The following is a 144,179-nucleotide window of genomic DNA, read 5'->3' as shown; positions in this document are numbered from 1 at the left end:
AGAAAGAGATGTAAACATGCAGTCTCTCATTCTGACGTCTGATCACTTTTAGGTACACTCTTAATTCTGATGTTTAAAAAAATGAAATATTATATCCCAATGTTAATTTAATTTAATTTTATTTTTTGGCTGTACCACACGGCATGCGGGATCTTAGTTCCCCGACCAGGAATTGAACCCGTGCCCCCTCCAGTGGAAGTGCAGGGTCCTAACCACTGGACCGCTAGGGAATTCCCCCAATGTATATTTTAAATCTCCTCAAAAGATATGAAGAGTAGCAGGATGCTCCCACTGAAATATATAAACAGGTGGACTCATCCCCAATAATTTTGGAGCAGGGAGTACTGTGTTTGGACCATGAAGCCCTTGCTATCTGAACCCAGGCCATCTCTCTGACCTCATCTTGTCCCACTGCCCGTCTCCTGCCACTTCACTCCAGTCTACCTGACAGTCCCGACACGTGTGCCATTTCCTCTGCAGAGAGAGTTCCTCCTTCCGCGGCCCCACTCCCACTCCCTACCGTTGCTGTCTTTCAGCTCTCCACCTAAATATCAGTGCTGCTGGGGGAGTCTTCCCGGAGCCCCACTCTAGGATATGTCTCCTTATTATCCACTCTCATGGTACCCTGCTCTTTCCTTTTCACATCACTACTCCTATTTGTCTGGTATCTGATTCCCTCAATAGACTGTCAACTTCATGAGGGCAGGAACCCACTGTGTCATCAGCACATCAGCACCCAGTGTCCCCACTGTGTCATCAGTAGCTGCTGGAAGTCTGATAAATACCAGGTGCTTAGTATCGGAGAAAAGAAGGAATAGAAAGAGGCAGGAAGAAAAATCCTCTCCTTTCTAAACTAGAGAGAGAAGAAAGAGAACTTGTGTGTTGGGGGCTGGGTGGAGGGATGGTTGAGGGGACAAGGGGGTATTGGCTTTGTTACCCCATCCCACAGTACTTGGGATATTATTATTTCTAAAGTACATTTTTCCCAGTAGCAGCTTCCCAACCACAGACATAAGGAGATCTTTGGAAATTCCATTAACTAGTCAGTTATTGCTGGTGAATTAACACAACTCAGAAAAATATCAGTAGGGGAATTCCCTGGCGGTGGAGTGGTTAGGACTCCGCAATTCCACTGCAGGGGGCATGGGTTCCATCCCGGGTGGGGAACGAAGATCCCACATGCCGCACGGCCCAAAACAAAGACAAACAAAAATCAGTAGGTAAAAATGTTACATCCCCCCAATTAAACACCTCCGTGGTGAGCAACTGTAGTTTGACATCACTCATTGAGCAGAAATTTGATTATAGTTAGGGGAGGCCATTTGGTAAAGTAGAAAGATTATAGAATATGGAATCAGGAGACCTGGATCCAAGTCTTATTTCCACAAGGTACGAGATGAAACTCCAGCCTCAAGATCATCATCTATAATTGAAGTATCCTACACACCTTGTGTTACAAGGATTTTTAAAAAATATGTTAAATTAAAAGTGTTTTTAAAAAGATCTAAAGGGTTATACGAATAATAACATTTATATAATAACATGGAAGACTTCAGCCTTTGGTTTACTGGAAAGATGGTCATTATAATTTAAAATTGTGAGAATTGATCGATAATATAATACAATACACATACCTTAATAAATAAATTCTGGGACCAAAATAAAGTATACTCATTGTAGTATTACATTGTTAGAGTATCAGCCACAGATTTGCCTGAATTGTCAAGGAAACACAGAATTGGGGTCTTTAAAAAATCACTCCATGGGAGTCTGCTCGTGAAACAAGAGGTCCCCTAAGTCCAGTTCTTTTCTGGAAGGGCAGACACTGAAGCACCTGTAGTGTGAACAGCTGCAAAATACACTTTGCAGCCCATTTGTCCAGCTTACTGGATAACAGGCCAAGGAGTGTACGGGAACTTGAAGGGCAGGAGGGTAGAATACACAAAAGAAAGGGGAATAAAAACTACACAGTTCCCGCCTCTCCAGTAAGATCACTGCTGGCTCTCTGGTGACACCTGCAGGCTGTTGAGAGAATGAGGCTTGAAAGCCTTAGGGAAAGAACGCAAACTATCTAGGGCCAAAATCAACCAGATTTCTAAAGACGACTCTAACGTGCATATGAATCGCCTGGGGATTTTGTTCAGATGCGGATTCTCATTCAGTAGGTCTGGTTGGGACCCGAGATTCCACAGGTCTGTTTTCCCGGGTAATGCCCAAGACTGCTTGACCACTGCACCTGCCGGGTAGCAGGGCTCTCGGGAACTTTCAGGGCACTGAATGCCAGAGGTGGAGAGGGTGTTAGAGGTCATCTTGTTCAACCTCCTTATTTTACAGGTGAGGAAGCCTGAGGGCACAGAGAGAAGGTGGGCACCTCCACAAATGTAAGTAATACAAGATGTTTCATTTCTCTAAATCTGGCTTCCTGGTCGGTAACAATAGACTACCTGAGCTCGGACAGGCTTCCCAGCTCTTACGTTTAATGAAGACATCACTTGCCCAAGGCCACGCTGCTTAGATAGAGCAATGCAGTCTAATCTGCCTCTTCTGATGAGCTCAAGAGATCAGGTTGGATGGCAGAGGTGCCCGAAGATTCATCTGATTACCAAATGCCTTGGGCATCAAAATGGCTGTTCTGTACAACTGAATGATTTTTTTTTTTTTTTTTTTCCTGTTTCTCCTTGACCTCCTTGTACTCCTGGCTGGGGAAGTAACTAGTTCTAGATGAGGTAGATGATGTTCTTGGTTTCCAAATGAAATTGATATTTTCCAGATGGTAAGAGCCCAGTCCAGATTGCTGAAGGGAAGTCTGGGTCAGAAATCCCATTCGTTCTTCCAACTGTCATCTCTGGCTGCAATTACAAAGAAAGGCCATCTCCCAAAACAGTCGCAACAACACATCACCCACCAGGTTACAGCGGGGTTATCTCAAGCCTGACCCTTACATTCCCCAGCGTACCCACTTCCCCAGGTTCCATGGAACCCCCCTCCACCCCAGCCCAATGCCACAATTCTTCCCTATAGCCATGGTATGGGGGAAACGAACAGGACTCTTGATTTTTGATCCGAGGACACTTAGAGACAAATTCAACTAACTCTGAACTACATTAGGTGTCCTTGGTCCAAGTTTTGGAATGAATTACCTTGAAAAAACAGCTGACGCTGCATTTTATAATCCAGGGCCTTGGAGTGAATTACCCCAAAACCACAATTAATTGACACAATATGAAAATAAACACTGACTCATGGAATTCATTAACATTACCATTTAAAGTAATGGTTCAGCTCTATGAAATTACAAGTGCAGAAATTGACACTTGTATGTATGATCTGGCCTGGAGTAGTGGAAAATTCCCTGAATTGGGAAGCAGAAGATAAGGGCTTTATTCCTGAATCTGCCACTTATTAGATGTGCGTCCTTTGGCAAGCTGCTTAACCTCTCTGGGACCCAAATTCCTACATTTGTAAGATGAAAGGGCTGTTAGATGATCTCTCAGTTCCCTTCCAGCTCCGATTTTTTATGACCTCAAAACCTGTATAGGTTTCACAAACAGAAGAAAAATGCTAGTAAGGGGTCTCTTACACCTTAATGTCACACACAGAACTGTCTGTTCTGCTCAGGAACTGTATAGAGTCATCCCTCGGTATCTGTGGGGGATTGATTCCAGGATCTCCCATGGATACCAAGACCCGAGGATAGTCAAGTCCCTTATATTAAATGGTGTGGGATTTGCGTGTAACCTACACACGTCCTCCCATATACTTTAAATCATCTCTAGATTACCTATAAAACCTAACACAATGTAAATGCTATGTAAATGCAGCTGACCCTTGAACCACTCTGGGGTTAGGGGTGCCAACCCTTGACGTTGAAAATTAGCTGTGAACTTGACAGTCAGCTACCCATATCCAAAGTTCCACATCTGCAAATTCAACCAACCTTGGATTGTGTAGTACTGTAGTGTTTATTGAAAAAAAATCGGTGTATAAGTGGACCCGCCCAGCTCAAACCTGTGTTTCTGGATTTGGGGGGGGGGAATATGTTTTATACAGAGTTGGTTGACCCGTGGACCTCATGGAGGCAGACCCGCAGACGCAGGCCAGCTGTCCAGAGCTAGTTGTTTGCCATCTAGGACCTTGATCATATTCAGCTGTGTTTCATCAGCACATAGCAGGACCTCATAAGTGTTGAGTAAGTGAATGAAGAGAGTCAAGTCTTCATTTAGAAATTCTACAATTCTGGCAGGGCTTAAGAACATAATTTCCTCGATCCTACTTCCAGTTACTACCCTATGTGTCTCTTTAAAGCCAAATCTGAAGAGATGACTGCTGACTCCATTTCCTTCTTCCCACTGACACCTACCCCTTGAGGGTCATTGACATAATCCTAAGCTTACCAGTGACTTCGGTGTTGGGGTGACACTGTGAAATGTGTATATTTGGTCTTGGTCGCTGGTTCCTGGGACAGAGCTCCTAAAGCCCTTGTAATTCCCTGAGTGCTAAAGATGAGAGGGGACATCTTTTGGTACTCTTAGTAAGTCCCTTTCCACCTTACCTGGGTTTATGCTAATGAGGTGACTTTCAGAGGATGGGGATTGGTTACCAGAGGAACCAGTCATTTGATTAGAGAGTTGAAACTTTCAGCCCCACCCTGATCTCTGGGAGGAGATGGGGATTGAGTTAATCACCAAATGGCCAATGATTTAATCAGTCATGCAACATAATGGAACCTCCATAAAAATCTTTTTCTTTTAATCTTTTTTTTCTGAGTTAAAAATTGTATTGTATTTTATTTTTTTACATCTTTATTGGAGTATAATTGCTTTACAATGTTGTGTTAGTTTCTGCTGTACAACAAAGTGAATCAGCTATATGTATACCTATAGCCCCTCCCTCTTGAGCCTCCCTCCCACCCTCCCTATCCCACCCCTCTAGGTCATCGCAAAGCACCGAGCTGATCTCCCTGGGCTATGCAGCTGCTTCCCACTAGCTAGCTATTTTACAGTTAGTAGTGTGTGTATGTCAACGCTTAAACAACGGGATTGGGAGAGCTTCTGGGTTGGTGAGCACAGGGAGGTGCCAGGAGGGTGGCACGCCTGGAGGGAGCATGGGAGCCCCTTGCCTCTTACCATACCCTGCCCTGTGCATCTTTTTTTTTTTTTTTTTTTTTTGCGGTACGCGGGCCTCTCACTGTTGTGGCCTCTCCCGTTGCGGAGCACAGGCTCCGGACGCGCAGGCTCGGCGGCCATGGCTCACCGGCCCAGCCGCTCCGCGGCATGTGGGATCTTCCCGGACCGGGGCACGAACCCACGACCCCTGCATCGGCAGGCGGACTCTCAACCACTGCGCCACCAGGGAAGCCCTGTGCATCTCTTGCATTTGCCTGTTCCTGAGTTCTGTCCTTCATAATTATCCAGTAATCGTAAGTAAAGTGTTTCCTTGAGTTCTGTGAGCCGTTCTAACAAATTACCAAACTGCAGGAGGGGAGTCCTGGGAACCCTTGATTTATAGCTGATGGGTCAGGAGTACAGGAGGCCCAGACTTGAGACTGGCATCTTGGGGGACTGAGCCCCTAACCCGTGGGGTCTGCACTAACCCCAGGTAGTTAGTGTCTGAATTGAATTAAATTGTGAGACACCAGGTGATATCTACAGAGAACTGGAGAGATGTTTGGTGTGGACAACACACACATTTGGTGTCAGAAGTGTCGTGAGTTGAGAAACAGTTTTCCTTTAGTTGGTAAACAAAATGGGCCTTTTGTAGTGTTTATTACACCTGCTCACTCACCAGCATTCAGCTCTGCTGTCCACCATCTTTCTTTTGGAACAAGCTCATCGGGTTTCCTTCACACTACACTTTTCTAGTTTCCCTCACCCTCTATGGTTTCTTATCTTTAGTCTCCTTTGTGAGCTCCCCCTTTTCCCTGGCCATTTAGGTGCTGGAATTTCTCCAGACTCAGTCCTGTTAGCACTCCTTGGACCATCATGCATCTCTATGCCCCTGACTCCCAAATGTCCATCTGCAGACCAGACATCTCTGAACCCTAAGCTTATATCTCCAAGGGCTGACCTGGTCACCAAGATTTCACCAAATCCTATCAAATACAATATGACCAACTCACCAAGAAGAAAACAAACAACCTGGTTAAAAATTAGACAAAAGATTTCAAGGGACACTTCAGCAAAGACAATATACATATGTAAAATACGTACATGAAAAGACATTCAACACTGTTAAACCCACACCACTATGCACCCACTAGAATGGGCAAAATTCTAAACAAACAAACAATACCAAGTAGTGATGAAGATACGGTGTAACTGGTGCTCTCATAACTTCCCCAGTGGGAATGCAAAGTGGCACAGCCATTTTGGAAAATAGTTTAGCGGTTTTTTTATTAATTATATACTTATCCTAGCCAGCAACTCTAGAGGAATGAAAACCTATGTTCACTGTACATGGATCTTTCTGGCAGCACTATTCATAAATATCCAAAACTGGACACCCAGCTGTCCTTCAGTGGGTGAGTGGATAAACAAACTGGGGTACATACAAGGCAATACCACTTAGGAATAAAAAGAAAGGAACTATTGCTGTACGTGACAACACAGAGGCATCTCAAATGCGTTATTCTAAGTGAAAGAAGACAGACTCAAAAGATTACTACATACTATAGGATTTCACTTAAATGACATTTTTGAAAAAGTAAAATTACAAGGACCAACACTCTGTCGGGCATTGCCAGGTTTTAGGAGTAAGGGGAATATTTGACTACCAAGGACAGCTTGAGGGAATGTTTGGAGATGAAATTGTTATATATCCTCAGTGTAGTGGTGGTTATGTGAGTCTATGCACTTGCCCAAATTCATAGAAGTGTATACCCTCCAAAAGAAAAAAAAAAGCCCTGATTTTTACTCTATGTGAATTTTTTCAAATTAAAATACAATATGTTCAAAACTAAATCCTGTATCCCCTTCCATCCATGACCACCATCACACAGTAGTCCTTTGTTATTCGGTCCTCTCGGGTGCAGTGAACAAGAAACGCCAGGGTCCAGGTGGCCTGCCGACAGCTTCCTCTGCTGCCGCCCCACCCACTGCATCACCCACCCTGGCTGCAGCTCTCCACCCCACGCCTTAGCCCACGCCTCCAACTCACCTGGGCAACTTCGGTACCTTCCTAGCTGGTTGCACCATTTCTACTTTTGCCTGCCTACAATCAATTTTCTCTACAGTAGGCAGAGAGAAGACCAAACACAAATTTGGTCTTTTCAGTCCCTTGATGGAAACCTTTCCACCAATTCCCGCTGCTTTTAGGATGAAATTCAAAATCCACATGGTCTGGTTGTTCCTCTCTCCCCAGCCTCGCCCTGGTGCCTCCACTTACGCCCCACCTCCACCTCCCGTACTCTAGCACGGCCTTTTGCTCCATCAGAAGCACCAGATTCCATCAGGCCTCAGAGTCCTTGACATGCTTTTCCTTTGGGGCTAGCAGTTGTTTCCACCTGCCACCCTGTTATGTTGATTTAACTGCTGCCCGTGTGTCAGATTTCAGCTCAAATGCTCCTCCCTTCGCAGAGGTTTCTGGGATCCCCTTGGACCAGGGCAGGTTCTTTTTTAAAAAATGCTTTCATATTCCCCTGCCATTTTCCCTCAGGGCACGCACCAAAATTTGTAACAAGAATGAAAATTTCCTATCCTCTTAGAACAGGACAGTGGTTTGCAAATTGTGGTCTCTGGACTAACAAAATCAGTGTCTCCTGGGGACTTACTAAAAATGCAGATTTCCAGACCCCAATCTAGACTTTCTGAATCAGAAACCCTGAAGAAGGGGGTCTTGAAGTCTGTGTGTCAATAAGCATTCCAGATGATTCTAAAACACATTCAAATTTGAGAACCACCATCCTAGTAAATGACTGATTATTTGTTTAAACCTGTTTAATCAATCAAGGATAATTTGCTTGAATATAAACCCTTACATTTGCATAGTATAACCTAATTTAAGGCAGCTTTATGTGTTATCTGATTTGGCTTTTGTAATTGCTCTGTGATGTTAAGGCTGTTATTATCATCTCCATTATGTAGGTAAAGACAGTAACCACATCCAGGTTAGGTAAATTGCCTAAAGTCACATAGCTGGTGCTATGGTCTGAATGTTTGTGCCCTCTCCCCAAATTCACATATTGAAATCATAATGCACAATTAAATTAGTGGTATGGGGACTTCCCTGGCAGTCCAGTGGTTGAGACTCCGAGCTTCCAACGCAAGGAGCGCGGGTTCGATCCCTGGTCAGGGAACTAAGATCCCACATGCTGCATGGCACGGCCAAGAAAATAATAACAACGATAATAGATAAATAAATAAATTAGTGGTATGAAAATGTAATAGATGTGTTTGCCAAATAGAATCTAAGGTAAGAGGTAAGAGGCAATTGTAGTGATCCAGGAGAGATAACAGTGTTATGGAGAAAGGAAGTGGCATTAGAAATGGAGAGAGAGGGCCAAATTCTAGATATATTAAGAATGTAGAATTGATAGGCGTTGATTGGTTTGAGGTAGAAGGTGGAGGAGAGGTTTCTGGAAGCACCAGTAGAAAAACATCAGAGCAGGAGCGATTCTTTGGATGTGGCAGGGAGTGGAGGTGGGAGGAACACACAGATTCAGTTTGATGCCATGTAGAATGTGAGGTTCTTTTGAGATATTCAGGCAGAGGAATCAGGGAGGCAGTGCAATAGTTAAATATTTATTGGGTGGGCCAAAAGTTTCATTCGGTTTTTTCTGTAAGATGGCTCTAGTAGCACTTAGTTGTCTTTAACTTCATTCGAAACAATTTTGTTAGATTGTATTGTGACAGCTCTCATATCAGTGTGCATTTAAAAAAAGACATCAAAATTGGTGAATTTTTGCGTAGCCATTTTAATATTGAAGATGGAAGAAAAACAGCAACATTTTTGGCATATTAGGCTTTATTATTTCAAAAAAGGTAAAAACACAACTGAAATGCAAACAAAGATTTGTGTCGTGAATGGAGAAGGTGCTGTGACTGATTGAACGTGGCAAAAGTGGTTTGCGAAGTTTTGTGCTGGAGATTTCTCACTGGACGATGCTCCACGGGGTCGGGCAGACCAGTTGAAGCTGACAGCAATCAAATGGAGACATTAATTGAGAACAATCAATTTTTTTTTTTGAAAACAATCAATGTTACACCCCGCGGGAGGTAGCCGACATACTCAAAATATTCAAATCAAGCGTTGAAAATCATTCGCACCAACGTGGGTATGTGAATCGCGTTGATGTTTGGGTTCCACATAAGTTAAGCAAGAAAAACCTTCTTGACCATATTTCCGCATACAATTCTCTACTTAAACGTAATGGAAACGTTCCGTTTTTAAAACAAATTGTGACGGGTGATGAAAAGTGGATACTGTACAATAATGGGGAATGGAAGAGATCGTGGGGCAAGTGAAATGAACCACCGCTAACCACACCAAAGGCCGGTCTTCATCCAAAGAAGGTGATGTTGTGTATATGGTGGGACTGGAAGGGAGTCCTCTATTATGAGCTCCTTCCAGAAAACCAAACGATTAATTCCCACAAGTACTGCTCTCAATTAGACCAACTGAAAGCAGCACTCGACAAAAAGCGTCCAGAATTAGTCAACAGAAAATGCATAATCTTCCATCAGGATAACGCAAAACCACATGTTTCTTTGATGACCAGGCAAAAACTGTTACAGCTTGGCTGGGACATTCTGATTCAACCACTGTATTCACCAGACATTGCAACTTCAGATTTCCATTTATTTCGGTCTTTACAAAATTCTCTCAATGGAAGAAATGTCAATTCCCTGGAAGACTGTAAAAGGCACCTGGAATAATTTTCTGCTCGAAAAGCTAAAAAGTTTTGGGAAGATGGAATTATGAAGTTGCCTAAAAAATGGCAGAAGGTCGTGGAACAGAAGGGTGAATACGTTGTTCAATAAACTTCTTGGTGAAAATGAAAAATGTGTCTTTTATTTTTTACTTAAAAACCGAAGGCACTTTTTGGCCAACCCAATGGCTAGCGATATAGAATTAGAAGCTGTTAGCACTTACCATAAATTAGACAGTACTAAAGCCGTGGGAATAGATAAGGCTGCCTTGGGAGAGAGCGTAGAATGAAAAGATAAGATGACCTAAGATGTAAAACCAAGTGATTGACTTGAAGTAACATTGTAGCTTTGTTTTTAAAAGTCATTTAAATGTTTTTTACAGAATGGTTTGAATTGGAGAGGGCAAAAATTGTAGGTGGCTGATAGCAACAAGCTGTAGAGAAGTGTTTTATGTACACATAGCACCTCGGTAGCTAACACTGGAGACACTCGTTTTATAATAGAAAAATGAAAAGTTGTTAAGAATTGTCTCTGGGTTATTCTCATCATCAGGAATTTTATACTGTGTAATTCCTCTTCACCTTCCTATTTATGCCACTTGAAAGAAGAAAAGGAGAAGTAGGAAACCATGGAAGAAATAATGTGTTCCTCTTGGGAAAACATGTTTTTAGTAGCAATATGGGGAGAGCTGCAAGGGAAAAAAGTCAGAAACCCAACAATAGTGTTAAAGAAACTAAGGAAATTTTGACAGCAAAATGTGCAGTATTGTACACAAACCACTTCTGACACAAAATTGACCAGAACTGTATCCAAATTTGACTCCAAGATAGGATGTATTACTTACTCATTAGAATGACGTAGACCAGCATATCTCAAAGCTTATTCAAGGCTCTGAGAAATAAAGAAATTTGTTTAATTTTATTAAGGCCATTATCTCCCCAAATTAAAACAAAAATCCAGGACTTCTCTCGTGGCACAGTGGTTGAGACTCCACCTGCAAATGCAGGGGACACGGGTTCGAGCCTGGGTCCGGGAAGGTCCCACATGTCACAGAGCAACTAAGCCCATGCGCCACAACTACTGAGCCTGCGCTCTAGAGCCCGCGAGCTCCATTTCCTCCACTCTCCTTTGTACTGTTATTATCATCATACAAATTATGTCTTTATACATCATGTGCCCATCAACACGGATTTACAATGATTGTTTATGCAATTGCCTTTTAAATCAGATAGACGAAAAAGAGACTTATGAGCAAAAGCAATATCTATACTGCCTTTTTATATTTACCTATGTAGTTACCTTTCCCGGTGCTCTTTATTTCTTCATATGTATTCAAGTTACTGCCTAGTACCCTTTCATTCCACCTGAAGGACTCCTTTTGGTATTTCTTGAAGAGCATGTTGGCTCTCTTACTTTGTTTTATTCTTTTTATATTTTCTTTCCTTTTATTATTGTAGTTGACTTACAATGTTGTGGTCATTCTTTTTTATATTTTCTATCTTTTTATTAATGTTTACTATTTGGTAAGACATTGTTCTCATACTCTCCTTTAGTTCTTTAAACATAGTTGCCTTTAGTTCTCTAAAAATATTTGTAGTCGCTTTTAAGTTCTTTGTCCAATAATTCCAACATTTGGTATTTCTCAGGGATAATTACTGTTGACTGCTATTTTTTCCTTGTGTATGGGTCATACCTTCCTGTTTCTTTGCATGTCTCACAATTTTTTGTGGACACTTGGATATTTAAATTATGTAATATACAGTGACTCTGAAAATTGTACCCCCCTCCCCTGGGCTTTTTTGCTGTTGCTGTTTGTTGTTATTGTTACTGTTTGTTTAGTGACTTTTCTAAATGAATTCTGTAAAGCCTATACTCAATGTGTTGCCATTGAAGTCTCTGCTAGATTAGTTTAGGGTTCATCAAATAGAGATTTCCTTAAATACCTTAAAGTCTCCCAGTCTCTGTCTAGAGGCTCTGTGTGTGTTGGAAAATGCCTTCAATGCTCTGACGGGCAGCTTGTAACACTGCCTTGGCCTTCACTTCTTGCTTGCCTGGAGCTTCAAGGTCAGCCAGAGGTGAAAGATTATAGCCTTCTCAGGACTCTCCTGGGGAAGTGCACAGCCCTGCCTACGTATGCGGCCTTCTAGATTCCCAGGAATGTGTCAGAGCTTTTCAAAGACCCCTATGGATATTTCATTCCCCAGCTTTTCCTTTTATGTTTTTGGGCAGCTTCTTCGTTGCTCCCACTGTTAGTGCTGCCTTAGGCAGCTGTGATGTTAAACCATTGCCACTAATTATTTTCAACAAATGCCCCAGGGAAAAGGCTGTTGACACTGAGAAATCTCTGAGTCAGATCAGATAAAGACAAGCCCTGCAAGTGGGTGTTTCCAAGGAACTGCCAGTCAGGTCAAATAGTGCCAGTTCTCTGGGGATGGGGATTTTTAGGGGACCTCAGACATGTTTCCCCCCTGCCAATTCATGCCTACCATCATTGTTGTTGGCTACCATGGAGCTGAGGAGGGGGAGATGGGATAGGACAAGTTAAAACACCACAAAGTTCATTCTTTTTACTGAGGTTCAGTTGCTTCTTCTCTCCCCCTTCTCCTCCTTTTAATAAACATTCATTGGATCGTTGCAAACTTTTAATTTCCAGAGTTATAAAAATGTTGATTTGGATAATTTTTACTGGCGTTCTCATTGCTTTTTGGAGGACCAGATTTTTTCTTTACTACATCATTCTAGAAGTCAGATCCTCCAAACTTTTGTTTTTAAACCATAGAACGCTTTCTTTATGCCACATCTGTTACCATCCTGTGCTTATTAATAGTGTATCAGCTATGATTTGTTGACTGATATGAGGAGCCAGGCATATTATTTGATCTTTACAACAACCATGGTAAGCAGCTACTATTTTTATTGTTGCTGTTGTTGTTGTTACCAGGTTCAAATGAAGAAGGTGGAACATAGGTTAGCTCATTTATGCAAAATCACCAAAGCTTGTAAATGACATTGAAGAAGCGAACTGCCCTGTTGTGGAGAGGGCCACGTGCAAGAATGGTAGGTAGCCTGTAGGAGCTGAGGACCTCAGTCCTACAATGGCAAGGACATGAATGCAGCCAACAACCAAGTTAACTTAGATGGGGATCCCAACCTCAGATATGATCACAGCCCTGCCCACCACCTTCATTGTAGCTTCGTGAGATCCTAAGCAAACTACCCAGTTAAGCCATGCCTAGAATTCTGATCCACAGAAAACGTGAGCTGATAAATGTTGGGTCAAGTAGATTTTTTCTGTTAACGCTTTTATTCACATGCAATACAATTTGCCCACTTAAAAGCATACAATTCTTTGGTTTTTATTCTCTTCACAGCATTGTGAAACCATCACCATGATCAGTTTCATAATATTTTCAGTACTCCCGAAAGCAAGCCCATATTTTTTAGCGGTCGCCCACCATTCTTCTATTCCCTCAGCCCTAGGCTACTGCTAACCTCCTTTCTGTCTCTATAACTTTGTTTATTCTAGGCATTTCATATAAATGGAGTCATACAATATGTGGTCTCTTGTGACTGGCTTCTTTCACTTAGCCCAATGTTTTCAAGGTTTATCCATGTTGTGGCATGTATGAGTATTTCATTTTTTAAAAATTGCTGAATAATGCCATTGGGTGGATATACCACATTTGGCTATCAGCTGATGAGTGTTTGTTTTTGCTACCTCTTGGCTCTTATGAATAATGCTGCTACGAATGTTTGTGTGCAAGTTTTTTGGGGGGCATGTGTTTTCATTTCTCCTGGGTATATGTACAGGAGTGGAATTGCTGGGTCATATGGTAACTCTATGATTAAACTTTTGAGGAACAGCCAAACTGTTTTCCAAGGCAGTATTTCCACCAGCCGTGTATGAGGTTTCTGATTTCTCAACCTCCTCACCAGCGCATAGCTGGGGCTGATGAGAACTTCCAATGGCTTGCCTCTGCCAGGAAGATACCATATCCCATAAGTGAGAGATGGGAGAAGAGGGAGCCCTGTGTTCTTGGCGTCACCTGCCTGGAATAGAGTTTTTGTCCCATTGAGCTGGGAGGAGGGAGGGAGGGGATGAGTCATGGTTCGAATACTACAGACTCTCGCCGTTCTCGCCAAGTTTTACCAGGTTTTCTTGAATAAGTATTTCTTCATTTGCTCTATACCCTAAGGACGATTTCCAGAGACTTTAAATATTAGGATTTAAGAAATAATTTTCACTCGTTATGCTTGTTTTGCTGGAGACTGCAGAGCTCTCAACACTGTCATCCTAGAGGTGGAAGTCTAAATGTTTGTTGTTTAAAGCTGCTAAGATTGTGGTAATTTGTCATGCAGCATGGAAAACTGTTACACAGGGAACTAGTGCCCTTACAAAATTTACTTTGAGAAGCAGTGTTGTTGGCTAATCAAGCACTGGAATAAATGGAAAATTAGATTAATTTGAAAAGGATGATATTTAATGATTAATAGAAAATACATTGATGACACCTATTTCAACAGTGGAATTTTTCTTTTCTTTTTTTTTGGCTGTGTTGTGTCTTCGTTTCTGTGAGAGGGCTTTCTCTAGTTGTGGCGAGTGGGGGCCACTCTTCATCGTGGCGCGCGGGCCTCTCACTATTGCGGCCTCTCTTGTTGCGGAGCACAGGGTCCAGACGCGCAGGCTCAGTAGTTGTGGCTCACGGGCCTAGTTGCTCCGCGGCATGTGGGATCTTCCCAGACCAGGTCTCGAACCCGTGTCCGCTGCATTAGCAGGCAGATTCTCAACCACTGAGCCACCAGGGAAGCCCTCAACAGTGGAATCTTTTTATTTTTACTTTCAAAAGGAAGAGCATATTTGTCTCCTTCCATAAATTATGCATAGCCAAAGCACTCCCAGTACCTCATGCCAGTATATATTAATTACAGGCAAATACATTTCAGAAGGTTAAGTAAACCAGCGGATTCCATACTTCTGAGTTTCACTGATCAGTTAATTTCCAAAAAATATAGGGAGGCTGTTGTAGGGTTGCCCCCTTTTAATATTTGCCATATAAGGACATCTTTGAAAAACCATCTATACAAACCATCACCATCATTTCAGATCTGAGAGGGCATTTGAGCATCAGTAAGGAAAGGAGGCCATAATCTCAGGATTATGAAGGATAATCTTTGAAACTGAATGCATTTAGCCTTCTAAAATGTCATTTATTCCCCCTTTTTACTCTTTTAATGGTAGTCCTGTGGAAGCTTTGTTACAGACTGATTGGAAAATTGGCATTTGGGAACTGTTGAAATTTGCAAGCTAAACAAATAAAAATGGCAAACTTAGTGGGCTCCCTTGTTTTTGCAAGGCACCCCTTCCCTAGTCATACATTTTGGATAAAGCCTAGACTTAATTCCTATCAATATGTAAAAATCAAAATATACTGAGCGAATATTCACTTTACCAAAACATTTAATAAACACCTCCTAAATACATAGCTATCAGAGTATATTTACATTTTTTATATTCAAGTACTTGTCAAGGAAAATTCCTCTACTTGGAGAAGTAGAGGAATTGAAAGATAATGGTATGTACATTGACATTCAGCCATAAATGGAGATTAAGCATTCTGGAAATTACAATGTATTCAAAGGGGAAGTAAGAGTAGGTATGAGATGGGAGATTTACACAACTATTTTCAGGAATACAGCTGTTTTGTAAAACGAGGAACACTTATGTTCATTGTTAACATAATTTAAAGGTTAAATCCCAGGATACTTTTCTGTTAGCATAATGTATCTCTGAGAAATTCTCTTGCACTTGAAGAGCAGTACAGCTGCTCTGGGCTTCATCCAACTTAGGCTAATATCTCTATAATTCTTTATACAGCTAATAAAGTCTCTGGAACCTTCTTCCTGTGATTAAACACTAGCAAAGGCCTTGCCAAAGACCCTTAGCAAAGAACTGGCATTGTAGGTTTCCAGTAACTGAGTGACCAGGGGCAGTCATAGCAAAGATCATAGCAAAATTCTGAAGAAAATATGTCACATTTGAGAAAAGGAGTCAGCCTTCATTTCTGGCATTGTGGATTCTGTGGTCAAGGCATCCTCTACACAGTGTTTACTGCAAGTAAATGGAATGTGTCACTGGTGCCTCCTTTTCCAATTTTAATTACATGTTGCTTCCCCAGAGAATTATGAGAGTTATTCTCCTCTTCCTTTTTTCCTTTTCACATGAGATATCAGGTAATCCCCTCATCCCACAAATTATTTGGAAGATGAGGAATAACTCGGGCAAAGCAAAATAACTTCCAAACCAAATAATGTAAATGTCTTTTTTTCTCTTCCTCAGAATATAAAATGTTTTGAAATAAATAATAATTCTGGCAAAAAGTCTCCTCCCTGGGCTTTAGGGTGGGGAGTAGAGCTCAACGGAGTAGAGCTCAACTTTCTTTAAGCCAAAGCAGCTCTGGGTTGAATGACATTCCATGTTTTATAGACGGATGAGAATGGTTCTTTCCTAAAGCTTTCTTCCTGTTTGAGCAGACCTACCTGCCTTAAAACTCAGCATGTTCAGGTCTTACTCAGCTAAAGGGTTTCTGTTGCAGCTTACCATTGACCAGTAGCCTCACCCGGGAATCTGAGCTCCGGATTAAGCTTCGGTGACTAGTCAGTCGATAGCAAGATGAATAAGCAAGAAGGGGCTCTAAGCATGACAGAATCAGAAAGTCCAGATCAACCAGATATGTGTTGAAATTCAGGGGAACGCAAGTTCAGGATCTAAAACTTAAATAATGAGGCGATTGCCAGGGAATATGCAAGGCAAAGTCCGGGAATGAGGAGAAATGGAAAGTGTCTAGGAACAACTCATCCAGCATGTCCTGGACTGACCCATCTTGTCACAAAGCAAGCCCAAGAGAGGACAGTTTTCTTCCACAAATGTTTACTAAGTAGTAATGAAGGCTGTACTTGAACAACGAATACAAAGGTCAAGGAGAGTTTCAGAGCTAAAAATGAGAAAGTGGACCCATGTCTTTTCTTTCACTTCCTCCTAATGCCCTTACGAAAGAAGAATAAAGCGACTTTGTCTATTGCAGGCATAAACCTACAAGAATGGGTTAACAGGAGGGGAGACAAAAGCAATAACAAACTGGGAAGCTGATGGACAAGAAGTGAATGACTTAACAGATGAAAAGGCTGAATGATAACCATGATTGGAGAAGGCTACAGAATTCCCAAAAACCTTAGGAGTCAGTGGCAGTAATGACTTTTGAAAGTGGGGGTGAATGTGTGGCTAAAGTTAGAAAATTGGTTGCAACTCTGTTTAAGAAACAGTTAGACCTAGAAACAGTGACCAAACCAAAAGCAAGATTCATCCCTAGCACCCAGATTGTGGTATTGAAATATCCCACTTTAAAAAGAAAAACATGGGTGCTTCTTGAAGAAATGGCTGATACCAAGTCTGGGGTGAGAAATGTACGAGATGGGTCTGAAACGTCTTGTCATATCAATTGAAAATGAAACTATCAAAAACTACTAAAGTCATGTAAACAAGAATCAGGGGGCAACTGGAAAAGTCTTCCACCGGCAAAAGATGTTACAGTGTGTCAGTAAGGACTATAGTTGAAATGAATTAAAATCCATCAAATCTGTTCAAATCCATGTATTTATAATGGTATTTTTTAAAAACCATAAGTGGTCACCTTAGAAAGATGATTGGCAACCAATTCATTATTTTGAAAACTGGTGTATGAACGGAAAGAATGAGCAGTTATATAAATAGTATAACTGATTAACAAAATAGTAGTTTGAGAAGAAACTACTAAATGAAGAAGAACTGAGAGAATTAAAATATCACCATTTTGTAACCTTCAGTAAATTAATGGATCAAAGGATTAACCATCAGTAACTACTAACATCATAAAAAGAGAGACAACCAGACATATGTGCCTCCTGATGAAAAAAAACCGTGCCACCACTTATGGTTTAATACACGTGAAGCAAAAACTAACAGAACTAAAAAAAAAAGAGAGACAGATCTACAATCATAATCCAAGATTTTAGCACCCTTCTCTAAATAATTGATAGAACAAGGAGAGAGAAAATCAGTAAGAATAGACACTATATACATAGAATATATGCTGTCCTATTTGTAGGACAACTCTGTCAACCAGCTTGATCTAATGGACATTTATAGGGTAATCCACTCCAAACTGTAGAATATACCATTTCTATACATGCACATGGAAATTTCTCTAATATAGACCAAGTTATGGGTCATTAAAAATAAGTATCAGTAAATTTCAAAAAAAAATCTTACAGAGTATGTTCTCTGACCAAATGGAATTAAATTATTAATCAATAATACTGAGATATAAAAAAAAAAAAAACAGGGCTTCCCTGGTGGCGCAGTGGTTGAGAGTCTGCCTGCCGATGCAGGGGACACGGGTTCGTGCCCCGGTCCGGGAAGATCCCACATGCCGCGGAGCGGCTGGGCCCATGAGCCATGGCCACTGAGCCTGCGTGTCCAGAGCCTGTGCTCCACAACGGGAGAGGTCACAGCAGTGAGAGGCCCACGTACCACAAAAAAAAAAAAAATTGCTCTATGGATTCAATGCAATCCAATCAAAATATCAACAGTTTTTTGTCTAAACTGATAATTCTGAAATTTATGTGGAAAATCAAAGCACTTAGAATAGTCAAAACAATAATAAAAACACAGTTGGAAGACTTCTACTACCTGATTTGAAGACTTGTGATAATATTATGTTAATCAAGCCAAAATGATTTTGGCATAAGGACAAACAACTAGATCAAAAGAACATATTAGAAAATTCAGAAATATACCTACATATATACTATCAATTAATTTTCGACAAAGTCACTAAGGGGAAAGTCTTTTCAATAAACACTGCTGGAAGATTGGGACATGTATGCAGGAAAAGTGAACTTTGACCCCTATCTCCTGCCATACACAAAAGTTGAGATGACCATAAACCCAAATTAAAAGCGAAAACTATAGGGACTTTCCTGGCGGTCCAGTGGTTGAGGCTTTGCCCTTCCACTGCAGGGGGCGCAGGTTCGATCCCTGGTCAGGGAACTAAGATCCCGCATGCCATACAGTGCGACCAAAAAAAAAAAAAACTAAAACTATAAAGCTTCTAGAAGAAAACTTAGGAGAATATCTTTGCAAACTTGGATGAGGCAAAGTCTTCTTAGAAAGGACATAAAAAGCACTAACCATGAAAAATTGGTAAATAGGATTTCATAAAAGATTTTAAAATCTGTTCATTGAAAGATGTCTAGAAAATCAAAAGACAAGTCAAAGACTGGGAGAAAATATTTGCATTACATACAGCCAATGAAAGGTTTGTGTTTAGAGTATGTAAATAACTTGTACAACTCAATAATAAAAAGACAACCAACCCAATGGAAAAATGGGCTTCAACAGACAGTTTAAAAAAGAAGCAATATGATCAACAGGCATGTGAAAGGATGTTCAACATTATTAGTCTTCAGGGAAATATAAATTAAAAAGTACAATAGAACACCACTTTGCACTAGAAATAAAAGCATACATTGTTAGTGGGAGTGTAAAATGGTACAATTTTGGAAAAATGGTTTGGCAGTTCCTTATAAAGTTAAATATACCCATGCCCCATGACCTAGAAATTCCAATTTTAATATTTACCCAAGATTAATGAAAACATATATCCACAAAAAGACTTGTACAATAATATTTATATCAGTTATAGTCACAGTAGCCCCCAATTAGAAACAGCTCTAATATCCATCAACAGAAAATGGGAGAAAGAAATTGTGAGATATCCATTCAGCTAAGAAAAAGTACCTACTGTCTGACTTATTTTATATGAAATTCAAGGACAAGTAAAACTAATTAGATGATGGAAATCAGAACAATTGTTATCTGTGGGTGGTAGAGACTATCAGGAAGGGGGCAAGAGAGAACTTTTTGGGTGACAGAAATAATGTATTATTTTGACTGCAGTGTTTATTACCCAGACGTATACATTTGTGTATTGTGTGTGAAAGAAGCGAAATTTATCAATAGTGTACATAAAAACCTATGCATTTCACTGTATGTGAATTTTGATTCAACACACGTTAAACTAAATTCATTTTTCAAAGTAGTCTTTTTTAATTTATTTTATTTAATTAATTTATTTATTTTTAAATGAAAGCTTCTTTCTTTCTTTCTTTATTTTTGGCTGTGTTGGGTCTTCGTTTCTGTGTGAGGGCTTTCTCTAGTTGCGGCGAGCAGGGGACACGCTTCATCACGGTGCGCGGGCCCCTCACTATCGCGGCCTATCTTGTTGCGGAGCACAAGCTCCAGATGCGCAGGCTCAGTAGCTGTGGCTCACGGGCCTAGTTGCTCCGCGGCATGTGGGATCTTCCTGGACCAGGGCTCGAACCCGTGTCCCCTGCATTGGCAGGCAGATTCTCAACCACTGTGCCACCAGGGAAGCCCAAAGTAGTCTTTTTTTTTTAAAAGGAACTTGCAGAAGATGCAAACAAACAAACAAACAAACAAAAAATGTCTTCAGTCTTGATCTGGCCTGGAATTTTTAACTATATTCTATTGGATTTTTAGGCCTAAACAACAATGTGAACTCAAGGTGATGTCAATTCAGCTTAGTGGATACCTCTGCTAGCTTCCTTTCCTCCCAGCTCCCTGCCTGTTCCCCCATCACAGAGGAGTAATTTCTGGGGAAGCCCTTTTGGCCCTTTTCTCCTTTGAACATGTTCTGATACTCTGCTTGAGGGACTAACTTCCTTTTGTTTTGGTGATAGGCCTCTGGAGTCTTCACAGTTCCTACAAGTTGATTCTTCTACTCCATTCACTGCCCTGATTAATTTTGTCCCTTCCAGCCCACTGCCACCGGCCGGTTTAACCCTTCTTAATTTCTCATCTGGACTTTGACAACAGTCTCCCGTTGTCTGCCCTTCTCCAATATGTACCAAGGAGATTTCTCCATCTAACATCTGACCATATAACTCTCCTGTTTTTGTTGTTTTTTTTTTTTTTTTTTTTTTTTTGCATTACGCGGGCCTCTCACTGCTGTGGCCTCTCCCGTTGCGGAGCACAGGCTCCGGACACGCAGGCCCAGCGGCCATGGCTCACGAGCGCAGCCGCTCCACGGCATGTGGGATCCTCCCGGACCGGGGCACGAACCCGTGTCCCCTGCATCAGCAGGCGGACTCTCAACCGCCGCGCCACCAGGGAAGCCCAACTCTCCTGTTTTAAAGCCTTGTATGGCTCTCTAATACCTACAAAACAAACTCCAAATCCTACCATCAGAAAAGCCCATGATCTGGCCTCTACTGTTTTCCTAGTCACTTTTCCTTGCTATTTATTGCTCTAAGACTATGCATCCTTTCTTATGCCGCCACATAGTCCGTCCTCTGCCTGGAGATCCCAGACACTCCCCTTCTGCCCACCAATCAGGATGGCCGTGCAAACTTCTTACTTTTCAAGACCCACATCAGTGAAATCTTCCCACACCTTAAGTAGAGTCAGACTCCCATTATGTACTTATCACAATTCTACTGTATCTGTTTGTTCACTCGCCTATATGCTCCCTGCGGGCAGGGTGGGTTTTTTTTTTTTTTTTTCAATTTTTTTAACCTCTAGCACCTGGCTCAGGATCATTTGCTCGATGAACAAGTGAATGAAGGAGTTGACCCACTTCTGGAATTTTCATGAGCAGTTCTTAAAGCCAAATCCCTCTGACCACTTCCAGGGAAGAGCTTCATCAGAGTCCACTTAGTTCAAGCCTACAGTCGAAATAAATAAACAAACAAACAAATAAGTAAATAAATAAAAGCTAGCTCCCTCCCTCCCTCCGTCCTGTTCACTACAGCAGCCATTTTAATAAGCTATATACCTAGCTTAGGACTGTTCTCTGATTCAGGACTGCTGAATTTGTGCTGAGAATATTAATAGGTACACACGAAGGCCTATAGGTGTTGAGGTCTTGGGGGGCCCTTCCCTTCTGATTATCCACCTAGCTCTCCACCTGAGGAGCAACCATTTTTGAAAAAATGGGTGTATCATGTTGCTGGAAAAGTGATTTCTGGTTAAGGGCAGCCCGGTGCTAACAAGCTCTGGGCTTGTTTTTATAGCTCTGCTTCATGGGTTTTAATATGTGGTGTGTGTGTACAGCGCGACCAGCTTCTCCATTTAACTCCATCCCCAGAGGCAAGGGCCCGAACCTATCATTTTCTTATGTCTTGAGTACATCTGGTTTATTGCTCTTCACTCCATCTGTTTAGGATATGCTGTGGCTCTACTGGCAGGATAATTTCCAACAGCAAGCAGTAAGCAGAAGGACTTCCATTCCCTCTAAACTCTCTATGCATTCTAGGTAGGTATTGAGTAGTTGAAATGTAAACCACCGAAACCTCTTTCCTGTTATTCACTGTATGGATTCACCCTAAGAAGTTGAAAATCAAGAAAATGTTTTCTGGCTGAATTAGAAAGCAAAGAACATCTTAGAGCAAAAACAAAGTCAGGGTGCCGAAATTGTGGCCAGATGTCAGCACCAGCCCTGAAGTCTTACACAATCACAGAGGATGGAATACTGATCTTCCTTAGGCATTAAGTAGGCGTCTTCCCTGAGGGAGGGTTAGAATTCCCTGTTACATCTTCCCGGTTTGCTGGACCACAGTGGAGGAAGGAAATCATCAATTATAAGCCACTCAGATCCCAGCACATTTTCCAAAGCACTTCTTGTTTTTCAAGCCCCGTATTCCCAGAACAAGCAAAGTTTCGTTTCTTGTTGGGCGGTAGGAAAAGTCAGAGCTGAAAGTGGAAATCTTTAGCCATTGAGGATGAGCAAAAGCTAGAGGAGTCCAGTCTTCCTAACAGGTAGCTGTGTGGAGGGCTTCCCAGCTCTTTCTCTGCTCCAAGCTTGCAGCTGCACCCCTGTCTCAGATCTCACGTTAGGAAGATGCTCCAGACAAGCAGATTACCTTCTAAGAGTTCACCGATATTCCCGTTCCTGTTTTCTCTTTTCTATCCTTAAGTGTTTCCATCTTGCCATCACCATCCATCTGAACTGACACACCCTTTTACTGTCCTTTGGGGGAAGGGAGCAGAGTATGAAACCAAAAGTAATTAGACTATAATAAGATGTCATATTTGCCCAGTGTTTTACCACTTCCCTGCTTCCACAGGTGGATTCATGAAGCAGATGACAAAAATTAAACCAAAAGTGGTTTCTCCTCGAGATTAAGTGGAAAGGGAAAACACGATAGTTAGAAACATCATCTAAGAGGCAGCAGCAGGCTTTAGCAGGTGTTCAGATCCTTGTGGAATGAAGCGTATGAGTGAGGTGACTAGGGGATAATCTGTCCTTTGCCTCTTCCAGCTTCTGGTGACTGTCGGCATTACTGGGTTCGTGGCCACAAGGCCACATCTTTAAGATCAACATCCTCAAATCTCCCTCTGCTCCATCTTCACACTGCCTTCTCTTTTGTGTGTCTGTGTCAATCTCCTCTGCTTCCTCTTATAAGGACACATGTGATTGCATTTAGGTCCCACCGGATAATCCAGGATAATCTCCTCATCCCAACATCCTTTAACTTAATCACATCTGCAAAGACTCTATTTCCAAATGAGCTAACATTTACAGGTTCCAGAGATTAGAACCCCATGTCTTTGGGGGCCACCATTCAGACTATTACAATGTCTTTTGCCCATTTTCAGTCTGGACTGTTTGTTTTCTTTACTGTTGAATTTTGCGAGTTCTTTATACAAGAGCTGAGATACAAATCCTTTGCAGACATGTGGTTCACAAATATTTTCTCCAATTCTATAGCTTGTTTTTATTTGTTTGTTTTGTTTTTTAACTCTCTTTGTGGGGTCTTTTGCAGAACTAAAGGTTTTCATTGTGATGAGGTTCATTTTATCATTTTTTCTTTTTATAGACCATGCCTTTAGTGTCAAGTCTATAAACTCTTCACCTAGCCCTTTGTTCTGAAACTTTTCTTCAAGTATCACCAGTGTATTTCTAAATTTTTATAGTTTTATATTTTATACTTTTTTCTAAAAGTTTTATAGCTATATGTTTTACATTTTTATGTTTTATAGTTTTGTGTTTTACATTTTTTTCTAAAAGTTTTGTAGTTTTATGTTTTGTATTTTACATGTGAGTCCATGTTTTCCCAGCCCTTTGCCATGAGGGACTTTATTACACAGTTATGAAGATTTCTAGGACACCGTGGTGGACTGTATTACTGTTTGTGTTATTCATTCTCCCTCTTCCCTTTATGAGGATTATATATCTGTGCCTATTTCCAGGCAGGAAGCTGAGGCTGGGAATGTCATGTTCAAGGATATACACCATAGCTGTGATCCAGGGGTCAAGAAACCACCACTGCCACTGCAGGTGCCTTTCAACGCCCACAGAGTAAGTGACCAGGCACTAGAACACACCTACTGAAACCCCAAGCCCCACAGCTCTGCTTGCCAGGGGACATAGGTGAAAGGGCAGGAAAGGGGTTCTGTCTCACTTCTGTCTTCCAAACTGCACTGAGTACATCTCACTGGCAATTTCAAGTTTACCACCAGAGCCCACTTACTATGTCCAATGTACAGCCAAACTTCCCAGGCTCATCTTCCATCACGCACTTTCTTCTCCTTCCTTTCCTTTTTTTTTTTTTAAGCTCCTTTTTTGTAAAATATAACAAAAATACAGAAAGCACTCAAAACAAAGCATTCAGCTCAATGATTTATCAAAGCAAACCCTCCTGTAGCATCACCCAGATTGAGAGCCAGAATGTTAGCACTCCTGGAGCACTTCCTGTTCTCCTCCCAGTCACTTTTCACCCCCTTCCTCCTAAGTGACAACAAACCTGATTTTTATGGTCATCACTTTGGTGGTTTTTAAAAAAATTTTTTTTGCCAGTTTAAACTTGTAAATAGTATGGTTTCATAGTGCCTGTTTTTGAGCATTCTAGAAATGGAATTATGAAGTATTATATTTTTGTATCTAGCTTCTTTGCTCAACACTGTGAGGTTAATTCCAGTTGGTGCAGACAGTGACATTGCTGTATATGGTATTCCACTGCATGATTATAATACCATTTATTTAGCCTTTCTTCTCTTGATGGACATTTAGGTGGTTTCCCAGTTTGGCTATTACAGATAATGCTGCTATACACAATTATGTACATGTCTTTTGGTGCACATATGTGCATTTCAGTTGTATATATATCTAGGTGTGGATAATGTTGTTTTCAGTTAATTGTTTTATAAGGTTTAGGTAAAGATTCTTCTTTTTTCCTTTTCCCTTTTTTTTTTTTTTTTTTTGGCCTATGGATGTCCAATTTCTCTAGCATCATTTTAAAAAAATGTTCCAGCCAGAGTGATCCTCCTAAACTAAAAATCAGACCATGTCATTCTCCTGTTTAAATTCTTCAGTAGCTTATTCTTACACTAAGAGGACACCTACCTCTCCAACTTCATCCTGGGTCACTTTCACCCACCTCCCACGATGCCCCAGCCACCCTACCTTCTTCTTGGTCCCCCAAACTCTCCAATGTCTTTGCACTTGCCTTTCCCTCCATTTGGAAGGTTCTTCCCCTGGCTCCTCATGCGACTGGCTCCTTCTGGTCCCTGAAATCTCAGTTTAAAGTCAGCTGTTCAGATAAAGCTTCTCTGACTACGCTATGAGAGTAGACTCCTCTACATTACCACCCATCATTCTCTATCACAGCAGTCTGCATACACTCTCCACAGTCTTGACCACCATCTGCAAGTGCTTTAATCACTCATTCATTGTCTACCTTCTCCAATAGACGGTAAGCTCTATGAAGAAAAGGGCCGAGTTGTTGATCTCACCCAATGATGGTTCCCCAGTGTGTAGCCCAGTGTCTGGCATACAGTAGTTGCCTCCAAAATATTAGTTAAATGTTGTCATTAAACTAGAGTTTGTGATGATATGGCTAGCTTTGTTCCAATATTAGGAAGAGTTTCCTGAAAGCTAGGGCTGTGTGAAAAGCAGTGGGCTGCATGGCATGTCTGAAGTCCTCTCCCTGGAATGGGATGACACAGGCATTTCCACATCTTGAAAAGCCCAACAAAGCAATGTCGACGGTTCCTCTCAACTCTGAGACTCTGGTGCTGGAAGTGATGGGGAGGAGAAGCAGGGTGGTTCCATTATGAACACGTTCAGATTTTAGACAAGTCCACTGAACAATGGAGGGTTTGGAATCCAGTTTGGAGAGTCATCTGTTTTTAGCAGTCAAAAGAGAAGCTATTGAGGGACTTCCCTGGTGGTCCAGGGGTAAAAACTCCACCTTCCAATGCAGGGGACACGGGTTCAATCCCTGGTCAGGGAACTAAGACACCACATGCTGCGGGGGAGCTAAGACACCACACGCTGAGGGGCAACTAGGCCGGGTGCCACAACTGCTGAGCTCGCGCACCTCAGCTGGAGCCTGAGTACTGCAAACTACTAGAGCCCACGCGCCCTAGAGCCTGCGCACTGCAACTAGAGAGAAGCCCACGCACCACAGCAAAGATCCCACCTGCCTCAACGAAGATCCTGTGTGCCACAACTAAGACCAAACACAGCCAAAAATAAATTAAATAAATAATAAATTTAAAAATAATAATAAAAAAGAGAAGCTATTGGGAAAACTGGTAAATATAAGAATGAGAAGATATATGGGAGCAAAAACTCCTCAATTTCCTTCTGATTCTTTTCTTTCCCTTCCTCTGTGCTGGAGTTAACCACTTCCAGATCTGATCAGTGTCTTAGTCTGCTCAGGCTGCCATAATAAAATATAATAGACTAGATGGCTTAAACAACAGACATTTATTTCTCACAGTTCTGGAGGCTAGAAGTCTGAGATCAGGCTGCTGACATGGTTGGGTTCTGGCAAGAGCTCTCTTCCTTGCTTGCAGACAGCCACCTTCTCACTGGGTCCTCACATGACAGAGAAAGAGAACGAGAGAGCGCTCTCTCGTGTCTCTTCTTCTTTTTTTTAAAAATTAAATTTATTTATTTAATGTATTTATTTTTGGCTGCATTGGGTCTTTGTTGCTGCATGCAGGCTTTCTCTAGTTGCAGCAAGCAGGGCTACTCTTCGTTGTGGTGAGTGGGCTTCTCATTGCGGTAGCTTCTCTTGTTGCAGAGCACGGGCTTTAGGCACATGGGCTCCAGTAGTTGTGGCACATGGGCTCAGTAGTTGTGGCTCGCGGGCTCTAGCGCGCAGCCTCAGCAGCTGTGGCACAGGGACTTAGTTGCTCTGCGGCATGTGGGACCTTCCTGGACCAGGGATCAAACCTGTGTCGCCTGCACTGGCAGGCAGATTCTTAACCACTGCGCCACCAGGGAAGTCCCTGGTGTCTCTTCTTATAAGAACACTAATCCCATTGGACCAGGGCCCCACCCTCATGATCTCATCTAAACCTAATTATCTCCCAAAAGGCCCACCTCCAAATATCATCACAGTAGGGGGTTAAGGCTTCAGCATATGAATTTTAGGGGGACACAGACATTCAGTCCATAACAATCAGCAGACATTGATTCAGGGACCATTGCTAAGACATTTAAGTTATCAGCTTGGACTGAGACAGGCTGGGACCTGGGACCTGGGACCCTTTTCTGCTGTGTTTACACCTGGACAAACGTCTCCTTAGGCAACAAAATACAAAGAAACTGTATGGGACTAAAAAGCTGTGTGCATGCACAGTTAGGGCAAATTATGGACAACAAGATACAAAAAGACCAAAAACCCAACTGCCACTTCTGAGGAGCTGGGAGCAAAAGCCCGGTGCCAGGAGCACAAGCTGGGTACTGAGCATGCACTCTGCACTCAACTCCACCAAAAGGGTGGGCAGACCACCTAAGCCACCTCTCCCGGCTGACCCCTGCACCTGTATCTACCCTCACCCCACCCGAACCAGCTCGCTCCCTGCTCCAGAGCAAGCAAGGGAATCTGTTACTTGTTTTTGCTCCCCGCTGCTGCAGCAGGGGCCCCAGTAAAGCCTTGCCTGAATTTCCTGTCTGGCCTCTTATCAATTTCTATTGATTAAGGAAGGTCAAGAACCCAGGTCACTAACTGGACCAGCTTCCAGACAAACTGGCGCATTCTGTGTCACTGAAGGACAGATAAATTCTATATGCACCAATGTTTATCCATCTTGTCATTCACTCATGTATTCACCAAACATTTCTGAGCACTCACCTAGGCAGACAGGGGCGGGATATAGAACTGACACTCTAGTGGGGGAAGACAGAAGTAGAGAGAAAATTCCAATGCACTGGGTTATGTGCTGGGACAGGGAAAGTCGGAAGGCATTCTGAAAGCTTGGAGGAGGAATCACGTGGACTGGGGGCATTAGAGAGTGTTTCCTGGGACAGGCAGCTCCTGAGCTAAGAGCTGAAGGATCAGGAGATACTGATCCAGCCGGGAAGAGGGGAAGGGTTTTCCTGGCAGAGAGGAATTCATGGGCTTGTGCTGGAGACACGAGAAAACATGCGTGTTCTGGGAACTACCTTAACTTAGTATAACTGGAGACCAGCTTCAGAGCTGGAGGAACCCAGGCTAGAGACATTCAGAGCCAGATGCTAAGAGAAGTTGTTTTTCACCCTGAAGTTAATGAGGAACCCTGAAGGATTTCCAGATCTACATTTCAGGAAGATTAACCAGGCAGCAATGTGGAAATCAACTGGAGGCAAGGAGTGACTGGACTCAGGGGGCGCAAATTAGGAGGCTGTTGGGGTCATCAGTGGAGAGAAATAAGAATTTATAGTCCAAGGCAGAGGAAGGTGGAATGGGGAGGAGGAAAGAGATTTAAGAGATGCACAAGGGGGCTTCCCTGGTGGCGCAGTGGTTAAGAGTCCGCCTGCCGATGCAGTGGACACGGGTTCGTGCCCCGGTCCGGGAAGATCCCACATGCCGCGGAGCAGCTGGGCCCGCGAGCCACAACTACTGGGCCCACGCCCCACAACTACTGAAGCCCGCGCCCCTAGAGCCCGTGCTCCGCAACAAGAGAAGCCACGGCAATGAGAAGCCCGCGCACCGCAACGAAGAGTAGCCCCCATTCGCCACAACTAGAGAAAGCCCGCGCGCGGCAACAAAGACCCAACTCAGCCAAAAATAAATAAATAAATACGTTTTTTTAAAAAAAAAAGAGATGCACAAGGAAGAGTTGTCAGAACTTGGATGGGTTAAGGGAAAGGGAAGCTTCTGGCTCAGGATGTGGGGATAGATGGAGGAGCCATTCACTAAAACTGGGACCCAGAAGAGAAGCACCATGGTTGGGGGGCGGGCACTCAGGTGGCCTCAGCTGTGGACCCAGTGGCTTCAGGATGCCAGAGCAACACCCTAGGGACATGTTGACTTGTTGGATAGACAGAGGTAACAAGATGAAATTTTGAAATTTTCACTTTTTTCTTCCTCTTCCCTAGACGTTCCCACCATTCTTCTAGCCAATCACCAGCATCCATATGGCCTCAAAGAGAGTTGAAATGTATCAGCAGTAGAAAAGAGGAAACAAAAGTTAATATCCTTTTTTTTTCTCCTTTAAACTAGGCTCAAAAGGGGAGGCCCTGAATGGAGCAGAAGTTGGAGTTTACTCCATAAAAAGGTGAGGATGCAGATGTTCCTTTGGGCATAACCAGCCAAGAGTCAAATACAGAGTTTGGGTCTCTTTTGCCTACGCCAAGAAATCCAGGCTGTTTACTCACTGGGAGAAATAACCCGTTCAGGTTGGAAGCTGTTTCCCATGACAACTGACTGGCGTGCAAGATTTTGAGATTAGTGGTTACATTTCATAGGCAATAACATTAAGCTTGTGAAGTTCAGATGCTTCTTCAGATAATCTCTGGAGGTACTTTTGTAGTTACAAGATGGGGAACAGGATGGTTATAAGCCTTTACCCAAGGGCCTTCATTCCTGTGAATATTTTCTGCTTCATCTTACACCTGTGTCAATATCCTCATCTCCCTAGAGTTAACTTCGCACAGGCAGCGGTTAATTAAGAAGCTCTAAGCCTCTGGCAGAACTTTGTTAGCCGTAAGAATAGAAAACAGAGGGCTTGTAAAAATGTAGAACTTAATAAAAAGCATAAAAAATTATAGGTATTTTTTTTTAAAAAAGACGATGAGGTCTATACTATGCCTCCGCAAAAAAAAAATTAGAATGAGAATAGAGGGAAGGTGCAATGAGACCATCTCTGCGTAGGAGAGGGTGGCCCAAAATGGGAAGGCCCTGGAGGTGGAGGGGTGTGTATGTGTGTGTAAGGCGAAAGACGTTTTGAACACATTTGTTAAAGAGGAAGTCCAAGTTTAACATGGGTTCAAGTCCTGGCTCAACCATTCGTTAGCTCTGTGACTTTAGGCAAATTACTTAACCTCTCTGTGCCATAGTTTCCTCATTTGAAATAACAATGTGGTTTACGATCATAGTAACCTACATCATAGTCTGTTTTGTACTGTGTTGTGTTGTATGTGTGTTTCTTTCTTAGGGTACTTCCCCGCCCTTCCCCCATTCCCCCACCGCATAGATTCTAAGATCCTCCTGAGCAGGAGGGGTTTCTGTGACTTGATCGTCTTGTGTGTCTCTTTTAGTGACTACTACAGTATATCCTTTACAGTGGGCATTCAGTACACACCTGGCATATAGTAGGTGCTCTCTAAATATTTGTTGTGAAATGAATGTGGTGATTATAAGAGTTAGCAAAATTTCTGAGTATCTATTTTTCGTCTCAGCCAAAAATGATTACTACTCGAGGCTAATCAATTTTTAGGTACAGTGTTTAGAGGCCAAATAAATCTGTAATAAAAATGCATGTAAGGGTTTCCCTGGTGGCGCAGTGGTGGAGAATCTGCCTGCTGGGCTTCCCTGGTGGCGCAGTGGTTGAGGGTCCGCCTGCCGATGCGGGGCACACGCGTTCGTGCCCCGGTCCGGGAAGATCCCACATGCCGCGGAGCGGCTGGGCCCGTGAGCCATGGCCGCTGAGCCTGCGCGTCCGGAGCCTGTGCTCCGCAACGGGAGAGGCCACAACAGTGAGAGGCCCGCGTACCGCAAAAACAAAAACAAAAACAACAACAACAAAAAAGAGAATCTGCCTGCTAATGCAGGAGACATGGATTCGAGCCCTGGTCTGGGAGGATCCCACATGACGCGGAGCAACTAGGCCCGTGAGCCACAACTACTGAGCCTGCGCGTCTGGAGCCTGTGCTCCGCAACAAGATAGGCCGCGATAGTGAGAGGCCCGTGCACCGCGATGAAGAGTGGCCCCCGCTTGCCACAACTAGAGAAAGCCCTCGCACAGAAACGAAGACCCAACACAGCAAAAATAAATAAATTAATTAATAAACTCCTACCCCCAACATCTTCTTTAAAAACAATGCATGTAGGGGCTTCCTTGGTGGCGCAGTGGTTGAGAGTCCGCCTGCCGATGCAGGGGACACGGGTTCGTGCCCCGGTCCGGGAAGATCCCACATGCCGCGGAGCGGCTGGGCCCGTGAGCCATGGCCGCTGAGCCTGCGCGTCCGGAGCCTGTGCTCCGCAACGGGAGAGGCCACAACAGTGAGAGCCTCTCCCGTTGCGGTGAGAGTGCGGCCTGCGTACCGCAAAAAAAAAAAAAAAAAAGCATGTAATAACCATTACACATTCTGGGCGCAGTGTTCGTAATTGGGGAAGAAGTTCAGCCTAAGTACAGGCATATGTCTTCTTTTTAACTAAAGTTGTCCCTCTGAAGGGCTGACAGTGACTGTAAAAATCAGTTTGTCCTTTGCTGCGCTTCTCTTCCTTTAATTTGACTTCAAATCATCCCAATTAGGTAGTAAAAGGGATCGCTAAGCAAAATGGAAAGAGCAAAAAAAAAGTAACGGCGAATACGGCTTGGTGTGTCCTTCGCGGCACCCCGTAGTTCTCGGCAGACGTAAGGGCGGTGCGCGCGCTTTTGAAAGCCGGGCGGGTTCCCATCGCAACGACAGTTGCCGAGGGCTTGTGTTGGCAGGTGGGAAGTTCAGGCGGTCGCGGCGTGTTGTCGGGGGCCACTCGGCACCAATTTTCAAGACAGCCTTGGCTTGGACGTCTCGTCCCACCGCGCGGCTCCGGTAAGGGGAGCTTTTGCGGGTCCTTCCGCGCGTGGGCCTGGCCGGGGGTTGACCCACCCCGAGCCTAGGCCTCTGCGTTTGCTTTCCTGACAGCTGGGGGCCTGGAAGGCAGGTGGAAGACGTTGGGAATTTGGCGTTGAACTGGGAATTATCTTAGGAATCATTTTAGCGACCCGAGTGCGCATCTGCATCATGGGATTAGGTGGGGATTTCAAGAAAGAAATTGCCCTTTTCTCGAATCAGAGCTTAACAGTTGTACTTCGTATGGAAGCTCCGTAGGAGAAGGCGGTGGTTAGACAGATATGGGAAGCCCTGCTCTAGCAAGCTGTCATTGTTTTACAAAGGGATACCGTGAGCCCCGGAGCGGGTGGAAGAAGGATTTTAACAGCCTGCGTCTGTAAGCTCCTGGGTCCGGGGATAAACAGTGGGCGTCTTTACCTCCGGGAATCCTACTGAGGGTGTCAGGTGTAAAGGACCTTAGAAATAATGTGATCAGAACTTTCCCGTTCTTTTTCATTCTACTTTTTTCGTCTATTTTGTTTCTCTTTTCTCAGTTATCTTTACTTTTTCTCCCGTTCTTTATTTTACCCTCCTCCTTTTTCTGCCGCCTAGCTACACTTTAGCTTTGCCAGTAGTATCCAGTATTTGTTTAGTCCTAGGGTCCAAAAGTTACTGACCTCTGATCCAGTAGACCTGTTGATTAGCTTGTTGTCCACTTTTTAGTATTGCTTCTCAAACGGTACTTGACTTTTTAAAAATACCCTAGGTATTCGACAAACTATGAAATTCTGCCAACAGTCATATTACTCCTGTTTCTAACGTATCATCATCTAAAATGTTTACAATTTTATGCTTCCTAAGAACTTTTTGATTTAGATTAGTACAGTAAGTTAGCAGTTTATATATATATAATGTGTACATACAATATATACAGAATCTGAAACAGAGTTAGGGCCAGTGGCCGGAAGCCACTTATCAGTAGAGTAAGGCCTAAACTGTGTAGTAGTGAAAAAAGTTGCCTCAGACATCTGTGGAATGTATAGGATATATTTAGGTGCAAGTAGGTTGGGACTGAGTCCTAGAGTGTCCTAGAATGTAATGAAATGTTAAAAGGCTTCTGTTTAAACTTGGGTTTTTTTAATTTTTTTTAATTATTTATTTTATTTTTGGCTGCGTTGGGTCTTCATTCCTGCGTGCAGGCTCTCTCTAGTTGCAGCGAGCGGGGGCTACTCTTTGTTGCAGTGCGCGGGCTTCTCATTGCGGTGGCTTCTCGTTGCGGAGCACGGGCTCTAGGCGCACAGGTTTAGTAGTTGTGGCTCGCGGGCTCTAGAGTGCAGGCTCAGTCGTTGGGGCTCACGAGCTTAGTTGCCCTGTGGCATGTGGGATCTCCCCAGACCGGGGCTCGAACCTGTGTCCCCTGCATTGGCAGGCGGATTCTTAACCACTGCACCACCAGGGAAGTCCAACTTAGGTGTTTTTAATTGAAGGGAGGTTTTATTTTTAACACTTGTGCTGCTTCTAACTATTGTTACCGACTCGGGTCCTTGAACTCTTTTATCAATAGAAATTGATAAGAGGCCAGATAAGGAATTCAGACAAGGCTTTATTGGGACTCATGCTATAGCATGAGGGAGCAAAAACAAGTAACAGGTGCCCCTGCTCGCTCCCTGAGGAGGGTGGGCTGGTTCCTTAAATAGGGTGAGCTTGGGGGCGGATGGGTGGGTGGGGCCAGAGGCGTGGCTTAGGTGGTCTGCCCACCCCCCTTGGCGGTGCTGTGTGCAGGGATCATGCACAGTACCCTGCTTTTGCTCTTGGCACCTTAGAAGTGGCAGTTGGTTGGTGGCCTTTTGGTATCATATTGGTCATAATTGCCCCAGGTGCAAGTGCAAGCACTCCGGTAAAAGATCCGAGGTCCCAGTCTATCTCAATATCAAATCTGCCTTATGCTGAGCGGGGCAAGGCAGTGAGACATAGAAGGCAGTAAGATTTCCAGGACACCATTCTTGCCGGGCTTATTTGCATCCTGCTTTTCTGGCCCCTTCTCAGGCTACTTTGTTTGTTTTTCATTTCTCAAGTTGAGATTCCTCAGAGCTCTCAGTTTTCTATCTATACGTACTTCCTAGGTGATTTTATCCAGTCTCTTGGCTTTAATACCATATACATGCTGATATCCCACAAATACACATCTTCCGCTTGGAACAGTTTGCTTTATAGTAAATCTAATATGGAATGTAGCTTTTTTAAAAAAGAAAAATGAATCTAAATTTTTTAATAAAAAGGATTTTTTAAAGAAATATGTTACAGAAGAAATAAAAAGCTTGGATTAACTTGCTTGTGTATGCAGTATGTACACTTTATTTTCAAAAACAATTTAAAAATAATTATTAAGATACAATTCACATATCATAAAATTCACTCTTTGAAAGTGTACAATTCAGTGGTTTTTGGAATAGAATTGAATATATTAAACCACTACCTAATTTTAGAACATTTTCGTCACCCCAAAAAAGAAAGCACACATCCACTAGCAGTCACTCCACATTCTCTCTTCCCCTCAGCCCATAGCAACTACTAATTTATCTTCTGTCTATGGAGTTGCCTTTTCTGGACATTTTGTATAAAAGCAATCATATATGTGGCCTCTTGTGTCTGGCTTCTTTCACTTAGCATAATGTTTTCAAGTTTCTTTCATGTTGTAGTTTATATTAGTACTACAGTCCTTTTTATGACTGAATAATATTCCATATTAGACTATGTACTCTGTTGAATAATATTCTGTTGTGTGTATTGTATGCCACATTTTGTTTATCCATTCAACATCTGATAGCTATTTCTGTTTCCTCTTTCTGGCTATTGTGAATGCTGCTGCTTACATAGCCAATCTCTTAAAAGGATATAAAAGACCTGTTAATAACTACCCCCAGGAAGTGTGGGAGGGTACTAGGTGATTTTTTTTTTAACCGTGTGCATATATTATTTTTTAACTAAAACAAAAAACCCACTATCAGTAATAGCATGACCTTGGGTATGTAATTGTACTTCTCTGGGTTTCAGTTTTCTAATTGTAAATAAAATCAGACTAAATATTTGTCATGGTCTTTTTCAGTTCTCAAATTTTATGTAAATGAGTGATAGTATTACAGGAATTTTTTCTTCATGAATGAAAGATGTATTCTTTATAACTAAAGTGTAACTTTCTCTTTATTTTCATCATAGGACCTTGAGTGATTATTACAATGGAAGAAACCAATAATTTCAAGACACCAAGCAGATTATCTGAAAAAAAGAAATCTGGTAAGATATAAACCTTTCTTCTTTGTTATTGCTATCAGAAATATCTTTGTATTATTATAGTTTGATCCTTTAATTATTATCTATCACACATGAACAATTTTAGCGTAAGTCATCTTTATAATGTTGATCTTAAGAAATAAGACTTCTTTTATAGGCCAGAGTTTGGTCATCTATGAGTTAATTTTATTGACATTCTAACAGATTTGTAGGTTCTCCCTGGTGAAGAACCAACTTAACTTGGACCATTAAGGAACTGCTTTACCTTTCCACCTCTCACACACGGAAAGGTATTTTCCAAGGCAATTCAATGGACAAAGGGTAATCTTTTCAATAAATAAAAACAATTGGATATCCGTATGCAAATCAACCCTTAGCTCACATAATATGCAAAAATGGCCAAAATTATAAAATTTCTAGAAGATAACATAGGAGAAAATGTTTTGTGCTTAGTATATAGATTTTTGTATATTGACTTTGTGTCCTGCAACCATACTAAACTCACTTATTCTATTAGCTTTTTTGTAGATTGCTTGGGATATTGTACATAGGTGGTAATGTAGATGAATAAAGACAGTTTTACTTTTTTTTCCCCGTCTGTGTTACTTTATTTCTCTTTTCTTTCCTTACGGCACTGGCTCCAGTATATATCTGAATAAAGAGGTATGAGAAGACATACTTGCCTTGTTCCTAATGAAGTATTTATGTTAGATGTAGGTTTTTCCAAGATGCCCTTAATCAGGTTGAGGAATTTTCCTTTTATTCCTGGTTATTATCATGAATGGGTATTGAACTTTGTCAAGTGCTTTTTCAGTATCTGTTAAGATAAAGTTTTCCTTTTTAAACTGTTCTTGTGGTAAATTATGTTAATTTTTAAATCTCAAACCAACCTTTCATTCCTGGGGTAAAGCCAATACATTGGCCATAATGTATTGCTTGATTCAGTTTGCTAATATTTTCTATGTTCATGAGAGATATTGACTGTATGGAGTGTCTGTCTAGTTTTGGTATCAGGGCATTTTGTATTCATAAAGTAAGATGGGAAGTGTTTCCTTCTTTTTCTTGAAGAGTATTTGTAGAAATGACGGTATTTCTTAACTGGTAGAATTTACCAGGAAAACCATGTGGGCCTGGAGTTTTCTTAGTTTAAAATATTAGAGGGCTTCCCTGGTGGCGCAGTGGTTGAGAGTCCGCCTGCCAATGCAGGGGACGCGGGTTCGTGCCCCGGTCCGGGAGGATCCCACGTGCCGCGGAGCGGCTGGGCCCATGGGCCATGGCCGCTGAGCCTGCGCGTCCGGAGCCTGTGCTCTGCAACGGGAGAGGCCACAGCAGTGAGAGGCCCGCTTACCACAAAAAAAAAAAAAAAAAATATTAGAAAAATTTTAACTGTGACTTCACAGTTAATAGATATAGGGCTCTACAGGTTATCTATTTCTTCCTATGTAAGCCCTGTTAGTGTTTTTTCAAGGAGTTTGTCTGTTCTAAGTTGTCAAAGTTACTGGCATAAAGTTATTTGTGATATACTCTTATCGCCCTTCTAATGTTGGTAGGATTTGTAGTGCTATCGCTTTTTTCATTTCTGGTACTGGTATTTTATATTTTCTTTCTTTCTTTCTTGATCAGTCTGACTAGAGGTTTATCTATCTTGGTGGATGTTTCATGCACTTGAAAAGATATTTTCTGCTGTTGTTGGGTGCAGTGTTCCATAAGTGTCAGTTAGGTCAAGCCGGTTGACTTGTTTATGTTGTTTTGTTCAAATCTTCTGTATCCTTACTGATTTTTCTGTTTACTTATTCTATTACTGAGAGAGGAGTGTCTCCAGCTACAATTGTGGATGTGTCTTTTTTCCAGTCCTATCAGTTGTTGCTTTACGTATTTTGAAACTTGTTATTAGGTACCATATACGTTTAGGATGGTTATTGTTGTACCCTGTTCATAGTCCACTTTATGTGGTATCAATAGAGCCACCCAGTTTTATTTTGTTTAGTGTTTTGATGGTATATGTTTTCCAACCTTTTACTTTTAACATTTATATCTTTATATGTAAAGTGAATTTATTATAGACAGCATGTAGTTATGTGTTGTTTTGTTTTTATCCATTCTGACAACTTCTGTCTTTAATTGGAATGTTTAGGCACTAGTGACATGTGGCAATTTAAATTTAGGTTCAAATGAAATAAAATTAAATTACAAATTTAGTTCCTCAGTTTTGCTAGCCACATTTCAAGTGCTCAGTAACCACATGTGACTAGTGGCTCCCTTCCTGGACAACACAGATATAGAACATTTTCATCAAGACAGAAAGTTCTATTGGACAACACTGTTCAGACCATTTACATTTAATGTAATTCTGTATGGTTGGATTTAAACCTACTATTTTGTTCTTGTCTCATAGCTCCCTGATGATTTCTTTATTTTTTTCCTAATCTTTTTCTCAGTGCTTCATTTTTGGTAGTTTCTGTTGCTTCATCTTAAAATTTAGTTACTTTTCCTTCTGCTTCTCTAAGGTGGTGTTCTTATTCATTGTATTTTTCATTCCTTGAAGTTCCATTTGGATCTTTTTTTACATCTTTTTCTTTCCTTGTTATGCTCACATTTTCCTTTACGTTATTGAGCAATTTTGGAGATTATATCTTAAGGTTCTTATCTGCTAATTCTACATGACTGCCATTTTGTGGCATGTTTCTGTTGGTTTATTTTTCTCCTGAGATGGGCCATGGTTTCTTGCTTCTTTCATGCCTGGTAATATTTTATGGCTGCTGGACATTTAATATTGTTGAGTGCTGGATTTTGTTATTCCTTTGAAGGGTGTGTGGTTTTGTTATGGTCCAGTTAGGTCACCTGCACATTAGCTTGTTTCTTTTGAGGCTTGCTTGTAAGCTTTGTTCTAAACTTTTTCCATGGGCTAAAATGTAGCTGTACCACTAAGAGTGACTCTTTAGAGGACTTCACTCAATACTCTGTGAGAGTTACCGTGCTCTGGCTGATGGTAATTGAACTATTCCTAGACCTGTATAATCTCTGGTAATTGTTTAACCTATTGCTTGCTTTTGGTGCTTTCCTCAGCTTTGGGGGTTTCTGTCCATTCTATGTGCAGGAAAGTACTTAGCCAAACGCTCAAAGAGAGACCTCTTTTCAGATCTCTGGAGCTTTTTCTCCCACTTTTTGGCTCCCTCTTTAGTTCTCTATCCCACAAATTCTAGCTACTTAAATCTTGTTGATCTCTAATCTCCATCTCCTCAATTTGACAAGGCCTCCGCTGTGTTTCTTTGCACTGCAGCCTGGAAACTACCTTTAAGCAGTAAGTTAGGTCAATGATAGGACTCACCTCATTTGCTTCTCTTCTCTCAGAGTTTACAGTCCTGCTCTGCCAGTTGTCAAGTATCTGAAAACCATTATATCTTGTCAAACTTTCTAGTTGTTCATGGCAAGATAGCAATTCTGGGAGCAGTTAATTGTTCATTAACAAAAGTAGGAATCCTCTATCTCATCTTTTTTAATGACTGTATAATACTCTGTAATATAGATATACTATAATTATGACTCTAATGATGAATACTTAGGCTTTTTTGTCTTTTTGCAACCACAAAAGCACATACTGATATTCACATGTATATGCATGCATATATGATAGTAAATAGTTTAGGCTCTGTGGGCCACATAGGAACCCTATTGTTATATTCTTCTTTTTTTTATGATTTTTGCCTGAATCAGTCATTACTATGATGGCTGAAAAATGATATTAAAAAGTTTATTTTGTTGTCCTCAAAATCTGCTGAACTCTGGATCCAGGCTAAGTCAGTAGGGCTGCGTGGTGCCTTACATCTGTTGTTGCTTCCTGAAGTCCTGTTTACCGTCTCCGAAAGGCTCAGCTTCTGGAGAAGCTGGAGGTGTGTTTAGAAGGGTATGTTCCCAGGAAGAGAGAGAGATTTGGAGTCCAGACTGATGACAATCAAGTACACTGAATCTGTCTCTCTGTTTCCCCTGTTCTGGCTCCAGAGAAATAAGACAGTCACTAGTGAGATTGGTGCCATTCTGTGTAGTTACTTTCTATACTTCGAATTTTCTCAACTCAGAGATCTTGTCCCGGGTTTTGTCTTTGTTCTAAGGCCTCCTCAATTTCTCGTTTTCTCTGGACATGGAATCTAGATCTTCGATTTTGAAACCAGAATTGAACTCTTGACTCTAGAACCCTGGTTTCTTTAGCAAGTTGCTCTCTGGAATCAATCCCACGATAACGGTGGTCCATAAATGCCTTGATGAGGGTGTGTAATTGAGAGGAGTATGGCTGATATGACACTGTCTGTCTTTTCTACTTTGAATCTTCTTTCAGGGTGATCTTGGCTTGATTCTAAGTCCTACTCAGGTTCTGATCTTTTCTGGAATCAGTTCCTAGCTCTTCGATTCTGAAACCAAATCTGTATTGTAGACTCTTCAGTGTTATTAAAGGCAAGTCTTCGTTTGGTAGCATAACCTGGATAAGTTTTTTGGTTGAAAGCATTGATGAGGATTTTCAGTTGATCTTCTGTGGATTTGGTGCAGCTGTGTCTACACTTCGTTGCCATGGTGCTGTTTGGAGAGTTGTCTTGGGCCACGTTGGAAGAGAGTCATGAAGTCTAAGGATTTGACCAAGAGACCTTCTTTATCTATTTTTTAACAAGGCTTTTAAAATGTAAAAATCGATTCTTAGCTTGTGGGCCATACAAAAACAGGCCGTTTACTGACCCCTGCTTTAGTGTTACTGTCAGGTCGAGCTCTAAAAGTAGACTTGGTCAAAGGGTATCCATTTAAAATTAGGATAGATAGTGTCAAATTGCTTTCCAAGACTTTGCCAGTTAATACTCTTTAAGAATAATGTATTGAGAATGGTAGGATGCATCTGTAGACGTCTTTTCAAATACTAATTTTATCTTTTATTTCTCTTTCTGACGTTTAGCATCGTGTTTAACTCCATGCATAAATATTCCTGCCTCTCCGTTTATGCAGAAGCTTGGCTTTGGTACTGGGGTAAATGTCTACCTCATGAAAAGGTGAGTATAAGATTTCAGATGAGTGTTTTTACATGGAACCATAGTTCCACTGTACTTGGAGACAAAAAGGAATATGAAAATTCAAATATTTAGATTTGGGGTATGTTCATAACTTTGCTGGAGCTCTGCCTGGTATACTTTTCTCCTAGCTTCCTCCTGATGGATTATTAAAGGAGAAGTAATTTACCTTGTAATTTTTCCTTGGCTTGTTTAAGAAGGGAAGAGGACAGAGGAGAGGGGTTCCTGTGTGTTACCAGTGTTGGGGGATATCAGTGATTATTAATCCCTTCTGTCTGGAGAGTTGCCTTCTCAAGATATTCTCTTCTAAAGAAGTAAAAGTTTTTTATTTCTTATGTCATCATTGTTAAGTAAGAAGGACAAATATGTGATTTTAAAGTAGGAAGATCGTATTAAAAGAAAAATGAAATAGAATAGGGGCTAATAGCTAATAATATTACACATGACAACAAACACATTTTATTAAAACTTGTTTGTTTTTTCATTACTCTGTACCTATTTTCATGTTTATTAAGTGGCAGACAATTAAGCCATTATGTATTGCTTAATGTGTTCTCGGAATCAGCCTGACTAGTCCAACCCAGCAGGTCATTAGCTTCTCTAGGTTTATATTGTTTCCAAATAGAAATACTGTAATAAAAAGCTAATGAATTGAGAATAGCATAGCAGTTATATATAAGTGGGTATTCTTGAAGCATTTTTGCAGTTTAAACACCCCCTTTGTGTGTTTGTATGCTACAAGTTTTGTGAACTTTCCTTTTTTAATGTCTAAAACGCTTGTCTAAGTTATTTTGAAAGAAAAAATTTCTCACAGGTTCATGGCTAGTCTCATTTTTCTCCCTTTTAAAAAATATTTTTAAAAAGTGAAGTGTGTTGTTAACAAAGTTATACTGTATGTGACTTAATTAGGAAGCTTCAGGTGACTGATTGAAAACAGCAGTTCCTGCCTGAGCCTCCCAGTCTTCAGGGTGGCGCTGTTAGCTTGGGATGTTCCTTTACCGGTAGCCTAGAGATTTCCTTTGCTTCTCTGGTGAACTGGATCCTCTGTTTTTCTGTATCTCATGTCTTAGTATTTCTTGGTTTACATCTCATTTTGGTTGAGGACATTTGGTAGCGCCCCATGAAAAGATGCACAGAAGATACATTTTTGAGAATTTGCATTTCTAAAAACGTTCTCATTTTACCCTCATACTTGAATGGCCTTTTTTGTTTTTCTGGGTTATAATTCTCATTCAGAAGTACTTTTCCTCCAGAAGTTTGAGGACATTGTTCAGGTGTTGCTGTTGAGAATTCTGAAGCCCTTCTGACTACTGATTCTTTTTATGTATCTGTTCTATGTTATCTGTTCCTCCCACTGTAATTTCACAATGACATGCATGGATGTGGGCCTCTTGGAAACTGAAAATTCCTGTTCTTAAATTTTTGAGAAATTATTTTTTTAAATTACTTTGCGGATCATTTTACCCTTTTTTTTTTTTTTTTAGTTAATTAATTAATGGCTGCGTTGGGTCTTCATTGCTGCGTGCAGGCTTTCTCTAGTTGCGGCGAGCGGGGGCCTCTTATTGCGGTGGCTTCTCGTTGTGGAGCATGGGCTCTAGGCACGCGGGCTTCAGTAGTTGTGGCACGTGGGCTCAGTATGTGGAGCGCAGGCTCAGTAGTTGTGGCTCACAGGCTCTAAAGCGCAGGCTCAGTAGTTGTGGCCATGGGCTCAGTTGCTCCGCAGCATGTGGGATCTTCCCAGACCAGGGCTTGAACCCGCATCTCCTGCACCGGCAGGCGGATTCTTAACCACTGCGCCTCTAGGGAAGTCCCATCACCCCTGTTTTTCTGTTCTCTGTCTTGGAACTCCTATTATGGATGTTGGATTTACTGGACTGATCTCTAATCTACCTTTATTTTATTTAGTTTTTTGGTCTGTTTTTCTATTTTCTTTCTCTTTTTGTTCTGTTTTCTGGGAGATTTCCCCAACTTCATCTTCTGATACTTCCATTGAGTTTTTCATTTTTGTCTATCTTGTTTTTAATTAATTATCTGAAAGTTTTCCTGTTTAAGATGGCATCCTTAGTCTTGTGGGGATGCTAGACATGTTGTATATCTTGATCTGGATGTTGATAACACAGGTATATACACGGGTGAAAACTCACTGAGCATTTAGGGTGCATTCGGTCGTGAATTACTCTGTTCCTGTATGGTTCACAGGTTCTCAACTATGTCAGTCAACCTTAGGCTAAAGACCCTCTGCTTTTTCCCCTTTCAAAGCCAGTCTTCCATCTTCAGAAGCTGGGGGATAGAGGATGGGCAGCTGCCTGCTGATACAGAATCGAGGATCGTATCTAGGAATGCACCTGCTTTTAAAACAACTTTCAAGAAGTTCATTGGGCCTGTTAAAGTCAGTTACTTTCAACTGCTTTTCAAGCTTCCAAGACTTTGTTGCTGTTGTCTCCTCTTCATTATTTCCATCCTTGTCATTCGGTGTATGTCTTAAAGTATTCATTTGTTTTTATTTTAGAGGTGCCTGAGAGGGATCAAAATTATATGTGTATGTTCAGGCTATCATTTCAATTCAGAAGTCTACATTTTTTACTGTCAAATTTGCATTGCTAGATAAAACCTAACATAGTTGTGATGTGTTATTATTTTTTAATAAATGGATAGATTCATTTTACTATTTGTTTAGAATATTTGCATCTCTGATATAAGTAAAATTAGCTTGTGATTTTTCCTTTTCCTTTCCTTTTTCCTTGTGATTTTCCTTGTCCCTGTTTGATTTTTTTATTAAGGTTATATTAGACTCATAGTCCTTTTTCATTCTATTCCCTGGAACAGTTTGTATGGGATTGAATAATGTGTTCCTTTAAAACTTAGTAAACTCACCTATAAAATTATCTAGGTTTTGTGTTTCTTGAGGGAAAATTTTAAACTCTTGGTTACATTTTTTCTTTTATCAGTTTTCTTAGATTTTTTAAACAAATCTGTCTATTTTGTCTTTTAAATATATTGGCCTTAAAAGTTTTAGTATTTATTCACATATATTTTTTAATCTCTGCTGAACATGTCCCCATTTTTGTTTGCAGTATTATTTGTGTCTCCTTTTGTTTTTTTCTTTGTGCAGTCTCAACAGAAATTTGCCTGTTTTATTAGTATTTTAGTGAACCAGCTTTTAACTTGGGAGAGTTTTATTCAGATTTTGTAAATACATTCTTGTCATTCTGTAGGTTAGGATATGTTATGGAGAAGGTGAAGATGGACTTGCTCACTGAATTCTAAATAATCGAGAGCTATGGGGTACCCCTTGAAACTTGAAAAATATATTTTTCATATTAAAATGAGATGGAAGAGGTATCCCCAAATGCTATTGTTATCTAAAACTGGAGGTTTAAGAATAATTTAGATAGACTTATGCATGATAGATATATATGAGTTAAGAAATCTAGCGATCCTTTGAATACATGTTTTTTGATTTTAAACAGAGGTCCTGCAATCATAGAGCTGTGCTCATGAGGTAGTACAGAGCTAAATGGGCTCTTGGTTCAATCTGTTGTTTTACCTTCTTATGGTTGAACTTTTAATCTTTAACTTTTGAGGCTCTGACTAGCTTTTGTGCCCGTATGCTGCATACATTTTGTCCTTTGTAATTTGCCGTACTCATAAACGCCTGCCTTACCAGGTGAACAAACCTTTCCCTGACTTCGTTTTACCTGTTTGTTTATTTAGGCCTCGAAACATTTATACCTTAAATATTCTTCAAGCAGCTGAATCTTCCTAGAAAATAGAAATTTACATTTTTTCTTATTTTTATGTTTATTATTATCTCCCTAAACACATGTATATGGTGAGAGGTATATAAGATGAATTGCTAAGTCTGTTAGAGGCACAATATTTGTTGGTGAAGAACAGTCTGTTATTCTTTGCATGGTTATATATGAGCCAAATGTATATCTTCTTTAGATTGTTTCTTAGATATTAGTTTTTATTACTTTAACATTCTGTACCTCATATTTGGTACATATAGTTAAATGCTTTTTGAGTAGTTGGTAGTCTGACATGCTTGAATGAAAAAATTAGAAAATACTATAGTAATTTTGAAGTTTAAAATTTATAACATTTCATCTTTTTCCTTTTAGTTTTCTCTTTTTAACCCTTCCCTTCCAGTAATAGATATCAGACTTCTCTTGTAATCAATAGATTTATCAGATATAAGTACCCAATTAAAGAGGATGTATAACAGAAGTGTTGATAGTCTAAAATATTTTAACTATTTTTTTAAAAAAAACAACAAATTATTATTAAGTCCTTTTCAAAGTTTGGAAGTTCTTATTAGTCATTTGAAATGTATTATGGTTATTAATCTTTCTGTACATTTTTGATTAATTATTTTTTAAGATCTCCAAGAGGTTTGTCTCATTCTCCTTGGGCTGTGAAAAAGATTAATCCTAGATGTAATGATGATTATCAGAGTATGTATCAAAAGAGACTAACTGATGAAGCTAAGATTTTGAAAAGCCTTAATCATCCAAACATTATAGGTAAGTTTAGATTTATTTGGTAACAGTATCTGGTATAGTATTCTGTTTATCCAGAGATGGTTTATATAATATCTTAACTGGTTTCACTAATAAAAATGAAGAGGGTAGTGATGGAGTTTGGCAAGAATCAAATTAATGTGAACATTCTAAAATAAAAATTAGTGGGAATTCCCTGGAGGTCCAGTGGTTAGGACCCTGTGCTTCCACTGCAGGGGGCACCGGTTCAATCCCTGGTTGGGGAACTAAAATCCTGCAAGCCGTACGGCTTGGCCAAAAAAAAAAAAAAAAAAAAAAAAAATTAGTATATGTTTTTAGATGCTTAAGTAGATATTTAAAACTTCATGGGAGTACATATAGTCATTTATGGTGCTGGTACTATGGAGAATTCAGGAATGTAATATATTCATTTACATAATTTCCTTATTTTAATTTTTAATGTAAGTAGGGCTGGTGAAACCATTATATTTAGGAAGGCATTGAGTATTAAAAAATATCTCAATTTGTGATACTATTGGCAAACACTGAAGGCATTTTAAATTAGATCTACTGAATGAGTTTTGTAAATAATAGCTATTTCATTTTATATTTGACAGTGTTAATCCAGATCTGTATTCGGTCACATTACTGTAAAAAACTTAAATACTGTTGTTCTTCCCTATTCCAGTAACAAAATGTCGTGTTTTCTTTAAGGTTACCGTGCCTTCACTAAAGCTAGCGATGGTAGTCTATGTCTTGCTATGGAATACGGAGGTGAAAAATCTCTGAATGACTTAATAGAAGAACGAAATAGAGATAGCCGAGATCCTTTTCCAGCAGCCATAATTTTAAAAGTTGCTTTGAATATGGCAAGAGGGTTAAAGGTAACTATGCTATTATATATATATATATTTTTTAAGATTTATTTATTATCTATTTATTTTTGGCTGCGTCAGGTCTTAGTTGTGGCACACGAGATCTTTTTTGAGGCATGCGGGATCTTTCATTGCAGCGGGTGGCCTTCTCTCTAGTTGTGGCATGTGGGTTTTCTCTTCTCTAGTTGTGGCCTGTGAGCTCCAGGGCACGTGGGCTCTGTAGGTTGTGGCATGCGGGCTTTCTAGTTGAGGCGTGAGCTCAGTAGCTGTGGCGTGCTGACCTAGTTGCCCCGCAGCATGTGAGATCTTAGTTCCCTGACCAGGGATTGAACCTGCGTCCCCTGCATTGTAAGGTGGATTCTTCACCACTGGATGACCAGGGGAATCCCATGCTATTATATTTCAAATTACTTTTGTGGGACCTGAAGAAACTAAATATTATATTTATTTATTATTTAAAATGTTGTGTTTAATTTCTGCTGTACATCAAAGTGACTCAGTTATACTTATATATTCCTTTTCATTATGGTTTATCATAGGATATTGAATATAGTTCCCTGTGCTATACCGTAGAACCTTGTTATTTATCCATCCTATATATAATAGTTTGCATCTGCTAATCCCAAACTCCCAATCCTTCCCTCCCCTACCCAGCCTCCCCCTTGGCAACCACAAGTCTGCTGTCTATATTTGTGAGTCTGTGTCTACTTTGTAAATAAGTTCATTTGTGTAATATTTTAGATTCCACATATAAGTGATAATCATATGGTATTTGTCTTTCTCTTTCTGACTTACCTAGTATGATAATCTCTAGGTCCATCCATGTTGCTACAAATGGCATTATTTCATTCTTTTTAATGGCTGAGTAATATTCCTGTGTGTGTGTGTGTGTGTGTGTGTATACGTATACACATCTTCTTTATCCATTCATCTGTCGATGAACAGATACTAATATACCTAATTACAAGGTGGAATTTTTTTCCCAAAGAGGGAGTTGCTTTAAGTTAAAGTCTTTATAGAATCTCTCACACTGAAGAGTGCACTGTTTATTTATTTTGATCAGCAAAGTATTGTTAGAGGCCTTCACACCTTCACATAGCCTTAAATAACCCGTCAGGAAGTTTTGCTTATAGAGATTGCATATTAGATTTAGTTAAATGGACTAATATATTTTAAACAAATTTAGTCATCATTCCAGGGGGTGTACTCTAACCCTCTGTTGCTATAAACAAGCCTTTCAAAGATTTTTTTGTGGGATACTAAGTTTTGGACATGGTGAATATACATCTATAGGTCAAGTGAAAAAAGTGCTCTCAATGTTATGCAAACAAATTATTGCGCCTTTGAGTAGACATACTGTAAGAAATAAGTAAGAGATAAAAAGAATTCTGTATCCTAAATAACTTAAGTAATTATGGCTCCAGAAAATTGTTGGATGACTCAGAAAACAGATTATGTAATGATACTGATGTCAGAGTTGCATGTTAAGAATTCAAATAAAGTTGTTTCATGAAATGTGAAACTGGAAAAAGGCAATATTTCTAAATATATATTTTAATATGTGTATAGAAAAACTGATTTTAAATAGGTAGGATGAACTAAATTAATAATTTGAATTATTTAATAAATAATTATTTTAAATGTGTATAATGGAATTAATAAATTACATTATAAATATATTTGAGCATATTCAATTTATGGTCAGCAACATTTAAATTAAGCACAGTAAGTGTTCCAAGTTAAATACCAAGAATTGTTTCTGCATCAGTTTCAGGCCCAGCTCACAGTAGATGCCCAAATGCTGATGAATGAAAAAATAACAGTTTTGCGGGACGTTTTTGATTATGGATGAATATCATCACTTGTCAATTCTAAGAAAGAGTTAATGTGTAAAACAAAATATAGTCTTAGATTACGTTACTCCTTCATCTTCTGCTTGTGAATTATTTGTAGCATTATCTCAACAATTTGTTTGAGGAAACCCTGTGTCATTGTGAAGATTACAAAATTATTTCTAAAAATTACTAGCCTCAAGTAAATTGTAGTATATTGTGAAATCTGCAGTAGCATCTTTGATGTAAAAGTATGTGAGGTGGGTTTGAAAATTAAAAGTTAGCTTATCTATAAATAGACATCAGTTTCCAAAGAATCTTTCAGATTTCTGGTCAGTATAGCAGACCAAGACAGCTTGGGATGGTCCCTTCTCTAGCTTCGAATAATTTGAAATGATGGACAGATATAAGCCTGTAGGTTAGGATGGGCATTCAAGTTGTTATTTTTGTTTGAGAGTTATCATCATATTTTTTTAATTAGTTTGTATTTTTTGCTCAGATGTGTTAAATTTTCCACTATTTTAGTATTTGCACCAAGACAAGAAACTGCTTCATGGAGATATAAAGTCTTCAAATGTTGTTATTAAAGGTGATTTTGAAACAGTTAAAATCTGTGATGTAGGAGTCTCTCTACCATTGGATGAAAATATGACCGGTAAGTAGAATTCTAATTTTTTTAAAATAAATTTATTTATTTATTTTTATTTTTGGCTGTGTTGGGTCTTTGTTGCTGCATGTGGGCTTTCTCTAGTTGCGGCGAGCAGGGGCTATTCTTCGTTGTGGTGTGCAGGCTTCTCATTGCGGTGGCTTCTCTTGTTGCGGAGCATAGGCTCTAGGTGCGGGGGCTTCAGTAGTTGTGGTGCAGGGGCTCTGTTGCTCTGCGGCATGTGGGATCTTCCCAGAGCAGGGTTCGAACCCACGTCCCCTGCGTTGGCAGGTGGATTCCTAACCGCTGTGCCACCAGGGAAGTACCAAGAATTCTGATTTTTAAAATTGCTTTTATACAGTATTTAAATTTCTAATTTTTACATATTTAAAAAGGTAATAAGTTCACATTCTTCAAAAATCAAAAACTATGAATAAAAAGTGTACAATAAAAATATCCCTTCTTTTATGTCTCTCTTCTACTCAGCCTCTAGCCCCCTTTCTTGCCACACACACAATATAAATTATTGGTTTCTCATTAGTATATATTTTAATTGAAGCTGTGGGGAGCTATTTCTAACCTGGATTGGGATTTTTAAGTGGTAAAAGATCTGGGAATAGAAAACAAAATTTTTATAAGGTTTTGTAAAGGAATTCATTTAGCATCAGCATAGTGACAAGATTTGGGAAACTACTAGAAGAAACTGGAGTGGGAGTAGGAAAGAAAAGTGCTAATTAAGGCCTGTCTTCTGCTTTTTGCCCCTTGGCTCACCGCACCTCATTCTTCCCTCTTTATTGTGAATACTGACCATTCTCTTCTCAGGGAATTTAAGATATGTTCTTTCTTTCTTTTTTTTTTAATACCTTCTTTGAATATTGTTTTCCATTATGGTTTATCATAGGATATTGAATATAGTTCCCTGTGCTATACAGGAGGACCTTGTTGTTTATCCATCCTCTATATAAAAGCTTACATCTGCTAACCCCAACCTCCCACTCCATCCCTCTCCCAGGCCCCTCCCCCTTGGCAACCACTAGTCTGTTCTCTATGTCCATGATTCTGTTTCATAGATAGGTTCATTTGTCTCATTTTAGATTCCACATATAAGTGATATCATATGATATTTGTCTTTCTCTTTCTGACTTACTTCACTTAGTATGATAATCTCTAGTTGCATCCATGTTGCTGCAAATGACATTATTTCATTCTTTTTCATGACTGAGTAGTATTCCATTGTATATATGTACCACATCTTCTTTATCCATTCATCTGTTGATGGACATTTAGGTTGTTTCCATGTCTTGGCTATTGTGAATAGTGCTGCTGTGAACATAGGGGTGCATGTATCTTTTTGAATTATAGTTTTGTCTGGATATATGCCCAGAAGTGGGATTACTGGATCCTAATGATAATTCTATTTTTAGTTTTCTGAGGAACTACCATACTGTTTTCCACAGTGGCTGCACCAACTTACATTCCCACCAACAGTGTAGGAGGATTCCATTTTCTCCACACCCTTTCCAGCGTTTATTTGTACACTTTTTAATGATGGCCATTCTGACCAACGTGAGGTGGTACCTCATTGCAGTTTTGATTTGCATTTCTCTAATAATTACTGATGTTGAGCATATTTTCATGTATCTATTGGCCATCTGTATTTCTTCTTTGGAGTAATGTCTATTTAGGTCTTCTGCCCATTTTTCTATTGAGTTGTTTGTTTTATTGTTGTTGAGTTGTATGAGCTGTTTGTATATTTTGGAAATTAATCCCTTGTCATTCACATTGTTTGCAAATATTTTCTCCCATTCTGTAGGTTGTCTTTTTGTTTTGTTTATGGTTTCCTTTGCTGTACAAAAGCTTGTAAGTTTGATTAGGTCCCATTTATTTATTATTATTATTATTTTATTATTATTTTTTGCGGTACTTAGGCCTCTCCCATTGTGGAGAACAGGCTCCGGACGCGCAGGCTCAGCGGCCATGGCTCATGGGCCCAGCCGCTCCGCGGCATGTGGGATCTTCCTGGACTGGGGCACGGACCCGTGTCCCCTGCATCGGCAGGCGGACTCTCAACCACTGCGCCACCAGGGAAGCCCCGGTCCCAATTTATTTTTGTTTTTATTTCTGTTGCCTTGGGAGACTGACCTAAGAAAACATTGGTGCGATTTATGTCATAGAATGTCTTGCCTATGATCTCTTCTAGGAGTTTTATGGTGTCTTGTCTTATGTTTAAGTCTTTTTTTTTTTTTTTTTCTGTACGCGGGCCTCTCACTGTTGTGGCCTCTCCCGTTGCGGAGCACAGGCTCCGGACGCGCAGGCTCAGCGGCCACGGCTCACGGGCCCAGCCGCTCCGCGGCACGTGGGATCTTCCCGGACCGGGGCACGAACCCGCGTCCTCTGCATCGGCAGGCGGACTCTCAACCACTGCGCCACCAGGGAAGCCCATGTTTAAGTCTTTAAGTCATTTTGAGTTTATATTTGTGAATGGTGAGTGGGTGTGACAGGGTGCAGCTGTACAGCTTCCCCAATACCACTTGCTGAAGAGACTGTAGGGAATCTAAGATATGTTCTTGTTGAGAAACAAAAACAAAAAAGCAAAAGCCTTAAAGAGAAAGCCTCTGCTTTCAACATATTATTTAATAAATAATATTTAAATTTACCTCTTTATATAAATATAAGGTAGAGGGAAGGCTAATGATACTGTTTCGAACTTATGTACATCTTAATTTCTAGTTAAAGTCTACAAGTTGAATTGAAGGGAAAAGCCAAGATAAGTCGATTGACTTTATAATGATGTCTGTAATCATTAATAAAGATAGAACTGGCATGAACCCTTAGGCTAAATAACTGGTACAAGGTTGAAACTTCAGCAAATAAAAGGAGAAATTGTCAAAAAGAATAAAAGTAAGATTTTTTAGCATAATTTTCTCAATCCTTAATAGATCTAATAGACAAAACTAAGATGTAAAATATCTGAGTAAATAATAAGTTCAATCTCTATGCATTAGAATATTTATCAAAATTGACCATATGCTAGTTAAGTTACAAAAGAAAATCTCAGATTACAAAAAGTAGAAATAGACTAAAGGTTAACATTCATTATCCTCAGTGCTATAAATATAGAAATTGGTAGTACGGTTGGAAACAAAAATTCAGGAATTTAATATAATTGTATATAGTTCTTGGCCAAAAGAAGTGAAATTCCAGTTACACGCTATTTAGAAAATAATGAGAATGTAAGAACAAATCAAAACCTATTTGATATGGTCAAAAGTACTCAAAGGAAAACATTTTCATTATTTAACCTTTATGAAATTGAGTATTCAACTGAAATCAGGAAAAAAAATGAAGCCCTAAAAGAAAGGAGAAATTAATGAATGAGAAAATCTATAAATTCTATAATATCCCAATATGATCTATGTTATTTTAGAACATTTCAAAGAGAATGTAAAATTTATCCTTGAGGATACATGTTCAAACACAGCCAGGAAAATTCTGTGAAAAGTGTTAGTAGGAATTTTCCTGACCAGATGTTAAGTATTATAAAGCTATAGTAATTAAAGCCGTGATACTCATGCCAAACTAGGCAGAAAATTTTAACATAAGAGTCAAGAGATAGTTCCCAAATATATAAAATTTGTTATATGATAAAGGTGACATTTTTGTATTAGTGAGAAAGAGATAGTTGAGTCAGTAAATGATGGTGTCTGGTCATTTTAGAGAAAGTTGTTTTCTATCCTCACACTCTAATCCCTGTAGATCAAAGATTTAAAAAAAAAAGTAGCAGAAAAAATTGTTGGTAAATATTTCCTTAATGTTGGGCTTAAGAAGGACACCAGAGGTAGACACCATATTTTTTTAAAAAGTCATGACTACTGAAAATTCTTTGAAAAATTTCTGTATGTTAGTATGAGCAACAGTATAGATTAATATACTCTCATACACTACGTAGAAGTTGCAATTGGTGTATCATTCATGTTAAGATAAGTTTTGCTATGGTAACATAGACCCTCAAAAACCTCAGTGCCTTAAACCAAGGCTTATTATTCAAGCTACATGTCCATTAGGGCTGTGTTCCATGTCATTCGCATGTTAGGACCTAAGCTGCTAGGACATCCACTATATGGAATACTGCCATCGTTGTGTGGAAGGTAAAAAAAACTCTAGAGCTGCACTGTCCACTACAGTAGCCACTAGCTATGTATGGCTGTTTAAATTAATTAATATTTAAAATTTTAAAAAATTCATTTTCTCAGCCACTTTAGGCACGTTTCAGGTACTCAGTAGCTATGTGTGGTTAGTGGCTGCCATATTGGACAGTGCAGATACAGAACATTTTTATCATCACAGAAAGTTCTGTTGGACAGTGCCACCCTAGAAAGTCTTGCACTAACAATTAAATGCTCCAGCTTAGAAATGACACAAGTCACTTCTTTCACAAGTCACTGGCTGGAACTAGTCAAATGGCTTCACCCAGCCATGACAGGCCAGAAAGTGTGGTCCTTCTGTGTGTCAAGAAGGTGGTCCTTCTGTGCGTGTAGAAAGTGGAGAGCATGAACTGCTTGACGTACAGCACTAGTAACTACCACAGTGGTGTAGCCTTTTCAGAGGGCAGTTGGAAATATGTATTTCTCTAAAAAACAAAACCCTTAAAAATGTTTATGCCCTTCGATCCTGTAATTTCATTTCCAAGAACACATTCCAAAGAAATAATTGGGCAGTGCAGGTATTTTTTTTTTTACAATAACCTGGTATATTAATTTCTGGAAAAGTCAAAAGCTAGAACTAGGCTTATAGAAGAAATAGAGTTGGAACAGAAGAATCAAAACCCATGCAACCTTGAAAACAAAGCAATACCCAAAATAGTAACAATCCTAGTAAAAATACTAACACCTTAGATCTTCACTAGCACCCAGTATCATTCAGTGTTGTGTAGCCACGAACCCTGGGTTTGTGCTTCCTTGAAGGTAAACATGAGGGTGTTTATTTTCAATAGATACTTTTCATTAAAATTAAAAATTTGATCTGGCTTTTTCTATAAAAATTTATCATATCATTTACATGTGGAATCTAAACAGTAAACTAGTGAATATCACAAAAAAAGAAACAGACTTACAGATATAGAGAACAAACCAGTGGTTACCAGTGGGGAGAAGGAAGGGAGGAGAGGCAAGATAAGGGTAGGGAATTAAGAGGTACAGACTACTATGTATGAAATAAATAAGCTACAAGAATATGTTGTACACATAGGAAGTATAGCCAATATTTTATAGTAACTATAAATGGAATATAACCTTTAAATATTGTGAATCACTATGTTGTGTACCTGAAATTTATATAATATCGTACATCAACTATACCTCAATAAAAAATTATAATAATAACAAAAAAGTATTTATAAGCTTGGGGGAAATGTCTTGGCAGCTCTTTTACCTGCACTCTCAGCTTCACCAGATAGTTTATAGTGTTATAGTCAGCACAGCAGTTCTTAAAGCAGTGCTCTGAGGGAAGGCGTTTCTGCGGGCTAAGGCTTTTTCTTTGTGAGGAAGTTTACTCCTAATCACTTAAAAGATAACATTAACATACTGGGGAAAACAAATCACATAATTAATCTTTTTTACTAGTTGTGTATGAGCTAATTTGTGTTAGAAAAATACACATTGTACCAGAACAGATTTTGCAAGAATGTAAGAGAATGTCCATCAAAAAGGAAGGGATGGTGTTATTTATTGTACCACCATACAATAGAATACCATATATCCATTAAAATTATATAGGTTTATATTCGTTGGCATGGAAATATATCTAAATATGTTAAATGAGATGAACAGATGATAAAATAGCACCTAAAGTATGTATTTACATACACATTAAGAGAAGTTTAAAAAATACTAAATTTTTTAAAGTTTTGTGTTTTAATAGGTAACATAGTCACATATTTCACAACTATAATATACACAGGGTATTTTGTAAAAAGCCCAAATCTTAACAGTGGTAAATTCCAGGTTGATTATTTATTTAGCAAATATTTTTAATACTAAGTACAGTCAGGCGTTGTGCTAGGAACTATAAATGTAGAGGAAAAAAGGATAGACACAGTCCTTACCCTTTTGGGGCTCATAATCTAGATGGAAAGCAGTCCTTGAATAACTAATACTAAAGTATAATGACCATTATGATGTAAGGAATTTTGTAAACATGACAGTGCCACAACTCAGCCTAGATGTTGAGAAAGGCCTCCCTAAATAATTAATGTTTAAGCTGAGAGTTGAAGGATGAGTAGAACCTCCAGTTTCATCAGTTTTCAATTTGTGTCCGTGAGAACTGAAAAAGGTAATGTCCGCTTAAACTCTTTGAAAGTAATAAAGGGCAATAAAATATTTAAGTTGTTTTTTTGTTGACAAGAAGGAATGACTGAACCATTGACTTAAGATCTCATCAAACTTTTGTCAGAAAAATTTATCTTCACAGAGAAGTAAACTTAATTAGTAACATATGTGGGAGAGCCACTTCTATTATGTTTAAAGTCTAAGCACAGACTTGGAGAAATGTATTAAGTGGACGTATAGGAAGTACACTTGTGGTTGGCTGGAGTCTCCAATTGGAACTGGTACATTAGACCCAGACTTCTAGAAAGCTACTCTTTAGCATGGCGGATCCCTGTAGGAATTTGACCTATTTAGAATGGGGTATGAATCCTTCCTTATTGCCACAGTGTCACTGCCCATGTGGACCATGTCTGTAGACTCTTTACCCTGTCATGCATTCCATTAGGGCCTCTTAGATGTGAGGTGATATGGGGGAAAACTTCAAGCAGCTTATACAGGACATGACTGCCTTCCAAACTTTATCTCCTAAAGCTGGGTTAAGTGAAAAGGCTGTCACAGACACATATTTTGTTCTGGCCACCCAATGCTGGGTACTGTTCTAGTCTGGCATCATTGTTCTCACTTCATCTTCAGATAGAGCCCACTTACTTCTTAGGCAGATTTCCTCAAAATGCTGAATGAATGAATGAGTGCTTGTTGACTGGAATCTTCAATTTCCTGACTTCTGTATCTTCATTTCTTCCTTCTTGGTCTGCCCCTTTAGTTATCTAAATGTTAGTTTCCTTCTTTCTCCCCTTTCTTTGTAAATTTCTTGAGACCCTCAAGGCAGACTTTCCTTTAGCTCTGAAGATAAGCTTCTTTCATTAAACAGGCTTCCTGTGTTTTTTTTCTACTTCCTGTCTGAAAGTGAATTATATTAATTCAGTTTGTTTTCACTCTAACCTTATTTGTGAGGAAATGGAGATTATAGCAATCAAGTACTGAAAAACTCCATTTTTAGTACAATATACTCTGAAGTGAATGTTCTGTTTGTAAGTGTTTGAGTTTATCCTAGTCATAGCAGAAGTAAAGATTTTTAAATATGAAAAGGAACATGTATAAAATTATGGAAGAAATTATAGAGTATCTTTGTTGACTACAATGGAATTAAGTTAGAAACCAGTAACAATAAGATGTCTAGGAAAACCCCAAGTATTTGGAAATTCAAATAACCTATGTGTCAAAGAAAATGACAAGGGAAATTAGAAAATATTTTGAATTGAATAAAAAGGAAAGCAGTACATATCAAAATGTGTGAGGTATAGCTAAAGCAGGGCTGAGAGGGAACTTTGTAGCTGTGTACGTGATTATAGTAGAAGAAAGAAGGGATCTGAATGAATAATTTATGTTCCATCTTAAGCTAGAAAAAGAAGAGCAAAACAGGTCCACAGTACGTCAAAGGAAAGAAATAATATATGAGCAGAAATCAATGAAATAAAAAATAAACACGAGAAAATATTAATAAGGCCAAAAGCTGGTTCTCTGAAAGACAATAAAATTGACAGATCCTTAGCTGGATTGCTCAAGAAAAAACACAAATCTCCAACATCAGAAATGAAAGAAAGGTTATCACTACAGATCCTGCACACATTTAAAGATTAATAGGCCATTACAGACAACTTTATGCCAACAAGTTTGACAACTTAAATGAAGAGAACAATTTCCTTGAGAAATACAATTTACCAAAATTGGTATAGGAAGTAATAGGAAGTCCAAGTAGCCCTATATCTGTTAAACCTTCCCCCAGAGAAAGCCCAACACCCAGATGTTTTCACTGCTGATTTCTGTCAAACATTCAAGGAAGAAATGACACCGATTTTACATAAATTATTCAGAAAATAGAGGAGTAGGGACCACTGACCAATTTGTTCTGAGGCCAGCATAACTCTGATACCAAAACCTGACAAATACTCATGAAAAAAGAAAATCACCAACTCACAAACATAGGTGCAAAAATCCTTGACAAAATATTAGCAAATTGAATCTAACAGTATATAAAAAGGATAGTACATCTGACCAACAAGAGTTTATCCCAGGAAAGGAAAGTTATTTTAATATTCAGAAGTTTATGCTAGCCACCATATTAACAAACTTGAAAACTGTTTTGAGATTTGTAAACATCTCGATTGAAGCAGAAAAAGCATTTAACAAAGTCCAACTTCCGTTCATGATAAAAATTGCTAACTAGACATAGAAGGGAACTTAGCCTCAGAAAGGGTATCTAACAGAAAAACCTACGGGCAGCATTGTACTTACAGAACAAGGCTTATGTGCCTGCCTTTCACCAGTGTTAAACACTGTCATATGGTCCTACCATTAAAATAAGGCAAGAAAAAAGTAAAAGGCATCAAGATTGAGGAAGAAATGAAATTGTTCATATTTTACAGTGATATGATAGGTAGAAAAACTCAAGGAATCTACAGAATAACTACTACAACCAATAAATGAAGTTAGCTATTATATTTCTATATATTCAAAATAAATAATGAAAAAAAGAAAAATTTAAGATTTCTATTTACAAGTATAGCTGTCCTCCAGTATCCACAGGTTTGCTTTCCAGTTTCAGTTACCTGCAGTCTGAAAATATTAAATAGAAAATTCCAGAAATAAATCATAAGTTTTAAATTGCTCGCTGTTCTGAGTAACGTGATGAAATCCTGCCATCCCACCTGGGAAGTGAATCATCCCTTTGTCCAGCATATCCTGCCCGTTAGTCACTCTGTAGCCATCTCGGTTATCAGATGACTGTTGCCAGTATGGCAGTACTCGAGTTCAAGTGAACCTTATTTTACTTAATAATGGCCCCAAAGTGAGAGAGTAGTGATGCTGGCAATTCAGATATGCCAAAGAGAAGCCATAAAGTGCTTCTTTTAAGTGAAAAGGTGAAAGTTCTCGACTTAATAAAGAAAGAAAAAAAAATCATATGCCGAGGTTGCTGAGATCTACAGTAAGGACGAATCTTCTGTCCTTGAAATTGTGAAGAAGGAAAAAGAAATTTATACTTCTTTTGCTGTTACGCCTCAAACTGCAAAAGTTATGGCCATAGTGTGTGATAAGTGCATAGTTAAGAAGAAAAAGGCATCAAATTTGTACAATAAGATAATTTTGAGACAGAAGGAGAGACCACATTCACATAACTTTTATGACAGTTTATTGTTATAATTGTTCTATTTTATTATGTTGTTGTTAATCTCTTACAGTGCCTAATTTATGAATTAAACTTTATCATAGGTGTGTATGTATAGGAAAAAAAATAGTATATATATGGTTCAGTACTATCCATAGTTTTCAGGCATCCACTGGGGATCTTGGAATGTATCCCCCAGGTATAAGGGGAGACTGCTATACCAAAAAGATAAAATATTCAAGAATAAATTTTGCAAAAAAGTCCAAGACCTCTTTATTGAACACCATAAAGCTTCACTGAAAGAATTAAACAAGATGTTAAGTAAATGGAGACGTCATGATTGTGGATTGACAGACACAATACTGGTTAGATGTTAATTCTTCCCAAACTGATCTAGAGATTTGGTCCAATCCCAATCAGAATTCTAGTTGGCCTTTTCATTGAAATTGACAAGCTGACTCTAACATTTAAATGGAAATGTGAGTGGACCTATGTCCTTCCTGGGCAGAGAAGCTTTAAGAGCCACTATGTGATTCCACTCTCCCTTTTCCCTGATTTAGCAATCATAGAAGCAAAGAAGTGGTAATTCTCTCAGCTGAAAGACAGCATAGTTTGAAAAATGAAGAAACTGAGGCACAGAGCTTGTGATCTGTGAGCTTGTGATCTGTGCTTGCACATGTCTTTGAACCCAGGCAAGGCAATCTGGCTCCAGAGTCTGTACCTCCAGACATCCACAATCTATGTTCCTACCCCTCTCTAAGAGAATTGCTGTTTCTCTACACCCTTGCCAACTGACTAGCTTTATGAATATTTAACAATCTGATAGGGGAAGACTCTTTTTACAAGGTTAAGTGTATTTTTCATGTTTACTGGCTATATTTATTAACCTTTAAAAACCTGTTAAATTTGCTCATTGTTCTTTGGGTTGTTTGCCTTTCTTAGTGGTGTCTGGTGCTAGCCCTTATGACCATCTTGCCTGTATTTTACTTCTTTCAGTGACTGACCCTGAGGCCTGTTACATTGGCACTGAGCCTTGGAAACCTAAGGAAGCTCTGGAGGAGAATGGTATTATTACTGACAAGGCAGACATATTCGCCTTTGGCCTTACTCTATGGGAAATGATGACTTTATCTATTCCACACATTAGTCTTCCAGATGATGATGATGATGAAGGTATAACCGCATATTTTTAATATAAATCCCAATCTCTTCAGTTTGAACTAAAGAACAGCTTATAAAATTATATTTTCTCTATTAAGTTAAAATTTAAAAGAGCAATTAGTTTGATTTAGTGGCACAAGATGTGGGTTATATTGATACTGATGATTAATTTGGTACCATCCTTGTTTAATCTCATACAAATGAGATGTAGAGTAAATGAGAATAAGGAGGTAAATTGAGAAAATCCAGAGGAGCAAAAAGTTACCTTAAAAACTCCAATTGCCTGAGAAAATGATTGGAAAGCTGCGGCAGTAAGAGGGTTGGGGTCAGTAGCCTTTAAATCCCTGACAGGGACGTCCCTGGATGTCCAGTGGTTAAGACTCTGTGCTTCCACTGCAGGGGGCACAGGTTAGATTCCTGGTCGGGGAACTAAGATCCCACGTGCCACGTGTGCGGCCAAAAAAAAAAATTCCCTGACAGTAGCTAATCTACACCATGGCAGGACAATTGAAGAGACTGCCTGTGTAAAATGAAAAGCATATTGGATGATGAATTCTTATTTCAGGAGAGTGAATTTGAGCAGTTGCTAAGCTTTTCCATGATTTAAAGTGATTTTGTTTCAATCTCCAACTCCTTCATGAGCAGATAAAACTTTTGATGAAAGTGACTTTGATGATGAAGCATACTATGCAGCTTTGGGAACTAGGCCACCTGTTAATATGGAAGAACTGGATGAATCGTACCAGAAAGCAATTGAGCTCTTCTCTGTATGCACTAATGAAGACCCTAAAGATCGTCCTTCTGCTGCGCACGTAGTTGACGCTTTGGAAATGGATGTCCTGTGATCACCTCATACACATGGCTACCGGAGCTTCAAGTATAGCTTGTGTGTATAGCTGTTCTGTTTACCATAATACATTTATATAGTTATTACGATGACCCATAATTATTAGACTTTTCAGAAGTGACCTATTTTAGGACCATAGATAGCACCTTTTTAACATTTGAACGACTATTTCTATTATAAAAGTGTTTCGTGTATGCTTATGCTAATAAGCATTTGAGATTATAGAGGGTTTTCTATAAAGTTTAAGAAACTAGCTACTCAAGTATTTGAACTTGTTTATACAGATTTAAAATAAAGTGCTGGCCTTCCCTGGTGGCGCAGTGGTTGAGAGTCCGCCTGCCGATGCAGGGGACGCGGGTTCGTGCCCCGGTCCGGGAAGATCCCACATGCTGCGGAGCGGCTGGGCCCGTGAGCCATGGCCGCTGAGCCTGCGCGTCAGGAGCCTGTGCTCCGCAACGGGAGAGGCCACAACAGTGAGAGGCCCACGTACCACAAAAAAAATAAATAAATAAAAAATAAAAAAATAAAGTGCTGTAAACTCTAACATTAATTTGGATTGAGTGACTATTACTTTTATTAATGATCTTTCTCAGATATTCTCTATTTTAATGTATCTATTGAAATTAGCACTTTGTGTATTACAAAATAGGTCTACATTTGCTTATCTTTTTTTTTTTTTTTTTTTTTTGTGGTACGCAGGCCTCTCACTGTTGTGGCCTCTCCCGTTGCGGAGCACAGGCTCCGGACGCGCAGGCTCAGCGGCCGTGGCTCACGGGCCTAGTCGCTCCGCGGCATGTGGGATCTTCGCGGACCGGGGCACGAACCCATGTCCCCTGCATCGGCAGGCAGACTCTCAACCACTGCGCCACCAGGGAAGCCCTGCTTATCTTTTAAAACATTAAACCTTTTGCTGGCGTTTCTTGGCTGATGTGCTTATTAAATAAGGTCACTGAGACCAGAGACCTGGGATATGGCTCAAAAGAGTAGCTCCTTGGATATTTCTAAACATTTTTGGTTAAGGCTTTTCTTGTTCTCTTGGCTCCAGCCATATCTTTGGGTTTTGCTTTAATTTATTAAATGTATTTTCTGTACTGATATCTTAAAAATTTTTTTTTATTTACTAATCTGTACTTAAGCATATCACAGTATTGGTGTAAAAATAATAAAACTCTAATAGAACAATATAGAGTAAAGGACACTTTAGTTACCAGAAGGTGTATTATCTTATTTGGTACTCCGTTGATTTGAATGTTGTCATTAAACTTACTGAGTGAAAGTGAGTAGGCTTCTTTCTCTTTCTTGGCCTTATTTTGTTAATCTGTAAAATGAGGGTGATTTGAATCATTAGTTTCTATCTGTGAGCCACAGTTCCCTGAGATTTTTCAGTTATTGAATTGTGCTTGTGAATCTAGGTGGTATGCGTAGACTAAAAATTACCGTCACATGGGGGATCTTAGATTAAGAACCACTGCTCTCTGAGATTTAAACAATTCTGGAATTCAATGGAGGGTTCCTTTTAGTATGAGATTGTACCAAGCAGTACTATACAGATCATTAATGGCTTATCTTCTATCGAAATAACATTAAAGTGCCAAGAAAGTAAATGGAAAACCGACTGATTTATGGAAAAATTTTACTTATGTACACTTGCATCCTGACATCAGTTATCCTGACTAACTTATATGTTGTGTTGCTTCTCACTAGGTCTGCCAAGCTGACAAAGGAGTTTCTCTCTCTCAGCCTGTTCTCATGAACTGCAACGTTCTTTTTAATACATAAACAAATACTTTTCCTTGAATAATTATTTCCAGTTCCTGTAGTTGGAATATCTAAATGGAAACAAACTAACACCCAAGGACTGGGCCGGCAAATTCATAGCACTTGTCTGTGGCAGACGGTACAAAGTGATCCCAGCCTGCTTTTTCCTTTGAGTCTAGATAGGGCCTTGAGACCCTCAACACAAGGTTGCAGAGATTTTACTACCAACGGCAAGAAAACTTTTAAAATTCTTGTTCTGGAACTTGCTCTTTAAGTCTCTTCTTGAGTTACCTTCTTTTTTTGGTCATTTGCTTCATTCTTAGGAAAGATTTATGTGTGACTGGGTTGAGGATATAGCAATATTAATCTTTTTGCTGAATTGATTATAATTGGCAAATCAAAACAGGCTTCTCTGAAGTAGCTTTCTCACCTCCCAGACAAAGGCCTCCAGGAACCTGTTTGTACCTCTGTAAAACGGAGATAATAAGCACTTGCTTAAGAAATGTAGAAGACTGTTCTTTCATGCCTCATGGTACCTACTTAATCTACAATTTGTTGATTAAAATAAAATTAGAACTGACTTTTAAATAACAAAAATACTGTATATAAAAACCTGTGGCATGCAGCTGAAGTTGTCCTTAGAGAGATTTATAGTCTTAAATGCTATATTAGAAAAGAAAGGCTGAAAAATCAGCTAAGAATCTAGGAAAAACAAAGTAAGTCTCCCTTCCAATAGAAAGAAATAAATGAGCAAAAATTTTAAAACAAAACAAAACCTATCATAGAAAATAGAAAACAAACATATAATAGGATCAGCAATGCCAAAAGTTGGGTCTTTGAAAATATAAATAAAATTGATAAGCCCTAGCAAGACTTATATAGAGAGCAAAAAAGACATGTCATAAATTAAAAAGGAAACATCACTGCAGATCCTGTAGATATCCAGCCTCATTCATGAACACATGAAAATTCCCAAACAAAATATTAGTAAACCAAAACCAGTAACATAAAAAGGAAAAACTTCATCAAGACCAAGTTGGGTCTGTTGCAGGAAGGCTAGGTTGATTTAACATTTAAAGAACAATGTAATCCCCATATTAGCACAAGAAAAATCAAAAGATGGAATAAAAATGTTGATAGAATCCAGTATCACTTCAAGATGTTTAAAAGCATCTTAGAACACTGGGACTAGAGAGGAACTTCCTTAATGTAAGAAAGGGTGTCCATATCTAGCAAGGAAGCTATAGTAAACATCATTTTATAGTAGCTATGGATTGAAAGTTTGTGTTCCACTGAAAGTCATATATTGAAGCCTAATCCCCACTGTGATGGTATCTGGAACTGGGGCCTTTGGAAGGTGATTAGGCCATGAGGGTGACCCTCATGAATGGGAATCGTGCCCTTAGAGATGTGAAATAAAATTCATATTTTAGGGCAAGACAAAAATTTAAACATAAAAAAAGTCCTCTGCCCTTTGTCCTCCTCTCTCCCCTCCACTGCACACTGCATACCTGCATTATGCATCGACCAAACCTCCCCCATCAGCAGAAATACCTGTTCAACCATAAAGAGCAATATTCTCCCAGCATCAACAAGACAACTCCTTAAAAGATAACATTCCTTCTTAATGTTGTAAGTGGCCATGAGGACACTTAGATCTGGATTTTGTAAACTGTCAATAATATGTCTTTTAATGTAGAGACCTCTGTCTGAAAAAACTTTTATAACTGTGTTTTGACTTCTAACAGATGGAACAGTTCTTGGAGCTTTCTGAGATGCTATTCCCGGGGTTATAATCCTCAATTTGGGTCCAATAAAGTTTTCCATTTCTTTCTTAGGTCGACTGATTAACTTTGTCTACATGCCTGGTATAGCTGGCAGGATATCAGAGATACCCATCAGAGGGCACCTGGAGTCTACCCGGTACCAGCGCTCGGTACCAGCATGTGCCCATTGAGCCCCACAGACTTCTCGGTACTCCTCAGGTGTTCCAGTGAGTTCTCCTGATATCTGGATATTATTGTTTGAGTGAGGATCCTGAAAATTTTATCTGAGCTGTTTAATTAGGCCTTGGGCCTTACGGGGCACCAGTGCATTTCCTAGGCAGGACACAGAGGCTCTGGGCAAGAGGCCTAGGGAAACATAGGTGGCTGGGGTTTTGTTAAATTTGGCTTAAATTGAAAAAAATGAGTTGATATATGGTCTGAACAAAACTTTTCCTAGCGAAATGAGAGACTGCATTAGTCACCTCTGAAGAATAAGGAAGACCCACTACAACCATTAAATAAATACTGCTCGTCTGGGGGACGTGACAGAGGATGATAATCTAGTGCTCTGAGCACACATGGCAGTTTTAGACTGTCACAGGGAGAAACGAAGCCACATAAAAGAAGTCAGACTGACCCAAGGGTAACTCCCTGGGGAGCTAGACTCAGAGGCACAGTGTCCTCAGAAAGTTTTTTAAATTATATCTCATATCTCATATCTGAATTAGGCTACCAAATTAATAGTGGGAATTGTGCCCCAATGGCCAAACAGGTCCCATGCAAACAGCCACCTATGGGAATACCAGCTGGGTTTATGTATGCTTGCAAGTGCTTAAATGGGAGCTAAAGGAAATTGGGCCCTGAAATGGCCAAGTTGGGGTTCTGCTGGCACTCCAAAACAATTTTGAGTGCACAGTTAAAGCCAGCAGTCTTCTGGATCTGTGCCTGCAGGGTCTACTGGAAACAACAGTGGTAAGTGTTTTTCTCTTTTCTAAAATTAAATTAGCAGGGAAAAATTTGTTAGGCTACCTCCTTGGATCTTTTGAATTGGAGAAGCTTCTAAATTGTTAAAATTTTAGAGAGCTCTCATCTTAAATGATTTCAATTATTTTAAACTATTTTAATTGGTATGTGGAAGTCCCCAAAGGCTTCAAAATTCTAAAACGTCCTCATTGAAAGATTCGTTGTATAAGGCTGATGAAAGATTAATGATATAAAAGGTACCTAAGGGACTTCCCTGGTGGTGCAGTGGTTAAGAATCCACCTGCCAATGCAGGGGACATGGGTTTGAGCCCTGGTCCGGGAAGATCCCACATGCCGCGGAGAAACTAAGCCCGTGCGCCACAACTACTGAGCCTGTGCTCTAGAGCCCGAGAGCCACAACTACTGAGGCCCACGTGCCACAACTACTGAAGCCCACACGCCTAGAGCCCGTGCTCTGCAACAAGAGAAGCCACCACAATGAGAAGCCCACGCACTGCAACGAAGAGTAGCCCCCGTTCACTGCAACTAGAGAAAGCCCGCGTGCAGCAATGAAGACCCAACACAGCCAAAAATAAATTTATTAAAAAAAAAAAAAAGACTCCATGCTTCCACTGCAGGGGCACAGGTTCAATTCCTGGTCTGGGAACGAAGATCCCACATACTGCGCAGTGTGGTCGGAAAAAAAAAAAGGTACCTAAAACAGTATTGCTCCTCTCTATCCTTCTTTGAGTACTCATTCTAGAAATCTGTCTGAATTGCCTTTCCACTCTGAAGACAGTATTAAATGGTTACCTTTAGAAATGGGACCACCTGGTAAACCATAATGGAAGAGGATAGGAAAAAGAATGTATATATATGTAAAAAAAAAAAAATCGGACCACCTGAGGCTGTAGGCAGTCTCTTCAGATAGAAAGCTGAACTGAGGGCCTTAGTTAAAGAATTTCTTAAACCCAGGGAGGATCCTCAACTGTTTGTAAATGGATTACCAAAATAGGAGGCCACAGGTCTGACTAAACTGACCATAGCTGATGTTCAGAGCCTGACAGGAATTTTATTTTTGGGGGTGTGGGCGCTTCTCCCCTAAGCTAAATGAGAGAAAGTAAAACATCCCAACATAGGTGAATGGGTATGTCAGTCCTTTGCTATCACTGAGGTGGCCACTCAGTTCTGAGGAATTAAAAGCAACGGTACCTGTTTTACAGACCTAGTCTTTACAGGACCAGAGGTGTGGCTCCAGAAATAATCTAAAAGTGGCAAATCCTTTTACCACTCCCCACATCTCCTCTATTTATTTTAAGAGCCTTGTAAGTATTGAAAAAAAATCTTTTTTCTGGCCTTAAGGGAACAGTCATCCAAGGAAGAACTTCCCTTTCTCTTCCTATATCTTTGAGGTGCAAATATTCTACCTGGTTTTCTCCAGGAACCCTTATGTCCGCCATCTTTTCAAAATGCAAATTTCAGGAAAGGGGGATAGGTAATTTGGGACTTGAGTTGTCAAGGACAAATAGAAATCTTGTATCATCTCCATAAACAGTGTTTAGGCATCTAGACAGGTGACCTTGGTTTGTTCCATCAGCCAGAAACCCACCAGTTTGAATTCAACCTCTTTTGTAACTGATGAGTTTTATATTGCTGCACCTGACTCCGGGCTGAAATTTTGGAATGGCAACTATGAGGTCTGTTTGTGTGTTTGTGCATATCTGTATATGTGTGTTGTAGATGTGTGGCATTGCCAAAATTAATTTGTAAAAGAACTCTATTTAATTGGCTTAAAGGAAATCAAGCACTTGTATACTCAGAAATATAAAAGAAACTGGCCCGAATGAATTTCAGGGTCACGTGATCTGGGAAATAGTACTGAATCGATGTCTGGTATTGAAGCTAGCTTAAGCTTGTTGGTTTTGTTGCCAAACTCACGTTTGGCTGTTTGAGCTCATAAACCAATACTCGAGAGACAAGGGTTGGTTGGAAAAGAAAGGTTGCTTTATTCAGGAGGCAGCAACCTGGGGAGAAGGTGGACTCCTGTCCAAAAACCAACTTCTAAGACTGCTCCACCATGAAAGTTTAAAATTTAAAGGGGGAATCATTTGGGAAAGGGGTCAGAATCTTTGTTATCATCCAGTGTGCAGACTCTTCTGATTGGTTGGTGGTGAGGTAACAGGGCAGTGTTCCAGGAATCTTGTGTTCAGCCTGAAGTTACCATCCTCTACCTGGGTGGTGCCTTAGTTCTTACAGAAGAACTCAAAGGTATATTATTATGTATATTCCTTGAGTAGGAACCAGGACCCTGCACTATTGTTTCTTGACTGCTCCTCCTTTGTTTCTGCATTCCCTCCCTTTTCTCATAAGCAACTATTTGAATCTGCCCTTTGGAACTCAAGGAAGGTCACAGAGGCTGAATGAAGCCTATTTCCTACAAACAAGAAACAGGGGACATGGAAAGGATTTGTACCTGGGAAGGCCCCACTGGATCCTGCTGGGTTTCAGTTTCATTAATATAGACATGTCTTTCAAGTCATCAACATTAAGTATAATACTTTTATTGTACCTAGCTTGACTAGAAATCAAGACTGTATTCCTGTTAGAAAGTTTGTCAACAAGAAAAATAATATAATGAAATTTTTAAGTAAATAAAATAAGGTAAATGAGATAAGAGCTTCTAGGTAAACTCTTTAGGAATAATTGTGTTTTGGGAATATCTGCTTTAAGGATAGTATATCCAGATTTTGGTTATTTGAAACTAAACTAAGTTAAACTATGATAATTCATTCACTCTCTGGGTCATTTCAAATAGGATAAAATACTGGAACATTAACTGCTGGGCAGGTCTAAGATTACCTACTTTTGTCTTCTTAAGAGAGGGAAACTAAAGATGTTTGGGTTTTTTTAACACATATCTTGCGAAAGTTTTCCAATCAGGAAGTGCTGGTATGAAAAACAGTACACAATTACTTACTTCTTGGTTTTCGCTGTAGATTAAGGTTTTAAGGTTATGATTTATAAGGGAAATATTTCAGTATTCAAGGAAAATGGGAAGCATGTTTTCAGTAAAAGAAGGTATGAGGAATGGAGATGCATTTTGTTAAAGGAAAAAAGGATGGTTTTTGTTCTAGAGCTAGCTGTTTCTGAATGAAAAAGAAAGTGACAGAGTACTATGGATGCAGAAAGTTATGGAAGTGAAACAGGAGGGAAGAGGGCAGGGCACAGCCTTTAAAAGAATGACATAGCTTGAGGACACGACATAAACTGATTAGAACCATATAGGTCCAAGATGGCAGAGTCAACTTCCACTAGACCTTGAGCCTCAGTATATGCTCATTGTAACACATCAGCAAGCTAAATGACACACCCACAGGTGCCATGACAGTTCCAAGGCTGACCATAAAGGTCAAGAAGTGCGCAGTGGTCCAATTCCTGGAAATCCCCACCCCTTCCCCCCAAATAGCTGGAATACTCCCACTCAGCCTATGAAATTACCCACCCCTATAAAAACTGACAACCCCAGACCCTGGTGCTGCTCTCGCCTCCTGAGAGGACCCACACTCTGTCTGTGGAGTGTGTTTCTCTCTAAATAAATCCACTTCTTACCTCTCACTTGTCTCTCACTGAATTCTTTCTGCGATGAGACATCAAGAACCTGAGCTTCATTAAGTCCTGAGACCAGGTGTGTGATCTCAGTTAAAAGACCGTGGGTTCAAGTCCCGATCTGGGTTTTGGCTGTGAATGGGTATTGTTTCACAGTGATGTATGATCCTATTTGACCAGATGTTTTGAAGCTTTTTGGTATTTTTGACAAAATTCCCAAAGATAAATTCTAAATGAAGTTCGTTTGAACTCTAGCTAACTTTGAGGTTTTCCAAAGGGTCCCTGGAACACCTAAAAGTATTTTTCTCTCCATCTCAGGGAGAGGAATAAATGAATTAGGCTTATTTGGTATGTTATATTACATTAAGTGTTGTCAAATGAGTGGTGATAAAACTTCTTAGGTTGTATTGTATGGATAAATGTTATTAATATAGATATTCTAGAAATTAATATGGCACTCCTAAACTTCTGGTATGTCCTGGTAAGTGATATCAGTCATAATTCTAGTTATTATCTTAAATTGTTGTATGTCACAGAGGTACCCCAGTTTATTTGTCAGCTGCATTGTAATCAGGTCTTTAACCTTGACATTTCAATGGAAGTTTTTTGTCATTTATAGAGTTATTTTACTCCGGTGTTTTTGCAAACATGCTTCATCTTCAAAAAGATTCATGGAAAGGACTTTTTGACAAGTACAGGTTTCTGATAACCTTCAGATCATACTGCTGAACTGGGTAAGAAATTAAAGAATTCTGGAAAACCTGATGGCTTCATAAAACTGTTAACAGAAGAGTAAGATCAAGGAAGTCACGTAGGACTGAGTGAACTTATGAGTATGGCTATAATTTTTGGTTTTTATCTGAAATATTACTGGTTTTTAATCTGTGTTTTCCAGATATAAGGAAGCCTTTAAATTACACTTCTGTTGGTAGATTTGAAACTTTTACCTTTTCTCTCTACCTCATCCCTTCAGAATTTGGAAACTTAGGTTTCCAGCAGCTTTATCTGGTAAATAAGGAAGACCACCTCCTAATGGATGCAGGAATCTCAGGAAATTTGGGGGAATCTCAAGAAGAGAGAAATTTGCCCAAATCTCTATCACTCAAATCTATAGATCTCACAGACAGAATGAATCTATGACACACCCTTGGTGTGGCTTTGTTGGCCTTGAGAACTTTCTTAAAAAGTTCAATCTGAGATTCCTTGTGAAAAATGTCTTATCTGGGTAGTAGTTATGAAGGTGTTTGTGATAACTCATTGAACTGTACATTTTAAAAAATAAACTTATAAAGAAGTCTTAGATTTACAGAAAAGTTGCAAAGACAATTCCTATAAACCCCACACCTAGTTTCCCCTATTGTCAAAATCTTAACATTGGTATATTTATCCCAATTACTAAACAATATTGATACATTACTATTTACAAGTCCATACTTTATTCAGATTTATTTTTTACAATTATTGAGTATAGTTCCCTGTGCTATACAGTAGGCCTTGGTTATCTATTTTATATACAGTCGTGTGTATCTGCTAATCCAAAACTCCTAATTTATCCCCATCCCCACTCCTTTCCCCTTTGGTAACCGTAAGTTTGTGTTCTATGTCTGTGAGTCTATTTCTGGTTTGTAAGTAAGTTCATTTGTATCGTATTTTAGATTCCACATATAAGTGATATCATACGGTACTTGTCTTCCTCTGTCTGACTTGTTTTCCTGTCTTACTCCACTTAGTATGATAATCACTAGGTCCATCCATGTTGCTGAAAATGACATTATTTCTTTCTTTTATGGCTGAGTAATATTCCATTGTATATATACACACCACATCTTTATCCATTCATCTGTCGATGGAAATTAAGTTGCTTCCATCTCTTGGCTATTGTAGAGTGCTGCAATGAATATTGGGGTGCATGTGTCTTTTCGAATTAGAGTTTTCTCCAGATATATGCCCAGGAATGGGATTGCAGGATTATTTGGTACCTCTGTTTTTAGTTTTTTAAGGAACCTCCATACAGCTTTCCATAGTGTCTGTACTTACATTCCCACCAGCAGTGTAGGAGGGTTCCCTTTTCTCCACACCCTCTCCAGCATTTTTTTTTTTTTCCCTTGCGGTACGCGGGCCTCTCACTGCCGTGGCCTCTCCCGTCGTGGAGCACAGGCTCCGGACGCGCAGGCTCAGCAGCCATGGCTCACGGGCCCAACCACTCCGCGGCGTCTGGGATCTTCCCGGACCAGGGTACGAACCCGTGTCCCCTCCATCGGCAGGCGGACTCCCAACCACTTGCGCCACGAGGGAAGCCCTCCAGCATTTATTGTTTGTACTTTTTGATGATGGCCACAGACCAGTGGGTGAGGCTTATGTAGCGGTTTGTACAGGCTTCCTGGTGGGAGGGGCCGGTGCCTGCCCACTGGTGGCTAAAGCTGGGTGTTGTTCCTCTGGTGAGCTGGGACCTGTCTCGTGGGGAGGTGTCTGCAGGAGGCTGTGTGCTCTTTAGTCTTTAGGCAGCCTGGGGCTGTGACTCCACCCAGTTAGTTTGGCCTGAGGCTCCCAGCACTGGAGCCCGCAGGCCGTTGTGCGGGGTCGGGTCTTGTTGCTAGTGAGTCAATATGGCAGCCACCAAGTGCGTCCCCAAGGTTGGCGGTTCCCCCATATGTCTGCCAGCAGTGTCTATGTCCCCAGCATGCGCTGCAGCCCGCCCCCCCCCCCCCACCCCGGGAGACTCTCTGAGACCAGCAGGTAGGTGTGGCCCAGGATCCTATCAAATTACTGCTTTCACCCTGTCTCCCGGTGTGCCTGAGATTTTGTTTGCACGCTTTAAGCTTGAAGCCTCTATTTCCCCCAGTCCCATGGGGCTCCTACAGTTAAGCCCTGCTGGCCTTCAAAGCCACCTGCTCTGGAGGCTTGTCTTCCAGTGCCGGATCCCTGGGCTGGGGAGCTTGACGTGGGGCTCAAAACTGCCACGTCTGTGGGAAAACCTTGCTATATTATTATTCTCCATTTTGTACGTCGCCCACCCACGGGGAATGGGGTTTGATTGTACTGTGAGTCTGCCCCTCCTACCCAACTTGTTGTGGTTCCTTCTTTATGTCTTTAGTTTTAGATCTTTTCTGGTAGGTTCCAGTTGTTTTCATTGATGGTTTCTTCATTGATGGCCAACAGGCACGTGAAAAGATGCTCAACACTGCTGATTATCAGAGAAATGCAAATCAAAACTACAATGAGATATTACCTCACCGTTCAGAATGGCCATCATCAAAAAATTTACAAATAATAAATGCTGGAGAGGGTGTGGAGAAAAGGGAACCCTCCTACACTGTAGGTGGGAATGTAAATTGGTGTGGCCACTGTGAACAGTGTGGAGCATCCTTAAAAAACTGAAAGTAGAGTTACCACATGATCCAGCAGTTGCATGCCTGGGCATATATGCAGAAAAGACAAAAACTCTAATTCAAAAAGATGCATGCACCCTAATGTTCATTGCAGTACTACTTACAATAGCCAAGACATGGAAGCAACCTAAATGTCCATCAACAGATGAATGGATAAAGATGTGGTACATCTCAGCCATAAAAAAAGAATGAAATGAAATAATGCCATTTGCAGCAACATGGATGGACCTTGAGATTATCATACTAAGTGAAGTAAGTCAGACAATGACAAATATCATTTATATGTGGAATCTAAAAAATGATACAAATGAACAAATGTTACAAAACAGAAACAGACTTACATAGCATACAAATTTATAGTTACCAAAGGGGAAAGGTGGGGGGGATAAAGTAGAAATTTGGGATTAACAGATACATATTCCTATATATAAAATAAACAACAAGGACCTAATGTATAGCACAGGGAACTATATTCAATATCTTATAATAGTCTATAATGGAAAAGAACCTGAAAAAGAATATATGACTGACTATATATATATATATATGCATAAACTGAATCACTTTGCTATATACCTAAAACATTGTAAATCAACTATACTTAAGTAAAATAAATAAAATGGAAAAAAAAGGTTTAAAAAAATGTAATGAGAAGTGGTCAACATGTAGATTATTTTAGAATTTTTTTTCATATTGCAGAGACCAGCGATACTTTTGTGTGGCAAAAATAAATAGAAATTATATTTTAGAAACAGACTTCTAATCAAAATAAAATTATAAAAAAATAAAGTTGGGAGGCCAGAAGGGGGAGCTCTCTGCCCTATGAAGATAGCAGAGCACAAGAGGAAGCTGACCTTTTCTTGCCTGGCTAGAGCTCAGCCAATGAGAGACTGTCACAACTCAGCCAATGATAAGTGCGGGACTCTTTGTTTACTATTGCCCTCTCAACTTCCTCTTCCTCTCTGTAAAAGAGTTCCCTCAATTTTTTGCTAAGGACTTGAACGTGGTCAACTTGGTTACAGACCCTGAATTGTAATTCTTTGCTAATCTCGAATAAACCCATTTTTGATGGAGAAATAACTGGCAGTCTATTTGTTTTATGTCAACAGCTGCTATAAATATCCGTGTGCAGGTTTTTGTGTGGATATAGTTTTCAATGATTGTTTTTCATAGAGAGCATGTACTATTTTTATAACCACAAACTGTAATTTAAAATGAAAATCAGTACATTCAACTGAATAAAATATTGAAAAGAACTTTAATTGATTCATCATAAAGGCATTGAGCAAAATAATGTTAATAAAATTTTTAAAATAAAATATTTAAGACAATTTTTAAACACAGCAGTGCAGAAAATAGCATTAAAATGTCTGTAAAATTACACACATTTTAACACTTCCACAGTCTTTGTGGAACCCAGGCTTTTAAATTTTTGAACCACTAAAGGCAAATAAAAGAATGTAGAGGAACAGATTCTACATAGAGTTACAACCTGGACACTACTTCCCTAGAGTGTTATTGCCAGAGAGAAGTTATGACATGAGTTTTGTAGAATAAAAAAAACACCTGAATAATTCTTTGCTTTTCAAAGTAAGTATCCAAGAATTATACCAGAAAAATGTGTGCATATTTAGGTGTATTTACATAATGTCATCATGTTCTGTGGCCCATCAGCCTCGATATATTTATTTACTAACCTTGGTTCTGTTAGTATACATTTAAAATGTAATCATATGAATCATCTAATCCAACTGGGTATCCATTTTGTTAGACATCAATCACCAGCAGTAAGTTCACTAAAGAAAAGTAACACAATTAGCATTTTCAAACACCAAAAATTAATGAAATGACAATAGTGCAATTACTAAGTTTAATTAAATCTGATGACAAGTGTGTTTTGATTAATGATTTTTAAAAAGATAAAAATATTAAGCTCTAGAATTCTATACAAAAGGATATGGAAATCTTACTCTTTACCATCTTTCCCTGGTACAAATTAGAAACTCAAAATACTTTAAATATACTCAAACTGAGTTGCTACAGCCACGTGCCTATAAAGTGAGAATTTTGTGTATGAATTCAGGAATTACCTTTAAGAAAATGGGGATGGAAATTATTTGCCTGTCTTTAAATTCTCCTCTTTGCTTCTGATCAGGCACGAGAAAATTCTGGCCCCAAGGTGTGCTTTATAAATGATAAGTGGTCACATTTCTGTGGAAAACCACCTTGCTTTGTCAATGTTCTTACATAGAAGGAAAGTATTTTCCAGCTATAGCTACCAAGCTTCATAACTAAGGATTCAGAGTGCTAGTCAGTATACATCATCCAAAGATTTTTCCTTTCTTTGCATCCCTAGATAATTTTCAACGAATTTACCCCTGACTTTTCAATTCATAAGGAACAAAACTGAGGCAGGTTTCTGTATATGTGTGTGTGTCTTAGTATTTTTATTTTGATATTTGTTAAATAGTTTGAATTTTATGATAATGGGCTGTCTGAACTCATCCATATAGTAACTGTTCTATAGTTGAAATTGGCTTTAAGTATTAAAATTGTATACAAGGAAATTAGGGGTGTTGCAGTACTTGGTTGCAAATAACTTGCCATCTGGTGTTGGGTCAGAAAATGCTATTTCATTCGTGCTGAGAAAACAGCCAAACATGAAGCAATTCCTAAAAAAGAGAAAAAAGATAATTTAACAATGGAAACAACTTAAAATTTTGATTAAACATAAGCACAATTATATCAATATTTTAAAGCAATCCAATTAAAAAATTTCAATCTCTTTACATATTCTTGATTAAAACCAACATTATTTTATTAAGTGGTAAAATGACTCAATGCCTTGTATTTTACAGGTGGAAGTCTAATGATATCATTTCACAGATGAGAAAACTAAGGCCCAGAAAAAGTTCTGCCAAGAGGCAAAGGGAGCCACACAAACCATCTGGTTGACTCTAGGTGATCCGTGATAGTAAGCAACTAATATGAGACAATATTGCTAGTTAAAAGCCACAGGTAGTTATAACAACAAAAAAATAATTATTTTGGGCTTCCCTGGTGGCGCAGTGGTTGAGAGTCCGCCTGCCGATGCAGGGGACACGGGTTCCTGCCCTGGTCCGGGAAGATCGCACATGCCGCGGAGCGGCTGGGCCTGTGAGCCATGGCCGCTGAGCCTGCGCGTCCGGAGCCTGTGCTCCGCAACGGGAGAGGCCACAACAGTGAGAGGCCCGCGTACCGCCAAAAAAAAAAAAAAAAAAGTACAATTTCTAAAATTCTTTTTATAAAAAATATTTTTAATGTACAATTTCTAAAATTCTTTTTTTTTAAATATTTATTTAGGCTGCATTGGGTCTTAGTTGCAGCATGTGGGCTCTTTGTTGAGGTGCGTGGGTTTTCTCTCTCTAGTTGCGGTGTTCGGGTTTTCTCTCTAGCTGTGGCGCGTGGGCTCCAGAGCGCATGGGCTCTGTAGTTTGCAGCACGCGGGCTCTCTAGTTGAGGCGCATGAGCCCAATAGTTGTGGTGCACAGGCTAGTTGCCCCGTGGCATGTGGGATCTTAGTTCCCTGACCAGGGATCAAACCCACGTCCCCTGCATTGGAAAGCAGATTCTTTACCACTGGACCACCAGGGAAGTCCCCAAAATTCTTTTTTTTTAAACTTATATTTTGTTTTTATAGATTTATTTAAATGTAATTTTACATCTGTTGAATCTAATAAAAATTTGGGCTTCCATTTTTCCGTTTCCTAGCAATTTATCTTTACTTTATTAATGTGTTGGTCTGTAACAAAATCCAGTCTTTGACCACAGGTAGTTTGAAAAGCACTGGGCTAGAATGTTTCAGACTTGGAATGTTGTGCCCGCAATTGAGTATATCTAGTTCTTTTTTTTTTTTTTTCAGTGCCAGCATTGCCTTAGCCTGACTTTGGTTGTATTTATATAGAAGTGTCTTACCAACATCATTCCCTTTGGCTCATGAGCCGGGAAGGGTTCTTGGAAAGCTAATCTGGGTCTAATCCATTTTATATTATTTCTTACCTTAGAGTATCTACCAGTCGTCTTGCAATGCGCTTTCTTCTCTTCAATCTGAAGACCCAAATTCTACTTATCCCACAGATTGCAGGTTCTGGTACATCTGAACATTGCCAAGCCCTATGACATTCTTTAGAGCTTGGGGATTCTGGACCAGTTGGTTCAGACAGGACACGGAAGGCCTGCAGTGATACACAGAAGCATCTAGAGCTAACAATACAGCTGAGTTCACATTTCTTTTTAAAAACTATTCTTTAAACAAAATTTAAGTACCTAAAATTAATCTTACCCTACCTTCACAAAAATGTTAAAATTCTTTGCTATTTCTTGAATTCTTGCCCATTTATAGTCACACAATGCTTAAAAATTACTAGTGGTGTTGAGATATCCCCACATCCTAGTGTATCATACCATTGTGAAACTTTCTTGTGTTGATTTAAAAAAATTATAAAAGACTCTTACTTCTAATAAAGTACATAAACTTCTCCCATTCTCTCCATCCTAAAATGTACATTTGATATTATAAAAAACTAATAACACTAAAGAAGGTTTTTGCATATAAACTATGAAATTTGGTCTTTAAATTTTTCTTTAAACTTCTTATTTTGAATATAGATTCAGAGGAAGTTGACAAATAGTACAAAGAGGACATGTATCCTTCACCCAATTTCCCCCAATAGTTACATCTTCCATAACTATAATACCACACCAAAAGCAAGAAATTAACATGGGTACAATGTGTGTGTATAGTTCCATGACAATTCATCATACCTGAATACTGATTTAACCATCACCACAATCAAAATACAGAGCTACTGCATCATCACGAAGCTCTTCCTCTTGCTACCTCTTTATAATCACACCCATTTCCCTGCCCCCACCATCCCTAAACCCTGGCAACCACAATCTGTTCTCTATCTCTAAAATTCTGATATTCTGAGGATATCATACAAATGGACTCATACAGAATGTGACCCTTTGAGAATGGCTTTTTTAATTTATTTTTTTATACAGCAGGTTCTTATTATTTATCTATTTTATACATATTAGTGTATATATGTCAGTCCCAATCTCCCAATTCATCCCACCCACCACTTTCCCTGCTTGGTGTCCATACGTTTGTTCTCTACGTCTGAGTCTCTGTTTCAGGAGAACGGCTCTTTTTCACTCAGCACAATGCCCTTGGTACCTGTCCAAGTTGTTGCATATATCAAGTCTTCCTTTTTACTGCTAAGTAATATTCCATTATATGGATGTACCAGTTTGTTTAATCACTCACCTACTGAAGGACACTTTGGTTGTTTCCAGGTTTTAGCTATTACAAATAAAGCTGCTGTAAACATTCAGGTGTGGGTTTTTGTGTAGACATAAGTTTTCATTTCCGGGATAAATGCCCAGGAGTATGATTGCTGGGTCATATGGTAAATGTATGATTAGTTTTTTAAGAAACTGCCAAACTTTTTCCAGAGGGGCTGTAACATTTTACATTCCCTCCAACAGTGTATGAGAAATCTAGTTTCCCTGCATCCACACCAGCATTTGCTATTGTCACTATTTTCTACTGTAGCTGTTTTGATAGGTGTATATTAAGTTTTAACCCCCACTGAGAAAACTTTGCTTCTGAAATGAGAATGAATAGAAGAGTATATGTATGAGTTAGTTGGCTATACAGATCTTCCTCAACTTATGATGGGATTACGTCCCGGTAAATGTAGATTGTGGGCTTCCCTGCTAGTGCAGTGGTTAAGAATCTGCCTGCCAATGCAGGGGACACGAGTTCAAGCCCTGGTCTGGGAAGATCCCACATGCTGCAGGGCAACTAAGCCTGTGCGCCACAACTACTGAGCCTGTGCTCTAGAGCCCGTGAGCCACAACTACTGAAGCCTGTGCGTCTAGAGCCCGTGCTCTGCAACAAGACAAGCCAACACAATGAGAGCCTGCGCACTGCAACGAAGAGTAGTCCCTGCTTGCCACAACCAGAGAAAACCCCACACTCAGCAACGAAGACCCAACACAGCCAAAAATAATTAAATAAATTTATTTTAAAAAAGAAAAAGATCAAAGAAAGAAAAGGCCAAGTTAATCACTTTTACAGCCCATAGTACAAACCAACTGCTTTTCTCTCTCTACTGTCTGATAAACACACAAGAGACTATATATGTATATGTGTGTGTGTGTATAAATATATATATATGAGATGAAATGCAGAAAAAAGGAAAATAAGAAAGATGGTAGAAATGGGGGGAAAAAAGGGAAGGCACGTATAAAAAGGAGTAAGATACAAAGCTACAGTAATGAAGACAATATGGTACTGGCACAAAAACAGAAATATAGATCAATGGAACAGGATAGAAAGCCCAGAGATAAACCCACACACACCTATGGTCAACTAATCTATGACAAAGGAGGCAAGGTTATAGAATGGAGAAAAGACAGCCTCTTCAATAAGTGGTGCTGGGAAAACTGGACAGCTACATTAAAAGAATGAAATTAGAATGCTCCCTAACACCATACACAAAAATAAACTCAAAATGGATTAAAGACCTAAATGTAAGACCGGATACTATAAAACTCTTAGAGGAAAACATAGGAAGAACATCCTTTGACATAAATCACAGCAAGATCTTTTTTGACCCACCTCCTAGAGAAATGGAAATAAAAACAAAAATAAACAAATGGGGCCTAATGAAACTTAAAAGCTTTTGCACAGCAAAGGAAACTATAAACAAGAAGAAAAGACAACCCTCAGAATGGGAGAAAAAATTTGCAAACAAATCAACAAAGGAGTAATCTCCAAAATATATAAACAGCTCATGCAGCTCAATATTAAAGAAACAAACAACCCAAATAAAAAATGGGCAGAAGACCTAAACAGACATTTCTCCAAAGAAGACATACAGATGGCCAAGAAGGACATGAAAAGCTGCCCTACATCACTAATTATTAGAGAAATGCAAATCAAAACTACAATGAGGTATCACCTCACACCAGTAAGAATGGGCATGTAATCACTTCATATTCAGAAAATGTACAAACAACAAATGCTGGAAAGGGTGTGGAGAAAAGGGAACCCTCTTGCACTGTTGGTGGGAATGTAAATTGATACAGCCACTATGGAGAACAGTATGGACGTTCCTTAATAAACTAAAAACAGAACTACCACATGACCCAGCAATCCCACTACTGGGCATATACCCAGAGAAAACCATAATTCAAAAAGACACATGCACCCCAATGTTCACTGCAACACTATTTACAACAGCCAGGTCATGGAAGCAACCTAAATGCCCATCGACAGACGAATGGATAAAGAAGATGTGGTACATATATACAATGGAACATTACTCAGCCATAAAAGGGAACGAAACTGGGTCATTTGTAGAGACGTGTCTGGACATAGAGACTGTCATACAGAGTGAAGTAAGTCAGAAAGAGAAAAACAAATATCGTATATTAACGCATATATGTGAAATCTAGAAAAATGGGACAGATGAACTGGTTTGCGAGGCAGAAATAGAGACACAGATGTAGGGAACAAACGTATGGACACCAAGGGGGGAAGCGGGGGTGGGGGGAGGTTGGTGGTGGGATGAATTGGGAGATTGGGATGGACGTATATACACTAATATGTATAAAATAGATAATAAGAACCTGCTGTATAAAAAAATTAATAAAATTCAAATAATAAAAAGGACTAAGCATAATTTCAAGATGTACTGAGACAGATAAGTATTTTTATTTATTTATTTATTTTTCAGATAAGTATTTTTAAAAGGAAGGAGACATAAGTGTGGTACATTATAAAGTCAGGTTCAAAGAACACATTTGAACTATAAGTCTTCCTAGCTAAAGATTACCCTGTAAGCTCCTTGAAAGGAAAAAAAACTATACATCTCTATTGTAGAACAAGTGTTGGCAACCTTTTTCTGTATGGGGTCAAATTGTAAATACTTTAGGCTCTTTGGGCCACGTGGTCTCTTTTGCACCTACTCAACCCTACCTTTGTAGCACAAAAGCAACCACGGATTAATATGGAAATGAATGAGCATGGTTGTGTGTCAATAAAACTTTATTTACAAAAACAGGTGGAGGGCCACACTTGGCCCATGGGCTATTGTTTGCTCCTCTGCTAGAACACTGCTAATTAGTATCCAAAGTAGATTCTAATTAAGGCACAAGTAAGGACTATTTTGCCAAATATATTAACCTGCACTAAGCCACATGTTCAATAACTGAGCTTATTTAAAATACTACACTTTATAGTCCAGGTATATAAAAGACAACATGAACTTAAGACTGACTTATCCTGCTTATATAAGGCAAAATACCAGATATAATAGAAAAAAATGACTTCAATTATCTATATGGTCAAGGATATTTTAGAAGGAAAAATTCATTAATGGTAGCATTCTTAAATGCTTTTCTCCCAACTACTTAATTTTGCTCACAAATTATACCAGCAACTTATTAGACATATACGATACCTGTTTGATGGGCTCTGCAATTAAACACCCAACTACTTTCTTTTCATCAGAAATAAACAGAAAAGTTTTGGTTCTGTTTGGACATCTGGGAACAACTTGCTGGAAGCCCAATTCATAATCGACAAGTTCTTGGACATCTTCGACCTAATGATGTTAAAAACCAAAAGATGTGAATTTGTTTGAAAAAGTATAATAGAAAATACACAAATTTATATACACAAAAAGTATGATTACCATCAGTTTAGCCTCTTTTATCTCTACTTCCTAAATTTACACAATCCCAAAATTATTTCACTATTGATGCATGTTTCTGCCACTTTGGAAACAGGGTTTTAAGAAACTATTTTAAAGATTGCTTTCAGCAGACAGAAATTCAGACCCTTGGGAGGGATAAGGAGTAGGACGATTTTTTTCAGCTTTATTCATTGTTCACTGGGACTAAACATCCAGCCCAAGAAACAAAGGCAACACCAACATAAGAATTAGACTCTGGAGCCATTAATTTCTCAATATTAAAAAGTTTAGTTTCTCTCTCACAAATTGAAGTTGTAGGTAAAAGATAAGCTATAGAGCCTTATCTGTTTTCTTTAATCTCCACCTGACACTCCTTTGTCTTGCAACTGTACAGTTTAATTTTGTATGACATACTATGAAAGTCTTCCTTACAACTGTACCAAAGTACAGCAGATTATCTATAAACAAAGGTATTTTACAGTTCAACATAGGTTGATTTCTTGGCAGAGAATGGGGAGAGTAGGAGGAAAACAAAGATTAAGAAAGTAACACTATAAATCAACTACACTTCAATTAAAAAAAGAAAAGAAAAACTAATGTTCCACACCTTTCTGATGGCATAACTCGGATCATGTGACAGGACCAACACAATTTTCCCATCCCAAAATTCTGCTACAACACGTTCTTTTTTCCAGCCCTGCCAAAGGAAAAAAAAAGTCACAGTTTAATCTGAAGAGGGAAAAAAGTTAAATAATATGGTCTGGAGAGAACAAAAAGATGGACAATGAATGATATAAAAAAGATAAAACCCGGGCTTCCCTGGTGGCACAGTGGTTGAGAGTCCGCCTGCCGATGCAGGGGACACAGGTTCATGCCCCGGTCTGGGAGGATCCCACATGCCGCGGAGCGGCTGGGCCCATGAGCCATGGCCGCTGAGCCTGCGTGTCCGGAGCCTGTGCTCCACAACGGGAGAGGCCACAACAGTGAGAGGCCCGCGTACCGCAAAAAAAAAAAAAAAAAAAAGGATAAAACCCAACTACAGGAATGTGGTAAGGGAAATAAAAGATGCCTAAAACAAAGTGTCTGCCCTCCAGGGGCTGACACCCTATCAGGAGACATGTAAACAATCTATTATAAAATAAGTTGAAGTCAAATAAGAGCCCTTCATAGGAATATAGAGAAAAAACAATGAATTATTAGGGGTGTGAAGGTGGGGCATGGGTGGGATAAGCAGAGGGGTTATTTTTTTTGGGGGGTCGCACCAGCGGCAAGTGGGGTCTTAGTTCCCTGACCAGGGATCGAACCTGCACCCCCTGCACTGGCAGCGCAGAGTCTTAACTGCTCGACTGCCGGGGAAGTCACCAAGCAGAGTTTTAATAAATAAGGCTAAAAGTATTAATGAAGGCATGAACTACAGCAATAAAAATAGGGGAAAAAGGGAGTGCATTTGAGTAGCAGGTGTAGTCATAAAGATAAGGCCAACAATAGGATGTATTTGGAGTAGGAGGGTGCTTGATGAAGAGGTGGGACCTCTCTTCTCAGTAAAGAAAAAGCCTGGAGAAGTCGTAGAAAAGCCGTTTTTCTAAGGTTATCTATAAAGAAGAAACTAAAGTGAGGAAAGGAGAAACTCCTCAAGTCTTTGAGTTTTGTATCTTGACTGCTCAGCTCTGAAAGCTAGAGGTAAGGATGCAGGGTGTTCACTCAACCTAGAACAATAGCTTCTCTTATATTAGGACAGGAGGTTTGAAGTGGCACTTTTATTAAAACTTAACTTTTAAATACATCAGTCTCTAATATTAAGGACAACAAAATTGCAGATGATGAAATATTTTTGGACACATAGATCTTCCCATATTTAGGCAAAAGAAATGTATCTTTTAAAGCAGCTTCACTTTTTAGAACAAATGGAAACGACTATTTTTCTTACTTACTGCATATTTGATTCCCTCCAGAAATCTGTGGTGATGCTGAACATGCTGCAGTTCATCCTCGGGGTTGGAAGCAGTGTAGATCATGCCACAAGACTTACACATGGTGGCTCCAAAATGTTTCTGACCAGCGTCCTACAATTGGAAGAGGAAAAAAAAAAAGCCTATCTAAACACATCACAGTTAGCTCTACATTTAGTTCATGTAAATTTGTCCATTCATTCAAATTTGTCCTCTTTTTTTTTTTTTATGCTGGCACAGGTGAAATACTAAATGAAAGTCTGGTTACTCTATCTTCTTCTCTCTCAGCACAAACAAGATGGAATGAGAAGAGCCCTAAACATGCAATAGTGATGAAAGAAGTGAAACTGCCTCTTTGGACAGTGGAAAAAAAATCAAGATTCTTTAGCTGGACCCATAGTTCTAGGAAGCAATAAGATTAAATCATAAATATTATAGCTAAGATGAACAATGGAACTTCCTTATTAAGCTCTTATACGAGAGGCCTAAAAAAGCCTCATTTCAAAGAGGCAGGGCAAAAATTTCAGGACTTATACATTCATTATATAGTATTTTTCCCTTAAGTGGTTAGGAGTCTGAAAGTCTTTTCCCCAAGAGTTGATAAAAAATAAGTAAAATACATAGTAAAAGTTCAGGAAAAGCACAGATAAATTAATGAATATAGAGAATTCAGGGATATTCAATGTCAAGGCTTATTAATTCCCATTGTATCTCATAAGGCATTGCTTAATGCTACTGAAAAATAACAAATTTTGAATTGTCTATATAGGCGTTTGCAAACTTTCTACCAAGGTTCAGAAAGTAAACATTTTAGGCTTTGCAGGACACACATATTCTTTTTTCCAACACTTTAAAAATGTAAAAGCCATTTTTAGCTCATAGGCCATGGTGCAGATTTGGCCCACAGCCATAGTCTGCCAAACCCATGTCTAATGCAATGGTGCTATTCTCATTAAGTCTTCTATAGATCAACAATAATTTTCCTTATCCAGAGGCAACTCATTCATCAGTATTCTACTACGTTGCTAGGACTGCCCAACACCATCAGTTCAAAAATGTACTTGATTAGCTTTAAATGCTGCCACTACAGCAAAGGTAGCATTTACAAACTCAGAATATCTATAACCCCCGGTAACTATGCTTAGACAACACGTCAGACTTCAGGTTCTATATGTGAGAGCCATGTACAGGAGGAGCTTTGTTTTAAATTTACTCACAATGACGAGCTGGTCTTTTGTTTCTTTATTTGCATCTCTGGTATTAGTATTTTTCTGTATATTGATTTGTTTCAAGAAGTTAGTAGACGTGACGGATCCCACAGAAGACTGTTCTTCAACTAGAGATCTTGAAGTAGAAAGTTGGTATTATTTAATAATTTAAAAATATTTGACAAATTATAATGAAAAGAAAAGAAATGTATATAACATTTGCAGAGGACTTTGCAATTTTTAGGGCTTTCTATCGACATAACTTGATGAAGTAATAGGGCTAGAAACAATGAGAAACCTGAGGCCCACTCAGACAGGATCAGTAAACTACTCAAGGTAAAGTAACTAGTGAAGAATGGCAGAAAGACTCAAATCCCTGTCTTCTAACACCACGTCGAAGGGATTTCATCTACAGTATCAGCTGCATATATGCAGGATTTCTTTGTAAGTTGATGTCACCCTTAAAATTTAATCTTTTCTTGCTTTATCAAACCTTAGGACCCACGTAGGCATAAAGAAACTCCTGGAATACCATAGCAGATAAGTAGACTCTAATACTGAATCTCACAGACCCACAGGAAGTCAGTCACCAGCACATTATGATCCAACAACTTTTTACTGGGTCAGTGAGTGTGAGGCTAATACACTCGCTAGTCCGCATGCCTAAAGCAGCACCCTACTATTCTCAAATTCTTAGAGAAAAAAAAAAATTGGCTGTATAGATGTTGTTGAGGCAACCTTTTCGCATTAGGAGAGAACGCTTGGACTGGCTTATAGAGATTGCGAACAGGAGCCCTTCATCCAAAACCAGCTAACAAATGTTTTGATCAACTCATACAGAGTTTAAAACTTTGGATTAGCTACCAATATTTTAAAATCTAGAGATTCCACTTAAAAATGTGTATTTCCAACATTGCAAGAGACACTGTAAGATCATTAGACCTCTGTTTCATCAAAGAATCTACTAGTTAGAGCTACACAGCACATGCTCTTTTAGGTGGGGCATGCTTCTCCAGTTGGCTCCAGTCTCTGCCCAGCCTGGCTGGCTCTGTAGGCACTGAGTTTGTAACCCTTGCCTTATAATGAAATGACCTTTTTCCAAGGATGAAAGAAATAGAAATCCCTAGAGAGTAGAGGCAAGGAAAAAAACCAAGTACCCAATGCAAGGGGTTCAAACAGAAGCTGACACTGACAAATGAAAAAACACTGGAAAAAAGCCCCTATCTAACGCTTTATGCTAACCCAAGGTGTCTTGCTAGCATCTGACTAGAAAATGGCTTTCAAACTGACTTGACAAACCTATGGTGAGAAATATATTTCACATAATGACCAATACAGATACATATATATAACTGAAAAAAAAAAGGATTCACTAAATACACTTACTACGTGAGAGATGCATTATTCCATTTTAAAAAAATGCTAGGTGTGATACCCTTAAACTGATTTGATAAACTACTAATGCCTGTAATATAAAAAACACTTGTCTAGGTCGCTGACCCCCTCCACCCCTTATACAACGTTTGCTAAGTACCTCAGCTCTTCCCATCTCTGCACGCGTGACCGCAATCTCTTTACTTCTATCCTAGCAATTTTAACAGTTTATTATACGTATTTGTTTAAATGCCTGTCCTCTTCTAACCATAACTTCCTTGATAGCAGGACCATGTGTTATTTACCTTCACATCTCTAAAACTCGGTGTAGTTCAATACCACATGGTACTCTATAAATGTTTGCCAAACGTGAGACTACAAATCCAAAGAATCTGTAACCTACCTAAAGTAAAACTCATAGATTAAACCACAAGAAATTGATGATATCTGATTTTTTAGGTCCTACATAATGAGCGAATTTCAAATGATTCAACCAACAGTCTCCTAATATCTCCTTATGCTACGTTAAATTAGTTTATATGCTATTAGCTAATTGTGGTAGGTTTCAATCCTCAATAAATAGTCATGAAAGAAGACAGATGAGAAAAGAAAAGGGTGAAAAAAACTAGGAATATGGACTTTGAAGTGGAAAAGTTGCCCACCCAACCCAATCTCCAAGGCAATTTAGGGTGAGATGCCCTAAGAGTAGGAGAACTTACCTAGGAAGTACCTTGCTCAATACCTTTAGTTGTTTATCATCAAATAGGAAGAAGAGAACCAAAGCTGCTTAGCGAGATGAGACGTTCAGACTATAAGAAACTTCTTTTTCAGAGCTTTTCCACTTATGCTCACGTGTACCCATGCCTCCCGCACTTCCAGTTTTAGTTTTGAGCAGGAGAGTGGTAGCTTCAGCTGGATTTATAACAGCATTAAGCTGCTTTAAGTTACTTACTCCTCTGGCCAGAGTCTCCTCATCTATAAGATGGGGTAATGATGGTATGTACACCATGAGGTTGTAAACGCCCATTAAACATGAACTATTGTCAATATGTTGTCACACAGGGGAGGCAATACAGCCTAATGGGCTTTGGTTAAAATACGGATTCTAGTCCTGGCTCTGCCAACTAATAGCTGTACAACTGTGGCTGAATTACAAACAGTTTTCTCAGCTGAAAATGGTAATAATAGCATCAATCTTCTAGGTTGTTGTGGGGATAAGTGAAATAATGGATAATAAACTACTTATTATGGGTCAGGTACTATATAAAAATGTAGCAATTATTACTATCCAAGTCCACAAAGGTCTTTTCCTTCTCTCAGCTCTTCAAGTTCTTAAGAAGTTTCTACGAGAGGATCTGATTTCATCTTCTATTCTTAATATCTCTTTAATGGGGAAGAAAAACAGTGTTCTCCAAATTAAATAGTGTAAGAAAGAAAAAGAGACCCAGTGGACTCACAATTAAACCTTGAACATTAAAATAAGAGTGACACTTACCTTTTTGTGTTGACTGAAGACACGGTGAAGATGGGATAGACAAGGGTCTCAGGAGAAACTTGTAGGGAAAAAGGTGACAATAATTTGTATCACAGAATAAATTTAAAGCTTTAAAGCATAAGAGTTTAAAGGTTTATAAGACCAAAATACTCACATTACTTGATTTCAAGACTTAACAGTAATCAAGACAGTATGGTATTGACAAAGGGATAGACAAATAGATCAATGGAACAAAATAGAGAGCCCGGAAACACCCACGCAGATACAGTCAACTGATTTTTAACAAAGAGACATAAGTTAATTCAATGGAGAAAAGAAAGTCATCAAATGGTGCTGGAACAATTTGACATCCACATTCAAAAAAGATGACAACACTCACATAAAAATTAACTCAAAACGGATCACAGATCTAAATGCAAAATGTAGAACTATAAAACTTCTAGAAGAAAAATCCACATGAACTTGGGTTTGGTAATAATTTTTTACATACAATACATGAAAGAAAAATTAAATGAGTTAGACTTTATCAAATTTAAGTGTTTTGCTCTGCAAAAACTGTTAAGAGAATAAAAAGACAAGCCACAGACTAGGGAGTAAATACTTTCAATCATATTTCTGATCAAACATTTGTATACAGAATATAAAAAGAACTCTTAAAACTCGATAATAATAAAAAAAAGTCCAATTAAAAATGGGCAAAAGATCTGAACAGACCCTTCTCCAAAGACATATAGATGGCAAATAAACACATGAAAAGATGTTCTGCATCATTTGTCATTAGGGAAATGCAGATTAAAAGCACAATGAGCTATTACTACACACCTATTAGAATGGCTAACATCCAAAAAACTGACAATAACAAATGCTGGAGGGAATGGGGAGTAACAGGAACTCCCATTCATTGCAGGTGGGAATGCAAAATGGCACAGTTGCTATGGAACATTTTGGCAGTTTTTTTATAAAGTTTAACATAGATTTGCCACATAACCCAGCAATCATGCTTGTAGGTGTTAACCCAAGTGTTATGAAATCTTATGTCCACAGAATAACATGTACACAAATGTTTATAGCAGCTTTATTCATAATTGCTAAAAACTGAAAGCAACCAAGATGTCCTTTAATGGAGGAATGGATAAACAGACTATGTATGGTAATTCCATAGTTCAGCAAAAAAAAAGGGAATGAACTATTAATACATGCAACAACACACATGAACCTTAAACGCATTTTACTAAGTGAAAGAAGTCAGACCCAAAAGTCTACCTACTGCACGACTGCATTTGTGTGACATTTTTACTGGAAAAGGTAAAACCATGGGGACAGAAAACATATTAACGGTTGCCAGGGGGATGAAGAAGGGTAGAATAGATGACTACAAAGGATACACACAAGGGAAATTTTAGTATGAGAGAACTGTTCTGTAGGGTACTGGAGGGGTTGATTCATGCCTCTATGCACTTGCAAAATCCATAGAACTATATATAACAAAGAGTAAAATTGAATGTATGTATTAAAAAAAAATCAACCATGATGTTGAGGGATCCCAAGATGGAATGCAGACTGTGACAAATGAATTTAACTGCATTAGAACTGCATGGAGAACTGCATTGAAGGAGACAATGGAAGAAAGGAAAGATGACCTAAGTAACCTTACAAAACAACATTTTGACTAGAAATTAGAAGGCTAAAGACAAAAGGACTGTATTTAAATGGTATACGCTGGTAAATCTGTTTCTCACAGGAGAATGAGTTAATACTGAAACTGCCCTGCAGGTATATTGGGACTGTACTTAACTAAGTAGGTGCACAGTGACCGGAAGGAGCCAGCTCTCTCACTGTCTGAGAGAAGTCACAGACAAACAAAGAAGGAAGCGAGGGATAACCCGAGGGACTGGATTAGTCAGAGACACCAAGTTTGAAGTTATGTTTCTTTAGCATATGTACACATGGAGAGATACACAAACAATTATAGATGTGTGCATATACATGGATTAGGATACATTCATATATTGATATTTTCTAGCTCTGTCTGCTGAGAGGGCCTAGGAGCCACGACACTCCAGTAGCAACAAGCACACCAAGTCCAGAACCTGGTTTCTAAATTATATTCCCCAACTGAAGGAACTAGGATTCCTTGGAGAAGTGGCCGAGGCTAGGACTGCGTCAAGGCAAACACAAGATGAGCTGGGAGCATCTTGTAGTGACAGAAAGTGAGCAGGAAGTGCTCAAAAAGCAAAAGAAGGGGACAGGTCAAAGAGAACTGACCTGAAAATAACTCCCAATGGTCAAAGCTGGAACAATATAAGCAACAGAATATATAAATAATGTAGTATTAAATTTTAACCCAAAATATAAAATATTCATGAGTGCATACTGATGAATAGCCAGGAGTCCATTTATTTATTTAAAGATTGAATAAATAGGGACTCCCCTGGTAGTCCAATGGTAAAGAATCCACCTTCCAGTGCAGGGGATAAGGGTTCAATCCCTGGTCCAGGAGCTAAGATCCCACATGCCGCGGGGCAACTAAGCCTGCACGCCGCAACTACTGAGCCTGTGTGCCTCAACTAGAGAGCCCACGTGCCAGAAACTACAGAGCCCACACACTCTGGAGCCTGTGCGCGACAACTACAGAGACAAAACCCACACACCACAACTGGAGAGAAGCCTGCACGCCACAACGAAGAGCCCGTGCACTGCAACAAAAGATTCTACATGCCACGATGAAGATCCCGCGTGCCATAACTAAGACCCGACGCAGCCAAAAAAGTAAAATAAAGACAACTCTTCCTTACAGAAGGAATCCACATTGGGCTTCCCTGGTGGTTCAGTGGTTAAGAATCCGCCTGCCAATGCAGGGGGACACGGGTTCGAGCCCTGGTCCAGGAAGATCCCACACACCGCAGAGCAACTAAGCCCGCGCACCACAACTACTGAAGCCCACACGCCTAGAGTCCATACTCTGCAACAAGAGAAGCCGCCGCAATTAGAAGCCCGTGCACCGCAATGAAGAGCAGCCCCCGCTCGCCGCAGCTAGAAAGCCCACGCACAGCAATGAAGACCCAACACAGCCAAAAATAAATCTAGAAAAAAAAAAAAGGATTATTTTTAAAAATAAAATAAGGGAACATTGTTTAAAAAAAAAAAAAGAAGGAATCCAAATAATATATGAAAAATCTTCCTCTCTAGGAGATGAAACTTAATCCCCACCCCTCCCTGAAAGGCAGGCCAGACTTAGTGACTTACTTCCAAAAATAGAGTTTGGGAAAGAAAAAAGGGTAACTTTTACAGTGGAGAAATAGGGCAAACCTGACCTTCACCAAGTGACAAGAGGTTAACATCATCTGTAATGTCATGTGGACATCAGCACCCAATACGATGTGGTGAGAAGGGCAGTTCACCTCAGTGGCATTCTTCCCCCAAACCCATAACCCCAGTCTAATGATGAGGAAAAAGGTCCAGGAACATCCAGATAAGATATCTGGCCAGGACTCCTTAAGAATGTCAAGGTCATGAAAAACATGGAAACAAAGAAAAGACTGAGAAAATATCACAGACCAGAGGAGACTAGGGAGACATGACAGCTAAATGCAATATGATCCCCAAGGTGGATTCTAGAACAGAAAGGGGACATTAATGGAAAAATTGATCAAATCCAAATACAGATCCCCAAGGTGGATTCTAGAACAGAAAGGGGACATTAATGGAAAAATTGATCAAATCCAAATACAGTCTAGCTTAGTTAATAGGAACATACCAATGATCTAAGTTTCTTAGTTTTGACAAAGGTACCACAGTAATTTAAGATGCTAACAAAGGGGGAAATAGGGTAATATAGGAACTCTCTGTATGATCTTTACAACTTTTCTGTAAATCTAAAATTACTACAAAATAAAAATCTTATTAAAAAAAGAAAAAAGGTGTGAGTTCCCTGGTGGTTAGGACTCGGAGCTTTCACCACCCAGGTGTAATCCCTGGTCCAGGAACTGAGATCCCACAAGCCGCGTGGCATGGCCAAAAAAAAAAAAAAGGAAAATAAAGAAAAAAGTCAAATAGTAGTTGATTAGAGAAAAATAGTACATTGAAAGTATGCTATTTAGTAAAAGAGCAAACTCTTAACTTTGCACTGAAAAATAATTAGAGCTCATTCTCTAGAAACAAGGCCAAGACAGCTGAGAATCTGACCTGCTATGGATAAGCTACTTAACCTTAAGTCTGTTTCCTCATCTGTAAAATGGACATACAAACTTATTTCCTAGGGTTGTTGTAAGAATTAAATGATAAATTAGTTATTAAGTAATAAGGTTTTATCATTTGTTTACTACCTTTATGAATTTTGCCATGTTTGTACCATCTGTTCTTTTGTTTGTTTGTTTGGTCATGCAGAGTGGCATGCAGAATCTTAGTTCCCCAACCAGAGATCGAACCTGTGCACCCTGCAGTGGAAGCACAGAGTCTTAACCACTGGACCGCCAGGGAAGTCCCTTGTACCATCTGTATTATATTTTATTTATTAAATAAAAGTCCTTAAATGGACTTAGTGTACTAAAATAAATTTATTTTTAAAGAAAATTTTATAACTATTGTAAATGAAAAGCCGTTATTATTTTCTGCTACATGTTCTGTCATATCAGGGATAGCACAACCCATGGAAAACAGAAAGCATACTAAACATTTAGCACTGCCTGGTACATATTCAGCAGCTAATAAGTACTAGTTATTAACAGTATACCTCAGAATAACCATTATGAATCATCATTCGATATATCCTTATATCATTAGATCCTCTTAAGGGCAATTTTGCTTTTAGTTTTATCTTTGTTTTCTTCCTGTGAGCTACAGTTTCTCACTATAGTCTGCATATCTACTTCTAGAATTTTAATTTATTTCCAAATTTATAGATATAATGAACAAGTTAAAGTTACAAAGAATCTGGCTGGTAAGTAGAATGTTAATCAACCTCTTTATATATTCATAGTTTAGTAAATACTGTTTAAGTGAACAGTGACACCATAAGTTAATAATAGGATTTCAGGACTAAGAGAAATTTAAAAATTAAGACTAACCCCTTACTTTAGAGATTTCTTCCCTAGATCACACAGTTAAATAGTGGCAGATCTAGACAAAACCCCAAGGTTCCTGATGCCCAATTCAGTGCCCTTTTATGGCCTTTTAAATTCTGCTTACAACTGGGCTTTGATCATAGATATATAACAAATTGTTTTCACTCCCTCCTATTATTGGGGGTAAAAGGTAGGTAGGGTATGTATGATAAGAACACCTGGCCCTAGGGAGCTTAAGTAACTTGGCCACATCTCACAGACCAATTAATCATCAGTATTTTGTCTTAAATTCCAGCCTAAGGTCTCTTTGTCTCCTCCATAAAATGCACTGCACTGCTTATCATAGAAAACAGTGTTACCAAGATAAACACAAAGATACAGGTCACAGATAGTGAATATTTAAAAAAACCAAAATATTATTGTATATAATTTCATATTGACACATGTAATGAAGCATTATTACAAGCAAATAAACTCATTTTGAGAAGAAAACTTTTCTCTTACTTACCTGCCTTGTTCTCACTGAAAGACTCCTCTGAAGAAAAACTCTTATTTTCATCGGTTTTACATTCCCTTGAAGAAATGACTCTATCTGACGCATCCTGAAAATAATGAATAAGTAAAATTAAGGAAACCTATAATTCTTAATCATTTTCTATTTAGTGAATGAATCCCAACAGATCTGCTTCTAAAACAGAGTATGTAGTTTATTATGAATTATATTTCATAATAACTTTAAATTCTCAATTTTCAGTCTATTTTAAGGAAAATTCCTTTTATATCTACTAAATGTAATATTTTAAAAGACAGAGTGTGCATTTTTAAGTCTATAATTTGTCATCCTGTCAAAAATGTATTATTTCCTGACAAAGATGACAGAATGAAGATAGATTATAGAACATCCCTTCTACAAAAATGAATTGAACAACAACAACAAAATTAGTGAAAACAGCAAAAATTTCCCCAGCAGCTGCAAAACTGAAAAGGAACAACCTTCTGTCACAAGCTTTAAAATCAGGGAGCCAAGGAAAGAAAAAGAACATTCTGGGGTAGTTGGAGAGGCTTCTAAACTCCCACTTTTGGAGCAGTAGCAGAAACTAACACTACTTATTTGGTGAGACTCAGAATATATAGCTTGGAGGAAAAGGAAAAAACTTTTGATTAAAGAGGAACTCATTCAACATCATAACATCTCAGAAAAGGTGAGACAACCCATCAGTTTGCCACTTCTCAGGGGTCCATAAGGAGTTGGGGAAAGGTTATGCACCCTCTAATGAAAAACTGGATTCACTCTCGTCTAGCAGAGATGAATACTAGTAGTGGGTATTGAACAAAACCTTAGGCACAGAACAGAGCCCAGTTCCACAAATTTAAGACGCACAAATGCCCAGCTTCTCAAACTACTAAAAACTAGGCAGAACCCAAAACCTAACCCCTTAAAATGAAGCTCAGAAAAAAAAGTCAGAAGAGTACTGCAGAGAAATCATGTCATTGTAACAAGACTGTTTCTTCATTATCAAATGGATATGGAGAATACTAATGAGGACCCCTCCCCTACATGCACTTTGCTTCATTGGATTGAGAATTAATTTTAGCTTGAGTTGTGCCCTAGATTTTTAAAACCTGAGTTATATTTATATACAGTGACATGCACAGATATAGAGTTTGATGAATTTTTCATAAACTTATATATCCTGTAACCCAAACCCAAAACCCCTATCAAGATATAGGGGTGTTTTTGTTTTTGTTTGTCAGAAACAAGATGAAGAATTAGTAGAATCGCTGTTATGGCTTAGGCAAGCAAGAGCACGCTCCATTTAACAATATACTTGGCAATACTTGATAGAAATGCTTACAAGGGCAGCAGGTAAATGAAATTAGCAGCAAAACTGGACTGATCTAGATATGTATCCATACGTTGATTTAGTGGAAGGAAATGAAGAGCTCATACCTGTCAAATGGTAGCCTGATACTCTGTTCCAGGAGATTACTGCCATGCAGGAATGTGGGCTTAGCTTTGCCAGAGTTCAATTTTTCATGAAACACCAGAAATCTGTTACCTTACATTTAAAAAAAAATGCTGGCTCTAAACATTATGTAGGCCAAGCAAACATCCATGGGCTGGACCTGGTCCACTGGCCACCAATTATAATCTTTGCCATTGAGATCTGAAATGTAGGTGACTACAAGAGGTAGGAACTGGGGTTGAATTTGGGAGGAGGCAATGAGAACAATAAGAGGAAGTGAGGAGGGAAATGACTACAGAGAGAGTTTGAATTGCTCAGCAGTATATGAGCCTCAGAGTGTATGTGAAAGCCTACAGCTGCAAGGGTTGTGATGAACATAAACAAGTCACCACAGACATGGAAGTCGCCAAACTGGGAGCCCTTCTTAAGGCCTGTTGCCTCAACTACTTTCTGCCCTTGGCTACATGGAAGAAAACCACCTTTCTCTCCTTACTGACAAGAGGTCAACAATAGAAGGTATAGACCTGCATTGTCTATTATGGTAGCCACCAGCCACAAGCAGCTAATGAGAACTTGCTACATGGCTAGTCCCAATTGATACATGCTGCAAGTGGAAATAAACATGGGTTTCAAGGACTTGGTACAAAAAAAGAATGCAAAATATCTCATTAATAACTTTTTATATTGATAACATAGAAACAGTAACATTTAAAACATACTGTGTTAAACTTTTTAGAAACTATCTTAATGTGGCCACCAGAAGATTTTAAATTACGTGTATTGGTATTCTATCAGACAGCACTAGTCTAGGCCAGCTGGGACAAATAGGAGCACAATCAAAAAAGCATAGAGGACTTCCCTGGTGGCGCAGTGGTTGAGAGTCCGCCTGCCGATGCAGGGGACACGGGTTCGTGCCCCGGTCCAGGAAGATGCCACATGCCACGGAGCGGCTGGGCCCATGAGCCATGGCCGCTGAGCCTGCGCGTTCGGAACCTGTGCTCCGCAACGGGAGAGGCCACAGCAGTGACAGGCCCGCGTACCGCAAAAAAAAAAAAAAAAAAAAAAAAAAAAAAAGGCATAGAATGGCACCCATGAAAACATACTATGTAAAATAAACAAAAACCCAACTATACATTCATAGTGATCATCTCCAAGTAGTGGGATTACAGAAGATACATATTTTTTATATTCTCTGTATTCTCTAAATTTTCTAGAATAAGCTAGTACTTTAAATAATGAGCTGAAACAAACAAACAAAAATATGCTCATTCTCTGGAAATCTACTACCTGAATTTTGTTATTTCTACTTTCTAAAAACACTGACTACCAAGTAAAAGTTAAGTTTCTCTGGACCACAGTTATGAGGGAACTTAACGAGATGTAAACCTTAATGCCAAGAAAATGTCGGTAGGCTTCCGTAAGCCAAAAAAGGGAGGAAAAGCCCATCTTTCTACCCTGTCTCTAAATTCTTTATAGTGATGATACTATTTGGCTTCATAAAAGCAGTCCTACAGACTGTAAAGAAAACAAAATTTTGGGCTTCCTTGGTGGCACAGTGGTTAAGAATCTGCCTGCCAATGCAGGGGACATTGGGTTCGAGCCCTGGTCTGGGGAGATCCCACATGCTGCAGAGCAACTAAGCCCGTGCACAACTACTCTGCTCTAGAACCCGCGAGCCACAACTACTGAAGCCCGTGCACCTAGAGCCCGTGCTCCACAAGAGAAGCCACCGCAATGAGAAGCCCGCGCACAGCAACGAAGAGTAGCCCCGCTCACCACAACTAGAGAAAGCTCACGTGCAGCAGGGAAGGCCCAACGCAGCCAAAAATAAAATAAATTTATAAAAAAAAAAAAAAAAATTTTGTTCAAAGTTACATATATACAATGTATACTGAAGCTCTGTTATATGGCCAGCTTAGTTTTTAAAGTGATATATTTACATTTACCTTTATTAATTTCTCTTCATTTTTACTTCTTTCACTCAGCAGCTCAGTGTTCAGTTCTTTTTCTACTAACAAACACTTTGGCACTTGCCTTGTCTCAAAACTTCTTTCATTGACAGTTTCCACATCAGACTCTTCAATAACTTCTGATTTATTCTTTTGGGTGAGTCCCAGTAATGGCTTATCTTCCAGGGACAATTTTCTCAGAGAGGGTTTTTTCCTAACAAAAAAAGCCGCTCCTCCCTGGAGGGTAACTTGTGGTTTGACCTTTTGGCTTAGAACTCGAGGAGCATTCAGATTATTTTCAGCTGAGTAACAATTATTCTCTTTCTCCACAATTGGCTTATAGGCCACTCGATTTTGCTTGGAATTTTTAGGATTCTTTGACACAGGCTTGATGCACTTATATCCTGGTTGACACTTAGCAGTTAAACACTTCTGTGGTTTTTTGTTCATCGACTTGGAGCAGGCTGGTTTTCCCTGCATTTTTCCTGTCACACTGGGATATGATCTATCTTCATTATTAGTTTTTAGACAAATAGATCTACTCTCTTTTATCAGCTTTCTCTCCAGTGGATTGAGGTACCACTTATCTTTGTTGTAAAAGGATATGGTAGACACAGCAGATTTAAATGGTGAACCTTGATTTGCAGATGGCAATCTAGTTTTAGTCGTTTTGAGTGGACTTGAAATGAAATGGCCTTGTTGAGAGCAATGAATCTTTCCTTCATTTTTATCACTGCTTTGGCAAATGTGCTTTTTATTAGGTGATGGAAATATATTTTCAGTAAAGTCCGAAATTAATTTCTTTGATGGAATTTCTGATAATAGGCTATGAAAAGAAACACAGTCCATTGATAAATATAGTTATTTTGCTTCCATTTCTATGTCAATTTACTGCTAAGCAATAAACAGCTCTACCTGTAAGGCATATTAAAAATGCATCTTCTCCACCAAACATCCATCCATATACATTAGTAGTTTAACAGCAGGATTCTCAAATTCTGTCTTTACCAAACAAAGCATTTGGATATTTTTCAAAACTAAGATTCCAATGTTTGTGAAAACAAACACTGTTTACAGAGAAGCTTTGAGATGCACGTATATGTATATGTGTGTGTGTGTGTGTTTTAAAACCTATTTCTAAGTTTTGGCCATATACCTGCTATAATTTCCCTAAAATGATTAATTTTATGTAATAAACTGACCACTTAGGGCTGTTCTATAATATATATCTCTGGTATGACATAGAGTATAGAGCTTTAGAGGATTGCTTACTGATGAGTATCTACTATATGCAAAACAGTATGTTAAATATTACATAAGAGAGCAGAAAGGAGCAAGGTAATAAAAGATCTGACCCACATTTCCAAGCCATAGGAAACAGCCCTTTCTCTGAGTCCCTCCAAAGGCCTTAAAGAATTAATTATGAAAGCTTACAGTATTTCCAGACTAGAATTAGAATATAAAGTATTACTGTAGCCACAAGGAGTAGGTGAATGGAAGAATGGAAATACTTAGAGATAGAAGAGAGGAGATAAAAAATGCAAGATGGTGAATTTTTCTTTTTTTAACAGTTTCTACTCATAGGATGAGACTCACTTATCACAGTTCAAAGAATGCTGCTTCCTTTTCCTTGGAGTTAAAGTTGACATCTTCTTAACTGAACTCCTAAAAGCAACAGAACAATATAATAACCAAATTAATCCAATGTGTATAAAAATCAGTAAATCAAAATTATACTTTATAAGTCTGAAAGAGTTCTCAGATGGGTAATGGTCCATAAAGATCCAAAAAAGGGGGGATGGGTTTAAAAAGCAAATCACTTTAATAAAGGTTTAAACCATGAAGGTAAAAAAAAAAAAAAAAAAAGAAAAGGAAAAATACTACATCACAGCAGTAACTAATTCAGCAGGGACAGTACAATTTAATTAACTAATTAAGCAGGAATACTACATGTTTCAAGCCGGAAAATGATCCTACCGAGGAAGGATTTTACCCCATTTCAGGACACACTTTCCCCTCAATTAGCCTGATGAACCCATACCAAGTTTAATCACTTTATATTCTGGGCAGCTGTCCTTGCCATTGCCCTCACCCCTACCCCTCCCGCTGTTAGATGCTCTTGCCCTAGGCTTCCATTCCATCCTGCACCTCCTTGGTATCCGTTTAGCACATTTTCTTGTTGTTAGTTTGACTGTCTTTCTCAACAGCCTGCATGTTCAAAGAAGGCAGAGACCGTCTCTAGCTTTTTCATCAGAAGCAAGAAAACGGGGAAGCGTAATCCTCTCTCATTTTTCTAGTCGAGGAGCTGCTTGTTTCCTTATTTACAAAATACTCTGACCTCCTAAGGCTGCGGGTAGACAAAATCACGCATGTTAACTCTCGGGCAGATGGTATGTTGCTCAATAGCGTTTTCCCTTCCCCTTCCTTCGGATCAAGTATATTTAAAAAAAAAAATTACACCAGCTTGGCTTCAAACAAACAGAAAGACCTGGGTTTCTGGGAATTCGCGTCGAGCTGCGGCTTAAGGGAAGACCCTTCCGGGGCTGAATGAGGAAAGGTAGGAGAGAAAAGCGCCTCTGTCCCCAAACGCTGTCAGCAAAAAGACGAGAAAACTCGTTGTCAGAAAGATGGAAACCCGGTGACCTGGAAGTGCGGACACCCGCTCGCTGGCTTCGGTCTCCAGCCGCGAACGCGCCAAGCACCGAGCACAAGTTCTTTTTCCTTGACATTCACCTCCACGTTCCACAGAACCTCCCGGTCTCCTGGCTCTTCCACCCCACGCCTCGACCCTCCGCAGGACTTACCCGCCCCTCGGACTAGCAACCTCTCCTCAGCAGAGCCAGGGGTCCCCACTGTATTCAAATTCTCGCGCGCCAGTCCAGGCAGAAGTAGGTGAGTTCCGATTGGCCGCTTCTCAGCGCGTCCAGGGGCTGGCTCGGTGATTGGTTGTGCACTAGCGTTTGCCCCGCCCACCCGAAAGGCGGTCTCCAAGATTCTCCCGCCCTTGCAAGGCTAAAAGCTCTCTTCTCTCCGAAACCAAGTCTTCAAGAATCCCGTGAGGCCCGCGGGGCTCCATTCCGGAGGCCTTATCTAAGATGCATTCTGGGAATTGTAGTTTTTAGCAGAATAAAACTGAGGTTTTTATATTATTTTAAACTCTGGAACTCCAGGCACATTCTAAGGTCACTTAGTGTAAGATGTTTTTGTAAGGTAGCCTCTCTAAGATTTCGAGGCAGTTATTTTTCACATTTGAAGCTTTACTGTTAGTTTACCTTTTTTTTTAACTAGTAATACGTTAGGTTTCCAGCTCATTTTTTCATTTTTCAAGTTAAATTAAAAAATCATTACAGTAACATCTATGCGCCAGGCATTCTTGCACATTTGATGTGTTTTATTTCATTTACTCTTCACCACAGTCTATGAGATATGTATCATCATTCCCATTTTACAGAGAATAAAACTGAGGGCCTGAAAACAATGACTATTTATAGGACAGAGCTAGGTTCTTCCTTTGCAAAGCCCAAAGATTCCTAAAGCACTCACAGATTATTAGCTATTGTTGTTATCTTTGTGTACCAGCTCCTGGTACAGTATCTGGCACTTTCTTAGTTCTAAATAAATTTAGTTTAGTGATGTGCTTAACTTCACAGAATGAAGTCGGTCAGATGAAGTTAAGAGAAATAGGTCAAAACTAAGTGCTGTGGGAACTTCCCTTGAGTCAGATCATTCCCACTTTACATCTGGAAGATAACTGAGGTTCAGAGGTTTGCCCAGTCTTGCCCATTAACTTATATAACCCTGGCAAAATAGCCTGTGAATTAGCAGCTCTATTCATCTTCATCTTACAGCTAAGGTTAAGTGCAGCACCAAATGTGCCCAGTAGGTGATGGACCTAGAATGAGAATAGTGGAGGAATTGGGGTTCACTCAAAATTTAATGAGCTCCTACTAAGTGCCAAGTACCGTAACTGGCTCAGTGAACGCCTAGCTGTGAAGAAGACAACAGGTTTCTACTTTCAGGCAGGCCAGATGCGGCTGAAAGGAGGCAGATAAGACCAAGAGCTAAGCCTCAAGATTTGACCGCTCACGGGGTGGAGGTTCTGAAAATAAAGTCAGTGAATGACATTTTTCTCTTAGAAAGACGGAGTTTCCCCGCAGTTTTCCAATCACCTATTGTCCTGGCTCCATCCTCTTTCCCCTCAACCCCCTAGTAAGCTGAGCTCTCAGCGCGCCGACACGGTAGCCCGCCAGCAGCCGCCGTTATGACACTGCCCGACGTCCGCCGGAAGTGCGCGGAAGAGTTCCGGGGGACGCGGCCTCCGCGCTTCCTGTATCTTGATCTTCCAGGGCTGAGTGCCGCTGCTCGGCGCTGGAGTCGCCGTGCCGCCGCCGGGATCATGGTGTTCTACTTCACTAGCAGCAGCGGTGAGTGGGCGCCGAGACCTCCCGGGTCCCTGCTCGACCGCGGGGCTCCGAAGCCGAAACCCCCAGGCCGCCGCTGAGCCTGGTCCTTGAGCGCCTCCTCGGCAGTGGGTGCCTCTTCCCGCGTCCTCATGGTCCCCCCACCGTGTCCGTCCCAGTCCACCCCGTGCGCCCCCTTGTCAGGGCCTGGGGGCGCGTAGAGGCACCATCCCCCTTGCTGTCTTTGCCTCCGGGAGTTCTTTCCCCTCATTCAGAAAGACCTGTCGCTACCTGGAATTGGACAGTTTGTGGACTTCTTCGCACCCCTATCCCAAGTCTTCCCTTCCCCACCCACCCCCGTAACTTTTAATCTTGCTGCGCTCTGGTAGCTTACCCGCATAGAGAAAGAAAGGATACATCTGCCAACAACTCTGCCTTACCGGAAGTGCGCCTTAGCCTTCTAGGAAAGGGTTATAGGGCCTGGATGTTACAGAAAGCCATAAAAAGACTCTGGAATAGCGATACAGCCACTCACTGGGCAGAGTTGATGGCTCAGATCTTGAAAAGTGACATGATAATGTTTCTGATTTGTCTTTGGCAGGCAAGGAAAGGGTGTGTTTAGTTCCCAGGAAATACTGTCTTCATTTCTCTGCTTATGTTGTTCTCTTTGCCTACAATCAGTCCCCCAGTTAGCTGCTTCTCCCTCTGAGACAGCCCTCGCCAGTCATTTCCAGAAGCCTTTCCCGCCTTGTCGCCACCCCAGGATTGCTTAGATATAACTCTTCGGGGATCCCCTTAACACCCATGTATGCCTTTGGCATTGCATTTGTTATATGATATTAAACTCTGTCTACTTGAGACAGAGTGTAAGCCCCTTGAGGGCAGGGAGAGGATCTCCTGGTTTCTCTAGTGTAGTGCCTGGCTCATAATAGTTACTCAATAAATACTTATTGAATAAATGAATGATATTTTTTGACTTCTAGCACACTCTATTCTGTTGCTACTGGCTCTGCCTACTTGTTAAAGGTGAGATTTAAGTGAAACTAGCTGCACAGTGTTTGTGTGGGTTTCAATAGAGTGGTACTTGCTCTTTAGAGATGAGAACGTTGAAGCCCAGGGAAGTTCTAACTCACAGACCCTGCTACTCCGTCATACTATCACATCTCATTTTTCTCAGTAGTTTAGGCTTCCACGGTGTGCCGTAAGCTATTCTCTGTCTCTATAGGCTTAATTTTGTCTTACCCATATTATTAAAATTACTAGAAACAAAATTCAAACTAGCCTGAAAAATCATTATAGGCCCCTAATAGCATTTTCATCCTCCCTCTGTCCTGTCCTGCCCCTCCAGATAACTGGAGTGTCTCTTCGTAGCCTCTCATGAGAGTCCCTGACAACATAGTTACCCGTACAAGTCCAGCAATGGAATGAAAACTATAGGCAGGCCATATAGGTACTAAATGTATTTTATGCTGGCTGCTTTGTTCTCCTTAAAGTGATTCTAAATTCCTTGAGTGCTAGTCGTACACACGCAGGTGCCCTTAATAGAACAGAGTGCTTCAGTTGATTTGTGGATCATATTTTCCTCATTGGCTTCCATTATAACATCAGAATTGCTTCCTGTCAGAAAAATATTTGGCCTCTAAGTCTAATAAATCTGCACTTGTGCAGCTTTTAAAATTGCAAAGTTAATGGAAAAATTATAACTTCCAGTAAGATAGTAGTAAAACTTTATATATCCTAATACAGAAAACAACTTGAAGATACAGAATCTGCAGGAAATGACTTCGTATAGATAGCCAAGCTTTTCAAGCAACTGATGGTTTACTGCAAAAAACTTCTTTAAAAAATGGGTTGAAAATATCAATAGAAAGTTTTTGCCTTCCCTTTTAAAATTAGTATCTCTAACTAAAATCTGCTTAGTTTTATTCTTTCACACTCTCATAAGAGAATAATGAAACATTAGCCTTGCTATATTTCCAGTGTCAAATTTAAGCCCCTCTGATTTATGGACCCACAAATTACCTGCGCATGGCTCATTAACTTCACTTGTACTTTTAGTACCTTTTACTAGCATCTGTCTCAAGATAGATTGTTCTGTAAATTATGAAATTATCACAGTGCCTCTAAAGTTGGCCTGGTTGCTACACCTGTATCAGGTATCTTCAAGATAACTAGCTCCCATACTAATCAACCTTAATATTTGGGTGAGAGTAACAAAAATACTAGAATAATTCAGTTTACTTTTCCTTTATCCCTCTAACATGGATGGGAGCTTAATTCAGATTTCTTACTCAGCAGTCATGCTCCTTTTTAATTTTCTATTTTGACATAATTTCAGTATTTCAGAAAAGCTATAAGAATAGTAAAAGATTTCCTGTATAGCCTTCTCTCAGATTCCCCAAATTCTAACATTTTACCACATATACCTTATCTCCTTCTTTTCCCCTTTCTTTTTCTTTTTCCAGCTCCCCTCCCCGCCCAACTCTCTCTCTCCCCACACTCACAGATTTTTTTTTTTCTGAACCGTTTGTTAGTAAGTTGCATTTTACCCCTAAATATTTCAGGGTGTTTTTCCTAAAATCAGGGATATTTTCGTATCAGAAAACATTCTTCATTATCAAAATCAGGAAATTAACATTGCAGCAATACTAGTATGTAATCAGCAGCTTTTATTCAGTTTTTATCAGTGTCCTAGTGGTGAATTTATAACAGAGGAAAATTACAAATCATTGTTGCTTTCCGCTGTCATTCATTACTCTTTAGCATCTTCTGATCCGGAGCATTGCTCAGTCTTTGTCTCTCACACTGACACTGTCAGTTGAAGAATTACTTTGTAGAATGCCCCTCAGTTTGGGCTTGTAGCAGTTATGTTCTTAATCACCTCATTTTATAGGTCAACCATCCAAAGAACCATCTGTCATTCTCTTGGCTGTAATTTAGATAGCTTGTCCTGCAGAGACAGCTTTGTTTATTTCGATCATTTTAAAAAATTACGTTTGTTCTGATTACAAAAACCATCTATACATTTTATAAGCAAGTAGACAAGGTAACTGTTGTTAACAATTATATATTATAAGGATAAATATATATCCTTCCACAGTATAAAGAAAACGGGTGCGTGTATTAAAAATATATATGTAAACATGTTTATGTATACAGTTACTTATTTTTTACAAATTGAATATTACTATATATAGATACACAAAAATACTGTTCTGCTGTTTAATTTCTTCACCTATCCTTTCTTTTTAATGGGTACATGGTATTTTGTTTATGGATATTCTATAGTGTGTATAACCAGTCTTAACTAATGAGTGTTTAAGTTGTAAAAAGAACATCACTGCTTGACGGAGTATTAATTAGTAGGATATATACTCCTAGTGGTGACATTTATAGGCTCAAAAGGGTGTACCCATGTAACAATGTACAGAGAGGATCTGAAACACTTTTTAGTTGTACTCCTGCACTTGGCATTTGTTATATGCTATGCAAAGGGCTTATCAAGCTAATATAATGCTCTGTTATAGACAAGTATTTCTGTCAGCTGTCAGTGCAAAATTCTCTTCTTTCAAGTTATTTTTCTCAACTATTTCCAAGTAATTATGGACTGTAGTCACCATAACTGCTAACTGAAGGAATTGGGAGTTTTCTGTCCCCAAGAGAGGCAGCTATGATTGATCATTTAAGAAGCTTCTCATTCTGAATGTTCAGGCAATCCTGAATTTAAGAATCTGTAAATGGAAGAGTGCTGCTTCCCAGTCTTCAGAGCTCCACTCACACGGTAGTTCTCTGGAGCGACAGCCAGCAGACTGCCTGGCCCAAGCTTGTACCTGTCTGCCAGGCTTTGTAGGCAGAGGCTCGGTGGCTATTAATTCAGGAGTCTAGGTTCAAACGGGGTCTAACAGGTTTTGGTAGACTAGCTCGGAAAACCAGGACCCAGTTAGAATTTCAATTACAAAACCTAACTGATTCCAGATGGAGGATGCCCACATCAAAACACACTAGCTCAGGAAAGCAAATGTCATTTCTAAGGTAAACCACACCCAGAATATTGTTTTTGATTTAGGGTGGTTCCTAATGCTGACTCCACCTTAGAATCGCTGTAAAAAGAGATGTTTTGCAAAACCCCAATCCCCAGAGATTTGGATTTGGTTGGTCTTAGGTGGAGCTGGGGCAAAATTAGGTGATTCTAACGTGTAAACAGGGTTCAGAGCCACTGATTAGAAGAAGCTTGAGAGCCAATGTTTCCCCTGAATGTGATAGGGAGCTTATTATAATTTGCAGCACACCTTGGACATAACTAAATCAAATTATGAAAAATAAAACTTGCATAAGTATAGGAACCTATTTTTAAATGGTTGAGGTGAAGAGTTTTGGTCGTTGTTTTTTTAAAACTATTTTGAAGAAGGCAAAAGTATAGGACTGAACTGGAATTGCATTGAACTAAATCCCTGAGAAAGTAGGAAAGTAGCCATTTTTAATGAGGGTTTGTAAACCTTCCCCAGATGGTCAGTATTTTAGAGTTTGTAAGCCACATACGGTCTCTCTAGCTTATTCTTCTTCATTTTGCTTTTTTAAACCCTTTAAAAATGTAAAAATCATTCTTAGCTCAAGGGCTGTCCAAAAACAGGGCTGGATTTGGCCTACAGGCCATGAATGTTTTGCCGACCCCTAATAAGCATTTGTCACTTGTTTTTCCCATCAAACAGTTGTGTCGGTGTTGAAGTTATCTAACTATTGTTATTTTTGTTTTGTCTTAGTTAACTCATCTGCTTACACTATTTACATGGGAAAGGATAAATATGAAAGTAAGTTTTCAAAAGCATTTGATTTTGAAATTTCCAGCAGGTAAGTGTTAATTGCCTTTTCTCCCAATGGCTTGTTGGATATGAGTTTTCAGTTAACTACTATCTAACTCGTTATAAGGAATTCCAAAGGATTAACTTCCATAGAATTTCATTATATCAGATAATAGTTGAGCTAATTGGACCACCTGTGGCTGATTAGAATCTTACTTTACAAAGAGTTTTGTGGTATCGTTTGATTTAGGGTGACAGGAATTAGAGGTTAACTTGTGCTGGTTTTCATCAAATAAAAATAATCTGTGGCTTGGACTTTGAAAAGATCATTTTCTTTACATTTTTACCTCATTTAAGAAACATATCTTGGTTGTTTTGAGGCAGAAGATGGTTCTTTTTGACTTGAAATGTTAGCAGTGCTTTCTTGACCACTCAGAATAAAACACGTTATCTCATACTGTGCACATTCCTATGACTAAATGATACAAACATTCACCTAACTAAAAAAAAACTTACAAAAAAATACCCATACTGTTTTCTGTGCCCTCTATTTTCTGTTTTATCTCATTTTTAAAAAATTAGTCTTAACCTGCGAAATTAATTTTCTGACTCACTAATGCATTTGATCTAAAGTTTACAAGAAAAACACTGATTTAGGGATCGCCTTTTTGACTGCATGAGTGGCGGGGGGTGCCGAAAGGGAACTGTAGTTTTCTTGATCAAGAGAGCAGGGAGGAGGGCTTCCCTGGTGGCGCAGTGGTTAAGAATCAGCCAGCCAGTGCAGGGAACACGGGTTCGAGCCCTGGTCCAGGAAGATCCCACATGCCGCAGAGCAACTAAGCCATGCGCCACAACTACTGAGCCTGCGCTCTAGAGCCCGCGAGCCACAACTACTGAGCTTGCACGCCTAGAGCCCTTGCTCGGCAACAAGAGAAGCCACCACAATGAGAAGCCCGTGCACCACAATGAAGAGTAGCCCCCGCTCTCTGCAACTAGAGAAAGCCTGCGTACAGCAATGAAGACACGACACAGCCAAAAATAAAAATAAATAAATTTATTTAAAAAAGAGAGAGCAGGGAGGTGACAGCACTGACCCTCAGGGTGTGGGACACTGAAGAGGGAGGAAAGAACTGCAACAAGGGAGCTTGGAGAAGGTGACAGAATTCCTCTTCTTCAAGCTTGAAAAGCACAGTTCCTCTTCTCTTGAGGGTAGCATCATGTCTGGAAAAGACAGCTCTGAAGTCTGGTCAGTCTGGGTTAAAATCTCCGCTCTTCAGCAAACTAGCCATAGTTACTTAACCCCTTTGAACCTCTGGGTTCTTAGATGTAAGAAGAGGATCCTGGGACGGTATCGGCCTTGCAGGGCTGTGAAGGTTAAATGAAAGAGCCTGGGGAGAGTGCCTGGCCCACGGTGGGCGCTCAGTAACTGGTGGTTCTCTCTGGAGCTCTGGAGCTCCCCAAAGCCACCTCCTTTCTCCCCTGGGAATACTCCAGGCCTGGGTGACTCTGCCTCAGTAGTCTGAGAGCTGCCTGATTCACTTCAGTTACTTTTCTTTAACCCTCAGGTATTGCTTTTTTTTTTTCCTTTTCTAAAACCATTGGTGTCTGTTCTAGGTGCAGTTTGTAACTGACAGTTTAAACTTGATCCTTTAAAAGAGACAAGTATAACATTCTTCAGTATGAGACACTTGATTAATGAAATAAGGCCCCAAATGAAAAGATGTCAAAGAACAGTGATAAGTTATATATAACTTAGATATAACTATGCATATAGTTTTATAAAAACATATAGTTGTATGTATAGTTACACATGCTCAGTATATGTAGTTGGTGTATATACACATACATCACATAAAATATATATAATGTTATAAATACAATAATGTGATATAGTTATATAACTATATAATTATAAATCAGATCTATGTAACAGTTTCAAACCCTGCTATAACCTTAAGCAGAATCAGTATAAGCAAGACTATCACATCCTAGCCAAGAGAAAAAACGAATAGCATAAAATAACTAATTTTTAAACGGTTTTTTCCTTATAATGAATTTATGCCATTGACTCTGGTTGTGACTTAATGGAGAAGCTGTCTGCAGTATATTAATACTTGAGTTTTATATTTCTCCTAGTAACCCGTGAATTGTCATGGATAAGTTTTCTCATAGCGTCCTCCTGATGAACATAGCTGGGGAGGGATTACTGTCTCCCTATATTACATTGAACAATAAGGCACAGTTATAGGAGTCCTAGTTATCTACAGTAGATATGGATCCAAACCTGACCAAATCTACTTTCCCTTCTACCACACGAAGGGTGTGAACCCAAGACTCAGGTTCCTGAGAGACACCTAAAGCCGTTTTGCACTGTGCAGCCCTGGCGGGGCGGGGACAGCTTTATGTATGTCTTACAGCGACAGGCTGCTTTGATTCTGGTGCTCACTGATGGGCTACCAGTGCTGCTGACGCAGGCAGCTCTGCCGGGGACATTCCCACCGTGTCTCTTTTCCCTTCCATTGTAGTTTCCTATTCGCTGGGGCTGATCTGTGTGAGGCCATGTGCCAGCCTCTGAGTATCCAAAGAGGAAGATTGAGTCTGTGTTTTCAGTGTTCATTCAGGTGGAGGCACACACAAAACCAAATAGCAGTCAGTTTTGCTGTGAATATAAAACTGCTCTAAAAAATAAAGTCTATTAAACAAAAGTAGGGGCAAAATGAAGTAACATTAATAGCAAACACTGTAGAAGTAGAGGGGGCAGAGAGTAAATGTGGTTAGGGAGAGCTGAGAAGGCTTCGTGGAAGAGTGGGTTAGGATGGGCTAGAATGAATCCTTTAAACCTCCGTTGTAGGAATTTCTCTCTACAGATAAAATCTAGATACAGAGTTTATGTCTGCAGATATAAATTTAGATTCTGTCTGGAGCCCACTGGAGTGGTGTTTTGCTGTCATTAAAGTATATGTAGGAAAAAAAAATCTGTATGTAGAATACTTTTCCCCAGGCACTCTTAGAGTTATCCAACTCCCTTAGTCTGCTTTGTAAGAACAGTATTACATTTTTTTCTTTTTTTGCGGTACGCAGGCCTCTCACTGCTGTGGCCTCTCCCGTTGCAGAGCACAGGCTCCGGACGCGCAGGCTCAGCGGCCATGGCTTACGGGCCCAGCCGCTCCGCGGCACGTGGGATCTTCCTGGACCGGGGCATGAACCCGTGTCCCCTGCATGTCCCCTGCATCGGCAGGCAGACTCTCAACCACTGCGCCACCAGGGAAGCCCGGTATTACATTTTTAAGTTGCCTGTTCTCCAGCGCTCCTAGCACATCACGTTTACTTCTAATAGCTTTGATGACTTCAGGCTAAGGGCTGGATGGAACATAAATGAATTTTAAGTTGAATGAGTCACTTTCTCTAAAAAGCTTTCAGGTGTGTTCTTTTTATTAGCCAGCAGGTGTCACCAGGGAGCCAAACATTGCCCAAATGAGGAAAAGAGGTTTTTATAATTCCCTTTTTCTGATTACTGGCCGGCTATTTGCTCAGCTTCTTACTTAAGCTAGTAGAAAACCCTTCAGAAAACTCAAGGTGTCTGCAGTTGCTTAGAGTACCCTCATCCAAGAGGGTACTCTATCATCATTTTGCTTTTCTGGAAAATAAATACCTCATTCAAGTTAGATAGATTATACTTGAGTACATTTTAAATCATCATATGTGAATCACTTTACCTTACAATTTTTAACTTTAGGTTTAATAATTTAAGTAATGCTTCTGTATTACTAATTATTAATATGGCTATTACAGGTATATATTGAGATAACTTTTCTGTAGAGATATATATCATTAGCCTTAAAAATATACATACGTAGGCATTCCCTGGTGGTCTAGTGGTTAGGATTTGGCGCTTTCACTGCCATGGCCCAGATTCAGTCCCTGGTCGGGGAACTGAGATCTTGGAAGCCATGTGGTGTAGCCAAAAACAAAAAAACAAAACAAAACAAACATATATATGCATATGTTTTGAAAGAATACTTCACCTTTTAGATATACACCTTAAGGAAATAATCAGGAGTATGGACATATTTATTTTAAAAGTATTTACTGAAGCATTTATAATTAGAAGCAATCCAAATGTCAGCAACAGAAAAGTTTATCCATGTGATAGAATCAAGTAGTCATTTTTCCCAAAGAACTTCTAAAATTTTTATTTTTATCTAACAAATATATAGTTTAAAAGTTCAGGACTTCCCTGGTGGTGCAGTGGTTGAGAGTCCACCTGCCGATGCAGCGGACACGGGTTCGTGCCCCGGTCCGGGAAGATTCCACATGCCGCAGAGCGGCTGGGCCCGTGAGCCATGGCCGCTGAGCCTGCGCGTCCGGAGCCTGTGCTCCTCAATGGGAGAGGCCACAACAGTGAGAGGCCCGCGTACCGCAAAAAAAAAAGTTTCAAGTAATAACAGAATGCTTATAGTAAAAAACATCAGTCTCTACCCCATCCTTTTCAATACCCACGTTCTACTCTCAGAGACAGTTACTTTAACTTTTACCTATTTCTTCTATTTTTATTTTCATATGTGACAGAATTTTAGGTGATTTTTATTTTCTTTTTTATATTTCTGGTGTTTATTTTGTTCCCTAATTTTCTACAATTTTATAATTGAGAAGCTTTTTTATTTTTAAGGCGTAAAATGCAGTCCACTGGTTTTGAAGTTGTAGCAAAACCATTTTAGCATATAAGTATTGTTATAGTGAATCAGTTTTCTAAGACATTATCTAACATCTCAGTTGCTCTGATTTGCCAGTGTTAGTTTTATCTTCAAATAGAAATATCTTTGAACTTTAGATTATAAATGTTATACAAAATTATGATTATAATCGTCCAGTTGTAAAAACTATTAAAAAAATTTTTCTGGTATTTTCAAGCATCAAAGCCTCTTTGAATTACTCTTTATTAGGGAAGAGAAAAAGTTTTGTGGAAGAGATTGGTTTTTTTTTTCCCTTCCCAACTTACGATAAACTTTGGCATGTTTCATTTAACCTTCTCTTTAAAACATGTTTTTAGTTTTGTTTTATTTAAAAATTTAAAAATTATTTTTATTGAAGTATAGTTGATTTAAAATATTATGTTAGGGAATTCCCTGGCGGTCCAGTGGTTAGGACTTGGCGCTTTCACTGCCAGGGCCCAGGTTCGATCCCTGGTCGGGGAACTAAGATCCTTCAAGCTGTGCAGCGCAGCCAAAAAATAAATAAATAAAAGAACCAAAGAATACTTTTAAAACTGAATTAAAAATAAATAAATAAAATATTGTATTAGTTTCAGTGTACAACATACTGATTCAGTATTTTTATAGATTGTACTCCATTTAAAGTTATTAAAAAATAATGGCTTTATTTCTCTGTGCTGTACAATATATCCTTGTTGCTTATTTATTTTATACATAGTAGTTTGTATCCCTTAAGACCTTCATTTCTCTTTTTCTTCCTTTTCTTCGTTCTCCTGTCTCTGCAGATGAAGATCTGATAAAGTATGGCTGGCCTGAAGATATTTGGTAAGTGGCAATTTTGGTTCTGCTCTTTATGGGTCATTATTTACTTTCTTATCCTTGACCAACCACCTGACTCCTATGATTAAAACTAGAACTCATGCGTTGCGTTTTGTCTATGAATATTCAGTGGTAACTAGCTGACTGCCAGCTCCCCTCATTTATAATTACCACGTTAACTGGGAATGAGGTCTTAGGGCTAGATCTCGGGCCTCACTGCAAAGGTCTCAGGAACACAGGCTTGCTTTTACCTCCTGTGTGTCTCCTCATAGTAGGTTCCTGAGACCAGTGCACTTAACACACTCAGACCGCTCTTTTTGAGTGGATGGATGCAGGCTTCGCAAGAAGCAGTGAAGAAAGTAGATGCAAGCTTCCACGTCGGTGGAATAGGTAGAGCATCTGACCAGGTCCAGCTTTAAAGAAAACACAGACTGGCTTCCCTTTTGTCTTCTCAACAAAGAGTTTAACCCTGGCTTGATCCAGCCCCTACCCCTTCTTTCTAAAAGAGTTTATGGAAATTTCAAAAATGATAATATATTCTTTCTTAGCCTCCTTCCAAGATAATTTTATGTTGCTGCTCACCAAACCCAGTCTAAAAAAACAACAAAACAAACGCAGAAAAAAAACCCCTTCATTTTAGTTGAATTCTTTTCTTTTTCTAACTGCCTTGGGATGCTATATGGGCTTTTCTACAGCTCAAACCCAAAACCTGTGAGGAGTTCATGGATTGCTGCTACTTTCTTTTTCTTTCATGTAATGCTCTCATACTCAGTTTGCTTTCTTTTTCTAGCTGCAGCTTCTGCCACTCCCTCTAACCCTTGTGATGTCTCTCTCCTGGAGCCTAATTCTACCTACTGTAGAGCGGGATATGGTCTCTACAACTCCTAACACCCCCCTACCAAATGCCGTCTCTGAGGAGAAACACTCGGATCCTGTTGGCTTTAGTGATAGTAGTAATGGACATTGACCAAACACATAAACTGTAGGCCAGATCCTGTTGTGTGTTTACCTCCACTAACACATTGCATTTTACTACAACCCTGTGAAATAGTTACCAATATCATGCCCATTTTTCAGATGAGGAAACTCAGGCTAAGGGAAACTGAACAGTTCCACTCGGGTCATTGCTGGCCCCCAGCCAGCTCGAGTTCTAGATCCCTGTTTCTGTCTTCCCTCAGGCTGTTTGGGCCCAGATCCTTCACTTAATTCCCTACAGTGACAGAGCTTAGGCTGCCACTTTTTAGAAGAGTTGACTGATTTTCAGTAAGGTATGCAGCATTGGACATCTGATAGGAAAGATATTGCCCAGAGACTAACTTAAGCTACTCCCTAGATGTAGCCATTCTCGGAACCCCCGGGCCTACCTGCAGGAGCCCACTGAAGGGCGCCTCTCTGGCTCCAGCCTACCTCATTTTGAAGGCTCCGCCTCCTAACCCCGTGGAAGTGCTTCCCTGGCTGTCTGCCCTCTCTGAAGTCCACACTCCAGGAACCAAGAGGCACTAGAAACCTGAGGAAGTTTAAAGGCTGATAAAAAAAAATCAACCCCCTGTTCCAGCACAGCGGCCCATCTTCTGAACTCAAATATGTCATGAAGGTAGACACTGCTTGGTGCCGCCATACCTCAGGTGGGCAGGTTGCACTGCTCAGGGCTTCTGCATCGGGTGCTGCTTACCTTCCTAGGACGCTTGACTATAAGCTCTGCTCCCCTGCCTCCCCCGCCCAGCCCAGGACAGTGATCCATCCGGTTTGTTTACTGCTCTGTCCCACTACCTAGCGTAGGACCTGGCACATAGTAAGTGTTCAATAGATGTGGACTTTCTAATTGACTAGCTCTCTGCCTGTCTGGAAATGATCTCTGCTGGACATTTCTTCACAGTAACTGCATTCTGGTCATCTCCATTTTGAGTACCTGTCACCCTTGGCTGGATTATTTCAGTTGTCCTTAGGGCCCCAAAGATCTCCAGATCTGTCACAAGAGATAAGGATGATCACACCTGTTACGCAGTTACCTGCTGTAAGGTTTGGGGCAGAAATACCTGCATAGGAAAGGTTACATACTCAGATGCACCATGAAAGTCAGTTCACTACATCCTTTTACTTGACATTTAAAAAAAAATTAAGTGGAAGAGAAATTTCCAATTTACAACCTACACCTCATGTATCATGACTTGGGTTTTTCGTTTTGTTAAGGTAGACTTCTGGAAGGCACTTACCAGACTGGTGTCTATAGCTGCCCGACAGCCATTTCGACACTCTTTAATCTTGAGATTTAATGTCTGTTTTCGGAAGTGACTGACTTTTATTTCCAGAAGCTATCCTAGGTCAGATGTGAGCTGGCATAGCCGTAAATTTCAAGACCTGTTACAGTTAATAAACTGTCAATCCTGGAAACATTCCTGGGCATGCAGAGAATGAATCAGTTGATCTACATTCCAGGGCAGATTTTCAACCTGGAACTTAACCTCTGGGAATGTCAACATCTCAGTTTATACCAGGAAACCTCCTAAGGTGCTTTTAAGCAAAGAATTTTTCTAGGATTAAATGAGAGTGGAACTAAATTCATTTGAAACAAAGGAAAATACAAAGAGTGTGTGTTCACTGCTTCCAAACCCCCTAATGAGTAGTATTTCCAGAGACCCCACTTTAAGGAGTTAAACGACCCAGCTTGGGGTCCCGTGCATCTCTACATTCTCAGGTCAGGGATGCTCATGTTTCTAGTCTCTGCATTCAATAAAGAGTAATAGTGATTAAGCAGGGAGAGGAAGATAACAAGGAAGAGAGGGAGCTAGGGAACTGGTGGGCATAATTTAAACTTGGAGTGAGCATTTTGGGAGGTTTGGAAGGTTTTTTAAGGAAACTCGCTCAAAATAGTTTGTTTACAGAACTGAGTTTTTTGTTCGTTTTACATTTCAACCAAAGCACCGTTGGGACATGCATTCCCCTTGCACTTTGTAGAGGTGTACCTACAAGCCTGAAGTTGGTGTAAATCAGCAGTGATATTCCCGGGTGTGTTTGACTTTGACTGCCTATGTATGAACCCAGTGTGTATATACATTAAACTACTTGTGTATGTCTTTTGATAAAATTCCACATCAGAGACCTTTAAGGAAAATCAGAATACAATCAAGCTACTATGGGTATGTAGGAAAGAGTTGTTGTAAATAGAGAACTTAAAACAAATTGGAATGGGAGAAGTTTTCTCAATTGAGCTTGCTTACTAATGGGGTATTTTCCTAAGATTCTGAAACAGAGCAGTGAGGTATAATTTCCAGATTTTCAAGAAAACACATTTTCTGGCTGGAAAACGCCAAGCTGCAGATGATAATCAGTAGGAATCTCTTACGTGGGAATGCAAATAAGTAAATGAACCAGCAGAAGAAAAATAAATCAAACTAAGATGTTGTATTCATTTCTGGCTGTCACTAATGGTTAGGCATAAGACCTAGAGTCATCATAGACTGCCAAAAATGTGTAAACATTTTCTTTATCCAAAGTGACTAGCAAGATGCTTAACCTTTTTAAAGAGGGCATGAGAAACAGCAAATCTTGACCTTTATATAGAATCACACTGCCTACATCTTGGACCAGGTATGAGTGTGTAACCATTTTCAGCTCTAAAAAATCCATTAATGCTAAGAAAATGTCTAAAGAAATACATAATGGGACGTGACGTTGCCTCCTTAGGATTTTACTGAACATTCCTCAGTCTGGAAAGGAAAGGACTAAGGAAGAGAAAAGTTAACAGAAATCACTAGCATTCTGGAGGCCTCTCTGGGTGTTGGAAAGAGCGGGTCAACTTCATTTGGTGAATTGTAAATATGAAAAACTTAAAATCCCCAAATGTTGAACTAGGTGAAAAAAGAAGTAAGTTTTAAAAGATTTAATTAAATTGGTGAATGATAGAGCCTTAATGAAAGGTATATTTAGGATACTGGGGTGAGAGGGCATTCTGAATATTTTTAGGACAGCGTCATAAAGGGCAATCACCATGCTTTCCCAGGAGACGCGTATTAGTGTCATTGTCAGAGGTAAGGCTGGATGAATTGTTGGTCTGACCCATTTGGTGATGTGGTCTGCTTACTGCTTCAGTCCTCACCTGACTCTTCCATCTCCGTGACTGACATTCTCTTTGGATTGTTTTGCCATCGCTTGAAACTCAACATTTCCCAAACCAAACCTGTCATCTTTTTGCCAAACTGGCTCCCTCTCCAACTGTAAGATGTTACTGTCAGTGGTCCTGTGAGTCTCCCAGGCTTGCAACCCTGGAGTCTTGCTGACTTCTTTCATTCCCTTCTCTTCTCACCTAAAATTCCTTCCCCGTGTTTGCTCTAAGTCCCGTGGTTCAGCTTGGGACCCACCAAGTCTCAGTTCATCATTGAAGCCTTGGGTCACTGATAGCTCTTTCTCACTTGAAAAATCACCCTTCCCTGGGCTTTTAACATTCATTGCCTCCTGTACTCGTCTTGGTACTTAGTCTCACACAGCTGCAGATCTTTCCATGTTTTTCTCACCTCTCCCAGTTGATAGTGAGCTCTTTGGAGGTGGTGACTGTTTTCTGCCCCCCATCGTGCTCAGTGTGCAGTAGGCACTGAATTAATATTTTTGGATTGGGATGCTATAAATGCAGGTGGCCTGAGGAGATGGTTATCTTGTACCTCGTGCTAAAAGTGGTTTTCATTCTTTGTAGGTTTCATGTGGACAAACTCTCTTCGGCTCATGTATACCTTCGATTACATAAGGTAACTGGATTTAAACATGGATTCGTGACTTTTTCTGTAGTGATGAGCATCCTATCTTGTCCTCTGTCCTTTTTTGGGGGCAAATAAATTGTTTAGAGTAATATGTACAAAAGTCTACAAATTAGCAAACGAAGAGATGTCTTCCCCCAACCCAGGAAATCACTAAGGGCAATTCTGGTGAGTTTTGAGGCTTGGAAGGGGACACAGCACATATTTCCCAGATAGAAGCACTGCCCTGTCCTGCCAGCTGAGGCGTGCTCTGTGTCACCTCTGCTCTCTCTCCCTGCCATTTCAGTTGCCACTACTGGACTTTGTCTTCTTCTAGGAAGATCATGTTGTAGTTCCTTTTTTTCAGGCTCATGTGATTCTCCTGCCTCACCAAGGGCATATATGTTCCTAGTTATCAGGGGCTGCTTTGGGAGGTTTAAAACAGCATTATCGTAGTAAAGGGAAAAGATTTAATGTTCCCTAGTCACATAAAACCACTGTTTTTCCAATCTGTCTTTATATCCATCTATTGTTTTTTGTGTAGTTGAATCATAGGGATGGATAATTGTTATGAGTATTTTTAAAAATATTTATTTTGGAATGATTTTAGATTTACAGAAAAGTTGCAAAGGTAGTACAAGTCCCTATATACCCCATGTCCAGTTTTCCCCATTGCTAACATCTTAACATTACCGTGGTAGATTTGTCTGAACTGAGAAACCAGAACTGATGCATCACTATTAACTAACATCTGCACTCTATTTGGATTTCTCCAGTTTTTCCATTAATGTCCTTTTTCTGTTCCAGGATCTGGTCCAGCGTCACACATTGCATTTTAGTTGTCATGTCTGCCTAGTCTCTGGTCTGTGACAGTTTGTCACTCTTTCCCTGTTTGTCATGACCTTGACAAGTTTGAGAAGTACTGATCAGGTCATGATTAGACTGGAGTTACGGGTTTGGGGGAACAATAGCACAGAGGTGGAGTGCTCTTATCCCATCATGTCAGGGGTATATGCATTAATAGGACTTACCACTGATGGTGTTAACCTTGATCTCCTGGCCAGGGTAATGTTTGTCAGGTTTTTTCACTAAAGAGTTGCTCTTCTCCCCACATACTTTATTATTTGGAAGCAAGTCACTAAGTCCAGCTTGTACTCAAGGGGGAGAGCTCCACGTCCTGGTGTGGGGAGTACCTGCATATATTGTTTGGAATTCTTCTGTAAGGAAGATTCGTCTCTTCTCTCCCATGTATTTAATTCATCATTTACTTATATCAGTATGGACTCACACATTTACTTTTTACTTTGGGTTATAATCCAGTACTGTGTCATTTTGTTGCTAAAATTGTCCCTGCTTTGACTCTTCCAGCTTGGCTCTTGTGTTCCTTTTTTTTTTTTTGGTGGTACGCGGGCCTCTCACTGTTGTGGCCTCTCCTGTTGCGGAGCACAGGCTCCGGACGCGCAGGCTCAGTGGCCATGGCTCATGGGCCCAGCCGCTCCGCGGCACGTGGGATCTTCCCGGACTGGGGCACGAACCCGTGTCCCCTGCATTGGCAGGCGGACTCTCAACCACTGCGCCACCAGGGAAGCCCTCTTGGTTCCTTTGACATGCTCCTGTCATTTTACTTTTTGAGCACTTCCTTACTTTCTGAGACTCAGGATGCTCCAGGCTCATCTTGTATTTTCCCTGCTCCAGCTCTAGGATCAGCCATTTCTCTGAGGAACTTTGGTTTCTTTTATTGGGAAATGGTATTTAGAAATCAAGATCTGGACTCTGGGTGTGCTCATTGCTACTAGAGTATCATTGCTTCTAGGCCCTCTCATGTGACAGAGCTAGGAAATAGGTGTATGTATACTAACCCGTGTTAGTAATTCGTATGCATAATTTTTTCTGTATCTACAGTAAGCGAAACATGACTGGTGTCTCTGATGAACCCATTACTACAGGGGCCTTTCTCACATTCCTTCCTTGCTTATCTATTACTTCCTTCTCAGACAGTGGGAAGCCTGGCTCCCACCATCCACCATCATTTGCTTATTTGAATCCAGTATATATGGAAGTGGTTTCAGATTTGTTAGCCTGTATCCCCATAAGAAACAACTTTATCAACTAAAGTACAGTGCAATTACAGTTTCCATTCAAAATGCTGTTTTTCAAAGTTACTTGTCAGCTGCTCCCTGCCCTCCCCACCTCATGCCTTTCAGTGATGTCTGTCACACACTTAGGTTCTGTTGTCTCAGTCTGCATTCCACCTTGGCTTCCCCTGGTTGATTGTATTACTTTTTTTTAAATACATTTTTATTGGAGTATAATTGCTTCACAATGCTGTGTTAGTTTCTGTTGTACACAAAATGAATCAGCCATATGCACACACATATCCCCATATCCCCTCATCCCTTCCCTCTTGAGCCTCCGTCCCGCCCTCCCTATCCCACCCCTCTAGGTGGTCACAAAGCACTGAGCTGATCTCCCTGTGCTATGCAGCTGCTTCCCACCAGCTATCTACTTTACATTTGGTAGTGTATATATGTCCATGCCACTCTCTCACTTCGTCCCAGCTTACCCTTCCCCCTCCCCGTGTCCTCAAGTCCATTTTCTACGTCTGCGTCTTTATTCCTGTCCTGCCCCTAGGTTCTTCAGAACCTTTTTTTTTTTTTTTAGATTCCATATATATGTGTTCACATACGGTATTTATTTTTCTCTTTCTGACTTCACTCTGTATGACAGACTCTAGGTCCATCCACCTCACTACAATTAAGTCAATTTCGTTTCTTCTTATGGCTGAGTAATATTCCATTCTATATATGTGCCACATCTTCTTCATCCATTCATCTGTCGATGGACATTTAGGTTTCTTCCATGTCCTGGCAATTGTAAATAGTGCTACACTGAACACTGGTACATGTCTCATTTTGAATTATGGTTTTCTCAAAATGGATTAAAGACCTAAATGCAAGACCAGACACTGTAAAACTCTTAGAGGAAAACAGGAAAAACACTCTTTGGCATAAACCACAGCAAGATCTTCTTTGACCCACCTCCTAGAGTAATGGAAATTAAAACAAAAGTAGACAAATGGGACCTAATTAAACTTAAAAGCTTTTAAGCAAAGGAAACCGTAAACAAGACAAAAAGACAACCCTCAGAATGGGAGAAAATATTTACAAATGAAACAACGGACAAAGGATTAATCGCCAAAATACATGAACAGCTCTTGGAGCTCGATATCAAAAAGATTGTATTACTTTTAAAGTGACAGTTTACAAACTTTTTCACGTTACTGCATTATTTTCATATTTATTGTTTTGACTGGCTGCTTTGAGTTGATAATATGCCACAGTTAATTTGAAAGCTCCGTTGTCAGAATATAAGTTGTTTACAGTTTTCAGCGTTATGAATCCCCAACAAGAAATATTTTTTTAATGAACTACTTTCTATTTTTCTTTTCTTTTCTTTCTTTTTTTTTTTTAGAGTAGTTCTCAGAAATGAAATTACTGGGTCAAAATATAAAAACATTTTGATAACTCCTTTTATGCCAGATTGCCCTTTGAAAATATTATGCTGGTTTAAAATGCTACCTGATATATATAGGTTTTCCAAAAACTTTTTGGGTTTGTATAACTTCAGAAGAATAGCAACCTTTTGACCATTTTAATAAATACAAGATGCTACTTCATTATGCTTATAATATTTACTCCTTAATTTACTAACAAGGTAAAACATTCTACCACATCTTTACTTATTCTATTTATATTTTTGAGAACTGTGTTGTTAATAAAAAAAAAAAAAGGAAGATTGTGAGCTCTTTGCTGGAACAAAATTCTGAATTTTCCTAGGCAACTTCTTGCCATTTTGGAACTATTTTAAGTCTAGAGAAGATAAAGTATGGTGTTCCCAACTTTCCTTTTGGTTCAGATTAAATTTTTTCCTTTGGGTTCTGCTGCATCAGAAAATGGAAATAACGGTGGGTAGTCCCAAGTTCACATTACCACCAGTTAGACCTTGTTTGAACAGGAGTTCGATTTCATTTTCTTTTGGAAGCACATAATGTGCTAGATAAAAATATGTGCTCCTTAAGGAACTTTTACCTGGTTGATCTCCTGCAGTAAACGACATAGCCCTTTGCACTTAGTAGGTACCAAGTAAGTGTTGGAGATGCAGTGAGACTAAGTATAAGTAGTTCAGAACCCAAACTCTGGAGCCAAACTGCCAGCTTTGTATCCTAGCCTTGCTGCTTACCAGCTGTGCGGCTCTGAGCAAGTTATTCAGCTGTGCGCGTTTCCTCATCTGTAAAAGGGAGCTGACAGTCCCTGTCTTACTGGGTTGTTGTGAGAATTAAATGAGCTAGCATAACTGAAGCATTTATAATAATGCTTCAGTTAAGCATTATTAGCAGTGCTTAGCACATGCTAAGCACTATGTGTGTTCATTCTTTCTTTGTCAAATTCAGGTGAATTCAACCCAAGCCTTGAAGATCATGGATATTCAACAAGTGTTTTTTTCCTAGGCTTATTTGATTTTTGAAAACCTATAGAAAAAAATCTCACTTATCAAGAGGTTGCTTATCTCATTAACACAGATGGCACAAAGCCCACAGTCGAAATTCTGGCCTTTACATGTGGAGAGTACCTTACACTCTCCATGCAGAGTTTGTTTACTCTGACTTTATGCATAATGCTAAGCTGAATTATTTTATTTTATTTTATTTGGTCTGCTCATATTATATTAGAAGTAGCAAAACAAGAAGAGGCTATTGCTTCAGGAAAAGCAATAGGTACAGGTAGCAAGAAGGGATGTTGTGACATAGCCTGATATCAAGGACCAAGAAGCTGTACGTTTCCACAGAAACTCCATAAGCACCACACTCTGGGGCCAATTGTTAGAGCATGGCTTTAGTTAGTCCTGGGTTCATCTCTCAGCTCTGTCACTTACTAGATATTGGGGAGTTTGGCCTAGTTGCTTCACCTCGCTAAACTTCATTTTCTTCATTGGCAAAGTGAGCGTAGTACTATCCATTTCATATGGCCATTTATTTAGTGTACCTAGCACTCAAAAAGCAGATATTCAAAAAGTGGTAGCTATTGTTTTGTTTTTTAATTATTTATTTGATTTATTTAGTATAGGGTCAGTCAGCTTCTGTGTATTTTAGATGCCCCTGAAGGCATCACTATCACTATATTAGAGCCTAGTGTAAAGGTTGATACTCATGATGATGACATTGTGTTATCAAGATGGTAAATTCAGATTCCTCTGTTTAAGTGGTCAGGGAATCTCACAGGATGAGATGTGGCGTTAACGTAGTGACAAACTTAAATCACGTATTTTTTGGTGAAAATTTAGGTAATTGAGATTTCCATTTTGAAACATTTAAAATAAGGAAAAAAATAGAAACCTAATGGAATAAACTTAATTTATCTCAACTATTTAGGTAGATAAAACATTGCATTCCCAGACAGAAGTGCTTCAGTAATCCCATGCCTAACAGCCAAGTGCTGAGTTGATTTCCACTAGCTCTTGCCTCAGATATTTTTATTCTTTTGGAATGGCTTTGCTTATTCAGCTTTGACTGTGATACAGTATCTGTAAAGAGAATGAAGCAGTATTTTTTCTCTTTTACGGTAGAAGGTTATATCTAACACACCAGGAGCTTGGTTCCTGACTAATGCCGAGGGTAGATGACCTACCAGATCATGGAGACCCAAAACTATAAGATGTCTCTTGAGAGCAAGTTTGTAGGGACCTCAGCTAAGAAGACTTCCCATTGCCAAAAATAGGCACCATTTCTCCACAAGGTTTCTGAAAGTAAGAAAGAGAAGAGGGAAAAATTACTCAGACATAAATACAGTTAATATTTTAGTAGTTTTCTTTCATACCCTGTTTTCTTCCCCACTTATTAAGTCAGGATTTTCCATATTACTGCCTTCTCTTAAACATTTCCACAATGGACTTCGTTTTTCAATGTTTTGAAATACAGTTGAAGAGCCTCTGCTTTTAATAAAATGGTGCCTAGTAAGGTAGCAAAGCCCTATAAAAGTGCTCCAGTACTGATCAGTGACAAGGTAGTGGACCATTTGGTTTATTCTTGTGTTTCAGGGGGAGAAAATAGAAGACATTCCAAAGGAAGTACTGATGGACTGTGCCCATCTTGTGAAGGCCAATAGCATTCAAGGTCAGTTTTCCTAGAGGTGTTTTCAGAATTAGCACCACTTTCTCTGTGTCTGAAATGGATTACATCTTAGAGAACATATTACTGACTTTAGCTTGAGTCAAGGGAATGACATGTAATATGCCTTTCCCCTGTTTTGTTCTTTAAGATGGCAGTTGCACTACCTGTCAGATAACTGAAAGCCAGCCTCCCAGCCCCTCTAATTTTCATGGCCCTATCTCAAGCCTTTTTTACCCTGTTTTCTTTACCTTGAATAGAAAATTGTCTAGGGCTTCCCTGGTGGCGCAGTGGTTAAGAACCGGCCTGCCAATGCAGGGGACACAGGTTTGAGCCCTGGTCTGGGAAGATCCCACATGCCGCAGAGCAACTAAGCCCGTGCGCCACAACTACTGAGACTGAGCTCTAGAGTCCACGTGCCACAACTACTGAAGCCCGTGCACCTAGAGCCCATGCTCCACAACAAGAGAAGCCACGACAGTGAGAAGCCCGCACACAGCAACAGACCCAATGCAACCAAAAATAAATAATAAATTAATTAATTAATAAAAAAAAAGAAAATTGTCTAGACCTGCCTACCCCTAACGTTACTTGTAGAAAGACTTTTGGAAATTACATTATGTTAATTGCCAAGCAAGAGATGTGTCTCATGGCTTTATTTGTAATGTTGGTTGATGTCTTTGTTTCCATTACTTTTTACTAGATTCTAGAACCCAAGTCTCTCAATTACTCTTTCCTACTTTTTCTTTCTTTCCTTCTCTCCTTCCATACTTTCTTCTCTCTGTAAATTGTGAAGGTGTCAAGTCCGTTGATCTTGTTATCTCCCAGAGAATCTTAAATAATATGTCTAGGGTGATGCATTAGAATCAGTATTTTTACAGTGCTCTCCAGGTGATTCTAATGTGCAAAGAGTGTTGAGACAATTGGCCTCCATGTTTTAAGTAGGACCTGCAGTATTGGCCTTGGTGCTGGTTTAGTTCTACTGTACAAGATTTAATTTGTCAAGTCAGTATAGGTCAAGAAGGACAATTAATGGAGTGGAGGAGGCAGTTATAAAGGGGAGCTGGGTGATGGTATTCTGCTAGGAATGAGCTAGTAGACTGGATTTTAGTTGTAGGACATGGACCTAGATAAGGTAGAGGTAAGTTTGGTTTGATATAAAATTGAGGGGTGATCCAGAGGGTTCGGAAAAAATATGGTTTGCATAGAAGATAAGCATGGGGCAGACCAGAGACGACGGCAGGTACCGGGAGCTGGTGATTATAGAAGAGCTGGGCAGTGTGCTCCCTCCCCCATCACTTAGGCTGCGTTTCCTGCATCTCACTCGGCAGATTTACTGAATCAGGTGCCTAGCCAAAGAAACTGGAAGTCTTGTCTTACAGAGCCATTCATTTTCAACTCCATAAATCATTAAATTGCAGTTAGTTTTAGGACATTGCATTTTTATGAGTAGAAGAAGAGCTCCTCAGATTTCCAGTTAAAATCTTTGGTTATGGAAAGAAAAATAATAAAAATTGAAACTACGTCATTATCCTCCTTCCTTGTGTGTTGCAACCTCTTTAATGTGTTTTCGTGCCCCTGGCTAGCAGATGTGAATTTATTAAAAGAGCTTTGGACTCTTGCTCTTATTCTTGGCCCGGCCTCTTTCTTCTTAATCCCTTTATAGTTTACTAGTTCTAAAGAAAACAGAAAAGAGGAAGAGTCATTGAATCACTGAATCACTCTTCTCTCCTCTTCAGCCTTCCACAGGGATAGCTCACTCATAAGGAGCTAAGCCCAAGCGTCTCACTCTCAGGAGTCAATAGCAGAGGATGCTGAGGAGTGAAGAAGATTGTCTTTGCTGTGAGATTTGCTAAGTACACTACATTTGCGTCACTGTGTTACTAAAATATTTCCCTCCCTGGTTGACCACCTTCAGCGCTGTTTGTCGTCATGGAATCTGGTCAGCCTCTTCTTTATTCATTTTATAATCTCTTGCCAGATTAAACTTTCTAAAAGCTTAGACACTGTCTGTGACACCCTTCACCTTTCCTCTACAGTTAAACCCAAACTTCCTAAGCTGGCATTTAAGCATCTCTGATCTGACCACAGACTTTGTTTCCCTTCATGTATTTCATACTCCAGCCAAAGCAGATATTTGCTGGTTTCCTGCTTTGTGCCTTTGCTTGTATTGTTCCCTCTGCCCTCAATGTTACACTCCTGCTCAGTCATCACATGTCTAGATTCGAGCTAAGGTTCAAGGGCTACACTGTAGTTATAGTAATAGTAATAACAGCTAGCATTGAATGTTAATTACATGCCTGGCACTGTGCCAAGAACATTACAAATTGTTCATTTATCAACTCTACTGAAGTAAGATATTACTTTCATTTTATAGATGAGGAAGCTGAATTTAAGAAATTAAGAATTAAGGAACTTAACCTCTCCCACGGAGCCTTTTCCTTCCTCCAGCTTTGAGTGACCACTGCCCTCTCTGAACTCCCTTAACTCTTTACCTGTATCTTTCCAATATCACTTGATAACTTCTAATTTTCATTGAAATTATTTATGTACTTATCTGCCTTCCTTTAACCTTCAAAGGCAGGATCCATCATCTGATCCATGTTTGTATCTCCCACAGTGCCTTGCACATGGAGTTGTTTTTTTTTTTACTTAATTTTGAAAAAAATTTCAAGCCTACAGAAAAGTTGAAAGAAAATTTAGAATCAACAGTTTTTCCGTATTTGTTTGCCTTCTCCCTGTAATTCACGCAATGTTTTTTTAGCTGAACCATTTGAAAGAAAATCACAGGCGTCATGACCGTTCAGCATGTCCTAAGAAGTACATTGTCGTAAGCAACTGCATTACAGTGGTCAAATTCAGGAAATTTAACATCGGTAGAATACTGTTATACAGAGTTCATATGTAAGTTTTGTCAGTTGTCCCACTACCATCACTTTATAGCATTTTTATTTTTTGATCCAGGATCATACGTTCTATTCACTTGTCATGTATCGCTGGTCTCCTTTAATCTGGACACTTGTTTGTCTTTCAAGACGTTGACACTTTTAGAGTGGAGACCGCTTTGGCTTGGTCTGATGCTTCCTGTTCAGTAGGACCACATTACGCATTTTGTGGCAGGAATACTATGTAAGTGAAGTCTTGTGCATTACAGTCAGGAGGCACATGCTGCCAGTTTGCCTCAGTTTTGGCGATGTTAACTGATCGCTTAGGTAAGGTCGTGTTCACCAGATTTCCCCAGTGTACATGGTCACTTAATAACCATTGAAATGTATTGCCATCTAATTTAGAAGGGCCTTAGAGAGCACTGGACCAGTGATTAAACTGTGATTCTCAGAGCCGCCTGGGAGGCTGTCAGGGGTGGAGGGGAAACACGAAGTGGGGGGTGGTGAGGGGAGAGGAGGAGGGGTGAGCAGGATACCTGGCACCCCTTTCCTCCAGAGCATCTCTGCTTTGATTACTTTGTTATGTTTTCTTTGGTAAAAGAGGTTCCACAGCTAAAGAAACAAAAACCAAAAAGCTCTACTAAACTAGTCCAGTTTCCTCATGTTTCAGATGAGACGCCAGGAGCCATGGGGATTTTCCCAAAGCGACACAGCTGGTTTATGGTAGTGCAGGGTAGAAGCCGGTGTCTTGAATCACTTTATCTTGCTGCTTACCCTTTGTTACATCAAGGGCTTCTTTGAGAATCTGAGGAAACCTGTTTGGTCCTTTTCTGTTTAAAAACACATACAATAAAATTTGCATTCAATTTTAGAGAGTCTCAAAGATCTCTGAAGCTGATCTCTTGACCCTGCTTTTCATCAGAATACTTTAGCTTGAATTGCTGGTCTGCTTTCCCATTTGCCTTTGTGGGTGGCTTCTTTTTAAAAAAAAAGTATTTTGTGGTTTCAAACACTTGGTGGCTTGTTCATTCTCAGCCTTTTCCTTTGTTGGATTATGGTGACAATTGTGGGTGAGGGGATGCATTGCTCAGCGTCCTCCTCCCCACATGTTGAAGACAGTCTCTCTTGGCAGGCTGCAAGATGAACAACGTCAATGTGGTTTATACCCCGTGGTCTAACCTGAAGAAAACGGCCGACATGGATGTGGGACAGATAGGCTTTCACAGGCAGAAGGACGTAAGTGTGAACATCACCGGAGGTGGCAGTGCCCTGGCGCTGAGTGGGTGTCTGTCTCTGCTGTTGAGGACTCAGTGCGATGTCTCTTTCCTAAAGGGAATCAAGCTGGGTTACTAAGCTGCTGGAAAGCCCTGCCCTATTCTGGGGGGAAGAAAAAAAACATAAAGATTCAGTATTTTTTTTTCTCTCCATCTCCCTCAAGGTGAAAATTGTGACAGTAGAGAAGAAAGTGAATGAGATCCTGAACCGATTGGAAAAGACCAAAATGGAGCGGTTCCCAGACCTAGAGGCAGAGAAAGAATGCAGAGACCGCGAAGAGAGGAATGAGAAGAAAGCCCAGATTCAGGAAATGAAAAGGAAAGAAAAGGAAGAGATGAAAAAGAAGAGGGAGATGGACGAACTTAGGTATGTTGGAGTTAAGGTACTGACGTTGACCTTGGAGAGTCTGCACTGCTGATTTAATTAGGGGTTAACCTTTAAGAATGGTACAGTTGGCCCTGTGTATCCACGGATCCAGTCAACCATGGTTCAAAAATGATTGGGGGTGGAAAAAATTCCAGAAAGTTCCAAAAAGCAACACTTGAATTTCCCTTGTGCTGGCAACTGTTGACATAGCATTTACCTTTATGACTATTTACACAGCATTTACAGTGTGTCAGATATTATAAGTAATCTACAGATGATTTAAAGTATATGGGAGGATGTATGTAGGTTATATGCAAATACTATGCCATTTTTATAAGGGACTTGAGCATCCGCAGGTTTTGGTATCTGAGGGGGGTCCTGGAACCAATCCCCCATGGATTCCGAGGGACAAGTGTATTCTGGTATTCTGGTAGATGAAGGGACATATAATGAGCTCCAAGCCTTAAATGAGTTAGAATAAGGCATTTATGCTAATGTGTTGGTCAAATGAATTGCCCTTTTATAGGGGCAGGATATGAGAGTGTACAAAATAAAATAACTAATTTTAATCTTAGTTTGGTTTGTAAACATCTTCAGGTAAAGAAGAGATACTATATTGAGTGTTTTACATTAGCTATGGTATTTGAATGAAAATGTCTCAGCTCTAAAGGCCAGTGTTAGTAACTCTTAAAAGCTGTTTTTAAAACCTCTCTTTTATAGATTTCGAAAGTTTAAAGTAATTAATGTGGAGAGGCCTGCTCCAAAACACAGCATTTTTAAACAATAAATAGTAGTTAAAACACATCTTGGATCCTGAAATTCTAGTGTATAAGGCCATGAAAATACTGATTGTATTAGTTTTCTATTGTTACTATAACAAATTACCACAAATTTAGTGGCTTAAAATGACATAGATTTATCATCTTACAGTTCTTCATGTTAGAAGTTCAAAATAGTTCTCACTGAGCTAGAATCAAGGTGTCTGTGGGGCTGTGTTTCTTTCTGGAGCTCTAAGAGAAAATCTGCTTACCTTCCAGCTCCTAGAGGCCACCCACACTCCTTGGCTTGTGACTCCTTCCTCTTCAAGGCCAGCAACAGTGCATCTCTCTGCCCCTTCATAGTCACGGCCCCCTCTCTGACCACAGCCTTCTCTGCTTCTAAGGACCAATGTGATGACGTTGGGCCCACCCAGATACTGCGTGATAATCTCCCCATCTAAGATCTTTTTTAATTTTAATTTTATTTTAAAATGATAAAATTTATTCAGTTTTGTAAATTGAACATCAAACCTCTTTTAAATTAAATTTAAATAAGTGAATCGGACACAAATGGAGAGAAATCACAGGAACTCTATTAACAGAAAGGGAATGAATTCTGGAATCTATTGGTTTTTAGAAAAATAGTGCTGAGTAGTAGCTGGACAGCATTCCGGGCACTTTCATTTCAGCATCTTCCCAGAAGTCCTTGCAAATGTCATTTATCTCAATGCTCTCAGGGTCACAAGAACTTCTAGAGCTGAACTACTTTTCTCTTCCTGCTTGTATTACACAATGAACCATTGTACTTTCATCATCTTACCTTATCCACTCTCTTTTTCCATTCCTCATTATTATTCACCAAGACAGGTTCCATGCCTTTTCAGAGTGCCAGGTTATCAGCTCCATTCTCACTGTGTCAAGCAGTGAGCAGACAATTTATAGTCTTCTCTTTATTACAACTCTAAATTTCCATAGGGTGAAGTCTAAAGAAGATATGTATGAGCTTTGTTTTTGTATAGTTTTATGTTTTTTTGGGTTTTTTTAACATCTTTATTGGAGTATAATTGCTTTACAATAGTGTGTTAGTTTCTGCTTTATAACAAAGTGAATCAGCTATACATATACATATATCCCCATATCTCTTCCCTCTTGCGTCTCCCTCCCTCCCACCCTCCCTATCCCACCCCTTCCCATCTAAGATCTTTAATTAAAGTCCCTTCTGCCATGTGAGGTAACATATTCGCAGGTTCTGGAGATTAGGATGTAGACATTTGAGTAAGATCATTATTCTGCCTACTATACTGACTCTCTATAGATGCATAGTACTATACCTGAAGGGGCCTCAGTTTTTCTTTGAGAAAGAAGGAAATTAATCCTGCCACTTCTAGTCACAGAATTCCTAGATTTTTTCCCATTATTTTCCATAGATTTCATTTGTGATAAGTATACCAAAAAAAAAAAGTTATTGATTCCTTTGGGAAGGGTATAGGATCAATATGAGCTGTCTTGCCCTGTCCTGACCTAGTTTCCTTGGAATACCCTGGATTATTAGAAAGATCATTGGGCCAGAGTGGAGGTTTTATGATCAAGCACTGGTATTTATTCGTTATCCATATGCACGCGTCCCTGTTGGGGGTTCTGCTAAAACAGGGTGAGTGACTGCATTTACAATACAATATTCAAATGGAGAACTCCGGAAGTGTTACCCCAAGTTATAAGCCGCCAGCATGAGACAGACTGATGCAGAGATTTAAACGTTCAATTTGACGTAGAATTGTGAGTCCATTTTGTGTTGTGAGTGAAAGACAAATTACCAATACCATTAGTTTTGAAAAATGTGTGGAATTTTGAGTGATACAGGATTTAGACTAGTTTATTCTTTTTGCTTTTAGTGCGGAGTGGAGAAAAAATTAAAATCATGCCTTTTTGTGCCTCTTAAAACTCTACCGTAATGTTGTTTAGAGACATAATATTATATGTTAGAAATGTAATGTCACTTAATTTATTTACAACATTTTTTTTTAGATTTGTAAGGTCTTTATATTTTTTTAATATTTATTTATTTGGCTGCGTCGGATCTTAGTTGTGGCCCTCGGGATCTTTGTTGCAGCGTGTGGGCTCTTAGCTGTGGCGTGCATGTGGGATCTAGTTCCCAGACCAGGGATCCAACCCAGGCCCCCTGCACTGGAAGTGCAGTGTCTTCCCCACTGGACCACCAGGGAAGTCCCTACTTATAACATTCAATAAGAAAGATTAGCTAACATTTTTGGACACTTGTCATCTGCCCAACACTGTATTGTGCTTTACTGCATTATCTCATTTAATCCTAACAGTAGCCATGTGAGGCAAATGTTTTGATCATCTGCATTTTGTAGAAGAGGAAACAGACTGAGGAGCAGTTAAGTAACTCGCTCAGAGGCACGTAGCTTGTCTCGGTCTGATTCTCAAGCTCACACACACTGTTACCACTCTCTTCTGCCCTCTGTTCAGTCCATTCCGCAGCTTCTGTGAAACTCCAGCAAAAAGCTCTAAGCTTCGGACTTGTTCTGTAACCTGTTTTTATACACTTGCAGTGCTAGCATCACTTTAATTTCTGTCTTTGACTCTTCCACACGAGAGATCAAAGGCTATGCCTACAAAATCTTCTCATTCTGAAGTCTTTCGCTTGCCTTTCTGACAAGGAAAATGCCATTAAATTTCACCAACAGTTGATTCTTTTGTTTGGACCATCTGGTAAGGAATGTCCAATTTAGTTGCTGTGATAGCTGAAGAAAATTGACTTTTGAGTCTTCAGGGGATTCTACAGACAAACTGAGAAGATAGTCTCATCCTGGACAGTATCCCCAGTGCTTCCAGATGATTTCAGGGAAGAAATCCTTAACAGCCTCACACCCAGAAGATATCCAACTTCTTTCCAATTCTAAAGCCATTATTTAGACTCTAGACTCCTTTTTTCAACTTTCTGAACAGGAATGGCAGTAAGCTTTTCATTTCTAATTTCTACCAGGAGGAAAAAAATGGATGGAATTGTCATTGTATAGTCCAGGTTCTCTGAACTCTAGTCAGGAGTATATCCATTAGCCTCGGGATCAGAACAGAACACACAACACAGAAGGCACCAACTTCCTTCTCAGATGAAAAGAGCAGCAGCCCCTGGAGACAGAACTCCATCTTGCTCTTGCAAATGAGTGCTTTACCCTTGTCCTCGGTGTGCAGAAATTCCAGTGATCTGATAATGTAGATAGGTCTACATAAAGATCATCCTTTTAGGTAGTTTTTTGAAGAAATATTTAGATTGTTTGGGAGGACGCCAAAGTGTGGGGGCTAAATGATAGCAGTATATTAACATCTTCTATTAACCATTTTATTCATTCACACAATAATGAAAAGTTCCCCTTATTTAGGCTTCACATATTAATTCTCACTTACCCATCTTGTTCGTTAGCTCTTTAGACAGCTTTTTAGCTCACACTTGCCCTGTCAGCCTAGTATCTCGTGGGATTTTAGTTTAGAGAATCTTTGTATAGGGTTAGGTGTAGGGAGGGAGCCTCACATGGCATGTTCTTTCCGTACCTGCTACACTGTAAGCCATACATAGAGTAAGAGGATGTAGCAAAAGAGAGTCTCCATAGGTTTTGAAAGTAGTCAGAGCCTTAGAAGTGACCTTGCCTGGAAAGTTAGAGAAGCAGAACAGCTTCTACTCAGTCTCCATGTAGTTTTTGGAGAGGTCCTTCAGGCAGGTACCTGTGAGTCTCCCAGGGGACACCACAGATTCTGTGGAAGAGTGTCCGTGGCTCCCTGCAATGTGTCGTAGTCAGTTTCATCTCAGTAGTTGGATTCATGGTTACAGACTGCTTACCTGCTGTGTTTATTTATTTTTTTTAATACATCTTTATTGGAGTAAAATTGCTTCACAATGCTGGGCTGGTTTCTGTTGTACAAGAAAGTGAGTCAGCTATATGTATACATCTATCCCCATATCCCCTCCCTCTTGCGCCTCCCTCCCACCCTCCCTATCCCACCCCTCTTAAGTCGTTGCAAAGCACCAAGCTGATCTCCCTGTGCTATGCATCTGCTTCCCACTAGCTATCTGTTTTACATTTGGTAGTGTATATATGTCCATGCCACTCTCTCACTTTGTCCCAGCTTCCCCTTCCCCCCTGCCCCCATATCCTCAAGTCCATTCTCTACGTCTGCATCTGTATTCCTGCCCTGCCACTAGGTTCATCAGTACCATTTTTTTTTAATATTCCATATATATGTGCTAGCATACGGTATTTGTTTTTCTTTTTCTGACTTAAGTCACTCTATATGACCGACTCTGGGCCTGTCCACCTCACTACAAATAACTCAGTTTCGTTTCTTTTTATGGCTGAGTAATATTCCATTGTATATATGTGCCACATCTTCTTTATCCATTCATCTGTTGATGGACACTTAGGTTGCTTCCATGTCCTGGCTATTGTAAATAGTGCTGCAGTGAACATTGTGGTACATGTCTCTTTTCAAATTATGCTTTTCTCAGGGTATGATCTTGTATTCACTTACTTGGCTTTTGTCATACTGTGACAAACATCTATTAACATCAAAATGAAGCTCACCATCTGAACATTGAAACCGGAAGAAACAAGCAAGTCAATAACAGATCAGAAAAGACCAAGGGTGGGGCCTGAGTTTACCTGAGATGGGGATATTTAAATTTGGGAGTCTCAGAGATCAGAATTGGAACCTGAGGTTCAGGTGATTGAAGTCAGGAAAGTACAAGACCCAGGTAAGATGGCAAGTCACAGGTAAGCGTGTCGTCAGTCTGAGAATTGGCATGAACTTGATTTGGGGGCAGAGATTACTTTAGCAAGGAGGTTAATGTGTGAAAAGTTATAGCTGATCAGTGGCAAAGCAGGAATTCAAACTCAAGTCTGTAATTCTGAAGTCCACACTTCTACTGTAGCTTGCTGCCTGTGAGGCAAAGAATGCCCAGGTTGGCAAGACCTGAGTCAAGGTGATTCAAAGGCAAATAAAAGAATGAGAAATTAGGTACATTGGAGAGTGACTTAAAAGGTTTTGTTTAGTCCAGAATTTCATGCTGTAAGTGCTAAGGAACGACTGTACGTTTCCTGGGATATTAGGAAGGAGAAAACTTGTCGGAAGGGTTTATTGGCGATGTGTCAAGGAGGTAATGGTGAGACCAGTGATTGAAAGGATGGTATGGTCAGGTGTAGAAGTGGCTGCTTTCGCTGTACCTCCTGTTGTTTCTCTCTCACACACTACTGCTGCTGCCTTCCATAAATAATGCTGTGTTGTGCCACAGGTCTTTGTTTTAATGATAAGCTCCCTCAAAGCAGCACTTCTGCATTCCTGTTTCTCCTTGAATGCGACCCTGTGCTTTGCACATGCAGTGAGTGACTTGTCAGTACATTACAGGTGAATGAGTAACTGAAATTAGCTTCCCTTGATACAGTGATGCTTGAGCTAAGATCCAAACTATTTTGCTAGTTAAAAGGGCAGGGGCAGTGGAAAGAGTACCGGAAGCAGAAGGAACCGTGTGTGCAAAGACCACATCACAGGACTAAAAGCCGACCCAAACGTCTGGAGCAGCAGGGGTGAGGGAGCCCAGGGATCAAGGGCTAGTCCAGCAGGGCCTTGTTGGTCATGTTTGTCTTCAGGCTGAGGGTTTTGTGAGGTCATTGGAGAGTGTTAAGTCAGGGGTAGTGTGATGAGGTTTGTGTTTTGGAAAGGTCATGTGACTGACCTGATTGGAAAGGGTGCCAGGTAGGGGTGTGGCTAGGCCAGTAGCTGTCCACATGACAGAGTTAGTCGCTTGGGCTGTGGTGGTGATGTGGAGGCGGAGAGAACTGGACCAATGAGAAATAGTTTTCAAAACTGGACGAGGATTTGAAAATAGATTGGATTCAGAGGAGGGGCAGGGAAAAGAATGACTGCGGGGATTCTGGCTTGTGAAATGGAATGGATAGTGGTGCTGTTCTTTGAGCTAGGAAATGCTGGAAAGGAACCAAACTGTTTTTGGTTGGAGGGAAGACCATGAGTTGGGTATGGACATAGGAATCTGAAAGTGTCTTTGAGGCATCCCCCGAAAAAGTCAGACAGGCAGTTGGATTAATGGGTTGGAGCGCAGAGGAGGTGTGTGGCCTAAAGAAGGGTAATTTGTGTGTTGCTTTCATATGACTGGGAATTCGGACCCTGTGGTTCCTGAACCTGGCTCGTAGATGCCCACAGCTGGGCGCTTGAAGATATTTTAATCTTCACAGGTGATTTTAAAATAAAGTTGGAAGTGAGGTTCTCTGCTCTTAACTACTTTTTTATCAACATGGCTTTCTCTTTCTGCTCATGCAACTTATTGATCTTATCTGTCCGTTTATATCTTATTGATACCACTGACTCTTACAAGCATCATTACTCTCTCTCTCTGGGTGTCTCCCAGCTCATTGTCTCTGTCCGTGACAAGTCTCCTTCCCTCTGGTCCTCAGTTTCCAGTTTCTACAGTTCATATTTACTTGGTTGTCCCACCATCACTTTGAGTGTGACATTGTCCTAAACCAAGTACATCTTCTTTGCAACATTTTCCCATTTCTCTCAGTTGTAACATTATTTCCTTCAGATCACTCATGCTAGAAACCTTGGTGTCATCTTTGATTCCTCTCAGATTTATCCCTTCTTACCGGCACAGCCGTTAACCCCTTGCGTTCATGCCCTCAAGGTGGGATATTGCGGTGGACTGGAGCACGATGGCCTGACTATAAGCTTGGGAGTCAGATCTGGGTTCAAAACCTCCCTCCCCACTTGTTCGCGGTGACACCTTGGACAGCTTCCGTAACTCCTGTGTGTACCGTGGGCCTGCTGCTATCCCTTGCCTTAGGAGGTGGTTGTGGGGATGAGCAGTAATTTATGAAGCACATAATACAGGTCCTAGCAAGTAAAGGGCCCTTGGTAAATGGTAAGTACCGTTGTCATTAACTGGTCTCCTTGCCTTAATTGCCCTTCTTCCTCTCTTGTCTCTGCTACAGATTATGTTTTTAAATTTATTTTTTAAAAATATATTTATTTGGTTGCACTGGGTCTTAGTTGTGGCAGGCAGACTACTTAGTTGTGGCAGGTGGGCTCCTTAGTTGTGGCACATGGGCTCCTTAGTTACGGCTCACAGGCTCCTTGGTTGTGGCTCTCTGGCTCCTTGGTTGTGGCTTGCAGGCTCCTCAGTGGTAGCTCGCCGGCTCCTTCGTTGTGGCATGCAAACTCTTAGCTGCGGCATGCATGTGGGATCTAGTTCCTTAACTAGGGGTCGAACCCAGGCCCCCTTCCTTGGGAGCACGGAGTCTTTTTTTTTTTTTCCCGGCACGCGGGCCTCTCACCGCTGTGGTCTCTCCCGTTGCGGAGCACAGGCTCAGCGGCCATGGCTTACGGGCCCAGCCGCTCCGCGGCATGCAGGATCCTCCCGGACCGGGGCACGAACCTGCGTCCCCCGCATCGCCAGGCAGACCCTCAACCGCTGCGCCACCAGGGAAGTCCCAAGGGAGCACGGAGTCTTAACCACTGCACCACCAGGGAAGTCCCCGGATTACACTTTTTAAAACACTGGTATTATGTGGTCTGACTTTCCTTTGTCTCTTTATGTATTTTTACTAGAACTTTTTATGTAGCCACTACTGAATAGGTCCTATTTCCTTTCCTGATAAGCTTTTTGGGGTTAGGCTTTGTCTTATTCATCATTTTCTCGTTTCTTCCCATTCCATTTTCTCCCCAGGCTTAGCGCAGGGTCTTATACATCATGGATATTTAATAAATACTTGTCGAATCTCATCTGTCTACTCAATCGTGTACTGTGGCTTCCTGCTGATCGCACTGCTTTGACTCACATAGTTAGGACAAGGTAATTTAGCCCCACACATCCGGCCTGATTTCCCGCTACTTGGCTTTCAGACTCCACCTGAGTTGGTTTGAAATGTCATTGTAAGTACCATCTCTTTGCCTTTGCTCATGCCGATCTCTGCATCTGCCCTCCTCAGTCATCCTCCCTACTTGTCAGGCTCAGTTTGGGTTACATGTCACCTGAGAAGAGTACCCCGACAGCCCTTTCCACACTAATGTGTTTCTTCTTTTGAATTCCTGTAGATCTATAGTCTGGACAGTGTACTTCAGGTCTGAATCATGTCTGCTCTTGGCTATAGATGAAGTTCCTCATCTGAATAATGCCACCACTTCACTGTTACTGTGGAAGTGACGTGATATGAGTGAGCAAGCGTGTTTGTAAACTATAAAGTGTAGTGCACATGTTATTTATTGTCATAGATATTTATCCTTTATATGTTGCAATCTCCTTGAGCTCAGCAGGGATTATATTTTCTTCGAAAGGCCCTCAGCATTGCTAGATACCTGGTAAAGGTTCATGAGATACTTGGCAGCCAAATAACCTTCCTTTAAATGTGTTTTTTCTTCTAGGAGCTATTCATCACTAATGAAAGTTGAGAATATGTCTTCAAATCAGGTATGTTCAAGTTCTTTGCTCTAATGTTGTGGCTTGAAATAATTCACTAAGTTTTTAATGACCGAGTTTCTGGCCAGTGTTGGTTCACATGTTGCAGATGGCTTGATGTGGTTTGGCAACAGTCATACACTCAGGTGGATTCTATTAGACATTGACCGCCCCCCACCCTTCCCTGTGGACTTTGCCTTGTGTTTGTTTTTAAGTAGGTCACCTCGTGGAAAGAGATTGTTACACCTTGTCTGTTGTGAAGTGCGGGTCTGTTAGTATTTATAGGACTTTCCCATTCCCCATTCCCCTCTTTTCTAGTTGCAGGCATGCAAAAGTGCCTTTATCTATTACCGTTCTATGTTAATGTGACCGTAGATTCTATATTGTAATTGAGCGAGGACAAAATTATCACCTTCAGTTAAATGAAACAAAAGATCTTATTTGTAGTCTAAACAGCAGTATTGGTTGTCTTCATGTTCCTCAGGACCTACGATAAAGGGAAATGGTGATCCACGTGTCTTTCCCAAAATTTATTTTGAAGTGTCTAGAGATAGTACAATTTAGCTATTATTAAACAGTCTTTGCGGAAAATTGAAATTAGGTGGATATATTTGCTATGTTGAATGTTTATAGTATAAGGTATGATGCTTTAGATCTGTGTTGTCCAGTGCACTGGGCACTCATTGCAAGTGGCTATTTAAATTACATTTAATTTGATTTAATTTAAAAATTCAGTTTCTCAGTCACACTAGCCATGTGTGGCTAGTGGCTATGATATTGGACAGTGTAGAAATAGAACATTTCCGTCACAGCAAAAAATACTGTTAAACAGAATTGCTCTAGATGCTTGGAAATAACAGAATTTAAGGTCCCTTAAGGGTTACCTAGCCAAACCCCATATTCAGTGCATGAATTATAATTGTTAATAGGATTTTACACCTTGTTCATAGCTATATATCCTTCTAAAAATGGATAAGAACAATATTTTTATTCCTGTCTCTTTGAAAAACTAAATTTATGAGTCTCCTTTATGAGTCAGAGATGTATCTTCATAATTTATTCCTGAAAAATTCCAGAGTAGCATTATGTAATTAAATAGAACCTTGAATTTGAAGTTTAGACACTTAAACTGTCATTTACTAATTGGATAAGACTAATAAAGTTATTTAACCTCTCAGAAGGAGTATTCATCAGCAATAAAAGGAGACATATTACTTCCTGAGGCTGTTCTGAAATTTAAACAAGGTCATGTGTGTGAAAGTTCTTCTTTGACTTAGACAATATAAACGGTCATTACTATTTCTTATCCTTGTAGTCCTTAGTTGTTATTTACACACACAGTATCAGTATCAGAAGATGAGACGTATTTAATCCCTTCTGGAAACTATTCTTAGAAAACAGTTTAACAGTTGAGCAGAAGTCTTTAACATAACCCAAATCTAATGTCTTTGTTGTGATTGTTGTTGCTATTGAAGTTTCCTGTTATTTAGAGACAACTTTTCAGCAGAAATCTGGCACGTATATTATGTTATGACCTCAGGCATTTTCATCATGGATTTTCAAAGTTTGAATATTGTTTTGGAATTAAGAAATAAACACACACACACATGCGCGCATGCGCGCGCAAATATACATATGTATACAAACAGCACCATAATATAGCTACGGATGTTAAAAGTTCCAGAATTAGGAAGTCAGATTTGTAGACCAAAGGATTATTAACCCTTCTGCCTTTCCTCTCTCCCCCGTTGCTGCTACCTCTGTTCCTGAGGCCCAGGTTGGAATCGGGTTCAAATTTCTGAGAAGTTTTGCATTGGGTGTTTCCATTCTCTCTCTCTCTCTCACAGTGGTAGGACTCACACAGCTTTTCCCCATACTTCAAAAGGATGGGCTTTCATTCTCTTTGTAACTGTCTTCTGTTAAGGGGACGCAGACCTTTTTTTGATCCACTTTGGCAGCATGATCAGTTGATTTTCAGTCAAAGGCTGGTGTTTACATAAGATATGACTTAATTTTTAATTTAGCTTATATAAGTTCATCAGGAAAAATATTAGTCTTCCACTCTGAGGTTGGTTTTAATTTTGAGTTTTTGCTCTCCTATGTAGAATAATTCTCTTCAATCTATAATTTCTTTCTAATCTTTCTAAATTAGGCCTCAGGAACCATCAGCAGTTACTTTTGACATTTTATTTGCATATCACTTTTTAAGTGGACGACAAGAAACCTATTTTGCTACGCTGAAAAACATATTGACTCTTAAAGGGAATCTAAAATACAAAAATTGTCCAAATCAAGTCTTGGATCGCAGCTATATATTTAAACGTTACTTTAATCCCAAACACAGATCCCCAGACACATGGCAACTCTGCAGATCTAACCCACAGCCTTTATAGGGAGTAATTTACTTGGATTGGCCCCAAGCCACATTATCTTAGTGAGTTTTGGGGACACAAACATCCTCAGTGTTTGGCATCTAAAGCTGACCTTCAAAGTTGCAGGCTGACTCTTTCAACATCCCTAATGCTGTTATTTCAGTTTAGAACTTTCAGGCAGTCAGAGTTCTGGTGCGTGGATAGACTACAAACATTAGTTTTCTTTTTGTACAATTATCCAAGGCATTTTTACTGTGGCCTCGGTTCGTTGTGCTAATTGAAGAGAAGCACAGAGAAGCCTGCTGAATGAAACTAGAGATCAAACCAGACTTCACAGAAATCACTGTTTTCCACCTGTTCCTCCTATTTCCCTGCCCATCTTTAATAGGAGTTATTAAGGAGAAAAGCATATAGCATACCTATAAGCGTAAGTCCTCTCCCTCTCTAACAAGTCAGGTATAAAGCAGCGGGAAAGAGAGAGAAGTCAAAACAGTGTTGTGTTCAAGTTATGACATTTTCAAGCAAATGTCCCGGAAGTCACATAATTAGTGAATGTTGGCATCCAGAGCAGTTTTCTTAGCGTGTGTAGTAGCCCAGAAGGGAGTTTGGGGCTCTACTTTTGTACTTGATCTTCAGGACTTGTTTACACTATATACCACCATCATGTAAGATGTTTTTCATCAAAAGCTTGGCAAGCCAGCTAACTTGATACCTAGCCTGTAGTTTCCTGCTGACTTTTTCAGTTAAAAGAAAAAAAAAAGGGCTTCCCTGGTAGCGCAGTGGTTGAGAGTCCGCCTGTCGATGCAGGGGACACGGGCTCGTGCCCCGGTCCGGGAAGATCCCACGTGCCGCGGAGCAGCTGGGCCCGTGAGCCATGGCCGCTGAGCCTGCGCGTCCGGAGCCTGTGCTCCACAACGGAAGAGGCCACAACAGTGAGAGGCCTGCGTACCGCAAAAAAAAAGAAAAGAAGTCATCTTGTGAAATAACAGATACGTGATAACCCTGAGTCTCAAAGTAATGGAATTTAGGTCAAAAATATTTTTGCATATTTGCAACTTTGTTGGCATTAAAACATTGAGGCAGTATTTGTTTGGTTTCATTTTATGGTATATTTGTTGAAGGAAGAGTTACGTTTCCTTTTGGTCACTCTTGTTACATCTTATACTAAGTCATTGGGCCTTACTTCTTAATTTGGGAATCATTGGTCTCTTATTGCTGGGCAATCCAGGCCATGTAATGACACCTTAGAGAATATAGCTGCTAATGTAGCTATTCTAAACAACTAGCAGTTAAAGATAGAGAAGAAATGAGTGAATATAATTATTTTACTTTTTACTCTGAATTCTGCAGTTCGGCATAAGGAGGCTTGTTACCTAATACTAATTGTAAATTTTTTTAATCAAGTTATTTATTTCGAAGGCTTTTATGGTTTCACTGTTTTGTTTCCTACAGGACGGCAATGATTCAGATGAATTCATGTGAATGGAGAAAAGGACCTTTTAAAGATGTGAATTTAGGGACAGTTGCAGAAGTTTTGATTTCATCTGTGTTCTGAGTCATAAACAACAACCAACCAAAATAATATTCTACAAATATTACCAACTTCGGAGTTAAAAAAAATTGTTCCCTTTTCTGCTTTCAGAAAAGGAGCAAATACACACACACACACGTATACAATATAGTTGGACTTGAAGACAGCATATAACTTTAGGAAGGTGAAAATATTTTTGCCAGAGCATGTCCTGGTACCTCATGAAGGTTGGCTGCCCTTGTTCTTGGAATGTTCCCCTCACCCCCGATTTCCTGATTAGAAAAAAAAAAAGCATGGGTTTTGAAGGTGATAGTGATGTTTTCAGAAGGTTGCTGGCTTCAATGGTCATGTCCCATTGTGCCAGCTGAGTCTGTTAGCAGAGCTGCCCTCAGCTCGTCCAAGCTTCCACGTGCTACATCCTTCTTTTCCCATTGAGAGCCTCCATCCAGGTACCATCAGGCTTAAATAAATAGTTGGTGTTAATCAAGGTTGGGCCTTTTGGCGATTTTTACCTGAGCACCAAGTAACCCCAGCTGCGTATATTAAACTTCAGGCTCCAGAGGCATTTCTCAGCAGTGAGGGGAGAAATAGGAAGGGATGCTCTGTGGATCATTCTGAAGATGTAGGTTACCTGATTTTTGTCTTGGGATGTAGCATAAAGCACAAGTCTACTTGGCATTTATGGTTTTAGAAAGAATTAAGCATTTCACTAGCCAGCCAAGTAGTTTATTTACCTTGAAATAATATTTATTTTGAGTTAGAACCCCAGAGTGCAGATTTCTCAATTGTAGACTCAGTAACTTAATATGTAGCCGTCCTACCCATCTGCACCACCTGCCGTCCAGGATGATTCTGAATAGAAGATATATTTTTATTACAGCCTGCAAGGCAACCCGTGTGGCAAGAGATAGGACAAGACAATGAAAGGGGAAGGCACAAAGCCTGCAGGTCAGAAGGCATGCAGATGCACATTTTAACCACACGCAGAGTCTGCAGCTGTATTCTAACCCAGCAGAAATACCTCCTCCAACAGATATTCCACCTGTAACAGCACTTTGGAGTGGCGGGTAAAACCACAAGACTTCAGGGTTTCTGTTTATCCCAAGTTGGTGTATGGGGTTGAACTGGAAGATTTCCTGAGACATAACTCGGCCAAATTGTGAGAAGGGGTGTGGGAGATGACTCCAGAAATTTGTGATTGTGTGTGTATATATGTCCAGTCATATTCAGCCTGGAGTTCTATGAGTTGGAAATGTAATAATAAAGACTTGTTTTTTTATTTGGGAGGATACTGATATATAAATTCTTAGCTTGTTATTTCCTTCCCCAAACTAGTTTTGAGGGTGATCGGGCTGTGAAAACCTCATCTATTATATAGGCTTAAACTGGTAGGTTCTACGGGGTAATCTTCCTGCCTCACTGATAAATGTGTCTCTCCCCCAGATGCCCACTGGGTCAGAGTGGATGACCTTTCTCAGACACACTCTGGATTGAGTGTAAATTAGTAACTGTGCTTCTTCAATTAGGTGGCCCTCCTGCCTGGTTACTGTAGGCAAACTGCTGCAAATGTCTAGAATGGGGAGACTTTGCTTCTGACATCGCCGTTGTCACCTCAGCTCTCTCTGCTGCTTAAGAAGGACTCCTCTCTACCGCACATTATAACATATACAGGGAGAGCTTTTGAAGAATACATCTGTTTTTACTCTAGTGTGAGAGATCCTGGGGTCCACGTCGTACACATGTCCTAACTCTCAGCTGACACTGGTTTCAAATGTCAAGGTCTCTCTTCTGAATCCCTGGCGCTCAAACCTTTCTAGCTGCTCTGTGGTGGTCTCCTCCCACCTCTGTGCGGTGGGTAGCTTTCTTTCCCCAGCTCCCGTGGTCCCAGAGGAAGCTTCGTCCTTTTCTTTTGAGGACATTGGTTCAGTGCCAACCGGTCAAACTGTTGGCACTGAAGTCATCTCACTTCTTGCTATTGGCATGTTTCCTCAACTTCCTGTAGGAAAATTCCAAATTGTTGGCAATTTTATGAACTGTGTCCTTGATCAAATCATGCATAGAGAGGATTTCTCTTTCCAGCTCTGCCTTCAGTTTCCCCACTCTGATCTGCGTGCAGGTGAGGTTCACATTATCATTTAATTTACTTCACAAACTCTGTTGTATTCCTGTAGCTTGAGAATTTATTTCTTATCCACCTTTGTTGACCTAGGGTCATGATCTTTGGGCAAGGGGAAGTTTGTCACAGAGCTTGTGGTGGAACAGACTAGGATGTTTACCAAAATATAGGAGGTTTTGACCTTAGCAAAGTAGGCACTAAGCTGTAGTTGAACCCCTTCAGTATCTCTTTGTTGTGCTGGGTTTTGTGTGTTTTGGGTTGTTTTTTTTTGCGGTACGCGGGCCTCTCACTGTTGTGGCCTCTCCCGCTGCGGAGCACAGGCTCCGGACGCGCAGGCTCAGCGGCCATGGCTCACGGGCCCAGCTGCTCCGCGGCACGTGGGATCTTCCCGGACCAGGGCACGAACCCGTGTCCCCTGCATCGGCAGGCGGACTCTCAACCACTGCGCCACCGGGGAAGCTCTGTTGTGCTGTTTTTAACACTTTCTGAAGCCCAGATTTTGGTGAACCTTTTAACTCTTCAGTGCCAATGGTTTCCCCCACTTGGGAAGGAAGGTAAGAGCCACACATACAGCAAGATTAGAGAAGGAGAGTTCAGCTCTAGCCTCTTGTTTAGGAGGAAAGCTCCTCTTCCCACATTTGCGTCCGTCAGAGACGGGAAACTCTCGTCTTCCAAGCTGGAACAGGTTATGGGAAAAACTGAGCAGGATGGAGAAATGGAACACTTTCCAGTTTTTCCCAAGCTGTGGTATTGAAGCCGCTCTTCTCTGATTTGAAGTACAGCATTGTGAATAATAAATCCCATACTCAGAATGATCATAGTAAAGTTGAGTGGGCAACCTTTGGATTTTAAAGTAGACTGTGAAAATATCCAGCTGTACTCAAAAGTGTAAAATCAGAAACTTAAATTCCAAGCTAAATGTCCATCTTGACCCATCTGACTCCAGCAAGTGTGTGACAGCTGGGAAATGAGGACAGCACGGCGGGTGCTTCAGCAGGCCCACGTTCAAGTTGGGCTTCGTGAGAGCTCTTCTCTGCCAAGTGCACGTGGGCCCAGCACAGGGCAAGAGACTCGTGTGCATTATATCATTTCACAAACGAAATGCATGATGCCCCCCACGTATTCATCATGTTCTGGATGAATGATATGTAAACTAGAATACAAGCTGATAGTTTGAGAAGAACCAAGTGTGTGGGGGGGATTTCACTTTTACTTTTCTCCTCCATGATGCAGTCTCACTGATGGGATGTGTAATTATTTTAGGCATGTAGGAAGAAGGAGGTTCTCGGCTACCTGAGATGATGCCCTTTGAGCAGTCAGTTTTGCCCTTTAGCAGGAAGAAGAGAGCAAATTACAGTAAAGGGAAGATGGCCCAAGAATTCCAGGAAGAGAACTGAAGAACTCAGAGCCTGAGGGCCGTGATCTTTGAGCCCTAGAATTTGAAGTCTATGACTCATTCCCCGCCCCCCTAGAGTTCCTAGGGGTCTGCCTGAGACCCTGACCCTGGAATGAGGTGCAAAACATGTAGACTTGCTGGAATGGTATCACTGATGAATGTCGTATCTCTGGGCCAGCGTTCTGTTTATAGAGTCACCCCTTCTGTGACAGTGCCTATTCTAACGTTACCCAGTATGTTGGCAGGAGGTATCAGGATAGAAGGAGCCACAGAAACAGTCAGGCTTTGCTCCCAGCTATAAAAAGCGTGTTTGACTTCTTAAATGTTTATTAGAGGATGCTGGGTTCTGTTTGTCACTAGTCAAGGCAATACCTGCGCCCTTTTGGTTTTAACTGCCTTAGCTACTAGAATCCTGGGGTTTAAGGTTTTGAGTAAAGCAACCTATCTGGGGAATGTAGGTTGAAACCAGACTTTTCATATAGAAAAATGTAGAGATCCGTGTATATTCTTGGTGGACTCAGGAGTCCACTGAAAATACAAATAGCTATCCAACGCCATGTGTTAACCATGGCTTACCATTAGAATATACATACCTCCCTTTTCTCACAACTGATTGCTTTGTTTTGTCTTGCTGATTTCATGGTGTCAATTACTGGAGGAACTCCAAGCTCTCCACCTTAGTGGTTATGACTGCAGTTCTGTACTGTGCCAGATGAAATAAGAAACAGTTCTCTGTGTTGGCACGCGCCAGTGGGCTCTGACTAGGCGTTTTCTGCTTTTGTTGACAGCCAAGGAACAGAGGCCAGGGGAAGTGAACGCTCACCCTAGAATCCCATGTAGCTTTTGCTAGTACCCAACCCTGCTGAGTGGGTGTCAGTGTTTAAGGCTAAAAAAAAAAAGGAATTCTCCAAAGTCAGTATTGTTTTTCAATCCCACATCAACCCCATCCTGTAACCACTGCATTAAAAATATAAGATGAATGGCCTGACGTTTCACATCCTGCCTAGATGAAGGCTTGGCTGCCTGCGTTCTTGCTGGCATTTTGGTTTCTGCCTCAGCACTTTGCCTTGTAGAGAGAAGGTCAACATTTGCTTATGATTTCTGGGATATGCTTATGAGAATGGGATTTTCCAGGTGTTGAGGGCTGTTCTGTGGAACTTGAACCGTTTTAGCTCTTAGTCAGATTCAGGGTCAACAGGTTAAAATTGCAGACTGAGAAATGTCAAGAGAAAAATACAGTTCGAGCAGTGGCCTTTTATCCGTCTCAGCCTTGCCAGAATTATCTTCAGTTGTGGAGCCCCTCGCTTCGTTATATTAATCCCTTCAAAACTCTGAAATTTTTGTTCTTTGGTTAACGTACTCTGCACCCAGTGAGGCTTACGTAACTTATTTCCAAACTAGAATTGCTTTAAGAAGAGTCTTAGGAAAAGGATGGAAGGTCTGAAATAGTCAAGGCTTAAATTTAGTCACAGGAAAAGCTGTACTAGTGCCTACGGTTGGAAGATGTTTCCTTTTTCAATAAGAAGGGAGAGGGCAACCTGTGTTCCTGCCCACCTCCCGCCCCTCGGCGAGGCCCTTCGAGGTCCTGCTCCTGCCGTGGCGCGAAGCGTTCCGCTGCCATGTTTAAGTCCAGTGATCGTTTAGGGCTTTATTGTCGTTCAGACCTTCGTGAACAGGACAATACACTGATTACCAGGACTCTTTCTCCCTCACATCTGTCCAGACAACTGCTCGTATATCAGGGATTAAAGAGGATAAGGAAACACACAACCCTTCCCTCACTTCAGCATGTCGACTCCTCCCTCCAAGCACCACTGAACTCCGCTGGATCTCTGGGGATTCTGAGTTGGGAAGAATGTTTAAAATATTTCCCTTTATGTGATTAGAAATTCAGAATTTAAAAGGTAGAAAAGGGCACAGGTATTTTAGGGCAGTGAAACTACTCTGGATGATACTCTGATGGTGGATACATGTCATTATACGTTTGTCCAAACTCATAGAATGTCCAACACCTAGTGAACCCAGCTGCGAACTGTGGACTCTGGGTGATAATGACGCGTCATGTAGGTTCATCAGCTGTAATGGACGTACCGTTCGTGAGGGATGTTGATGGGGGGGAGGCTGTGTGCATGTGAGGGGGGCAGGGGGTACGTGGGAACTCTGTACCTTCCACTCAATTTTGCAGTGAACCTAAAACTGCTCTAAAAAATAAAGTCTGCTTAAAAGAAAATATGGGTAGAGTGATAAATGTTCCCAGTTCCCCTTCTTGGAGGCTACCAGTAGTACCAGTTTTTTATTAAAGGCAGAATGTCTAGATCTGGACTCAGCTGAGCTCGGGGATTCGGCCTGCTTCTCAGCCCGGATGTACCAGCGGCTCAGCGAAGAGGGAGTATGGGGGGACTGCTCTATGCTTCTGCCTTGTGGGGCATTTAATCCAAGAGAAAATGCCCAGCCCCTTCCCAGAGTCACCCCTCGCTGGGGCTTAGGGGA

The 144,179-nt window shown here is 40.0% G+C and overlaps 3 protein-coding genes across 4 annotated transcripts; 2 read left to right on the top strand and 1 right to left on the bottom strand.

Moving 5' to 3' along the window:
- Positions 1–35,169: 35,169 nt before the first annotated feature.
- On the top strand, positions 35,170–59,646 carry PBK (PDZ binding kinase; the record flags this gene model as incomplete). Its single annotated transcript, XM_082843405.1, has 7 exons — positions 35,170–35,248; positions 40,182–40,275; positions 44,677–44,819; positions 45,510–45,679; positions 48,028–48,157; positions 58,637–58,813; positions 59,447–59,646. Exons 1-7 carry the CDS (start codon positions 35,191–35,193, stop codon positions 59,644–59,646), a joined length of 972 nt encoding a protein of 323 aa, XP_082699531.1. The 5' UTR covers positions 35,170–35,190.
- Positions 59,647–73,669: 14,023 nt separating this feature from the next.
- Positions 73,670–96,534, bottom strand: ESCO2 (establishment of sister chromatid cohesion N-acetyltransferase 2; the record flags this gene model as incomplete). The annotated part of the gene is made up of 10 exons (XM_082842629.1): positions 73,670–73,802; positions 75,169–75,344; positions 79,647–79,790; positions 80,488–80,577; positions 81,812–81,943; positions 83,047–83,173; positions 85,907–85,964; positions 91,478–91,571; positions 94,883–95,711; positions 96,482–96,534. The coding sequence occupies 10 exons, from the start codon at positions 96,532–96,534 to the stop codon at positions 73,670–73,672; spliced, it is 1,836 nt and encodes a 611-aa protein (XP_082698755.1).
- Positions 96,535–99,241: 2,707 nt separating this feature from the next.
- On the top strand, positions 99,242–139,250 carry CCDC25 (coiled-coil domain containing 25). 2 transcript variants are annotated; one of them, XM_082842649.1, is made up of 9 exons: positions 99,242–99,309; positions 104,046–104,093; positions 109,582–109,621; positions 114,303–114,354; positions 120,436–120,511; positions 124,523–124,626; positions 124,829–125,031; positions 134,241–134,286; positions 138,099–139,250. In XM_082842649.1, the coding sequence occupies exons 1-9, from the start codon at positions 99,282–99,284 to the stop codon at positions 138,126–138,128; spliced, it is 627 nt and encodes a 208-aa protein (XP_082698775.1). In that variant the 5' UTR covers positions 99,242–99,281; the 3' UTR covers positions 138,129–139,250. The 2 variants fall into 2 exon arrangements, with proteins under 2 accessions (XP_082698775.1, XP_082698776.1); XM_082842650.1 differs by lacking the exons at positions 124,523–124,626; positions 124,829–125,031; positions 134,241–134,286; positions 138,099–139,250 and adding an exon at positions 122,245–122,332.
- The last annotated feature ends 4,929 nt before the right edge of the window (positions 139,251–144,179 follow it).

This window comes from Leucopleurus acutus (genome assembly GCF_964270905.1).
Source record: "Leucopleurus acutus genome assembly, chromosome: 7".
NCBI lineage: Eukaryota > Metazoa > Chordata > Mammalia > Artiodactyla > Delphinidae > Leucopleurus > Leucopleurus acutus.
The sequence above is the reverse complement of the archived record's forward strand: the minus strand, read 5'-3'. Positions and strand labels throughout refer to the sequence as shown.

Coding starts and splice junctions, on each gene's coding strand:
- CCDC25 (XM_082842649.1), top strand. CDS start 99,282: ATGGTGTTCTACTTCACTAGCAGCAGCG. Junction 99,310..104,045: donor CTACTTCACTAGCAGCAGCG/GTGAGTGGGCGC, acceptor GTTTTGTCTTAG/TTAACTCATCTGCTTACACT. Junction 114,355..120,435: donor TATACCTTCGATTACATAAG/GTAACTGGATTT, acceptor CTTGTGTTTCAG/GGGGAGAAAATAGAAGACAT.